The 144,179-nt window shown below is 47.0% G+C and overlaps 2 protein-coding genes and 1 long non-coding RNA gene across 4 annotated transcripts in view; 2 read left to right on the top strand and 1 right to left on the bottom strand.

Annotated features, from left to right (window-relative positions):
* Positions 1-2,820, top strand: part of LOC119852190 (zinc finger protein 271-like) — a 12,103-nt gene extending 9,283 nt beyond the window's left edge. For both annotated transcript variants that reach the window (XM_038393229.2, XM_038393228.2), the window contains exon 2: positions 1-2,820. This exon is cut by the window's left edge. The gene's annotated coding sequence lies outside the window, so the exon portion shown is untranslated.
* A 24,958-nt stretch (positions 2,821-27,778) lies between these two features.
* Positions 27,779-42,758, top strand: LOC122459063. The gene is made up of 2 exons (XR_006279503.1): positions 27,779-27,858; positions 39,699-42,758. It is a non-coding gene; the product is annotated as an uncharacterized LOC122459063 (long non-coding RNA).
* Positions 31,438-74,600, bottom strand: GARS1 (glycyl-tRNA synthetase 1). Its single transcript, XM_038391927.2, has 17 exons — positions 74,450-74,600; positions 70,034-70,135; positions 65,558-65,660; positions 63,387-63,528; positions 62,048-62,136; positions 60,431-60,507; positions 58,649-58,794; positions 57,317-57,466; positions 55,602-55,764; positions 53,528-53,692; positions 50,568-50,675; positions 49,478-49,623; positions 42,100-42,185; positions 39,759-39,868; positions 38,570-38,663; positions 37,122-37,312; positions 31,438-31,738 (listed from the first exon to the last, which is right to left on the bottom strand). Exons 1-17 carry the CDS (start codon positions 74,507-74,509, stop codon positions 31,598-31,600), a joined length of 2,073 nt encoding a protein of 690 aa, XP_038247855.1. The 5' UTR covers positions 74,510-74,600; the 3' UTR covers positions 31,438-31,597.
* Between the last annotated feature and the right edge of the window lie 69,579 nt (positions 74,601-144,179).

Raw genomic sequence — 144,179 nt, 5'->3', positions numbered from 1 at the left:
TCGGTCATTTCCCTTCCAATGTAGGATTCCCTACCTTGTCCCAAGTTTTGTCCAGTCCAGTTACTAAATGTCCCAAAGGAAAGCAGCTGCCCTGATTTCCCTGGGGAGACCATTCCACAGCCTAATAGCTATTGAGAAAGTTCCCTTTATATTCATGCTAAATGCTCCCTGTCTTAGATTTCTTCCATTATCCTGCATAGCACACCAAGAATGAGGCACAGTATTTTACTGCACAGGGTCTGCCAAAATTCTGGTCTGGATCATGTAATATGGAAGTGCATCGCTGCTTGCAGGGAGTGCCAAGAGGAGCAGCATTAACTAAACGATGATGGAGGATTCAGTAAGTCTATGACTATCTGAATTCTGTGAACACCAAAGAGGGAGAGGAATGATTTGGGCCCTGATCCTGCAAACTCTTTTACACGTGCATAACTTTTAGCACATATATATATATACGCCCATCGACTGCAACAGGACTATTCGTATGCTTCAAGTTCAGGACGTTTAAGGGCCTTAATCATCCCTCTTCGGTGTGCACAGCATTCACATAGCCATAGACTTATTATGCACTCCGTCATTATTTAGCTCATCCTGCTCTTCTCTGAATGTCCCCACTCAGCAATCCATTCCCATATTGTATCATCCAGACCAGAATTTAGGCAGATCCTGTGGGGTAAAACTGTGCAGTACAAATTGGGGTCCAGAGCTGACCCAAAAAAATTGCAAAACTTTCATTTTTTCATTTTGCTTTTTTTCCCAAAACTGACTAATTTTCTCGGTTTTGGAAATTTCCTCCATCCTTTGTTTTAATGGACCTTCCCCCCCTCCCAAAAAAAATTTTTAGAACATGGAAGTAGAAAATTTTTGGTTTAGGAAAAACTCAACCTGTAATTAACTCAAGCAATTAAAATTGGTGCCAGAACACGTAAAGGGTAAACAAAAATAAATACATGAAAAAAATAATCATTGAAAAAAAGGAAAAATGTTGAAAAAAATCAAACTGGTTTTCAATATTTCATGGGGGAGGGGGATTCCCTGAAAGGTGATTTTTTTTGGGTCCAGTATATACTTTGTTCCACTTTTTTTAGCCAGCTCTACCGTGTTTCTCAATCTGTGATTTAGAGAGCAACACTGACCTCAGTAAACATTCCCATGTTTCCTACACCTGAGTCCTAGCTCCTGAGCTACACGGCTCGTTGAATAAGTTATCCAGCAAATGCAACCCTTTATTCTGTGTCTCATTTTCAAACTGATCCTGATTTCTGACACTCAGGCAGCAACTTGCAAGTATGCCCCAATTTATATGAACAAATGAGAGTGATAGTGAGTTTGGGAACTGTACATTTGGTGATGTGTGACTGGTCGCCTAAATCACACGGCATTGTTTCTACCCCCGACTGGATGACTAGCTTTTCAAATAGGAACAACAAATGAAATAGCCTATGTTGTTGGCAGGCAAATCCAGCTATGCAAATAAGGACTAGAAATTCCTCAAACATCCATGCCAACAAAAACCCATTCATGCAAAACTTCAAGAATAACCAGTATTAAGAAGCATGACCATGGCCCAGCCCAAAACCCTTTGGAAACTGACTGGACATTCATTAACTCTGTATTGGCAATTGTCAAGTCAGCTCTCCAGAAAAGTGTGACTTCAGGGGGGGATCTGGTAATGTGAGCAGATGAATTTTTGAGAGAACAAAAGGTCCTGTTTTCTTGCAAATACTCCTAGTCTGCAGTAGTCAAATGCTCGCAGTTTTCTAGGTGACATCTGGGCTCTGTAAAGCCATATTGGCCAGTGCATCCTGCAAATGAGAGAACAGTAGGAAAGCATTTGAGAATGAGAGGGGAAACATTAGAAATGGGTTGGGACAGTATCCAGAGAAGGAGCTTGCATAAACAGGACAGCAAAACAAAAAATGTACCACTCCTGCTGAATAGCATCAGAACAGAGCAACCTTTCAGCTTCAACTAGATTCCCCAGACACTGAGGAGAGATTAACTGGAACCGTTAAAAACAAACACCACTTGTATCAGTTGCTTTTCTTGATCTGTTTAAAAGGACAGCAGTACCTTAAGGTGCCTTGACTCATAACAGTGACCCACTTGAATCTCACAGGTTCGCCTTTCCAATCATGGTTTGTAGTAAGGACCATCCAACAATTTGCACAAGGAGTATAGCTTTCTGTTTACACATAACCGCTGGTCTGAAGTGAAGCCGGAGCTTAAGGAATTTGTGGAACGAGGAGTCAGCACTGCAGACGGCAAGGATCTGTGCTTTGCAGTGTGCTGTGACCTACCCATCAACCATCCCATTTTGATCCCTAGATGTTACTAGAGGTAGCTAGACCTCTTGAAGAAGAGAAGACCGTTGAGACTGGGAGATGTTTTGCAGAAAAGGGAGGTTTGTGAAAAGGCCAGTATAGTCCACACAGATGGGGATTTCAGTTCCCCAGATATATTTTTACACTTTCTTTTTATTTATTATAATACAGAATGTATCACTGCAGAATATTAATTAATGAGCAAGACCCATAGACCTCACCAGTTATCCACATTGGGGACTTGTGTGTTCTCTCAACAATCTAACATACAATGCATTGATCTTCTTTGCCAGTTTTCTTCACTGGGCTTTTATTTTAAAATTAATTTAATTCTTTCTGTCTGTTATCGTTTTTAATTCAGCCCTTTCCGGCACATGCTGTGTTGTAGGCAATGTGATCCTTATACTTATCCACCTCCTTAGCCGAGATTTTTACTGTAATCCTCTCATTTTGAGGTGTTTTGTTTTTATTTTTCTGAATAAAAAGCTTACTAAACCAATAGATGCAATGTCCCTGTTGTACCTAAGTCATCCTTCCCTGAACTGAGGGGGGCAGTGGGGTTAAGAGCACAGAACTGGGAACCAGGTCTCTAGTGCCCTTCCCCTGGCATACCTCTGAGCAGTATACCGCATTGAAGTCAGGGTGGAGTTCGCTGCAAGACTGGGGCCTTCCTGCCACAACCCTGGGCAAACCGCTCAGCCTCGCTGTGCGTCAGTTTACACATTTGTAAACTAGATCTAACACGTCCCTCAGACACCATGGCAATAATGCTGCTGTGGAGAAGCAAAGCACCATGTAAGCACCAAGTATGATTATTTTAGTACCACATGGGAGCATCGGGTAGCTTCATCAGTGACCGCTTGTCACGTGCTTTGAGATCCTTCGATGAAAGGCACTATAGAAGTGCACGAGCCCAGTCTCTGGTTTCCCACGAGGCAGCAGACGCTGCTTCAGAGGATGGTGCAAAAAATGGACATGGACAAGTAGGAACTAACTGTTCATAGGACATGATACCTCCTAGCTCCAGCCAGTTAGGCCCTGATCTGCAACCTCCTCCATGCAGGCAGAACCCTCTGTCTTGTCGGCTCACACACCCAAGGCTTTAGTGATTGATCTATGGCCTTAAACAGGAGGTGCAAACCTGCAGGGCTGCTGGCCTGTCTCCCCAGCCCTGGAAGAATAGCTCCACACCCACAGCCTGCTCAGACCCCTCTTCAGGGCAATTTCATACCTCAAACATAAGACTCACAGTGTAAAGCCAAATCACAGCTAATTCCTCTGACCAACGCAGGCTGCAGGTTCCAGAGGCCTTTCCCCATGGGAACCTGGGGCCTGCCACAGGAACTAGCTTCCTCCATGCAGCTCTTCAGCAGAACTCTCTCAGACCTTTATAGGAACCACCTGACCCCTACCCAGCTGGGCCTGGTGATCCCGTCTGCCAGGCCCATCTACCGGATCTTAGCGGGGCTCTATCTCTGAACAGGACTGTCTAGCCCCAGGTCCTACTACCCTGTTACAATACCTCTGATCCTTTTAATCCTACTTAGTGTGTCTTTCACTTTATTTTACCCTGCATGACGGGGCTCAGATTCAGTGACAAGCAAAAGTTTAGGTTCCCAGAAAGAAATGTCTTGCTTTCCTAGGTTGTCTCAGCCCACCAGGTCTGCTACATTAACTAGTGTATCCATTTTGATCTGATCTTACCCACCTGGGGCCTCCTAGCCCAGTGGATCTCAACCAGGGGTCCTGGGCCCCTGGGGGGTTACAAGCAGGTTTCAGGGGGTCCGCCAAGCAGGACCAGTGTTAGACTCGCTGGGGTCCAGGTAGAAAGCCTAAGCTCTGCTGTGCAGGGCTGAAGCCTGGGGCCCTGAGCCCATCACTTGGGGCTGAAACAGAAGCATGAGCAACTTACCTTCGTGGGGCACCCTGTGGTGTGGGGCCCTGGGCAATTGCCCTGCTTGCTGTCCCTTACCGTCGGCCCTGGCTTTTATATGTAGAACACAGTTGTTGTGGCACAGGTGGGCCGTGGAGTTTTTATAGCATGGGGGGCGGGGGGCTCGGAACGAAAAAGGTGAGAACCCCTGTCCTAGCCCTTTGGTATAAGAAGAGGTTCATCCTTTCGTATTGATTCTAGACATCTTCTCAAGCAGCTACAGTGATGCGAACGTGCCACCTCCTCCTCAAGGGAAAACCCATCATGGGAATTCAGAACGCTCACTGGCCAGGAGAAAGGCAGAGCCCACTGAAGTCAATAGACAAGTTACAGAGATCGAGGACTTACTCCAATAGATGTATGGGGTAAAGAACAGCACTGGCTAGGCATGCGCAGCCTGGTTCATGCAGCCAAAAAGACAAAGGAAACCTGTTCCAAGCAGCAGATCCTATGCAGGAGAAGGCTGTCTCACCCACAATGGTAAGGTGTGTGACCAGAGAGAGGAGACTGGTGCCAGACAAGTGGAGGAGCTGGGGTGGATACTAGTGGAAGAGGAAAGGCAGGTTGACTCATACCCATCAATGGCTCTGAAAACAAAGAAGTAGATTTGAACTAGATCCTGAAAGGAGTGAGGAGTGAGGGAGTTTTCTGGGGACGAGGACCACCGTCGTTTGTGCACAAGGTGGTGGGCAGCAGCTGGGTCTTGGGAGAGCCCTGGGTGAGGCAGCGGCAATGGGAAATGCTGGTGTGGGTGAGGGTCTCTCCAGAAGTGGAATCTAGGCACTGGGATGAGGTTAGGAGCTGGTGACAGGCAGGTTGGCAGATTTCAAGCATGTGGGAATGGAAGGATGAAGCCAGGTTTACAGAAAGTGGATGGAAATGGAAGAGCCAAGCCAAGGATGGCAATATAAGAGACAGAGGCATATCAGGCAAAGCTACTCCTATGAAAGCACTTCTGGTTTACAGACATGGAGCTGAGAGAAGCAGTGATGAAGCTGCAAATTTAGTTGGCCAAGGTAGGCAGGGAGAGTGGGCGTTGTCTAAAGGTAATGAGCTCTACAGCTGCCTGTCATCAATGGAAAATACAACTGCCAGGCCCCATTACTGGTGTCAATACAAACATTTAATCCACCCATTCTAATGAGCATCCTTGGGGTTTCTGGGTTCCACACACAGCAAAGGACTTCCTCTTTGTCTCCAAATTAGCAATCTGTCCACCAGGATCGCTTGTGTTCCCACTGTGACACTTCCTAGATCCCATGTGCCCTGTCGAACAGCACGGGCTCTGATCCAGCAATGCAGGGAGGGAAAAGGACCAGAACATGGAGGAAGTGAGGAGCTCTGGGGAACATCATCTCCAGCGCTTCCAGATTAAATGCAATCACCCTAGATGAGCCATTCCTGCAGGCATCACAATGTCCTCTCTGTTTGTGACCTCAAGGGTGCCAGCAATAGGAATAAAACTGAAAAAGACGAGAGGTGTGCGGAAAGGAAACTGGTTATGAAATGCTGGGAGAGATGCTGGGAGATAAACTGTCCACCACGTGAAAGAGCAGCTGGCAATAGATGGAAAGCTTTGGAACATCTGTTTATAAATAGCAATTCTTCGTGCCACTTGTCTATGTTTCCTTTCCTTTTCCAGTAAGGGGGCTTGGATTTATATGGAAACAAGATCTTGGGCCCAAGTCTCCTCTCACACTGGTGTAGAGCAGAAGTCTCCCTACCGAACTCAATGTACCTACCTACAGCTACAAATGACAAGATAATTGGGCCCTCTGTTTCTTACCAGTGCACCTGAACCTTTCTGCTTAGCCCTTTGTTAATCATGGTGTGGTTCTGCCAGAGCAAATGATGCCACAGAGATAAGCAAGTACCAGCAACAGGGACTTACTTGAAAGGGAGCAGATCAGTTGTTATCCATGAACTAAGAGGGGAGAGTTCAGCATTCAGAGCTAGCGCTGGTTGACAACTGTCGATCAATGTTTTTTCCACTGACAATGTAGCTCGGCTGACATTTTTTGATCTTCTGTCAGGAAAATCCCAACCTCATATTTTATTTTGGGACAGGTCGCTGTTAATCTATGTTTGTCTGAGCTGCCACAATGTCTCATTAATGCTTCATGCTCCCATTCTCCTCTAGGGGGTTAAGCTCCATGGCTGGACAATATTTCCCATGATACACTGCGGTCTCCCTTTTGGTTGACCTAAACATGGTGTGTCATGTGATCATCCTCCTGCCACCCCGTTCAGTAACCTATTCACTGGACCACACGTGTCTCCCATGCGGAAGCTCTGGCCTGGCACTGAGAGATGTGTGTAGATATTAAGCATGTGAACTTCTGTGCTCTTATCCAATGCAAACTGAACATCCTCTCCCTATGACCTTCATCCACCAGCAGCCTCTGGATTTGGACCGGACTGGGTGGTCAGTCAAGGAGCCTGATTTCCCCTCCACCTCCTAAAGAGGAATGGTTGTCATTGGGAACAAATGATTATGCTCCCATATTATTTAATCGAGTCAAAATTCATAGGCTGCATTGGCAGGAAAGATAAAAATTTTCCGGACAGCTTAGTCCTCGTCTTAGCCATATGGTTAAAGTTATGTAAAGACTTTTTCTTCATACATGGCCTTTCATAAGCAATGAACCATCATAGGTCCAATGAAGTAGCTCATCAGTGTCTGTAGCTCACGAAAGCTTATGCTCAAATAAATTTGTTAGTCTCTAAGGTGCCACAAGTACTATTTTTCTTTTCTTGATTTCATGAGATCAGTACAATTAATCTGGAGGCATTAGGGACCGGAGAGGTTTTGCCCTGCAAATATATGTGTTATTTCATATCTGATTTCCCAGAGCGACCAGAAGATTGACTGATGTTATTTTTTGCAGATGGTTACAGATTTTGAAAGTCACTGTTAGGTTCCTGCTTAGAGGAAGGTGCATCTAAAAGAGGGGGAAAAATCTTTGCTAACCTCTCCGTTTAATTAAATATGAAATTGAGAACTTATTACAGGAACAGAGGAAAAAGTGATAGGGCCTTCTCTGACCTCCACTGAAGTCAGTGGAAGGACTCTCGTGGACTTCAGTGGCACCACATCAAGCCCAGACAGCTCTTTCCAGCTGTAGATCTCCAAGCGCCTTACAATGGTGTCATTACTCCCATTCGACAGATGAGGAAACAGACAGAGGGATAAAGTGAATCGCCCATGGTAAGACCAGGACTAGAAGCCAGGCTGCCTGACTCCCAGTTCAGTGGCTATGGCATTGGATCATGTGTGACAAAGTAGGGGTTTTCCTTGTTATGTTGTATGTGAACCTTACTGTTTTGCATGAATACTTGTGTGCCTCAGTTTCCCTGTGTATTGCACCAATGCCTAGGCGGTGGGAATAAGGATGTGTGACTTTTGCTGAGACCCTCGGGGGCAGGTGAGGAGGCTTCAGCTGCCTGCACTTAATAGATGGCCAATGCACTTTGTAACTAGAGAACCAGGGGCGGATGCGAGCAGGTGACACTTCGCCCGGGAAAATGAGACAAAGACCGAAGGAGAGGCAATGGGCTTGTCGGAGGTTGGGTTGTGGGAAGCTGGACTGTCTCCTTTTTGGGACTAGGAGGGGGGGAGTCCAGGGCATCTGGCCCAGGGTACCCCCAAAATGGACTTTGCTGAAAATCACCGACTTCTCTTCTTTTGATGTCCTGAGGTTGGGGGTTCCACGACCACCACTCCCAAGAGGAGAAGGCGGGTGGTGGTGGTCGGGGACTCTCTCCTCCGGGGGACTGAGTCATCTATCTGCCGCCCTGACCGGGAAAACCGAGAAGTCTGCTGCTTGCCAGGGGCTAAGATTCGTGATGTGACGGAGAGACTGCCGAGACTCATCAAGCCCTCGGATCGCTACCCCTTCCTGCTTCTCCACGTGGGCACCAATGATACTGCCAAGAATGACCTTGAGCGGATCACTGCGGACTACGTGGCTCTGGGAAGAAGGATAAAGGAGTTGGAGGCGCAAGTGGTGTTCTCGTCCATCCTCCCCGTGGAAGGAAAAGGCCTGGGTAGGGACCGTCGAATCGTGGAGGTCAACGAATGGCTACGCAGGTGGTGTCGGAGAGAAGGCTTTGGATTCTTTGACCATGGGATGGTGTTCCATGAAGGAGGAGTGCTGGGCAGAGACGGGCTCCATCTTACGAAGAGAGGGAAGAACATCTTTGCCAGCAGGCTGGCTAACCTAGTGAGGAGGGCTTTAAACTAGGTTCACCGGGGGAAGGAGACCAAAGCCCTGAGGTAAGTGGGAAAGCGGGATACCGGGAGGAAGCACAGGCAGGAATGTCTGTGAGGGGAGGGCTCCTGCCTCATACTGGGAATGAGGGGCGATCAACAGGTTATCTCAAGTGCTTATATACAAATGCACAAAGCCTTGGAAACAAGCAGGGAGAACTGGAGGTCCTGGTGATGTCAAGGAATTATGACGTGATTGGAATAACAGAGACTTGGTGGGATAACTCACATGACTGGAGTACAGTCATGGATGGTTATAAACTGTTCAGGAAGGACAGGCAGGGTAGAAAAGGTGGGGGAGTAGCACTGTATGTAAGGGAGCAGTATGACTGCTCAGAACTCCGGTACGAAACTGTGGAAAAACCTGAGTGTCTCTGGATTAAGTTTAGAAGTGTGTGCAACAAGAGTGATGTCATGGTGGGAGTCTGCTATAGACCACCAGACCAGGGGGATGAGGTGGATGAGGCTTTCTTCCGGCAACTCACGGAAGCTACTAGATCGCATGCCCTGATTCTCATGGGTGACTTTAATTTTCCTGATATCTGCTGGGAGAGCAATACAGCGGTGCATAGACAATCCAGGAAGTTTTTGGAAAGCGTAGGGGACAATTTCCTGGTGCAAGTGCTAGGGGAGCCAACTAGGGGGAGCGCTTTTCTTGACCTGCTGCTCACAAACCGGGTAGAATTAGTGGGGGAAGCAAAAGTGGATGGGAATCTGGGAGGCAGTGACCATGAGTTGGTTGAGTTCAGGATCCTGACGCAGGGAAGAAAGGTAAGCAGCAGGATACGGACCCTGGACTTCAGGAAAGCAGACTTTGACTCCCTCAGGGAACAGATGGCCAGGATCCCCTGGGGGACTAACATGAAAGGGAAGGGAGTCCAGGAGAGCTGGCTGTATTTCAAGGAATCCCTGTTGAGGTTACAGGGACAAACCATCCCGATGAGTCGAAAGAATAGTAAATATGACAGACGACCAGCTTGGCTTAATGGTGAAATCTTAGCGGATCTCAAACATAAAAAAGAAGCTTACAAGAAGTGGAAGGTTGGACATATGACCAGGGAAGAGTATAAAAATATTGCTCGGGCATGTAGGAAAGATATCAGGAGGGCCAAATCGCACCTGGAGCTGCAGCTAGCAAGAGATGTCAAGAGTAACAAGAAGGGTTTCTTCAGGTATGTTGGCAACAAGAAGAAAGCCAAGGAAAGTGTGGGCCCCTTACTGAATGAGGGAGGCAAGCTAGTGACAGAGGATGTGGAAAAAGCTAATGTACTCAATGCTTTTTTTGCCTCTGTTTTCACTAACAAGGTCAGCTCCCAGACTGCTGTGCTGGGCATCACAAAATGGGGAAGAGATGGCCAGCCCTCTGTAGAGATAGAGGTGGTTAGGGACTATTTAGAAAAGCTGGACGTGCACAAGTCCATGGGGCCGGACGAATTGCATCCGAGAGTGCTGAGGGAATTGGCGGCTGTGATTGCAGAGCCCTTGGCCATTATCTTTGAAAACTCGTGGCGAACGGGGGAAGTCCCGGATGACTGGAAAAAGGCTAATGTAGTGCCCATCTTTAAAAAAGGGAAGAAGGAGGATCCTGGGAACTACAGGCCGGTCAGCCTCACCTCAGTCCCTGGAAAAATCATGGAGCAGGTCCTCAAAGAATCAATCCTGAAGCACTTAGAGGAGAGGAAAGTGATCAGGAACAGTCAGCATGGATTCACCAAGGGAAGGTCATGCCTGACTAATCTAATCGCCTTTTATGATGAGATTACTGGTTCTGTGGATGAAGGGAAAGCAGTGGATGTATTGTTTCTTGACTTTAGCAAAGCTTTTGACACGGTCTCCCACAGCATTCTTGTCAGCAAGTTAAGGAAGTATGGGCTGGATGAATGCACTATAAGGTGGGTAGAAAGCTGGCTAGATTGTCGGGCTCAACGGGTAGTGATCAATGGCTCCATGTCTAGTTGGCAGCCGGTGTCAAGTGGAGTGCCCCAGGGGTCGGTCCTGGGGCCCGTTTTGTTCAATATCTTCATAAATGATCTGGAGGATGGTGTGGATTTCACTCTCAGCAAATTTGCGGATGATACTAAACTGGGAGGAGTGGTAGATACGCTGGAGGGGAGGGATAGGATACAGAAGGACCTAGACAAATTGGAAGATTGGGCCAAAAGAAATCTAATGAGGTTCAATAAGGATAAGTGCAGGGTCCTGCACTTAGGATGGAAGAATCCAATGCACCGCTACAGACTAGGGACCGAATGGCTCGGCAGCAGTTCTGCGGAAAAGGACCTAGGGGTGACAGTGGACGAGAAGCTGGATATGAGTCAGCAGTGTGCCCTTGTTGCCAAGAAGGCCAATGGCATTTTGGGATGTATAAGTAGGGGCATAGCGAGCAGATCGAGGGACGTGATCGTTCCCCTCTATTCGACACTGGTGAGGCCTCATCTGGAGTACTGTGTCCAGTTTTGGGCCCCACACTACAAGAAGGATGTGGATAAATTGGAAAGAGTACAGCGAAGGGCAACAAAAATGATTAGGGGTCTAGAGCACATGACTTATGAGGAGAGGCTGAGGGAGCTGGGATTGTTTAGTCTGCAGAAGAGAAGAATGAGGGGGGATTTGATAGCTGCTTTCAACTACCTGAAAGGGGGTTTCAAAGAGGATGGCTCTAGACTGTTCTCAATGGTAGCAGATGACAGAACGAGGAGTAATGGTCTCAAGTTGCAATGGGGGAGGTTTAGATTGGATATTAGGAAAAACTTTTTCACTAAGAGGGTGGTGAAACACTGGAATGCGTTACCTAGGGAGGTGGTAGAATCTCCTTCCTTAGAGGTTTTTAAGGTCAGGCTTGACAAAGCCCTGGCTAGGATGATTTAACTGGGACTTGGTCCTGCTTTGAGCAGGGGGTTGGACTAGATGACCTTCTGGGGTCCCTTCCAACCCTGATATTCTATGATTCTATGATTCTATGATTCTGCGCTAACAAGATGTGTTCTACACTGTGTCCCTGTCAACTAATAAACCCTCCTGTTTTACAATGCTGGCTGAGAGTCACAGCTGACTGCAGAGTTGGGGTGCAGGGCCCTCTGGCTTCCCCAGGGGTCCTGTCCAGGTGGACCTGCCAAGGGGCAGCGTACGGTGTGAGCAGAGATGCTGAATGCTCCGAGGTCAGACCAGGAAGGCCATAGCCAAGTAGGCTTTTTTCCCTGGACAGCGTGCCCTGAGGGGAGTCACGCCACCCCAGAGCCTTGGCTGGTTTCATACGAGCGGTATCAGAGCATCGGACCTGTGACTCCACCACAACTGGTGGCAGTGTTGGGATCAACTGCACCGCGTGGATGGAGCATCCTGCAGTAAGTGACTGGGGAGCAGCAAAACAAAGGGGGACTAGTGAGAGACAGGCGTGCTGAAGGCTCAGAGAGGTGCAGTTCCCGGAGGTGGAGCGGCAGAGCCTACGGCTTAACCCCAGAGAGAGCTTGTGGCTCCCGAGAAGGACTGTCACACTGAAGGGATAGTGGGGAGCTGAGAGAACACAGGCCTGTGAGTGGAGATGGCCTTTAACCATCTCCTTATGAAGGACACTGTAGAGCTGTGCAGAGAGAGAGGGCTGCTCTCTTGGAAAGTTCACCAAGGCACAGCTAATTGCTCAGTTGGAAGAGGTTGATGTCTCTAAGGAACCGCTTCCTGACCCAACTGTCTGCAAGAAACCCTGCAGCCATGGAGCCCCAGGGCCTGCACTGGTTCCTGACCCAACTGGGGCCACAAGAGAGACTGGGAGCAGCCAGGCGTCCCTGAGCCCCGCGTCCTCGACCAGCAGAGGGTCTCCACCGGGTTCTCGGTTGGTTGACCTGAGACGGATGGAATTGGAGCGGAGATAGAAGGTGTCAGTCAGAGGACCGTGAGAGACAGGAAAGGCATAAAACAGAACAGCAGGAGAGACAGTGGCAGTATGGCAGAGCTGAGAGGCAGAAGGACCCATCCAGGGAGGGTGCGGATGGACCCAGGGGTGCCAGTTCCACAGGGAACCTCGACACTAAGTTGCTGCCCCAGGTTAAGGAGCGGGGAGATACTGACACCTGTCTCGTGGCCTTTGGGATGGCTGGCAATTGGAAGCAGACTGACCCTGCAGAAAGGCTCCAGTGTCTAGCCCCCTTCCTGGGTCCCAAGGCCATTGAGCTGTTTAGCCAGATGGGCGGGGGGGCCGACTGGCTCCCACTCCCGGCCCCAGCATATATGTCTGCGTGGGCTTTCCTGGGCTCAGGCCCCTTGGACCCCCAGTGGGAGCGGAAGGTGGTGGTCAATGGGGAGACATTCTGGGGGGGGGGGGGGGCGAGATCCTGGGACAGAGAGAACTGTTGGCAGGCCCCAGGCAGTGCAGCCTCACCAGATGCTGAGGGGCTGTGTGACATGGGTGAAGGTCCCAGGGATGAAGCCCTTCGCCCTGCCTATGGCTAGGGTTGCCGACCTTCTACTCACACAAAACTGAACATCCTTGCCCTGCCCCACCCCTTCCCCGAGGTCCTGCCCCCCCCCACTCACAGCATCCCCTCTCCCCCATTGCTCGCTCTCCCGATTAAAGCAGACAACAGCGCGTTACATGATCAGCTGGGACATGAACATGGAAAGGAGTGTGGCAGAAGGATGAGTTAGAAGCATATTCTGTAGCCCTTACCTATAAATATTTAAGCATAGTTATCTTCTTTGGAAGGTGAATTGCAGGTCACAGCAAAGATACAAGTCCAAAGGGATTAAGCCAAATTTCCAAAGTACATCTGTCCGTTTTACCCCAGTTCTTAACGATCCCTTGTGCAGCACCACCTGTTTTTCAGCATCAAGCGTTGCTCGTTTCCGCAGGAAAACTAATCCTTGCACTACACAGACCAGGTCAAGGGTTTGCTAAATTCTTTCCCTTCATTCTGGTACTCTCCGAAGGTAGGGGGCATTTTACACCTTCCTGCCATGTTCATTTCACTAGGCCCATCCTGATCCTGCACCTACTGAAGCCATCACAAACACTCCCATTGATTTCCATAGCAGATGGCTTGGACTGTTAGCACACAACACGTGGGGCCAGGTCTAGCAAGGTAATGGACACTTCCTGGGAGGCACAGAACACCCTCAATTCCCATTAAAGTCAATGGGAGTGGAGGGAGGGAGCTCAGCGCAGGATCCGGCCTTTTAAGAAAAAAATCCACATTGGTACCTTTTTTCTTGCTTTCTCTGTCCTCACTGCTAGATGTTGCCTGTCACCTACTGCGGTGATGGATCTAAGCTCCATGGGGCCCATGTTCCACTGCTTGGGGAGCGGATCCCATTCTAGACACAAATAGCGCTCATTCCAGACACAGGGCTTGTGTTCGGCCTCCAACAGGCAGAGAGCTGGAGCCAGTTCTCAGTGCCACCAATGCATATCTGGAGCCTTTCCACTGACACCATGGAGTTATTCCAGATTGACACCGGCACCACGAAGAGCAGAATCAGCCCTGCCGGGTTTCTCCGTCAGCCCCGCGCACTGTCAACCTCGTTCTTCCCTAGTGCTCAACAAGAGGCTCAGCTGGTGTTGAAACTTTATTAATTAAAGAACACCCATATTAAAAACCCAACTGCCTGCTTGTGATTCAGATCTGTCTCTGTGCTCTCAGGGGATCCCCTGAGCTGGGCTCCACGGTGGGGGGATGGAGGGAGGTGAAACAACCCTCAAATAGGACATCCAGTGGTTTCACATCATGCCTGGGAACCTGACTCTTTAGAAATGATAATATACTTAACATTTCTACCGCAAGCCCTGTGCACTTGTTGGAGACAAGTTGGCAGTCAGGTCTAGTGGTCAGAGCCAGCATCAGGAGCCAGGGGTGAGGCATAGAAGCAGGAATCTGGAAAAAAGGCAGGAGGGCAGAAACCAGGACCCAACCAGGACTCAGGAGTCAGACAAGAAGATAGGGTCCAATGCAGCTGCTAACTAGAGAATTCACCAGGTTTCTCAGGTAACTTCCTGTGTTTCCTTCTGGCTTAAATAGTGAGTCTGAGCCAATTGGGAGCTTTGTTGTGGGATGCCTATGGTGAGCTAGGGTGCACCAGCCCCCCACTCCTTGCTGGTACTAGCACACTGCTGGCTGAAGCCTGCCTGCAGACCTGGGTTCAAGCCCCCTGCCCCCTCACACTACTCCATGGAAACTGAACCAGATTCCTGTGTTAAGGGCCCTCAATTTGAGACTACTCTGGAAATGCTACAGCAGCTTAGTTGAAAGTTATTCATGAATTAAATGCTATTCAACACACTGCTGTTCTTGAACTAATGGATAGGGGGTGCTAGGAGCAGGGAGCCAGCCGCATAGTGAAAAGAAAGAGATTTAAAATGATGATTTATTTATCAAAGGATTTCTATCCTCCAATAAGAAAAGGAGTACTTGTGGCACCTTAGAGACTAACAAATTTATTAGAGCATAAGCTTTCGTGAGCTACAGCTCACTTCATCGGATGCATTTGGTGGAAAAATTTTGTGGCACCTTAGAGACTAACAAATTTATTAGAGCATAAGCTTTCGTGAGCTACAGCTCACTTCATCGGATGCATTTGGTGGAAAATTTTTTTTCCACCAAATGCATCCGATGAAGTGAGCTGTAGCTCACGAAAGCTTATGCTCTAATAAATTTGTTAGTCTCTAAGGTGCCACAAGTCCTCCTTTTCTTTTTGCGAATATAGACTAACACGGCTGCTACTCTGAAACCTATCCTCCAATAATGCAACTTCAGCAGGACTTGCTACTTTCTTATTCACAGCGCCCTCTTGTGGTGAGATGGTGAAGCACAGTGTAAACGCCCCCTAGTTCAAAATTAAAGGCTTGGAGCCAGATTAATTGGTACTTTATGGCTGCTTTGGGCTTCTCCAGCGACTCAAAACAGCTATGAATCCAGCTCAAAGCTAGCAGTTTAATCCTGGATCCTGGCAGCTTTGCATTCCTAGAGCTGCACAAAGCAGCTGGAGCATTCTAATGAAGATGGCCCTTAGAGTCAGACTAAATACACCTCTTAGGTCATGATCCAGCTTTTTTTCTTTAACTCTCTTAATAAATAGTTGAGGCCCTGACTTTGTGTGAGTTGCTTTGATTTTACAGGCATAGATGTAAATCAAGGGAAGAATATGCATGATTAGCTACTTTTCTCTTAATGGGTCTAAAATAATGAAGTCTACAGAGACAATCATTCTTCATTGCAGAGATTCTTAAAGTACTGGGATGTCTTGCAGGACACAGGGAGGGTCTATGCAACCTTTACATTTGCACAGAGCAGCTATTCCCTTATCTTCAATACTGTACATTCCAGCCTATTGCCCTGCAGCAGTCTAGCATCTCATCTCTGGCAATAATGTTGCTTAGCTATCCAAAGTGTCAGTAATGCTCTGGACAGGGATAGCTTTGCCAGGGTCCCACCCAACTAGCTCAGTAGTGTAGCTGAATCCAGTTTTTTGAAGCAACACCTGATAAACCAATTCAAATGTAATCCTTATTTAGAGCCCATGTCACTTGCCCTTTCAAACAAATTTGGAGAAGTTGAGAAACAAACGGTAGCCTAATTAGTTCTGCAGGCATGGATTCCCATTGGTGGCTCCAAATTTGTAGTGATGTTTACCTCCAAGGAATTTGTAATGACATGTTTACTTGCAGTATATTATTCCACCACTAGATATCACTATAACATATAGCATTGCAGACTGTATGGTTGCTGGCAAACAAGAAAAACCAAGCTGGAACTTGAGCTGTGTGGAAAGATGTTTATGTTGGTCTATATAGTTGTAGCTGTTTTCTATGAGAAATCCTTCTTGTGTAAGAAGACTGTGGTTCCCTTCATCATGCTGGTATTATGGACTATGGATTAAAGTTTGGATATTAGGGTGACCAGACAGCAAGTGTGAAAAATCTGGATGGGGTGGGGGGGTAATAGGAGCCTATACAAGAAAAATACCCAAAAATTGGGCCTGTCCCTATAAAATCAGGACATCTGGTCACCCTATTGGATATTGACATAACTGGGAGCAGGATTTGACCCACAGTATCCCTCTGTTTGGAGAATCTAATCAGCTCTGGACATGCATTTTCTTACCTGCACCTCTTCAGAGTAAAGGATGCATGAGATACACCAGCTCTAACCAGGACAACCAGCAGTGTCTTGGACACCACCACTCACTCCATTGTTGTGCGGCTCTTTCTGCACATTTAGAGACAGGACAAGGTGAGTAGAAAAACCAGGCATCCCTGGGCTAGAAGCAAGTAGATGTGGGGGAAGGGGGCGGAGGAGGAAAGAACATAAGAACCTACAAAGTCCTTTTAAATTAAAATAAAACCCACTCCGCAGACCCCCTGAGAACTGACGGGCTGAGCGAAGGCTCTCCTCTTTCTGGCTTCAGATGAGCTGAAGTGGCAGATGAGGAGGGAACAATAAAAAATTTGTCAGTGCAGACTTTTTTTTTTTTTTGGTCAGCCAAGCAGCAGGGATGGAAAGAAGCCACCTCCTGGTGGAAGCATAAGCGTCTGGAGAAGGCAGATGGGTCAAGGGAGGCAGAACTGCACAAAGAGCAGCCACGAAATTCCAAGCTTCTGCCAGCTGACGGAAAGGAAACATTTGGGGTCAAGAGCTTCCAAAAGTGACTCATGATTTTGAGTGTCCAACTTGAGGTGCTTTAAAAAAGCCTGGTTTGCAGGGAGCGGGTGCTCAGCACTTTCTAAAACTCAGATCCCCCCAAAAAACTGATGCACCCCAAATCACTAGTCCTGTTGAAAACCCTTGCCCTTTGTTACTCCTTCCCCACTATCAGTGCAGCTTCTACACTGGTTGTACAGCACTGTGGGGTCCTGGCTCAGGACTGGGGCTGTTGAGCATTCCCACCATATGCGTAATAAAGAATAATCCTTAGAGCCCCAGCACTTGTTCTCCATAGAGCTCGAAGCTATTTGTAAAGGAAAACAAATATCATTATTGCCAGCCGGGGAAACTGAGACACGGAGCGGTGAAATGACTCACCCAAAGTCACACAGCGAATCACCACTATGATTATTTATATTGCAGTAGCAGCTAATAGGGCTAGGCACTGTGCAGACAGGTAACACACACAGTCCCTGCCCTGCAGCTCACAGTCTAGGATCATGACAGGATGTATCAGGTTTATAATCAAACAGGCTTGGAAAGGCCACAGGAAGGATGGGTCTGTTCTTGTGAGTCAGGAATCTCAGAGGTCAAAGCAGCCAGAGGATTCATCTGTATGAGCAAGTTGCCAGTTTAACTATGCCAGATAGTTATCCAGTCCTCATCAGCCTGAGCACCTCACAGTTCAGGAAGTATTTTCTCTACCAGCAACCCTGTGCAGGAGGGAAATACAATTTTCCCCCTTTGATGGGTGAGGAATTGAGGCCTGGCTCCTACTGATTGCAGAAGATGTTAGGAGCCTAAATACCTTTGAGGACCTAGACCAGAGGGACTAAGATAGAGGTGTCCAAATTGTGGGGTGTGCCCCCCTAGGGGGCAAGGAGGGAGCACCACCCAGCCCCGCTCTGCTCCGAGCCCTACTCCCAGCCTCAGCCCCTGACCACCGCTTGGACGTGGCTCCCCACCCAGCTTCGACCCCCTTACCCCTGTTACCCTCTGTCTAGCGGGAGGGCATGGATAGGGGTAAGGGGGCATGACCCTGAAAAGTTTGGGGACCACTGGACTCAGGGGTCTCCTTACCTTTAGTTAGCTGACTTGGGTTAAAAGAGCAGTGAAGACAGGGCAACTTGGCTTTTAAATTGGGTTAACAGCTCCAGTTAAAGCCCATAGAGGAGCCAGGATTTGGGAGGTGATGAGTCATCCCTGAGCTACGGCCTGATTAAGCCACAAGTGGTGATGAGTCATTCCTGTGCCAGGCTCAGCCAATCCACAAGCCAGAGGCTGGGCTGGTGATGCTCAGGCAGGTAGATTCATAGATTCATAGATACTAAGGTCAGAAGGGACCATTCTGATCATCTAGTCCGACCTCCTGCACAGCGCAGGCCACAGAATCTCACCCACCCACTCCTATGAAAAACCTCACCCATGTCTGAGCTATTGAAGTCCTTAAATCATGGTTCAAAGACTTCAAGGAGCAGAGAAGCCTCCCTCAAGTCAACCATGCCCCATACTACAGAGGAAGGCGAAAAACCTCCAGGGCCTCTCCAATCTGCCCTGGAGGAAAATTCCTTCCCGACCCCAAATATGGCAATCAGCTAAACCCTGAGCATATGGGCAAGATTCACCAGCCAGATACCCAGGAAAGAAATATATATAAGTATATATATTTATATAAGCTTTGCAGCAGACCCAGCAACTCACTCTACCTGGTATCATTTCATGGCTTGAAACTGAACCCTGCCTGCTAGTGGTGACAGATGCCACAGGCCTTAGCTTGCTCCAGCCCAGCTCCCAGCCCTGTGCTTGCCTTGTTCTGACCTTGCTCTTCACCCCGGGTTTAGCTCTGTTTCTGACAGGGTTGCTGCGTTTTTTCTCTCTTCTTTTTGGTGAAGACCCACCCTGCAGCCCAGATCCTCAAAGGTATTGAGATGCCAAGCTCCCAATGAATTAGGTGCCTAAATCCCATTGAGGATCTGGAACTAAGTGATTTGCCCAAGGAAGTCTGTGGCCAAGCAGAAAATTGAACCTAGGTTCACTCCCTCCCGACTGGACCATCCTTCTTGCAAGTGCGGTGTGACATTATTGATACAAACTGTGACTGTTTCGATCATTGTAACCAAGGTCATATAGTTGCACAAAATTTTGTACAAAGGGGGTCAAGTAAGGGGTCTATGGAAAGGTTGAATTTGCTGGTTATGATTATGCTGTCAGTATGTGTGTATCATTTTTGTATTTGAAGTTATGAATATTGGCTATGTACTTGTATCTCAATGTGTTTGATTCTAAGTAGCATCAGTGAAGCATTTGGTCAGCTTCTTGAGAAAGAACTAGTCTGAATAAGTGCCCAATCAAGAAACACTTAACTGACAATGGACTTTGGGAGACACCAATCCACATCTAAGCTTTCCTGGGAACGTTCAAACTAACATGTAAACAATGGCGTCGGCCTGCAAAAAGTTGAATCATTCATTCATAGACATGTGATTTGCCCAGGTGGCTACAAACTCCATCTTGGTGCTGTGATTTTGCACAGAAGAACAAAGGTGTTTCTGCCCACAAAAGAGAGAATATAAAAGGCCCTGGAAACCTCTCCATTTTGTCTTCAGCTGGCTCAAGAGATGGTATCTCCACCCCAAAGAAATGCCTGAAAGGAACAGGAACAAAGGACAGTAACTCTGAGGGTGTGAGTGATTGCTGGACCCAGGCCATAAACTATAACATTGGCCCAGACTAGGAAGGAGTCCAGTCTGTGAAACAAGCTTATTGAAACGAGCTTATTGAAATCTCTAAGGGTGAGATTTCATCTGTAATCAGTTCCTTAAATGAATTAGGCTTAGACTTGCGTGTTTTGCTTTATTTTACTTGGTGACTTACTTTATTCTGTCTGTTATTACTTGGAACCACTATATCCTACTTAATGACAGGTTTCAGAGTAGCAGCCATGTTAGTCTGTATTCGCAAAAAGAAAAGGAGTACTTGTGGCACCTTAGAGACTAACAAATTTGTTAGTCGCTAAGGTGCCACAAGTACTCCTTTTCTTTTTGTAAATCCTACTTGTTATACTTAATAAAATCACTTTTGTTTATTAATTAACCCAGAGTAAGTGATTAATACCTGGAGGAGCAAACAGCTGTGCGTATCTCTCTATCAGTGTTATAGAGGGTGGACAATTTATGAGTTTACCCTGTATAAGCTTTATGCAGATTAAAATGGATTTATTCGGGGTTTAGGCTCCCAGAAAGACTGAATACTGGGTGCTGGGAAAGTCCCTGATAAACTGAGAGTCCCCTGGGCTAAGTAGATCTTAGTTTCTGTGAAGTTCAGGGGGGCATGGCCCAACGTCTTGGTCTGTGCTGGAGCAGACTGGTGTGTCTAGCTCAGCAAGATGGGAGTGGAGGGAAGCCTTTTCTGGCAGGGTTTTTTTTTCTCAGTGGTATCCTGGCACATCTACTGATGGTCCTGAGGGAGTTTCTGTGACCCAACCCATCACATGCAGTTTCAAGCTGCTTTAGTTAAACTAGCATAAAAGGGTGTGTGGATGCACTTCTTTGGGTTTAAGCTAAAATATCTGCCCCACCACAGTCTTGTTTTATGTAGATTCTTAGCCAAGGGAACAATTTGGAAGCTTCCAAATTTTGTCCCTTTCACTAAGATAAATGGACATGGGACAGTCAGGCGATGCCACCTGTGCTAGCCATTCTCAGAAGGGGTTTAAATGGACAGGGAGGTAGAAGTGGCTCTTGAGAAGGGATTGGGAGAAGGAGAGGGTAGTGGCTGTGTGCATTGATTTGGAGAGGTGGCTCCATGAGCTCGGGGAAGCACAGAATAGGTTGAAAGGTTCTTGTGGAGGAAGCAGCTGGAAGCTGAAGACAAACTCAAACTGCAAATGTTTAACAGTGAGGGTCATTAACCATTTGCACAATTTACCAAGGGTCGTGGTGGATTTTCCATTGCTGGCAATTTTTAAATCAAGGCTTGAGGTTTTTCAAACAGGAATGAATTCAGGGCAGGTCTCTGGCCTGTGTCCCACAGGAAGTCCAACTAGCTGATCACAATGATCCCTTCTGGCCATAGAATCTATGAATGACTCTACGGAAAAATCGGAAAGGTCAGCTAAAGAGGCTGCCATCAGTGGCAAAGCAAAGGGAAATGCACAATGTAAGTCTTCACCTATCAAGAAAGAAATAGCCTGTTCTTGTTTAGTCCAGTGCAGTCTCTCCTATGGCCCGACCCAAAGCCCATCCCAAAGTTAAAGGAGAAGCTGCCCATTGCCTTCAATGGATTTTGGCTCAGCCCTTAAATGCCAAATTAGTATGTTATAATGGAACTGGTGTGAAGAGCTGGTTGTTTTCATCCGCACAGTGTGGCTAGAGAGGAGTACTTAAGAGCTGCCAGCTCGCCACTAAAGGCTTTGGCAAACACAGACCCAGATGCTCTGAATAAAAGGGCTAGCAGCAGCACGTTGTGTGACGGAGGGCAATTTCTGCAGTATCCTGTGTAAACTTTATTGAATCAGGTTAACACCTACCGGGTCCATTGTATTCAAAGGCAACTGTGTTATTGGAGCACTGTACAACCCTATGTAACTGGTCTGGGAGACAGACAGACGTAAACCTTGGGGGAATGTTAGGAATGCCAAAGAACTGTTTGGGACGACACATGCAAAATGGGTTCCTGAGGCAATACTTGGGGGGGCCTTTTGAAGCTTGGCCCTGGGGAGAAAAACCCATCGTCTACCGATCACCTGGTCCTGGGAACTCCAGATCAAAGACCCCTGAACTGTATAATGGAAAGCTAAAATGTTTCATGCATGTGCTAGTTCTCAGCTGAAGCTGTGATTAACTTGTGGCCATAGAAAAGACCCCTCCCTGGGGTATGACCAGGCCAGAGCCCCTGTCGGAGTTGGGGTGATCTCTGGTAAGTTATTAGCAGCTTTTATTACTGTTTTAGTAGGTTTTCTCAGAACAAATGCGCGTGATTAGAAAGAGCCATGTGGTAGCTTAATTATGACCAGTTACACTGTTGTTAGGCAGACTGTTTCCTGGGAATAACGCTGCGAAGGCTGGGAATGGGTTCATGGTCAGACTGGAGAGAGAGATGTGTCTCCACCCAAGAGAGGTGACAGCAGGCAAGTGGGTGGCCTTTGCTGGAACCCTGAGGGGCGACACGTGTGCAGTTACCTGGAACTGAGACATGGTGCATCTCTGCAGGCACTTCTTGGGCAATCGTCGCTATAGGACTCCAGTGGCAAAGATAGAGCAGCATGGCGAAGCGGACTAAGACAGCACAGCCATGACATTCAGCACCCCGCTAATAACTGAGCAGAAAGCGCTGTTTACCTGCCTTGTTTGGGCCAAATACAAGGCGATGTGTAAAAGCAATTGTGATTGTTTTAGGCTAGGAGGGATGCTAGTAAAGCTGAGCTAATTGAACCCAGGGCAGCCACCAGTGACTCTCTGTCCAAACACAGCTGACTGCATTTTGTCATCACTCACATGGCTTCATGGAAATTATTCCCTGACAACAAAACTAAATAACCAGGGTGGATTATTTGAGTGGCTCCCCGAGGCAAACTTCTATTCGCTAACAGGCACACTCTGACTCATGCCGTGCTCACTGAAACCTTTGCTAAGCTGGTGCTTTTCCGCCCTCCCCCACAACCTCTTCCTCTTTTACTTGTGCACAAGTTTATTTAAATACAAAGAAAATTATTCAGAAGCCTTTGTTAGTCATTGTTTAGCTGCCAAACCACAGAACCCAGCCACAGCTATTGCAGGGGAGCTAGCTTCTGGTCTTGCATCAAAACAGCATTTCCAGGCACCCTCCTGTGCATTTCTTTTAAAAGCATTCCTTGCCGAACAGTGGTGCCTATTCAGGGGAGGGACTAGGCTCTGTCACGCTGCTCAGAGCAAGTGTACCCAACATGCTGATCAAAACAGCAGTGGCTGAAGGAGTCTTGGCTACACTAGGGCCTAGGCTACACAGGGGATTAGCTCCAATTTCAGCCAGCAGAGGCTAGTTGGATAAATTGCATTCTGTGCCTAGGCAGCTCAGTGTCAAGCAGGGGAAAACTCCTCCAGTGCAAGTAGTAGCTTTGCCTCTTTAAGCTAGCAGGTTGTGCTGGCGCAGCTATAACAGTAGCTGCTAACCAGTGGCTGTAATTCAGACAGATCCCCAGTGGAGTTAAGGCATAAGGCTCCCACCCTGGCTAGCACCGAAAGGATTGGCTCTCCAACAGCCCACGTGGCGCTGTCAGATTTCTCTGCTTTCCTCCAGGGTGACGTTTAGGAGGATGCAGCCATGGCAAAGGAGATTGTATTCAGTGGAACAGCTCACCACCTATCTGTCCATCCAGTGAGGGATCCGTGCCAAGTTTTAATGCCTCCCAGGTTTAATAGGAGTTTCAGCAATGCAGAAAGCGGCCCAGAGCCATGGAAAAGAGGAGAAGGAGCAAGGACTGCCAGTGTTGTAGTCTGTGATCCCTAAGGATTTTCCTGGATCCTTCATCAGGAAAAGCAAGCGGGGCTGGAAAGCTGGGAAGGACACCTGTGCTTAGTAATGTTGGGCCAAATTGATCCTGGGCATAACTCCATTGAGCAGACTGTCGCTCAGGGAATACATACAGCACCTAGCATAATGGGGCCCTGATCTTGATTGGGGCCTCTAGAGGCTACTATAATACGTATTATAAACAATGCCAGTTCTGCTAGCCCCAGCCATCAGAAAACCAAGAACCAAGTCCCCTCAAAATCATGACTGACTTCAAAATCATGAGATATAAAGTTATAATCAAGTTGGGTTCTTTTTATTTACCTATGGGTTTTTGAGCAGTTGCTGTTCACGTTTTCAAGCTTTTCTCTAAATGAATGAGGGCTAGAAACTTATTTTTTAATTTAATTGAACACTGAGAGTCTCCTGTAATCACCTGACTCTAGGAGCTGGGGCTTTTTAAAAAAAGCATCAAATATTGCAAGATTTAGCAGGACTTCACAATCTCTATTACTCGGGGACAAGATACTTAGCAGCTCGGGGCTGACTGTATTCCCAAATGACCTACGGCATTTTCAGGGTGAGTTATAGAGCAACAGCTCCATCAGGTGGTGAGAACAAGCCATGAACCCTGTGTAGCCAATCAGCCGTGCAGGTTCTGAATGATACAATTTAAAAAAACAAACCAACCTTGTTTTCAATGATCACCAAAGACCCGCAGAAAGGGATGCTTAGAAGGCATGATCCTTAAGGCATGCTGTAGAACAGTACCTCAAGGCTAGGATTGGCCTAGCACAGGCTCTTGTAATGCATTTCATTGTATTTAATTGTTTACCCTCAACCGGAAAGCCACTGAACGACATATTCCACAGCCTAACTGTATACTGCACTGCACAGTAGCTGGCTAAAAACATCAGGGTGGTTGATATATATTACAGTACAGCTGTACTGAATTCAGTCAGTAAAATGTGGTATACTAATTTTAAAGCATTTCATGTGAACATACACCTTGTCTCCTGGTTTGAATGCATGGGGAGAAGATCCTTGCACAGCTCCCTCCGTTGGCTCAACTGACTACAGTATCCCCAAAAGCACCCTTCTGCTAGGAATCCCATTGACTTCAATAGAAGCAGCTCTGATTCACATCAGCTGGCCACAATTTGCCACCTGAAATGCCAACAGGATTTTATGTTTCTTATAAAGCCACTCCAGTACCATAAAGATAATTAACTGCTGTCAGATACACTCACTTGAGCATCAGAAGCAGTATTTGATGGGGGCAGGGAAGGGGGGTAAATCAGCTGTGATTTTTTGGGGTGGTTGGAGTGTTTTTGCAGTTCACAGCTTCATTCTAGCTCTCCTACCCTGTGTCTTGCTCCAAATCTTTGCCTGCATGTTCTATGACTACAGGTGTTGGTGGGAATGGGGCTGGAGTATTTTGCCTGAGCCAATAGGAAGTTGCTCTCCCTGCTGTGGTTCACTGAACAGCAAAATGAAAACCCAACAATACAGCAGTTGGAATAAAGAGCAGCAATACCAGGTGTCATAAATATAAAGCGAAGGGTAACAACCCTTTTACATGCAGTAACATAAAATCCCTCCTGGCCAGAGGTACAGACTCCCCTTACCTGTAAGGGATTAATCAGTTCAATTAACCTAGTTGGCACCTGACCAGAAGGACCAATGGGAAAAGAAGATACTTTCAAATCTAGGGGGAAGTTTTGTTTGTGCTTTCTTCGTTTTGTTCCCTCTCAGGACAAAGAGCAAAACCAAGCAGGTAAACCAGCTCCTAAAAAGATCCCGAAATGATACATCTAAAATTACAGAAATTGTAAGTAATAGTAAGGAAATGTATTAGATTATCTTTTGTTTTAGCTTGTGAATTTTCCCTATGCTAAGAGGTAATTTTATTCCTGTGGTATAACTGGGAAGCAGAGTCAGAGGGGACTCCTCTGTGTTTTTAATCTTTTACTTATCCTGTAAAGCTACCTTCCATCCTGATTTTGCAGGTGTGATTCTTTTACTTTAAAAAAAATGTCGTCTTTTAAGAACCTGATTGATTTTCAGTGTCCTAAAAACCAGGGATTTGGTCTGTACTCACTTTAACCTATTGGTTGGTATTTTATTCTCAAGCCTCCCCAGGAAAAGGAGTGAAGGGGCTTGGGGTGATATTTTTGCGGGGCTAGGGCTCCAAGTGGCCCCTTCCTGAATGTTGGTTTAAATCGCTTGGTGGTGGCAGCAATACCGTCCAAGGATGAGGAAAGAAATTTGTGCCTTGGGGAAGCTTTTAATCTAAACTGGTGGAATATATCTTAGGGGTTCTTTCTTGCGGGTCCCCACATCTGTACCCCAGAGTTCAGAGTGGGGAGGGAACCCTCACATGCCAGGTTTCTTTGCTTTTTGCATTTGGTCCTGTACCCAGTCTCACAACTCTGCTATTGGCTGTAGGTTTAAGTATAGCACTGCAACTGCTGCCCTGCAAAGCAGGAGGTGAGTGTTTCAGTAGATAGAGCTCTTCTTTCACCATCTGCAGTAAATTGAGGCCCTGGCATGGTGTTCAAGGGACCCTGAGGCTGCTGGCCAAAATCTTCCAAAGTGACTTGTGATATTGGGTGCCCGATTTGAGATGTTTTTAAGGGGTCTGATTCTCAGAAAGTGCTGAGCACTTGTGCTGCAGAAATCGGGCTCCTTTTAGGTGCATCAAGCTGGGCACCCAAAACAAGAAGCTATCCAGAATTGCCAGTCACTTTGGAAAATGTTGGCCTAATCCATTAAAGTCATGAAATAATCCATACTTTGGAGTCTTGTCCTAACCTGCTGTGCCTCGTTAAACAGCCTCAGCAATGCACGAATGTCAGGCTGCCCTGCTATCAGTGCTGTTTCCCCATGTCCCCCAAGAATTGCAGCAAAAGCATTTAGACACATGCTCTTGGTGGCTTGTCTCCTTCCCCCATGCTTCCTGAAAGGAACATGCAGCAGGGAAAACTTAATTCTCGGTGTCCTCAGATGACATGGTAGTCCCTGTATCGTTAATGTTTTGACATTTCACTTAGGATCACAAGTCCTATTAAAGTCAGTGGGACTCGTGCTGCTATGTCCTCTAGCAGGGTTGGGCAAACTTTTTGGCCCGAGGGCCTCATCTGGGTGGGGAAATTGCTTGCAGGGCCAGGGCAGGGGGTTGGGGTGCAGGGGCGGTGTGCGGTGTGCAGGAAGGGGCTCAGGGCAAGGAGTTGGGGCAGAGGAGGGGTGTATGAGGGGGCTCACAGAAGGGGGTTAGGGTGTAGGAGGGGTGGGGAGTGGGAGGGGGCTCATGTCAGGGGGTTGAGGTGCAGGAAGGGTGTGAGGAGCAATAGGGGGCTCTGGCAGGGGGTTGGGGTGCAGGAGGGGTGTGGGATGCGGCAGGGGACTCAGGGCAGGGACTTGGGGTGCGGGATGCAGGAGGGGTTCAGGCTCCAACCTGGTGCGGCTTACCTAGAGCAGCTCTGGGGTGGCAGCGGCACGCACCGGGGCCAGGGCAGGCTCCCTGCACGCTTGCTCCGGCCCCACGCCGTGCCGCACCATGCCACTCCGGGAAGCAGCCGGCACCACGTCCCTGCTCTGCCCCGGGGGAGGGACACAGGGCTCCATGTGTTTCCTGCGCCTGTGGGTACCTCCCCCAAAGCTCCCATTGGCTGTGGTAACCCGTCCTGGCCAATGGGAGCTTTGGGGGAGGTACCCACAGGCAAGAGCAGCGTGTGGAGCTCTCTGAGGCCCCACCCCTGCCCCCAGAGGCTGCAGGGACGTGGTGTGGCTGCTTCCCAGAGTGTTGTGGAGCCCGCAGCGGTGGCAATCCCACGGGCCAGAGCCAAAGCCCCCGGGGCCAGATCTGGCCCGTGGGCCATAGTTTGCCCACCCCTATCCTGTAGGCTTTTTCCCCCTAAATCCCACCCTGTGATAAATGAAGGGGGGGGGGAAGCTGCCTTTTAGGGACACCCAGCCAGCCAGTTAGCTATAAAATCCCTCTTAGTGGCTGTTCTCTATTTGCTTTACCTGTAAAGGGTTAAAAAAGTCCCCAGGTACAAGGAAGGGAGTGGGCAACTGACCAAAAGAGCCAATGGGAGGGCTGGAACTTTTTAAAATTGGGAAAAACCTTCCCTTTGTCTGTTGTCCCTGGGAGAGAGAGGACAGAGCAGAGTCAGGGCTGGGACTATGCCGTAAAACGCTTTTTGTCAGGTATGGAAATCATCCGCTCATACCTAAAACCTCTGCATAAATCAGAAAATGTCTAGGAAGACGTGATTAGGTTGGTTGGTTGGGTTTTTTTTTATTGGCTCGTGGAATCCTCTGTGCTAACTCCCAAGGCTTTTGTTTTGCTTGTAACCTTTAAGTTGGACCTCAAGAAGTTTATTCTGGATGTTGAAATTTTGTAAGTGGGTTTTTTTTATAAATCTAGCAAAAGCCTAAGTTCCAGATGTACAGCGGACCCTCGCGCGTCTATATAGCGTGAATTCGCATATAACACTGTTGCGGCCATGGATCCCAAATTTAATTAATTGTAATTCATTTTAACATGGTCCCCGCGTTAACGCAGTACCGCGCCCGGATCCCAAATCCTGCGTTCCAGTGAGGATCCGGTTTTTAAAATAAAATTTATCTTTTTTAACAGGATTGGATTTTTGGTGTCCTAAAAGGTTTGTGTCCATGTTGTTTAATTAGCTGGGGGCAACTGATTTTCTTTATTTTCTTTCTCTGCTCTTTCCTGGAGTGGGGGTGAAAGGGCTTGAGGGCACCCCCACAGGAAGGAATTCCCAAGTTCACCTTCCTGGGTTCCAAAAAGGGGTTTTCTCGCACTGGGTAGCAGCAGCATCTACCCATCCAAGGTTAGAGAAAAGCTGTAACCTTGGGAGTTTAATACAAGCCTGGAGTGGCCAATATTAATTTTTAAAATCCTTGTGGGGCCCCACCTTCTGCACTTGAAGTGCCACAGTGGGGAATCAACCTTGACACACCCTACTGGTTTTTATACTATAATCAACTCCCTACTATATGGGCACCTTAGGAAATTTAACTCAACAGCATGAGAGGTCTGCTTCTGAGAACTGATGCTTTCATCATGTTGACAAGCCCAGCTTTGGCTGCTCCTATTCTATATTCAATAAAGTTTTCTTCTACTCCAGGTTTTACATGTGGTCAAGTGAGCAATATCTTGACTAAAGCTGAGCTGTTTGTGAGAGGTGGGAAGTCGGGCCAAAAGAAGAAAAAATATTTATCTTGATGTGACAATTCTTCCAGGTTGTAGTGGGGGTTTGATTTTGTTAGCTCAAATGTGGTTTTTCCTAGAAAGTTCAAATGAGATCTTGTTTAAAAGCTCTGGTGCCCAGGAGCAGCTGTGAGACGTGGGAGCAGAGTTAGACACAGCTGGGAAGCTATCTGATGGGGAATCTGGAATTGCAGGATGGGTGTCAGGTCTCTGCAGACTTTTAAGGTGTAACAGCAAAAGCCTGAAGGTTATTGATTAGCCTGTTTACCACAGCTCAGAATTCCCAGCACTAACAGCCCCTATAATCTGCCCCAGTCATCTCCTCCCCAGCTACCATGGCTGGATGAGTGCTTCTCGCAGACTACTTCTGAAGTCCATACAAAATCCACATCAGGAACCATGGTTCCTATAGACATACCGAGACCAGTAAACAGCCCACAGGTGGGAGGAGTCAAGGTATGGAGCTCAGAGGAGCAAGCTTGGGAAAACAGCCAGGGAGGCTGTGGAAGTCTTAGGCTCTGCAGAATTCAGCTCCTTGCCTTCAGGTGCCCTCATATGGAAACACTGTTTGTTCACCCAAACATCCTTAACTCTGCTCCCCATCTCCCATCTTTTGTAAGATGCATTCGGTTTCAGATCAAAGACTTTCTTTGGGCTTAAAAAAAAAATTCCACCCTCCCACTGGAGACAACTTGGATTTGGAAAGTCAGCGTATTGGTAAAGTAACTTCCTGTCTCACACACCATAGTTTGTCACTGCACTAACCATTGCTCTTTCCAGCATAGTGGCTCATTGTCAGTCTCAGTACATACTAGCTGCATCTTATGCTATTTTTGCAGTCAAGGGCATGCAATCTTTGTGAATAGTGTGAATTGCCTTCATTGCTGCATCTAATTAGAAATTGGTGAAGTGCATCTTTGCACTGTATATTGCTGTAAATAAGGGGAGTCTCTGCTCAGCCAATACCGTTAGAAGGGTGCAATTCTAATGTCAGTCTCTGCTGAAGTGAACCTGTGGTAGATGGATAATGGGTGATTTAGAGCTGTGGTTCTCTGCCTTTTCCATACTAAGGCCTCTCTCGTGTTTAGCAGTATGAGAAGGGCATGGTAGTTGCAACCATCTGAAACCTGTTTGTGACCCACAGGCTGAGCAACTGTAGCTTGAAGTGCCGACTTGTCTCAGGGTGTTGGTATTAAAGAGTTAAAGGTTATCTGGGTAACCTCAGAGCCGTTTTCAGAGCAGAGCTGCACTTAGTTACAATGGTTCTATGCTCACTGCCCTGTCATGTGTGCTTGCTTTACAGAGCTGTTTGGGGCATTTTTCCCACAAACCATTTGTCAGATACTGATTAGTCAAACCTGAGCCTGTTCAGGAACAAGGTCCATTTTGATAAATTTCCAAAACAAAAAATGTTGAAAAATTTCAGTTGTCAGTGTGTGTTTTTGACTTTTAAATGAGAACTTCTGGTGTAATGACTTCTTGTTTCAAAACGTAAGCTAACTCGACTGAAAATACCAATGGAAGAAAAAAGGGTGAAATCAAACTGATGTTTTGATTGACCCGAAACAACAAGTTCCATTTCAGTTTGCGAATATTTTTTTAGATTTTTTTTTGGTGCTACTTGAGAGGGGACAAAACGTCACTCTCTCAAAAGTATTTAAGGGATGGGAAAAGCCTCTGACCTGGCTCAGTTTACGCGTGAAAAGATGTTTACTAACTGCCAGGGCTGCACCCTGCTTGTTCTCCAGCAGCCAAGCGGATTTATTTCCCCTTGGTGCGTCGTCCGCACGGGTAATGGTTCTGCAGGCCAAAGCAGGGCCTCTTTGACATCTGTGCAGCCTTATTACCGTCAATGGGGCTGAACCGGTGTAACTGACACTCAGTAAACCATGCTGTGAGCACCCAACCCTGTGCCGCTGATGTCAACGGGAGGATTGCCATTCATGTCAATTGGGGCGAATCAAGCCCTCTGTTGTACAAGAAACAATCCAACTCTTTTGCTTAGCAGTGTTGGCTGTGCAAGGCGAGCGGGAGTGATGGCACGTAACCTGAGACAAAGCTTGTTGCACTCTCTAGCAGGTGCATGCAAAGCACTGCTATTAAAGGTCAGGCTTTGGCATGAGGCTACTCCGGTATTCCATGGAGTCTCAGAAATAACCACACCTGCCACCAACCCCATAGATTGTTGTATTTCTCTCCAGAAAGGGTGAAGGAGTTCCTTCTGGCCGCAAGGCCAAATTCAGCCCACACCTGGCTATCTGAGGTGCTTATATCCCCCGTAATATCTGAGCACCTCATGCTTTAATGTATTTATCCTCACACCCCCATTTTACAGAGTGGGAAGTAAGGTACACAATAACTTGTCCAAAAATCACACTGGAATCTATGGTAGAGCAGGGGCTTGAACTTATGTCTAACTAGACCAGCCTTCTTTTATGCACCCACAATTCCCATTTGGACCCCCAGGAACCAACCCAAACAGTGGCTGATAAAGCCAGAGGCCTTCAAGTGCAGGAACACGGGAAAGCAAGCAAAGGCAATGGCGTTTTTACTCATAACACCTTTAATTGCCATTATTTCAGTAAAGTTAAAATCAGGCAGCAATTGAGGAAAAAACATAGTCCCTGGGTGCACAAACAATGCAGCTTTGAATAATACGATAGTTTATTTCATATTAACATGAACAGTAAAAAGTGGACATCATAAGGGGGCTTAGTTCAGGTAACTGTCTTCCTCTATTATCTCCTTTTTGCCAGTCTCTTGTCCCTCAAAGAGTGGATACTTTGCCTCCACGTCAGCCCAAGTTAGGCAACCATTTGCCAGGTCCCGGATTATGGTAGGAAGTTCAGAGACCTAGGAGGAGAGTGCACAGAAAGAGGCGAGACATGAGGCCACACAACCACTAAGTTGACTTTTCATCCTACGTGTACATGGATAATGTTTAACCCTGTATTACAAATTCTGCCACATGATCAACTGTCTCGGTCTGATGAGAGCAGATCTGTCCAACATTTTCATGTAATATTTTTACAGCCATAAATTCTTCATCAAACACTGGGACATCAAGTCATTGGGTATCCAAGCAACAGGGTATTTTAATTCTAAATCACTTTTCACTGTAGCGAATATTGATCAATTACTCATAGCATGGGGATTCACTAGTGAAATGCAGCCATCACTTGGGCAGAGCACACTGGCACCTGGCAATGTCACACAACACATTGGGACAGGCAGAGAAGAATGTACTTGTCCAAATGAATCTGCAAATGGGATTTTAACAGGCCCTGGGGCAATGTAACATGAGCACAGCCAGTGACTGCCTCAGGATCTGCTGAGTTGTGTGTGTGTGTGTGTGTGTGTGTGTGTGTGTGTGTGTGTGTGTGTGTGTGAGAGATCATAGGGGCAGAGTCTGAGCCACAGAGACCATGTGTGAATTGAAGGTTCAATGGCAAAAAAAAAAAAAAAAAAATCAGATCTACTAGTCACACTGGGGCCAGCACTCATTGAAATCAATGGGAGTCGTTCCAGCATCTTCAATGGACTTTGGACTAGGTCCAGGACAGCTACTGTGGTGCTTGTAGGAGGGGCCCTTGAAAATATTGCTCTTCACAATGCATGCAGGGCTGGCTCCTTTTGGTGTGCGACCAACAGGAGACTCCTCCATTGCAGGAGCACGAGCATCCCCACATCATCTGTGGCCACCATTTTGGCTCCCTTTCTTCTGGAGAATCCCAAGGATGTCACAGTGACCATTGCCTGGGTGTTCTTGAATGATTAGCAGTATTGACTGCAGCTGTGTGTTTGTGCCATATCAGGGGATGGCTATTTCATCACAGGAGCAGTCTGGGGGAACTGAGCCTACCCACCTAAGGAAAGGGGGAGGAGAACCTTTCTAACAGCCACTTAACAGCTTGCACTAAAGGCGATTAAGAGCAAATAGCTTTAATGGCTCTAGCCCAATCTCCTGGGCAGCATCCAAACAAGTCTGAACAGGTGGTGGGTCAGACAGAGACCTCCAGGCCTGGTCTACATCTAAACCCTAGATAGACCCAGAGCGATGTAGTTAAGTCATGCTAAGCCCCAGTATAGACAAAGTTATGTTGACGGAAGAATTCTTTTGTCAGCCTAGCTACTGCCTCTCAAGGGGCTGGAATCACTACAGTGACAGAAAACCCCCTTCTGTCGCTGTAGCAAGTGTTTACACCGTGGTCCTACAGTGGCACAGCCGAACCGCTGTAGCATCTGCAGCATAGACCAACCCTGACAAACTCCCACAGAGACGCAGGAAAATCCGGGCTTGCTGGGAGAATGTACATTGGTTCTGTTCTGCGCCTATACTTTGAGTCATCCTATGTAATCAAGGGTTTGTCTACACAGGGAAATTTACCAGCAGAACTATACTGGCATAGTTTCGCTGCTATAGTTATACTGGTAACTACTGCAGTATAACTGCACCAGTATAGGTCTGCTGGTAAATCTCCCCATGCAGATAAACCCTTAGCTTGTGACTAGATTCATAGATACTAAGGTCAGGAGGGACCATTCTGATCATCTAGTCCGACCTCCTGCACAGCGCAGGCCACAGAATCTCACCCACCCACTCCTACGAAAAACCTCACCTATGTCTGAGCTATTGAAGTCCTCAAATCATGGTTTAAAGACTTCAAGGAGCAGAGAAGCCTCTCTCAAGTCACCCATGCTACAGAGGAAGGTGAAAAACCTCCAGGGCCTCTCCAATCTGCCCTGGAGAAAAATTCCTTCCTGACCCCAAATATGGCGATCAGCTAAACCCTGAGCATATGGGCAAGATTCACCAGTCAGATGCTACAGAAAATTCTTTCCTGGGTAACTCAGATCCCATCCATCTAATATCCCATCTCAGGGGATTAGTCCTATTTACCCTGAATATTTAAAGATCAATTACTTACCAAAATCACATTATCCCATCATACCATCTCCTCCATAAACTTATCGAGTAGAATCTTAAAACAAGAAAGATCTTTTGCCCCCAGTGCTTCCCTTGGAAGGCTATTCCAAAACTTCACTCCTCTGATGGTTAGAAACCTTCGTCTGATTTCAAGTCTAAACTTCCTGGTGGCCAGTTTATACCCATTTGTTCTTGTGTCCACATTGGTGCTGAGCTGAAATAATTCCTCTCCCTCTCCTGTATTTATCCCTCTGATATATTTATAGAGAGCGATCATATCTCCCCTCAACCTTCTTTTAGTTAGGCTAAACAAGCCAAGCTCCTTAAGTCTCCTTTCATAAGACAAGTTTTCCATTCCTCGGATCATCCTAGTAGCCCTTCTCTGTACCTGCTCCAGTTTGAATTCATCCTTTTTAAAGATGGGAAACCAGAACTGCACACGGTATTCTAGGTGAGGTCTCACCAGTGCCTTGTATAATGGTACTAAAACCTCCTTATCCCTACTGGAAATGCCTCTCCTGATGCATCCCAAAACCACATTAGCTTTTTTCACAGCCATATCACATTGGCAGCTCATAGTCATCCTACGATCAACCAATACTCCAAGGTCCTTCTCCTCTTCCGTTACTTCTAATACCTCCCAGCTTTGTATCATCTGCAAACTTTATTAGCACACTCCCACTTTCTGTGCCAAGGTCAGTAATAAAAAGATTAAATAAGATTGGTCCCAAAACTGATCCCTGAGGAACTCCACTGGTAACCTCCTTCCAACTGACATTTCGCCTTTCAGTAGGACCCACTGCAGTCTCCCCTTTAACCAATTCCTTATCCACCTTTTGATGTTCCTATTGATCCCCATCTTCTCCAATTTAACTAATAATTCCCTATGTGGCACGGTATCAAATGCCTTACTGAAATCTAGGTAAATTAGATCCACTGCATTTCCTTTATCTAAAAACTCTGTTACTTTTTCAAAAAGAGATTAGGTTGGTTTGGCACGATTACCTTTTGTGAAACCATGTTGTATTTTGTCCCATTTACCATTGACTTCAATGTCCTTAACTAATTTCTCCTTCAAAATTTTTTCCAGGACCTTGCATACTACAGATGTCAAACTAACTGGCCTGTAGTTACCTGGATCACTTTTTTTCCCTTTCTTAAAAATAGGAACTATATTAGCAATTCTCCAATCATTCAGTACAACTCCTGAGTTTACAGATTGATTAAAAATTCTTGCTAATGGGCTTGCAATTTCAGGTGCCAATTCCTTTAATATTCTTGGATGAAGATTATCTGGGCCCCCTGATTTAGTCCCATTAAGCTGTTTCAGTTTCGCTTCTACCTCATATATGGTAATATCTACCTCCATATCCTCATTCCCATTTGTCATGCTACCATTATCCCTAAAATCCTCATTAGCCTTATTAAAGACTGAGGCAAAGTATTTGCTTAGATATTGGGCCATGCCTAGATTATCTTTAACCTCCACTCCATCCTCAGTGTTAAGCGGCCCCACTTCTTCTTTCTTAGTTTTCTTCTTATTTATATGGCTATAGAACCTTTTACTATTGGTTTTAATTCCCTTTGCAAGGTACAACTCTACTGACTTTAGCCTGTCTCACTTTATCCCTACATGTTCTGACCTCAATTAGGTAGCTTTCCTTGCTGATCCCTCCCATCTTCCACTCCCTGTATGCTTTCTGCTTCTTCTTAATCACCTCTCTAAGATGCTTGGTCTACAACTCCTTCCTATGAATTTTTTCCCCTTTCTTGGGATACAGACTTCCGATAGCTTCTGCAGCTTTGATTTAAAGTAATCCCAGGCCTCCTCTACCTTTAGATCCATAAGTTCTTCAGTCCAATCCACTTCCTTAACTAAGTTCCTTAATTTTTGAAAGTCAGCCCTTTTGAAATCAAAAACTCTAGTTGCAGATTTATTTTTGTTAATCCTTTCATTTAGTTTGAACTGAATTAGCTCATGATCACTTGAGCCAAGATTGTCCCCTACAACCATTTCTTCTATGAGGTCCTCGCTACTTACCAAAATTAAATCTAAAATGGCATCCCCTCTAGTCAGTTCAGCAACTACTTGATGAAGGAATCCATCAGCTATCGCATCTAGGAAAATCTGAGCCCTATTATTATTATTACTAGCACTAGTCCTCCAGTCTATATCTGGGAAGTTAAAGTCTCCCATGATCACGCAGTTTCCATTAGTATTTACTTGATTAAAAACAATAAAAAGGGCTCTATCCATATCCAAATTAGATCCCGGAGGGCTATAGCACACCCCAAGCACCATCGTAGGAGAGGCTTTACTAGTTATCTTCCCCAATGTAAGTTTTGCCCAGACGGACTCTGTCTCATCCATTGCATCGCTTCTTATTTCTTTACATTCTCATCATTGATATACAATGCTACTCCACCACCTTTAGCTTTGTTTCTGTCTTTCCTAAACAGCACATACCCTTCAATAGCTATGTGTGTTGATTGTATGAAAAATCTTTTCTCTAATATTTTGTTCCAACTGCTGAATAAAAATCCTGCATTTCAAAAATGCTGTTGGTCATATCACTAACTGAAAACAGCTGGATCTGCAGCGCGGTAAGTGGCTGATGCACCCAGGTCGGCGTATCCAGCTCCTGGTCTGAGTAAAAGGACTGTGAGACTCCTCCCTGAGAGAAGTAAGGGCAAGAAACCTGAGGGGTCAGAGGTACAGCTAGCCCAGTACCGTGGCAGTCAGACTTTTTCAAGTGATAGCTGATCTATCTGAGCAAGTGAAAACTGGGCTTTTAAAGCATCTCAAGAGGCCACAGGGATTAGTTCACCAGAAGGAGAGGGTCCAAGGTGGTCACTTGTATGTCACAGCTCACTGAACAGCCTGCAGAACAGCCTATGGAGACACCATGCTGAAGCCTACTTCCCCCCAATAACCAAGGAGGCCTACTTCCCCCCCATAACAGTGACAGGTCACCCCAGGATTGTCTGGGGGACAGCTTAGTGCTACATACACAAGTCAGCAACTACACCCGCAATGGCGTACACTCATTGAGCGGGTTGGCCTTTAGCAGGTGCCTAAATAGCTCAAGGCTCCTTTAGGGGTAACCTCTCCCTCTGGCTATTGAAAGTAACTCCTCAGTTCATTTCACTGGCAGGCTGCTGGGAATACCCCCTCACCTTCAGAACACATGGATTGTACATGGCTCACACCAAGGCCAGTATGCCCACAGGTTCAGAGGTAACAGACCCAGCCTCTGTGCAAGTTACATACATTTAACTCCTTCCCTCACACACGTGCAGGCATTTTACCTCTGCTCGTATCTGACGCATGGAGTCACGGTCCCTTAGAGTGGCTGTGTGAGGCACCTTGTTCACTGTGTCAAAGTCTATCGTGATGCCGAAAGCCACGCCGATCTCGTCGGTCCTGGCGTAGCGCCGGCCAATGGACCCGGAGGAATCATCCACTTTGTGGGAGATGCCGTTCCTGGTGAGCGCCTCAGCTGGAAGAAGCGGAGATTCCTAGGATTAGCAACACCCGGCTGGGCTGGAGGATCGGAAGGACCCAGACCCACAGGGTGATAAACAGAAAAGGGGGAGGGGAGTACCAATGGACAGACATTACTGTCCCAGCAAGGTAGACCCACAACCACTCCCCACGCCAGTTATTTGCTGCTCGGCCCAACTCTTAACTGGAAGTTGTTCACACTGGATCCAGTGTCGCCACCTGGCTGCAGTCAGTCCCACTGAGGTCAGTGGGGCTGCCCACGAAGCAAGGGTGGGAGATTCTGGCCCTTATGTTTTAAGCTCCTCGGGGTAAGGATTGGTCCTTATTCTATGCCTATAAAGCACCTAGCATAATTCGGGTACAACATTAGTAATAATTGGGGGGAGGCTGCATGTGTTTGGGGGCTAGAAAGTAAGAAGTGACTTCATTGTGACAGAAGGATTCGGGTTCAAGGCCCACACAAGGGTTCAGGCTCATACCCACACCATGCAGACACGACAGTGCAGGGTTAGCACTCTCTGGTGCATTGCTAAGTCTTCTGAAAGAGGACTCTGAATCAAGGGTCTCTCAAGCCTGACATTAAAGGTCTTGCAGCGAAACATTAACTAAAGAACTGGTTCATACAGGTTATCTCAAAGAGCTGAAAACAAAAGCTCCAAGCAAGCCCTGATTCTAACAGTCTGACATCACAGCTGTTCCCCGACTTACACAGCGATTGCTACTGTGCTCTCCTGCACCACTTTGCAAAGTGCTTTGACATACTCAGAGGGGAAGGGCTACCTTTGAAACTCAAGCCCAGGGCTGGGCACAAAGAGGTCTAGGTTTTATTCAGAGGCTACGTGTCAAGTGAGTGGCCGAGGTGGGAACAGGACACAGCAGTCTGGGCCCCTGCCCTGCTCTAAGCAATAAACACATTACTCACCACAGCCATTACATGGGCAGGGCGAGTCACTTTTTTGACATGCAGGTAAATAATAGTTTTTTCATTAGGACTCACAGTAAAGAGCAAAGGAGCAGATTTTGTGCCTAAACTGATAAGTTTATATGATAAATTTGCAAGGCTGGTTCATATCAATGCAGAGGTCTCAAATGACAGAAGATGCTGAAAGCTTTGGAGTTCCCCCTACCTCAGGTGTGTGCTACTACCTTTGGCATAAATAAGCATCATGAAAAGACCCCCACTCTTAGTTCCCTCCCCCCCATCTTTCCAATCCATGGTCATGTGGGTATCTGCGGCGCTGCATTTACTCACATAGCTCCTTGACGAAAGGCATGAACTCCTGATTCTGGCTCAGAGGAAGGACAGAGCATTTGAAAGGCGCTACTACAGCAGGGAAGCTGAAGAACTACACAAATACAGTCAAAATAAATAAGAGTTTAATTATTAAGGTGCTACAATCTGCGCCAGGTTCTTAGCTGGGGTAAGTCAGCACAGCTCCAGTGAAATCAGTAGAGCTAGGCCAATTTCTTCCAGCAGAGGAGCTGGCCCTCCGTACATCATTAAAGCTTCATGTTTTGCCCGAAAGACCTGAAAACAAAGGTGTGGGGGGACTAAAATATTTAGTCCCAAAGCATCTCCCTGGATGGTGGTGCTTAGGATCTAGCACACCCCCTCTCCAATTCAAACAGAGACTTGATTAAGATAGGAAGTATGGCTGTAAATAGTTCTACTGAGATTTAGTTCATTGTTAACAAAGTTAACAAAAAACAACGTTCCAAAGGGAGGGGACTTGAGAGTAAGATTCTTTCCCCAGCCTTCATGCTCTCATCTTACCCCATCCCTCCCTTCCTACTGCACACAGCACAGGTTCCCAAGTATTTGCACAGGTGGATCACATCTTAACAAAGAGACTAGATAATGGATCATCTCTCCCGCCTCTGGCCCCGATTTGTAATCCCATCACAGTAGCAACCTCAGCTGGAAAAGGAATGTAGCTTATTTAAAAAAATGTAGCAGTGGGAAACAAGGAAAGGGGGCTGGCACCAGGTGCTACATCGCTCTCCATGGGCCACCAGTGAGTGCTCCTTGGATTGCAGTTTGGGCATCACTGACACCACCACAGTCTGTTCTAGAACATGCACTCTTTCCCTCTGACCTCAGTTGCAGGGAGGTCTCAAGCCAGGATCGTGAGGATGCCTGCATGGTACTGAGATGGGAAAAGAGCACAGACAAATCACTTAAAAGGACTTCATTCCCCTCAAGGGAGACCTGCCAAGTTTCAGCCCACAGGGAAAAGAAAGTCCTCCCCTCCAAAGTAGTACAGTGAGTGCAAACCATCCCAGATAATTGTAAGTGCCTGGGCACAACTTGCACCTGCTGTGGTAGGGAGAGGAACGAGGTGACCTAACAGGGTATTCCCATATCTGTTTTGTATTTCAAGGTATTGAATCAAATGCCTACAGCTGCTTCTCAACCAACCCAAAGGCACACGAAGGCTCACCGTTCGCTGTTCATCTCCCTCCCGGACATGGAATGTGTGTTCAAACACTGTATACATGATCCTTCCAATACCGAATGAGGGCTCAATCACATTCGGGACTATTTCTTCCACTAGAGCACAAAACACATTGCATTCAGAAAGGCAGTTTACAAAAGCACAGTTATTTGATTGAACCTGCACTCCTTCACACAGGTCTAGATTTACTGCAGGTGAACGTATATAGAGATGGGTTTATATAGCTCTGCTTCCAATGGGAATACTTGGAGATCAAGATTTGGACGACACATACTGATAAGGGTGCTATCATTTTAGTATGAATCTAGTTGTCTGAGCAAAGGAGAGGGGGAGACGGCACAGCATTTTAGAAAAAGTCTTGGCAGACAAATTGAGAAGCTAGAGTTTGTTAGTTTCTAGAACTAGCTTGTATGCTTCTAAGTGACAATGCCATTTTGCTTATATGCTGAAAAGCCATTTCTGATGTACTAGCCTCGTGTTCCCATCTTCACTGGTTAGAATAATAACTGTTCTGTGAAACAGGCCAGTGCTGCTCTGCCAGCCACTGTGGCACAACACCGTCTCCCACCGGGATTATATTTACAGGTCAACTTATGCCATTTTTAATTTGTTTCTAAGAGCCATAGCCCTATGAAACATGGATACAGAACATTAGATTCCTTCACTCTGGCTATGCCTCCCCTTCCAGCCATGATGGATAAGCTGAACTCTGAGTCTGTACTAATACAAATTAAGTGACCAGCAACCAAAACTCCAGCTGACTGCTCTGAGATAATAAAATGGAGATGGACTACGAGTGTAGTTACTTTCTACCACTGACTGACAGGCACTTAGAGACCTTGCTAATGCCTGAAGATTGTGTACGTCTCTGAGGCAGAGTAAGAGTTAAGGATGCTCTGCACCTAACAGGAAGCACTTTGAATCTTGCAGGACTGGCTCGTAAGTGATTAAAAAAAAGCTGAGGAAGGATGATGATCTAGTGGTTAGGATGCCTACCTGGATCTCTGAGTTAGAAAATGGGTTAAACTTCTAACTTGACCACAGACTTCCCATGTGGCCCCAGTCAAGTCACTAATAGAGCTGGTTGGCAAAACAAAGTTCACTTCCACAAAAGTTATCAAGATTTCGGAAGAACTGGGACGAAGCCAAATCCTCAAAAAATGTTGCAGAACTGAAATCCTGCAATATTTCCTTTCAGACACATGGTATTTCCAAAGTGATATATGCCCCCTGGGATCCCCAGCCACCTGCTTGGCAGCCTGCAGTGAGGGCAGGCACCCTACAAGCTTCTGACTAAAACTGACACGACTGTCAGTGTTCTCTACTGTCCATCACTGAATAGCAGCAACGAAACTGACTCAACTCATCTTCAGCCTGGTGGGGAGTCAGGAGTGTGGAAGCCCTGGGAGCACAGGCCCTGCTGCAGCCCATCTCATGGTGGGCTGCTAAGGAGTTGGGAGCTGTGACACTCACAGATACACAACTTGTAGAGCAGACTGAGGAGCCAGCTGGCCCAAGAGTTTGGAAGCCCAGGGGTCCCTGACTCTGAGGCCATCCTCATGGCGAGCCATCCTGGAGCTGTGGGCTCTGGAAGCCCAGGTGGGAGAGCTGGCAGGAGACCAAGCCTGGGTTGTCTCGGAAGTCTGTCAAAATTGAACAGTTTTGTGAAACATTTTGATTTTGATGAATCAGCGAACAACGAAAAAATGTTTGGGGAGAATTTTTCCTACCAGCTCTAGTCACTTAGACTCTCTGGGCCTTAGTCTCCATCTGTAAAATGGGGAGAATAGTACTGCCGTACCTCACAGGGATGTTATGAGGCTAAATACATTGAACATTGCAGGTGCCTCACCTATAGCGGTAATGGGGGCCATGTAAGTACCACAGATAGAAGACAGTCTGTTTACTGATAATTACAGAAAGTGATTCTTTTATAAGATGGAATCCTATAAATAACTGTCTGACCAACTTTGACCTGTGCTGGAACTTATCCTGAAAGGAAATAATTCATATGAAAACAGAGGGAACATTTCTTTAAAAAAACCATTAGCCCCAAAACTTGGTACCTTAACTTAGGCACCGTAATAAAAATAACTTGATTTACCAAGGTGCTTCCACTGAAGTCAATGAAAGCAGCAGGTTCTCAGCACCTCTGAGATTGAGCCACTTATTTAGGAACCTATATACTGATTTAGGTGCTTAATTTTAGGCACCTAAGTCTCAACATTTTGACCACAACTTTCAGATTTGCTTAACTATCCTGCACTCAAAATGTATTGTGATCAACTTCCCATCTCTAAGATTTTTAAAAAGTAAATAAAGTTACCATGCAGTTTTTTCTGGAATCTCTTCACACTGACCATGTCCTTTGTTAATTGAAAAGTTTTCCCTTCAGTTTCAACAGTGAATTCCCTGTAAAGAAAATACCAGTGCTTTAGTATTAGTCAACAAAACTAGTTATGTCACTTTCCCTTAGGTGGTTTTGCTGGTTTAATTTTTTTTTTTTTAAACATAAAAAACCAAACTGGTTTGGAGGCTATACTGAAAAGTCAGCTCAAACTCCAGAGATCAAAGGAAGAAACAAGTAGCACGTCTCTCTCTCTTTTTTTTTTTTAAATACTTAAAGTTTTATCTAGCATTTTTATTATTGTTGTAAAATAATATTTTTCATAATCATTGGTGAACATAAAAGCAATGTGGTTAATAGCCAGGAGCAAATTCAATTACAATATGGAAGGGTTCCAGGGTGAAATACAGAAAAAGAAAAATTAACCACAGGACAACCAGACATTCATTCATTACAGACTTTTCATGTATCGTAACACACACATATTTTTCATGTCAATTGAGTTCTGATGGAGAGTACCTGACCTCTGCATGGGAATTGGAAAAATCAAAGATATTATTGATCTGTTAAAGCTTCCCAAACAAGTGGATGGGCCAAAATCCATTTTGACTGATTCCTACAACTTTTGGTGTTGCTCTCTCAAGGCGGAGGAAAAAAAGGTTAACTCACAGCAGCTATAGGGCCAAATCAGTAACAGAGTCAGAGTATAAGGCCAGAAGGGACCACCAGATCAACTGATCTGACCTCCTGTATAGCACAGACTACCAGCACCACTCAGTACCCACACATTAAACTCAACAACCTAACTTAGGCCAAGTTATTACAGCCCACAGGAGACTAGACATGTGCCACAGGCAGGGAATAGGAGGGACCGAGATGCGCCAGTGTCTGAGGCCCCCGCGATGGCAGGGAAATGCGTGAGATACAGCCAGATAATCCTGGCAAGTGACCTGCATCCACACGCTGCTGAGGAAGGCAAAAACAAAAACAAAAACCAACCCATCAGGTCACTGCCAATCTGACTGGTGAAAATTCTTTCCCGACCCCACATATGGCGATCAGTTAGACCCTTAGCATCTGAGCAAGAACCAGCCAGCCAAGCACCAGAGAGACAGACTGCATGGTGCCACCTCAGAGCACTGGCCTTCCCCACCCAATGTCCCATCTCCAGCCATGACCATCCCTGATGCTTCAGGAGATTTTAAAAAACCCACAAAACACTCCAAAATACATTGGGGGAGGGGGAGCAAATCCCTTCCTGGCCCCCCAGCTGTCCTCAGTCAGGCAGAACTCCCACTGATATCAACCTGGCCCTAAATATCCAGTTCACAAACAGGAAAGATTTTATTAGACTTCCAGCTGGAAAATTGCTACTGTAGTACAAATTCTGCCTTATTTTGTATGGCAGCCGCCTACAAAACAGAATCATCTAAATTTAACCATCCATAAAACAGGTCTAGCCACAGGCACTTAAGCGGCAGCGAACCAGCGGAGCAGCGGGGACAGCAGAGCAGCTCACAGCAGGAGTTTGCCTGGGACTGGTAAGTATCCGAGTGTGTGTGTTTGCTTGCTGAGGAAGTATCCGAGCGTGTGTTTGCTGGGAGGGAGCCTGAGTGAGTGTCTGATTGGCTGCTAGCCTGCAGGGGGCGGGCATTAGGGTGTCTGTGTGTTTGCGTCAGGGAAGCCTGGCTGTTTAAAAATAGCCAGAGCCTCGCGAACCAGCTGAGCAGCGGGGACAGCAGAGCAGCTCACAGCAGGAGTTTGCCTGGGAGTTCGCCTGGAGTGAGCCCAGTGAGGCTTACATCTTGCCAACGTCTCTGAGGAAGCTCCGTAGTAGGTAGGTGATATGGAAGGGGGGAATTCAGCTGTTGTGACCTGCACTGGATGTGCCATGTTTGTCTTTCTTCCACAGGACAGAAGCGACTTTGTCTGTACAAAGTGCAAGCTGGTCTCCATATTGGAAGAGAAGATTGAAGGTCTGGAGCAACAGGTAACGACCCTGCGTTGTATACGAGAGACTGAGGATTTTCTGGACCAAACTCAGGATAGCCTTCTAGGGGCACAAAGCTCTAAAGATGTAGAGCAGGTTGCACAGAGGAGCCAAGAGGCCAGTGAAGAAGCTTGGCAACATGTGACCTCCAGAAGAGGTAAGCGGAATGTCCGGGTTCCAGTAACACAGACACAGGTAACTAACCGCTTTCATGTTCTCTCCACAGGTACCAATGCGGAGAGTGGACCAGATGATATGTCTGGGGGGAGAAAGCAGAAGGAGACTCCGCTGGTTGGGAGGCATGAGATGCGATGTCCTGAGGTTGGAGGTTCCACGACCACCACTCCCAAGAGGAGAAGGCGGGTGGTGGTGGTCGGGGACTCTCTCCTCCGGGGGACTGAGTCATCTATCTGCCGCCCTGACCGGGAAAACCGAGAAGTCTGCTGCTTGCCAGGGGCTAAGATTCGTGATGTGACGGAGAGACTGCCGAGACTCATCAAGCCCTCGGATCGCTACCCCTTCCTGCTTCTCCACGTGGGCACCAATGATACTGCCAAGAATGACCTTGAGCGGATCACTGCGGACTATGTGGCTCTGGGAAGAAGGATAAAGGAGTTGGAGGCGCAAGTGGTGTTCTCGTCCATCCTCCCCGTGGAAGGAAAAGGCCTGGGTAGGGACCGTCGAATCGTGGAGGTCAACGAATGGCTACGCAGGTGGTGTCGGAGAGAAGGCTTTGGATTCTTTGACCATGGGATGGTGTTCCATGAAGGAGGAGTGCTGGGCAGAGACGGGCTCCATCTTACGAAGAGAGGGAAGAACATCTTTGCCAGCAGGCTGGCTAACCTAGTGAGGAGGGCTTTAAACTAGGTTCACCGGGGGAAGGAGACCAAAGCCCTGAGGTAAGTGGGAAAGCGGGATACCGGGAGGAAGCACAGGCAGGAAGGTCTGTGAGGGGAGGGCTCCTGCCTCATACTGGGAATGAGGGGCGATCAACAGGTTATCTCAAGTGCTTATATACAAATGCACAAAGCCTTGGAAACAAGCAGGGAGAACTGGAGGTCCTGGTGATGTCAAGGAATTATGACGTGATTGGAATAACAGAGACTTGGTGGGATAACTCACATGACTGGAGTACAGTCATGGATGGTTATAAACTGTTCAGGAAGGACAGGCAGGGCAGAAAAGGTGGGGGAGTAGCACTGTATGTAAGGGAGCAGTATGACTGCTCAGAGCTCCGGTACGAAACTGTGGAAAAACCTGAGTGTCTCTGGATTAAGTTTAGAAGTGTGTGCAACAAGAGTGATGTCATGGTGGGAGTCTGCTATAGACCACCGGACCAGGGGGATGAGGTGGATGAGGCTTTCTTCCGGCAACTCACGGAAGCTACTAGATCGCATGCCCTGATTCTCATGGGTGACTTTAATTTTCCTGATATCTGCTGGGAGAGCAATACAGCGGTGCATAGACAATCCAGGAAGTTTTTGGAAAGCGTAGGGGACAATTTCCTGGTGCAAGTGCTAGGGGAGCCAACTAGGGGGAGCGCTTTTCTTGACCTGCTGCTCACAAACCGGGTAGAATTAGTGGGGGAAGCAAAAGTGGATGGGAATCTGGGAGGCAGTGACCATGAGTTGGTTGAGTTCAGGATCCTGACGCAGGGAAGAAAGGTAAGCAGCAGGATACGGACCCTGGACTTCAGGAAAGCAGACTTTGACTCCCTCAGGGAACAGATGGCCAGGATCCCCTGGGGGACTAACATGAAAGGGAAGGGAGTCCAGGAGAGCTGGCTGTATTTCAAGGAATCCCTGTTGAGGTTACAGGGACAAACCATCCCGATGAGTCGAAAGAATAGTAAATATGGCAGGCGACCAGCTTGGCTTAATGGTGAAATCCTAGCGGATCTTAAACATAAAAAAGAAGCTTACAAGAAGTGGAAGGTTGGACATATGACCAGGGAAGAGTATAAAAATATTGCTCGGGCATGTAGGAAAGATATCAGGAGGGCCAAATCGCACCTGGAGCTGCAGCTAGCAAGAGATGTCAAGAGTAACAAGAAGGGTTTCTTCAGGTATGTTGGCAACAAGAAGAAAGCCAAGGAAAGTGTGGGCCCCTTACTGAATGAGGGAGGCAAGCTAGTGACAGAGGATGTGGAAAAAGCTAATGTACTCAATGCTTTTTTTGCCTCTGTTTTCACTAACAAGGTCAGCTCCCAGACTGCTGTGCTGGGCAACACAAAATGGGGAAGAGATGGCCAGCCCTCTGTAGAGATAGAGGTGGTTAGGGACTATTTAGAAAAGCTGGACGTGCACAAGTCCATGGGGCCGGACGAATTGCATCCGAGAGTGCTGAAGGAATTGGCGGCTGTGATTGCAGAGCCCTTGGCCATTATCTTTGAAAACTCGTGGCGAACGGGGGAAGTCCCGGATGACTGGAAAAAGGCTAATGTAGTGCCCATCTTTAAAAAAGGGAAGAAGGAGGATCCTGGGAACTACAGGCCGGTCAGCCTCACCTCAGTCCCTGGAAAAATCATGGAGCAGGTCCTCAAAGAATCAATCCTGAAGCACTTAGAGGAGAGGAAAGTGATCAGGAACAGTCAGCATGGATTCACCAAGGGAAGGTCATGCCTGACTAATCTAATCGCCTTTTATGATGAGATTACTGGTTCTGTGGATGAAGGGAAAGCAGTGGATGTATTGTTTCTTGACTTTAGCAAAGCTTTTGACACGGTCTCCCACAGCATTCTTGTCAGCAAGTTAAGGAAGTATGGGCTGGATGAATGCACTATAAGGTGGGTAGAAAGCTGGCTAGATTGTCGGGCTCAACGGGTAGTGATCAATGGCTCCATGTCTAGTTGGCAGCCGGTGTCAAGTGGAGTGCCCCAGGGGTCGGTCCTGGGGCCCGTTTTGTTCAATATCTTCATAAATGATCTGGAGGATGGTGTGGATTGCACTCTCAGCAAATTTGCGGATGATACTAAACTGGGAGGAGTGGTAGATACGCTGGAGGGGAGGGATAGGATACAGAAGGACCTAGACAAATTGGAGGATTGGGCCAAAAGAAATCTAATGAGGTTCAATAAGGATAAGTGCAGGACCCTGCACTTAGGATGGAAGAATCCAATGCACCGCTACAGACTAGGGACCGAATGGCTCGGCAGCAGTTCTGCGGAAAAGGACCTAGGGGTGACAGTGGACGAGAAGCTGGATATGAGTCAGCAGTGTGCCCTTGTTGCCAAGAAGGCCAATGGCATTTTGGGTTGTATAAGTAGGGGCATAGCGAGCAGATCGAGGGACGTGATCGTTCCCCTCTATTCGACACTGGTGAGGCCTCATCTGGAGTACTGTGTCCAGTTTTGGGCCCCACACTACAGGAAGGATGTGGATAAATTGGAAAGAGTACAACGAAGGGCAACGAAAATGATTAGGGGTCTAGAGCACATGACTTATGAGGAGAGGCTGAGGGAGCTGGGATTGTTTAGTCTGCAGAAGAGAAGAATGAGGGGGGATTTGATAGCTGCTTTCAACTACCTGAAAGGGGGTTTCAAAGAGGATGGCTCTAGACTGTTCTCAATGGTAGCAGATGACAGAACGAGGAGTAATGGTCTCAAGTTGCAATGGGGGAGGTTTAGATTGGATATTAGGAAAAACTTTTTCACTAAGAGGGTGGTGAAACACTGGAATGCGTTACCTAGGGAGGTGGTAGAATCTCCTTCCTTAGAGGTTTTTAAGGTCAGGCTTGACAAAGCCCTAGCTGGGATGATTTAACTGGGACTTGGTCCTGCTTTGAGCAGGGGGTTGGACTAGATGACCTTCTGGGGTCCCTTCCAACCCTGATATTCTATGATTCTATGATTCTATGATTCACTTCAGCACACAGCTGACTCCGTGCCCCCATGCTGGTGAATCAGTAGCGGTGTCTCAGGTATACTAAACTGATGGCTTCCAGGAGTGTACGTAATACAGGAATGGGTGCATTTATGAAAGGCTATGTGCCAAGCTGCCTGCACTGAGACCTATTTTCCAGAGGAGATTACGTTTAGAGAGGCACATCCTGAATGTGGATATGTCAGGGAGCCGCGTTTGAATTATTGCCATCCTTTGTGGTAAAAGCTACGTACACTGAAAAAGGCTGCTATTGCTTTGCTCAATTAGAGGGTTAAGGAATTGGGTTAACTTTCTTCTGGTTTGGACTTCTGTAGGACCAATGCACCCAGTGATAATTTCTCAGTCTCGTAGGTCTGGTTTGGATGTATTACAAGTAGTGTTTTTCCTGCACTTTAGTTACCTCGACACTCCTGAAACACTTAAACAAAAAAAAAAACCCCCACAAAAACCTGGCTTTAATACTGGGGAAAAAACCCACTCAGCGTATCAGTTACTCCATTGGACTTGTTTTGCACACGCTGTTTCAAACAACATAGGAGCAACAGCTTTAGTTATTTTTTAAGCTAACACTGCTCAGAAATGTAATGATGCTTTTTTTGAAGTCAGGCAGAGAATCCTAACTCACCAACTGGAAAGCCTACTTCAACATGGCTGTGCCCGGCCCCTCCATATTCACAGTTCTCCAGCTCCGCAATAACCCGAATGGCACTGGAAGTCAGACTGGCTGCTGCCACCTCTGCTACTCCCACCAGTGTTTTACCCAGTGATAGCTCGACAAACCCCAGTTTGCCAGATGCTGGAACTGGATTACAGGGGATGGATAGTTTGATAATTGCCCCGTTCTGTTCTTTCCCTTTGAAGCATCTGGCATTGGCCTTTGTCAGGATACTGGGCTAGGTGGACCATGGGTCTCACCCAGTCTGGCCAGTCTCATGTTCTTATTCTTATGAGCCTGTTGATGAGCCAAGACATCTATACTGGGCAGGAATCATTCCCATGTGAATGCAGCTTTTATTTCAAAATTGACCTGACCGCCTTTGTCAGTGCTGGCCAGTTTATGAGCCCCAACCCACAAGCTGTTGAACAGCTTCCTCTCCCAGTGAAGTCAGTGGGAGCTGAGGGCTCTCACCCCCTCAGAGGTAACATTCAGTACCTTGCAGGACTGGCTCCAACGTGACAAAAGGCAGCTTGCCAGGAGCCAGCAGGCTGCACCTAGTTTGCATGTAAACACACATACCTTTTAAAACCAAAGCATAAGCGCACATAACCCTAGTATTTACATGTTTTCTATCCATCAGCAAAGAATTGCCTCTTGGCTGAGCCACCAATAGTAAAAACTGCAGATGATCCATTTTATCATGGCCTTCAGTTACTGGCACGGCTGGTGAAGGATGCAATGAGCTTACTCAAGCAGCTTTTTGGGTATCCCTGGCGTAGATAATTGCTAAGAAAATCTTATTCAGTCCCACACTCAGTGCCTTCTCACCCTTTCTCATTCAGCAGCTTCTCCATCTCGCTGATGTAACATTCATCACAGATGGAAAGGTATTCCAGCACCAGCTTTGCATCCTTCTTGTAGGCCTTGCCAATGGCTCCCTTATTTGCCTCAAACTGAACAACACTGGCTGTTTTGTACAGAGCAGTTAAGGAAATACAGCTTAGAGAACACTCTGACCTGACACTTTCATTAGTTCATACTGGGTAACAAATGTAATTACGGCAGCACCTACAGAATTTGGGTCCATGTTTTGTCATCGTATCTTATTCAGTGCTGACACCGGTTTGAGAACTTACCTCTGAGGGACTGTTCACTTCCTGTTCTATCAGTACTTTAGATCAGCATATACATGCATGAATATGGTTGCTATTAGAGCAAGGATAAGATTTTTACATACTGGGCTGGTTTCTGATCTCAGTTACACCTGAGTAATCTGGAGTGACACCTATTGCTTCAGTGTAGTTATTCCAGATTTACACTGGTGCACCCAAGAACAGAATCTAATCCAATATCTTCAAGAAAAGGCCCACCAGGCCTTCCCCACTGACCCAGAGCCAGTCGCGGCTCACCACCTCGGTTGAAACATACTGGATGGGTACCAGGGCAATCTGGGAAGCAGTCCCTCCCAACCCCCTGAAGGTGACAAATGGGGATGGGAAATCAGTGGTCCTGAGCCAGCGGAGAATCTGGCAGGTCGAATCCTCTGAGCAGACCACACCCGCTTACCTTTTAATGGGTTCACAGCCTTCTTTAAACACTCCAAAGTTCTTTCGCAAGTAACTGATATAATGTTTAAAATGTGCATGAAAACAAACAAATCGAAACACCAAGGAGCCAGGAAACAAACTTTGGTCTGTATTTACTTTACTCACCCGAGTAAAATTACTCATCTGCTGAAGTCTTTGCTGGGTCAGCCCCAAAGATATTCATTACACTTCTGTGAGCATCAAGGTCATCTGATTTAACCTAGACACTCACTCAAAGGTCTAACTTTGACCAGACCTGAACAGGCCTCAGGACATTTCAGTTTCAGATGCTACCTAGCTTTAGGGAGAACTGTTTTATTCACAAAGGATATGGGTTCTTTCAGAGGCTTCTCAGCTATCAGCGGAACTTTGGTGGCTCTGGCGTGGCAGGAGAGGTCATAGCAGGAGCGATCAGCACAACCAACAATCTCGATCCAACCCTAGAAAAGCAAAAGCGGAAGCTTTTAACAGTCTGTTTTTTTGTTCGCTTAACCATGAAACATGTTTGTATGCCCCTAAGCCCGCCGTGCTCCCAGGCCTGGTTTTGCTACCTAATTAGCTCTGTTATGATAAACAGCATTAGTTCTATCAGCTCCTCCCTAATCCGAACAGCCCTCCATTTGCTTTGAGAAGTAACCAGTTATGTAATATACAAGGTGCATATACATGCAGGGCCAGGTTCACTACCAAGGCTCGTGAAACTACACAGACTTATGCCAGCAGAGGACCTGGGTAACAGCGTACATTTTTTATATTCACGTAAGTGTTCATGAGATGGGCTGAGTAACTGGGTATCACTGAGGCTTTTATCACTTCATGAGCTTGGGGCAGAGTAGCCAACTTGCCTCTTTACAACTCTCAAAGATGCCATGCTTAAGAGCTGCTAAGTAACATACGATTCACAACTGACTGAAGCATTTCCTTGCATACGTTCATGTGTGTGGAAAGGAAGAGTCTGTAAACGAATTAATTTGCACAAAGCACTGCCCATGAATTCCAAATATGTTAGTAAAACCAATGAGCTGTTTGGTTTACAAAGTGGCCATAAATGAGACAAGGCATGTTGGTCTTCTCCATACATTCTGGTGTGCATGTGCGCGCACCCACATGTACATGCAGTCAAAATCTGCTTGCATGAAATTCTAATTGCCAACAGAAGGACTCAAAGGGTATGTCTACACAGCAATCAGAGGTGTGAATGCAGCATGTGCAGACATACCCAAGCAGGCTCAGCAGATAGCCCAGATACCACTGGCAGCACAGGCTAGCCATTCAAGTACACATCAGGATCCAGGGCAGGCTTGTGCAGCTTCGCTGCTATTGCTATTTGAGGTAGCTAGCTCAAAGTTTGCTTGGATATGTCTAGATGTGTTACATACACAGTGTTGTTGTATCCGTGTTGGTCCCAGAATATCCGAGACGCAAGGTGGGTGAGGGAATACATTTTATTAGACCAACTTCTTTTGGGGAAAGAGATGCTTTCGTGCTTACACAAAGCTCCTCTTCAGTGTAGACATACCCGAAGAGGATGTGTGTACAGGAAACATCCCTGTGCTCCAACACATTCCATGCAGGAAAGTCCTACAGACTTTCACAGGGAGGAAATTAATAGGGTATGACAGAAAAACCTATAAGACATAACAGACAATGATAACCTTTCTACAGAATTTTTAAGCCATTCTGTAGAGTTATACCCCTGCTACAGAATTCTGTAAGTTGGTTTAAACATTCTGTAGGAACAGAGAAGGATTTCAGTTCTACAGGATTTTTTCTATGAAGGGATTATATTCAGTTTCAGGCAAGCTCCAGTGATTCTTGAGCTTAAAAGTTTGGTACAACTTTACACATAGTAACAACATGCATTAGTGAGCTGTGATGACACTACTGATGGCCAACCCCACAGCTACTTCAATAAGGAGTTGAGATGATTAGTGTTCAGCCAGAACACTTGTATTTTTACCCACACAGAGCCAAACCTGAAGATTCGTACTCATACCTTAAACTAAAGCAAACTCCTAATTAACTGAACCAGCTATCCAAACCTAGAAGAGAAGAAGCCTGGATTCCATGACCAAGGAGGTCCCTTCCAGTACTGTATTCCTAAAGTCCCCATCCTGTAATGAGGTCTGCATGGGCCTTCCCTTGGGCATGCAGAAACCACCCAGTTTGGACCTCTTGACTTCAACAGAGCCTCTCGCAGGGATCTGCCACGAGACGCTCACTGCGATGGTAGGGCCTATGTTCGCAGTGGCTGGCAGAATCCCATCGGCCTTCTGACCTTGTCTTGTGATTCAATTCCATGGAGTTCTCAAAGTAGTTTCAGCAGTCTGAGAATTAGTGGACCACATCCCACTTGAAAAGACTAGTCAGGTGCAAAGAGGGCTTTACTCTAATGGGAAAAACTGCTCATTCACCCTACCCAATTCCAGCCAAAGGATTTGATCGGATTCTCTTACACGTGAGGCTTCTTCTCTTTCCAGTCGCCATAACTGATCAATAGGAGAGCCCCCTAAGATGCTTCCATTCAAAAATATCACTGCTAATTAATATAAAGCCCACCATCGAGATTAATAGAAGTAGCAATAAGCTCTCTAAAATCAATAAGGAGGGTTTAAAAATCTGCTACACCCCTAACAAACCTTCCTGTTCACTTAAAAAAATATATACACACAAGATCTTAAAAGCCCAACAAACAATCAGAGGAAAGCACAGTGTACGCTAAGTCCTGACATCACCAAATTCTTTCAGCAGCAAAGGAGAAGCAGGAATGGAGTAGGAACAGAGGTCCTGGGAAAACAGCTCCTGTAGCAGTATCTTGCCCAGCAGCAGGGAGTCCTTTTTTAGCCCTCATAGTCAAAGAGGGGCTGGGGATGGAGCAGGAAGGAAGCTGCCTTGGGCACACAGCTCCAGCAGTAGAGTCTCCTCCATCACTGATTTTATTGGGGTAACAAGCTGGAAACCATAGGGCCCCGATTCTCTTCTCACTTGGGTGCAATTCATATACAACACTTGTGTCCTCTGACTAGGGTTTACATCACGTGTTCCTTCTGCGCGGCGGCGAACGTTCTCCTTGCAGCAGTCGTCCAGCAGTCCACTGCGGTCAATGGAGTTGTGCGAGCATGAAGCTGAGCAGAGAGGAGAACCAGCCTTAAACCTACCTATTGAATTTCTTCACTTTAATAAACAGAGTTGGGAGACCATCTCACTAGCGGCGTGCCAGGCTAGGAACTTATCAGTGCACGGGAAAAGTGCAACTCAAGACCCTGCTGGTAGGTTTAATCCTGCAACTTACATAGGATGTTTTGGACTCTGCATCCCAGCAGTCACAGGCATAATGAGCCATCTCGTTCTCCATATGCTGTCGGAAGCGCAGCTTATCCAGGGATACACCAACCTTCGTAAGGTAGAGGTAGATTCTGCCAATGAAGTAACCTAGTACAGAGTTATTGATCACACCCTAGAGAAAGAAAGAAACACACACTTCTTTAATTTCCACAACAACATTTTGTCACCTCAGAAAGACTGGAGACAGCAGACACTACTTCACTTTCGAGGGACCACTTCTTGCTGCTGCATGTGGTAAACTGAGATACAATAGGTTTCCTGAAACCCACTGCATCATGAGCTCAGTACAGCAAAATCTCTGTACTGCGCAGGAAAATCTCCCAATGGAAGTGCTGCAAGCGCATCATTTGTGACTGAAGCTACTGAACTTGTCATGTAGCAGAATACCATATCACGTCTTTGCACTGTACCCAGAGAAACAAATATTTGACAGTGGGCTCTTCAGTCTAGCAGAGAGAGGTCTAACACGAGCCAACGGCTGGAAGTTGAAACAAGATAGATTCAGACGGGAAACAAGGTGTAAATTTTTAACAATGCGAGTAATTACCCATTGGAACAATATACCAAGGTTTATGATGGAGTCTCCATCACAGGCAATTTTTAAATCAAGAGTGGATGTTTTGCTGAAAGAGGCACTCCGTAGAATTTCCCCAAAGAAATTCCTAGAGTGTGTTACACAGGAGGTCATAACCAGATGATCACAATGATCCTTTCTGGTCTTGGAATCTATGAAAAGGCCACCTTCAAATACTGAAGTTCAGAAGTGTAGCTCTGTAGATTATGGAGGGAAGGTTTAACAATTAAGACAGGGAAACTGGGAGTCAGGACTCCTGGGTTCTGCTCCCGGTACTGCCTTTGCTTTGCTGTGGGACCTTAGGCGAGTCATTCGGCCTCTCTGTGCTTGATTTTCCACCTCTAAAATAGGGTTGCTACAAAGTGACCTCCGGAGGCGTTTTAGAATGCCAGTAAGGCAGTTGGGAACCCATACCTACCAATGCACGGGCCCCATAATGGGGAGAGTTCAAAGAAAAATGATTAGCAGGATTAGAGGGTCTGGAGGAGCTGACTGAGGAGGAAGAGTTCTGGGCCAGATTAAAGAATGGATTGAGTCCAAGGGTCAGGCCCTAAAGAACAAAATATGTAGAGGTTAAGATGAAAAGGAAGGGATAGGGAAAGAGTCTACAAAAGTGTTCTTACTCCCTCCCATCACTTCTGGCCCCACCCCTCCACAGAGAGATCATTTTGGCTGCTGGGAATTTGAGCAGAGTTATTTATGAATCATCTTTAGTTATATTGACAGTTTGTGTGAGGTTTTGTTCTTTTTTATTAATTTGCAAGACAAACCCCTCCCATGGGCTACCAGTCATCTCATACCATCAATACAACACGATCACCAACGTTCCTAGTATCAACAAGGAATTGCACCAAAAAGTCTCCAACATGTACAGACGTAACAGTATACTTTTATACAACAGTGCATGTTATTTACATTGTGGTAATGCCTAACATCTCTAGTCATGGACCAGGACCCCATTGTGCTAATCTCTGCACAGACAGAACAAAAAGATGGCCTCCAACCTAATGGATTTTCAATCTAAATGGGTTTCTGTATTATATTAATCAGTGTTTGTTTTTAGGTGACCAGTCGTGTTCTCTCTTTAACTCACTTGGATGAAGAATCAGGGTTTTGGGGATTCAAACCCAACACACACATATTGGTGCCAGGTGATGCAAAAAGGGGGTCTGGATTCTCAGGCTGCCCCCAGCCTTTTAGCAGGTGTTGTACCACTAACATGCTCCCTCTCCCAAAAACTAACCTAGAAGCCTAACCTATGCGACAGTGCTACCTGACTGTGTCCCTTCAGTACTGATGAAGGCCAGATTTTGATCTCACAGACGCCCAGGTGGAGTAACTCCACTGGACTCCATGAAGGTATTCCTGATTTACACGTCTGGAATTAATTTACTCCTGCAAGCATGCTATAGAATTAAGTTGTGAATGGTCGTTCAAGTAACATTACCTGCTCAACAGCATCTCCCAGACGCATCATGTGGGCGGACTGCCCGCTGACCTGGGCTTTGGAGGAGTAAAGGAAGATGTGGAGATCTGCCACGCTCTGGAACTTGGGGTGATACTTTTCACTGGGATCCACAAAGTGCTCAATTTCTGCCATGGTGAATTCTCTAAGCAGAATACAGAGCCAGATGCTAGGATTAATGCCTATTCTGCATATAAACAACCATCACACTTCCCACAAAGAACCTTTCCCACCAGCCTTTTCAATGTGCTCTAGCCTGTTAAAAACTCAAATCAGGAGTTTAAACACCAACAAGTGCAGTACCAAGGGAACAGACTGAGATTAGAAAGCACGCCACTTTTCTTCAGATGTTGGAGGTTCCCCCCCTTTAGCTTCTATTAAAAGGTACCTACAAACTCTCTTGGAAGCCTTTAGGCCAGGGGTTCTCACTGGGGGTTGTGACCCCTCAGGGGGTCACAAGGTTATTACATGAGGGGTTGCGAGTGGTCAGCCTCCACCCCAAATCCGCTTCACTCCTGCATTTATAATAGTGTTAAATATAAAAAAAGAGAGTTTTTAATTCGTAATACAAAAGTTTGAGAACGACTGATTTAGACCTTGGTTATCACATCACTGACTCAGAGGGAAGAACGCCATCTACTGAAAAGTCAAATCCTTTCCTAAATCATCTGTGTCCTCTGGAGGTCTCCCACCCAAGTTACGACCTGACCTCACCCTGATAACGTTGCGAGATCTAGTTAGAAACAAAGAGAACAGGAGGGCTGAAAAAACTTCAGTGCCAGTAATGCCACTGCACCCTACCATAAAATGTCACTATGTTAATCAGTTATCAATTTTACAACATGCACTGTGTGTAACTGCAGAGTAACTCCACTGACATCCATCAGAAGCTAAAGAAGTTTCAATCAATCAGAGATCAGAATCTGGGTCTGCGAACCAGAGCTGCAATGCCAAACATACCAGGAGACAAGATATCTACATAGAAAGACACAGTTTCAATACTAAGGCCATCATTAAAAAGTGAAATGGGTCCATTTTTGGTTTCCTTACCAAGCTTTTATGAGCTCTGTCAGGTGGGCAGGTTTCTTTTTCTTTTTTTAAAAAACTAGCCACGCACAAAGTGATCAGCTTAAGGGTAAGCTCCTCAAAGCTTTAGCTGCACAATCTCTCACCCACTGAAGTCTGTGGAAACTCCATGAACATTTTAGAAGGTACTCGTAGTGCATTCTAGGGCATGGAAATTGAATATTCTACCCACTTCAGATGCCACCTATTGTAAGCAGAAGGCTTTGAAGATCTCTTGCTTGACTAATGTCCCGTAGCACCTTATCTAAGAGATAAAGTCCGTTTGTTCTTTGTCATATGATCTAAGGTTGAGACAAAAAAAAAAAAAACTACTCCAAGTTCTAACCATGTTTTAATGCCAAGTTTTCATGCCTACTACAAATTCTTATCAATGTTTCTGAAGCAAGAGTCTCATAACCAAGATACTCTTTGCCAGTAAACTCTGATTACTTTTTAAGGCGTTTATTATGCAGCTACTAGGAGCCTTTTACAAGGCACAAGACATTCTCCCAAAGAGCAGGGTGGACAGAAAATCAGTGAAAGAGACACTCGGGTCAGAGGGAGTTTTGATTTTTCCCAGAGGCAGCTGATCACCTGCCAGATGTTCTGTTGGGGGAGAAGGTTTGCAGTACCTGACTCTGATGAGGCCAGAACGGGGTGAGATCTCGTTTCTGAAGGAATTTCCAATCTGGGCAGCAGCAAAAGGCAGTTTGCCTTGGTTAAATTCCAAAAGGCGTTTGAAGTTGAGGAAAATTCCCTGTGCAGTTTCTGGCCTCAGATAGCTGGAAAAAAAACAAGACATAGGTGGGTGAATGGATGGGGAAGCAAGACAAACTTTATTTTGATGCAAAAAGGAGGAAGCCTTGTTTTATCTCAGGTCTCTAATTCCAGGCACAAAACATCAAGGCAACATGCTCTGTAGTTCTCAACAGCAGCAACAATGCGGAGTTCATCAGGAAACCACAGATTATAAACAAGCATCCAAGGTTTGTTTTCCTTAGAGCACCAAAGGCTGACTCAGGTGCTGCATCTAGGGTTCAAGGAGAGCAGGGAATGGTCCACTCATCTTTCTGATTGCAACTCTTTTCTTATAAATTCAGGGGCCATGCTTATCCTCTCTGTACCCCTCCAATACTGGCATATATGGAGGTGAAGCAAGTCCAGCAATGCTGCCCTTATGAACCCCAGCAATTATAGAACCCTCCCTGGGTAATTACACACACAGATTAGCTATGGCCTCATCTTTGTCTAAGATCATTTAAGGCTTCCGGTGCTAATGCTTACATAGCCCACTGGTGAGTGGGTGTTCCATGTCCCGCTCTGTGCCAGTCCACAGAGGATGAGTCTGTTACAGCCTCAGCTGGAGAGCCTGGATCTTTAGCTCAAGTTGTAGCAGCCCATGCTTTTAGCTCTGGAGGTCCCCCGTTCAATCTTTGGTGCATCAACCAAGATGGCAGCCACGGACCACACACGATAGCTACCTTTGCTCAATAATTAACATTACAACAGACTAGCTTCATGCCCCTTCCTGTTAGTCAGAGGTCACGGACACCTGTGGAACCAATAACGTTCTGTTGCATGGGGAACAGGAGTCCAGGCCTTGCACAGGTGGCAGCCCTCCCTGCTGCAATTCACAGGGCCTTGCTGCCCCATGCCATACAGTTTAGCCTACATCCACCAGCCACTACGGCTTCTCAAGCAGAGCAGGAGTACAAAAACTGCATGGGCTACTACAGCCGTGATGATCCTCCTCACCTTAAGAGACTATTTTGCAATAGCAGCTCTAGAGCAGCCTGGGGGAAAGACTGGACAGGAGTGATTTGCAGAGGGAAGGCTGCCTGAGATGAAATGTGGTTTGTTTTCCATTTCGCATGGACCTAATTTCCAATCATGGGCAATGGAAAATTATGGTCACTCTTAGCCACATGCCCAAAGAAAACAGGCAGCATGAGGCTGCTACCTACCCCGGCATGTTTCCTCCAGGCCCAATGGAGGTCTTGAACATCAGATTGAAAGACACAGGCGGGGACAGGTCGTTCCCTGTGATGGGAGACTTCACGTTGTAATTCACAAAGAGATCGGCGAGCTCTTGCTGACTGTAGTTGTCCAACTAGCAACAAAGCACAAGTATGGTTCTTTTAAAATTACAAGGCAAGATTGAAGCAGTGACGGGTTGCCCCCTTTCCATCTATTATTAAACATGAGGTCAGGGACACCCTGGAAGAGATTGTTTTAGGACTGGAACCCAGTATTTTATTTGAGGTGCAGGCTACGGTTGTAGCAGGGATGGAAGAACAAGTTTTGAAAAACCTATGGGCCCACGTTAACATCCGCTGCAGCCCACAGCCTTTCAAGGCTGCACTCTTTTTACAAGTACAAGCTCTGCTAGGGAGGTTGGGTATGAAGTGTCAGCAGAGTCATAAGGACGGCACCACCACCTACAGAGAACCTCCTTCTGAACAGTTCCAATCAAACCAGCCAGAGCATGAGGGAGACAGAAAAAAGGAACTGCTGGGAAGGAGAAGAAGAAAGTCAACTACAATTTCTGCAATGTTTTGCCTCCTTTCAGGTCTTCTTCCTTCCACAACCCTGTAGTTACCTGATGCACCAGACACAACACATGCCAAGCATCACACCTTGCATTATAGCACTGCGGAGCAGATCTGCAGCAGAGAAGCTGACTGCAGCAGCAAAGAAGTTCCACAAGAGGCCTGCCTACTAGCTCTATCAGCTACAGCAGGGGACAGCACAAAGACAAACGTAACAGGGTCAAAGTTCACTGCGGTACTGTGGAAGAGTTATTGACCAGGACTCTGTGATGCAATACACAGTACTATATCTGGAGTCATAGCATGTGGCTGTGAAAGCACTTATTCTAAAAGCCATGGGAATGAACATTAAAAGAACAAAAACTAAATGAAGACAAATCTCTACATACTGCAGCCCAGGAATGTTAGCCTGCAGCACTAACCATTCTAATGGTAAACAAGAGCAACCGCACACTGGGATTCTTATAGAGAAACAATTCCCAAGTGTTTAGAGACACCACTGCAGGTTTTGATCCAATACAAAAATTATTTAAAAAGCTACCACCAAACCTTACAGATATAATTCTTGTCCCTCGCATCTGGCCCAAATGGCTGAGCCTTGTGTGTGAGTGGGGAGCAGGGGGCTCAACAGGGGTGCAATCCTCCTCACTAGGCTGGCCACAGAGAATGTTCTCTGGACAGATCTGCAACCGTCTGGCTGCAGAAGCACACGAGACCAGTCTCTCTCTGAAGAGCAATAGGTGGTGGATGTGCTTAACCAAAAAATCTCCTGTACTTAGAGGCCCAGTGAGCCCGATGAAGTAATGGGCACATTGGGTACAGACATGTGAGCAAGGTCCATAAATCCTGCCCCTGGTTACAAAGTGACGCTATAGCGACTTTGATACAGACAGGACCCTCTGAGCGGTTTTCCAATAGAAAATTTCCTTTCAGGAAAGCAGCACCTTAATAAGTATATTTAAGAGATCGATGTGCATATAGGGGGATGTGCTTTATTTGGACATTTACATCTAATGCTATAGCCCTCATGTCTGCTTGAAAAAAAGTTGCCCATGGAAAGTTAACAGATGTGGGAAGCGGCATGTGCTTATTCTCTTAGGGAAATGGGAAAGGATGCCACTCTTGGATGTTTGTACCACACATCATGTCTGCCACGTCCTCTATCAAGTTTTCATCATCCTTTGTTCAAGCACTGACCTGTGTTAAAACGTTTTCCATTTCGGTCTTTTTCTCAGCTGTACATTTCTTGTCAGACATCAGCTTCTGCAAGTGAGCTACAAGTATTGGAAGTAGGGAATCAGTTCACATTTGAGCAATATCACTGAACCACTCTAACCCTAAAACTAAATGAATCAAGAGGATTATAAAGCATGAGAGTGCATATACATCCCACCGGACAAAATGCAATGGGCCAGATTCTCAGCTCATGTGAATCACTGTAGCTCCACTGAAGTCAGTGGGTTATTCTGATTTACGCCAGCTGAGGATGTGGCCCAGTGTTTCCAATTTATCATTTCTGACATTCTCTAGCTTTCTGTTGAGAGAGGACATGATAGGGTATGTTGTGTATATTTAGCAAACAGTTCCTGTGTCACTCTTTCCTCCCTCCACCCCTTATTTTAAAGGCACTCAGGTAAGGGACGGGAAGCACGAGAGTGAAATCCATTCCCGTTTCAGAGAGGCTTTTCCTTCTCTTGTGTGTTCATGCACATACATACGAATTCACTGCTATTGGCTTGTATAGCCTTTTCTTTTCTTATTAAGTGTCGCGACCCTCCACAGAACAAGTTATCAGTGGGGAGTGAACCCAGGACCTCTAGATCCAAAGTATAGATTTCTACCCTTGAGCAAAACGATTTGGTCCACTAGCAGACAGTAACACAGGTGGCTTTCCTCTGTGGATCAGCCATAGAGGGGACATACTCACTCTTGGTTAGCATGTTACATAAAGGCAAAGAAAATATTAAGCTGAATATTCTGAGACCATTTCTTAATGCTAGTACCTATTAGATGCAGAACAATATTGCCTCGGGAATAACGGAAGCCCCTTTGGCATGAGCCATTTAAAGCTAGACTGCACCCATCCTTCACTTGACCAGGGGATGGACAAGACGCAGATCTGTTCCTTCTCCAATGTCTAGGATTCCATGGTTTGTGTAATACAAATCAATGTCAAGAATCACACTGATTTTTCAACCTGAGAAAATGCCCAGGGTGCATGTTTAAAACCCCCAATGTAGGCTAGATTCTAAGCATATCAAGCTCAACAGTACCCTTGAAATGCCTCTTCCACGAAACAAGTGCAGTCCAGCAGCTTTGTCCTGCAACAATCTCTCTAGTAAATTTAACCTGAGATTCGATCAAAAAGCAAGTTTCAGCCAACACCAGAACAATAGGAAAACTAAGACCAAAGCATGGCCTTTATATGCTTTGTTTAGATTTGTTAGATGGAAGGTCAGGCTTGTTATGCAGGAAGCCAGACTAGATAATCCAACGATCCCTTGTGGCTTTATCTATGAATTATTAGAAAATAAAAATGAGATCTTCGTTGTATGGTATTTCTATTAGATGAAAGTCATTCCACAGCAGAGGTCCCATGAATCATTTTAGACCTTAAGACAATGTTTAAATGGGGTGGAGGGCTTGCAAGGGTCACCTACACTGTGGTGACTGTCTCCCTTAGTGAACCATAGACATTAATATGCAAGAGACTTACTAGGTCATCTCGTCTATCCTCAATAAGCACGGCATTCCCCTATGGAGCATAAAGCATTCACAAGGAATCTCTCAGGCAGTCCTGGCCTCAGAATGTACCTTTTAAGAGATGATCAGCACGAAAACACTCCCCATTTTTCACATCCTTCACCATGAAGTCAGCAAATTTTTCTACATGGCCAGAGGTCCTGGAACAGAAGACACTACTTTAGAAACACATATTGTCACTTGACAACACCAGAGTAGCATGTGAGCCCAGAGAGAAGACCGACATTGAAGAGATCTCCTCTAAACCAAGCAACCAAAGTGCAGGCTCATTCTTGCTTCAGTTTATGGACCCGTATTTAGTAGTTTCCTCATTTAGAAATTGTCTGTGGCCATAAGGATCCTTGAGAAAGCCTGGATACCCCCTGAATCCATTTTAGGTTAATACGTTGGGCCAGTAAAATAGCACCACGTTCTCTTTCGTTTACTGCATAATTACTGGAGCAAGATAAGGATGCATTTGTAGGGGAACTCGATGGGTTGGGTGTCCGGCAGTGGCATTTGGACACTCCCTTTTCCGCCATTGGTTTGAGTGTGACCCAAGCTGTTACCAGGTGAAAGCCTTTACTATCCAGTGCTGATTCAGTGACCCATCTCCATGGTCTCAGCCCAGTTCCCAAAAAGCATCCACACCACACCATACAGCCATGAACATACTGAGCATCCTGTCCGGCAGTTTTAGCAGAGGTGCTAGGGACGGGAGAAGTATGGAGACTGAATTACACTCTCACCCTTCGAGGTGTTGCCTCCAGGGCAAGGCTGAGGCACACTTCGGGAGCTGTATAAGGCCCGAATTTTGTATAATTGTTTTGCTGCTTTCTGTGCTCTACCTGTGCTGTGGGTAAACAAAGGACTTCAGTCTCCACGGCTGGTACCATTCACCAGTACTACAGCTGTACCATGAATGGGTAGTAGTGGTTTCTGCCATGCTTCCACATGAAGGAGGAAGCAATGTCCAGTGGTTAGGGCACTAATCTAGAATTTGGAAGATCTGAGTTCAAGTGCCTGCTCTGCCAGACTCCCTGTGAGACCCTTCGGTAAGTCACAGTCTCTGGTCTTCAGTTCCTCCATCTGTAAAATGGGGATAAAAGCATTACCCTAACTCATAGGAGGGTTATGAGGATAAATCCATTACAGATTGTGGGGCTCTCAGCCATTACGATAATGGGGCCCATATACAAACCTTCGGTAGATATCTACTTGAACAGCAGCTTCCACTAACTACCTAGCTAAGTGAAGCCACCTAGATATTCTGCATTGCTACAAGGTAACAGGGTAGCAAGCTAGATGACCTAGTCTCATATTCCTCCGGTTAATTTTACAAGGGCTTGGGAAGAAATCTAGCACTACCAGAAATGAACACACGCTGCAAGAGAGAAGGGTCCATATTTACTTCAGAACTGGCTCTGGGGTGAGCATGGTGCAGTCTATCTCTAGAATCTGATCCTCCTGTATAAAGTGCTGCCTCCAAGCTTGGATAATGTTGTTCTTCAAAGCACATCCAACAGGCCCAAAGTCATACAGGCCACTAACACCTACAAGAGAAGTAAAATATGGGTCACACAATCTTACACAGTAGTTTGTTTTGATTAAAAAAAAAAAAAAAAAAAATCAAACAAAACCCCAAAGCCCACCAACTACAACGTTTCAACTTTTAGGTGTCAGTCCAGGGTTATTTATTGAGCACCCTCCGAATACGAGCTGCTTCGTACGAACTAGAGCGAAACAGGCTCTGCCTTCGAAAGCTTACAATGGGAAGGACTGATCCTGGGAAGTACTGGAAGTGCTCAGCACCTACAAGAATTGGGCCCTAGGTGAGGAAGTTAATACAGTTCAGTCCCACAATGCACTGGGTGATCAGCTTGTGGCCAAAATTCAACCTGATTCAGATACATGTTATATAAATAAACAAACCACACTTCCCCCTCCAGTGGATTATTCCTGGGGAGTGTGTGGAAGAAGTGTATTTGAAGGCGGGAGCTGAATACAGAGAGAAGATGGACACTTGTATACTCTGCGGAGAAGCTGTACTGTAACAGAATGCATCCTTCATACACCTACCAGCTTATATTTAATGATGAAAGGAGAGTAGCAAATATGTTCCAATGAAAGAAAAGCGCAAAGGCCCAGACTGTTGGCCAGTAAACGCCACACTGAAAATTTACTCTGGAATCTGAGGTCACACAGGAAAGACATGCAGTCTAACAGACAGTGCTACTCTAATGCAGTGGCTCTCAACCTTTCCAAACTACTGTACCCCTTTCAGGAGTCTGATTTGTCTTGAGTACCCCAAGTTTCACCACACTTAAAAACCTACTTGCTTACAAAATCAGACATAAAAAACTACAAAAGTGTCACAGCACACTACACCAGAAAATTGCTGACTCTCTCATTTTTACCATATAATTAAAAATAAAATCAATTGGAATATCAATATTGTACTTACATTTCAGTGTAGAGTATATAGAGCAGCATAAACAAGTCATTGTCTGTATGAAATTTTAGTTTGTACTGATTTGGCTAGTGCTTTTTATATAGCCTGCTGTAAAACTAGGCAAATATCAAGATGAGTTGATGTACCCCTTCTGCATACTCTACGCATACCCCTAGTTGAGAACCACTGCTCTAATGGATACTGACATCTGATTATCTGAAAAGGTTGGACTGCCACATTTAGCCACTTGCTCAGTGCAACTCCTTGACAAGAGTTTCACCACAGTAACAGGATTGACGGCAGCGGCAGAATCTGGTATTTGAGTGATGTTAACATTAACTTGGCCAGGAAAATTCAGAGAAAGACGTACAGATATTAGGAAAGAAGGTAATCACTTGGCTTGTAAAAAAATCCCCAGCCACCCTATTACCATTAGTTCCCTGGACAGCTCATATTCTCTCTCTGATCTTCCTACTTGCATTCCAAAAGCACAAGATGGAATTCACGCCCACACATACTTGAAAGAAAAAAAGGTGACTTTCAAGAAGTTTCAAGACTGGGTAAAGCCAACTTTCCAAAAACTCACTGATATTTCATAGTATTATTATTAAGGCTACGATTTAGTCACAGGTATTTTTAGTAAAAGTCAAGGACAGGTCACGGGCAATAAACAAAAATTCACGCTGCAGAGGGGGGTGCCAGGAGGCTGCTACTGGGGCCAGTCACAGCACCAGCTGCCAGGGATCGCCAGAGCAGTGGCTGCTCTGGCCGCCCAAAGGACCGCTGCTCGGGCTGGCCATGTGGCCACTCCAGCAGCGGCCAGCATGGCTGGCTGCAGGACCGCCTGAGTGGCTGGCTGCAGAGCTGTTCCAGTAATGACTGGTGCGGCTGGCCCTGGAACCAGGTGCTTGGGTGGGCCAGGGGTCAGCCACACCGGCCACTGCAGAAATCCCGCAAGTTGTGGAAAGTCAGGGAACCCATGATTTCCGCGACCTCTATGTCAGACACGGAGCCCTAATTATCATCATCATCATCAATGTAGCATGCCAGGTGAACATGGCACTTCAAAATCATGTAGAGAGACACTCTACCCTAAAGGGATTAGAATTTAAATTGGTTTAAGCGTGTACCTCCATAAATAGCAAAAGCTTGATCATAGAAAAACCTCCGCTTCAGAGTGTCCTCCATTTTAGTTCTGTCCACAATATCATCCTTGGGCTGCAATGCCAGCTCCTGTAAAACAGGCGGGGAGAAAAATAATGGTTCCAGTTACTGGCAGTAAAATGAATCCTTCCTCAACCACCATTATGGGACAAAATGACCTCTGTTCGAAAGTAGCCTTCACAGGCACCTCCCAGATCGGGACGTTCAAACTGGAAGATATGTGCCTAACTGCTAACGTGAATGCCCAAATGCCAGATTTAGCCACCAAGTTTGAAAAGCAAGCTCTGTGAGCTTGAACATTTGCACAAGTATTGGAGGTTCTGGATGCTACCAGGATTTTGATAACAAGGATTATGAAGAGCATCCATGTTGTGATATGTTGAGCAGAAATTTCCTAGCCATTTGTACAGTGAGCAATGACTACTTCTAAAGCACACTTCCTCTGAGACACTTGGGGTTTTGGTATAACAAAATATAAACTATAGTTATCAGATGTCTAATGGTAGCATTTGACTGAAGACTAGGAATATGTTTTATACCATCTTCTTGTTATCGGAATTCAAATATCAGACAGAGCAAATACAATTGCATGTATTCCATATGATTACTGTAAAACAATGCTGGTAATAAAAAACAACAGTTTAGACTCCGAACATATGCCTTAGATGTCACTTGCACCATTAAATTTTAATAACTATTATCAACACACATTATAACCAAAGATATGCAGAGAGAACACCTACTTTTCATTAAACAAGTGTATAGGAATTTCAGTCTTCCCACTTAATACAGATTCTTATACCAAGCCCATTCGCTGTGATATCTGAGCACCCACCCCACTCATTATTAACTGTTTTTTTTCCCCATGAAGACATTTTAGCAACTGAATCTATTCCGACAAACGATTTACAGAATTTTTTGTTTCTAAAACAACTAAATAAAGTGGACAAAGGTACTCCGGCAAGGTTTTAAAACCTTTTACTCTGAATGTTCTTTGGCTTAGATCACTAACTTAAAGAGGAATGGCCAGCGTTTTCAAACTTGGGTGCTTGCAGTTAGGTACCTAAAGCCACATTTAAGTATATAAACAAAAGAGGCCTGATTTTCAGGAATGGTAAAGCATCTGCAGCTCCTGTTGACTTCAGGCCAATAGGGCCCTACCAAATTCATGGCCATGGAAAGTGCATCACGGACCATGGCATCTGGTCTTTTGTGCAACTTTACCCTATACTATACAGATTTTACAGAGACCAGCGTTTCTCAAATTGGGGGTCCCAACCCAAAAAGGAGTCACGGGGGAGTTGCAAGGTTATTGTAGGGGGTTGTGATTTTGCCACCCTTACTTCTGCTCTGCCTTCAGAGCTGGGTGGCCAGAGAACAGCGAGTCACCCAGCTCTGAAGGCAGCACCCTGTCGGCAGCAGTACAGAAGTAAGGGTGGCAATACCAGACCATGCCACCCTAACTTCTGCGCTGCTGCCTTCAGAGCTGGGTGGCCAGAGAGTGGCAGCTGCTGGCCGAGGGCCCAACTCTGAAGGCAACAGCACAGAAGTAAGGGTGGCAATAACAGACCATGCCATCCTTACTTCTGTGCTGCTGCTGGCGGTGGCGCTGCCTTCAGAACTGGGCTTCTGGTTAGCAGCTGCTGCTTTCTGGCCACCCAGTTCCGAAGGCAGCGCCGCCGCCAGCCACAGAGCAGAAGCGTGGCAATACCGCGATCCCCCTACAATAACCTTGCAACCCACCCCCTTTGGGGCCAGGACCCCTACAGTTACACCACCATGAAATTTCAGATTTTAATACATGAAATCAAGCAATTTAGGATTTTTAAAATCCTATGACCATGAAATTGCCCAAAATGAACCATAAATTTGGTAGGGCCCTAGCAATAAGTAAATCTGATTTACTAAATCTGATAATGTAAGCTGATTAAAAAAACCAAACAGATATCAATTTTAACAAAGAGAGTTGACAGTGCCAAAACACTAGCTTTAAAGTACAGACTGAGGAAAAAGATAAGCACACTCTGTAAGGACTATAGACATCTCAAATCTGCCAGGACTTCTCAGCGGGAGGAATGAGTTTCTGACAAAGAGACGGGGGAAGAGGGAAACGATAGAGGCGTGGCCTGACATCGAATGGCAAAAAATGGTCAGTACTTCAGGAGGGACCCAAACAATAGGAGAATATAGGCGATTCCAGGTCCTACCCCCAATATGCATTGGGTCACTGTTAGAGATGCAATGCTAAGCTGGCTGTGTTGCAGTTACTATGAGGAAGGAGTGGAGACTCTTCTAACTATTGGGCTTCACTCTGTTTTTAAGAAATAGAGAGGGGAGCATGTGATAGCTGCAAGGGGGATGTCTACATCTTTGGGTTCTGCATAAGGGCTCAGTCATCTACTGACTTGAGAAAATGGAAACAGGTTCCAAGGTGGTATCTGAGCCCGGCCTATGTCCTCTCAGAGAAGCTCTAGAACACAAATGTGACCAAAACGATTAAGGGTTTGGAAGCCAACAGTGCCCACTTAGAGCGAAACCTCTCTTTTATATGCAGCCAATGTGGAAGTCACAGGGCCAGCATGATATTGTCTAGTTGCTCAAACTAGGAGGCATCCACACTGCTGCATTCCACTAAAATTGCAACTGATGAACACACGCTGCTGGAACCCTTGCCAAACAGGAATGAAAATAATAATCAACACTTGTGCTGAAGAGGACACATGCTGGTGTTGCAAGGTCATTCTGGAACAAATATGAATACAGCCCACACAAATTGTGTAACTGACAAACAGACCTCTGCACCAAATCCTCCTACAAATGCCTTTCCCATGGAAAAGGAGTGGCTGAAAGGGGTGCCAAGACTCCCATTCTGACTCACTGCCTCTCTAAATGAAGTTTGCCAGGATTACAAGACATAACTAGAGAACAGATTTAAAAAATTGGTCACTGTAACCGAGACTAGCTATGAGCAAATCGTGGGTTTTAAAGCGTGGTTCCACTCTGAAAAGTGACTCAGTCTTACTCAGATTGCCGCCGTGTGCATCTCCAGTCATAGCTGCTGACTTAACACAATAACTTCTAAATAATTCAATTAGTTCTTCAAAGCTGGCCAGAGTGAGATTTGATTTCGGTGCTCTAATTATTAGCTGAGTTCCAAGCACAGGAGCAGCCTCCGCTCTCCATTTATGTACACCACCACTGAAGACAATAAGGTTACACAAATGTATCTAACAACAGAATTTCCCCATTTTTTTTAAACTGGTAATATACAAGCCAGAAAGTATCCAGAACCTGCTCTTAGATCTCAAAGCGAGTTTGCAGAGCTGGTTAGGGGTGTGTGGGGAAGATGTATTTTAACTCGTATATTGAGCAAATTTGATCTGGAAATCAAGACAATAAACCTGGAACCCCACAATGTCATTTTTAGAGTCCCTTTTCAGAACAGAACTGTATTTTAAAAACTGACAACTTAAAATATGGTCTTCAATTTGGGGAAAAAAATACAGTCACTGGAAATATTTAAAAAAAATATATGTTTTAAGCTACCGTGAACAGAATTATTTTTTAACAAAAATCTCCCCTGCCAGGTTTGTAACTCAAATATTGTGTAAAGAAGCTGAAAGTGAAACAGACATAAAGTGACTTTACAGGGGTTTCATTTTCCTAGCTGACAGAAATGCAAAAAGTAAACAAAAAGACATGCACATTAGATTTTAAAAATTCTTTCACTTCTGACAATCTAAGCTGTTATCAGCAAGATAGGGAAGCAAGATATTTGTTTATAACATGTGATTTTTAAGTTGACTGCAAGTTATAAAACAACTCTACTGGCTGGGAAGGAGTCATGGGCACAGCAGTGGAAGGCATCCAAACTGACAACGGTGAATGGCTCTTGAATCTATGCACCACAAACAGCAAGGAAGAAAAGAGAAAGCGAGGAAGGCCAAGGAAGAACTGTCCAAAGACAGCAAGAGAGGATATTGAATGCGCTGGCATCACCTGGAAAGAAGTAGCACAACTAGCCAGCAACCATAATCAGTGGAGGAATAATCAGCTACACAGAAGGAACTAAAGTAAGGAAAGTTATCAAGTGGTCTCAATCACTAGCTTTGCCATCTATGCCACTGAACTGACCATTTTATAATTAAAAGGTAAAAGATGACATGGTCCCATGCTGATAAAATAACAGGAATCCTATGTTAAAAAAGTAGATTGGAACATAGCATCTACTGGTCAAGCCAGTCTAGCATAAACGTAGAGACAAAGTGGGTGAGGTAATACCTTTTATTGAAAAACTTCTGTTGGTGAGATAGACAAGCTTTCACCAAGCTCCACCTCCTCTTTTAAATGTATGCATTTAAAAACCACCACCACTTGACTGTAGGAATTCAAGTATGCTCATGCAAAACCCTCTAGATCAGAGATCTAATTCTCAGACTCACCTTGGCTTCTAGGATCCTCTTCCGAGCCTTGAGTTCTGCTACAGCTCTGTCTACATCCACCTGGGGAGCCTTCTCTTCTTTCAGCTTTCTTACCAGTTCCCCCTGAGGAAGAACACAAGATAACCTAAGATTTGGATTCCATTCTGAAAGGCAGGTGTGAGGGACATTCCGCTCTTAAGGCTGCCTGAGAGTTTCTGTAACCATGTGGAAACTGGCTATGGTACTGGAGGTTGGGGAACACTTTGAAACTGGAAAGTGAGCATCAGCTGAGTTTGATAGCAGTAAAGAATCTCAGAAGTAACTGTTTCCCACCCACTTGCAATTATTTTTTCATCTCAGTATGTGACTACACCCCCTTTAAAAAAAAAGTCCATTTGAACAGGCACAAGCACTATTATGGTTATTAGAGTTTCTCTGATGTTCACGGAAAAGAGATCCATGCTTTTTTTCAGAACAGCAGGTTATCAAAGCAGTGTAGGAAATGAACACAACTTTATGAGAGAGCAAAACACAGTAATGCCTTGGAACAAGACTAATTACCATCATCTTACAAGAGTTATAGAAGGGTTTTCCTAACCCACATGGTAAGGATTCCCCTCCCCCACAACCCACGAAATGTGACAGGCAAACAATCATGTGGAATTATTAACCTACATACTCTATAATATGGTTCTATAATACTTTTTGGGACTATGTCATCACTTCAGAGCGTATTTAGCATAGCCCCCTACTGCAGACGCTGCTGACACCAACAAAAGGGAGTTTTTCTGCGAGTGTAGGACCACCTCCTCCCTGAACAACATTCACTATATTGACAGAAGCACTCTTCTGTTGCCAATAGCTGCATCTACGCAGGGAGTTTTGTTGGCATAGCTACCTCAATCAAGGGTGTGTTTTTTTCAGACCCCTGACCAACACAGCTGCATCAATATAAATTGTAAGCAGTGGCTGTAGATAACTTAATTCTGCTTCTTGCCTGTGTTGGCTTAAGTAAATGAACAGTCTTTCCCTCCGTCCCCCAAAAGGGGATTATCTAGCCAAAAAAAACCTGTTTATTTTGAATTACTGAGGGAGAAACGTTGGCAGGCAAGGAACAAGAGAAAAGAGACAGCTACAGATGTGAAGTACGTTCAAAAATCAATAACTTCCCTACTTTAATGCTCCCAGTTTAGCATCTTTCCTGTACCTACTCTTCTTTAATTTAAAAGAATGTGAACCCGATTTTTATTTTTTCTACACTGTCAGCTTTGTTTACAATCTGTTTCTCCTGCATGATGCTCAGCCCTAGTGAAATCACTGCACACAGGCAATGAGACAGGAAACACAGGCTGCAGCTAGGATTTTATGTTTCAGGTTGGGGAAAGAGGGGGCTGACTTTATAATGGGAGAGAACTGACAGGAAGCGAATTAAATAAAGAGGGAACAAAAAATGTGACAGGCTGGGCTAATAAACTTTACATGTCAACTACTATAACACAGTGGATAAAAACAGGTTTCAGAGTAGCAGCTGTGTTAGTCTGTATTCGCAAAAAAGAAAAGGAGTACTTGTGGCACCTTAGAGACTAACAAATTTATTTGCGCATAAGTTTTCACAAAAGAAAGTTGGCAACTGCACTTGACTGCTTCCTTCCTGTTAACCAGTGTAATCAAAACGTGAAAATTTCACTCCAGGGCTGCTGGGTTGAACGGCAATTCCAGGCTAACGTGGCAGAGGGAGGGATCTGAACGAGAAAAAAAAAAAAGTAGTAAACCAAACCCCTCTTTGTTGAGTTAGGGGTCTGCAAAGAGAGAAAGTCAAGACAAAGGGTCCAGGGAACTACTTCTGGCTCAAAATAGTTCATCACACGGCTTTGCATTCAGCACCAAAAAAGGGGCATGCTGCGGCTCTTTGTTCCGTATTACAAGGAAAAAGACTCAGACACACAGGGCAGGAAAAAAAAATGAAGAAAACAATTATGCTTGCTGACTGGACACAATTTAATTAAAGACATGAGCCTAGCCCAGAGGAGGAGGAGCACACAGCACTATTTGATGTGGCAGATTTTGCTGCAGCTTTGTCCCAAACAACAGTGAAGCAGAGAGGGATCCACCCCTGGATCACAACAGCTTATTGCATCAGGCACTGCTGCAGGAAGAAACACTGGCTTTTGGTCGCGTGGGGACAATCTCTGTTTAGGTCAAGGCTCCCTCAGGTTTAATTAAATTGCATCTACCCTCCGTTTGGATTGGACGAGAGCATCTGTCTTCCTTATTCTATTTCTAGTGCAAAGACACGTTAAACATCCTCCTTTTATTATCATCATAGCATGTCACAGTGTGGAAGGCTGCACCTGCATCACTCACCCCCACCTCAAATCTCTCTCTTACACCCCACATTTCTGTCCCAATCTCAAGAGCATGGGGAAATATATCTCTGTTTTAAAGGCAGGTAGCAACTCCCAAATTGCTGGCATGGAAAAAAAGTGAGTCAGCTAGGTTTAGCTATTATAATTGTAATTACTCGGAGATTCCCCACCAAGGCACTCAGTTTGCTGTACAATGACTCAAACAAAAACTCACTGAAGTAGTGCTGTAAGTAAAAAAAACAAACCCACAGATCCACTTACATAACGGAAATATGTAAGGGGCAAACACACACATAGATCCAGCAATATACAGGGAACACACGCACACGTGTGTAGCTAAACAGGAGACTATGTAGAACTAGCTACAATAAGAAGGCATGAAGGGCGACCCATGCACATAGAGATCTAGATCTAGCCATGAGAAGGTGTGGAGAAGCCACAAGCCGTAAGAGGTATATGCAGAAAAAGATAGAGGTGAGAAGGGTGCACAGATATAGATCAAGCTGTGTAAGGAGAAGGGGAATAAACAGATCCCTCTAGATGAGAGAGAAAACACAGACATCAAATCAGCTAGAAGGATAGAAGGGCACAGTCATATAGTTCCAGCTTTATAACAGGAAATATATGCACCAATATGCCCAGCTATAATATGGAGAAGAAACAGAGCAAGGCATTCTTATTTAAAAGGGAACCATGGAGCCCCACCGTTACATTGGGGACACAAACATATATACAACGAAGACCCTATACAGATCTAGCTCTCTAAATTGGGAGGGGGGAACGTCACAGAGACCCAGCTCTATGGAATGGAAGGGGAGACAACCCATAGAACAGGGGGAAGTGAGCCTGTATAGACCAACTCTATACAGGGAGAGACACCATGCCGCCCTATGGGGGAAAAGACACCCTATATACCTAGCTCATATGGACACAGTTCCATAGGGCAGAGAGAACTATAGAGACCAACTCTATAGGGGAGTCACCTCATAAAGACTCAGTTTCATAGGTAAAGGGAAAGCTGTAGTGCCCAAGGAGACAACCCCCATAAGGGCCTCATTGCAGAGGGGATGCTATAGAGCCCAAGGACACCCCCCCACACATGGACCCAGTTCTGTAGGGCAGAGAGAAAGCTATAGAGCCCAGCTCCGTGGGGGACACCCCCCCCATACAGACCCAGTCCCATAGGGGATGCTATAGAGCCCAGCTCCGTGGGGGACACCCCCCCATACGGACCCAGTCCCATAGGGGATGCTATAGAGCCCAGCTCCGTGGGGGACACCCCTCCCCAATACGGACCCAGTCCCAAAGGGGATGCTATAGAGCCCAGCTCCGTGGGGGAGACACCCCCCAATACAGACCCAGTCCCAAAGGGGATGCTATAGAGCCCAGCTCCGTGGGGGACACAGTCCCCCCAATACAGACCCAGTCTCATAGGGGATGCTATAGAGCCCAGCTCCGTGGGGGACACCCCCCATACGGACCCAGTGCCATAGGGGATGCTATAGAGCCCAGATCCGTGGGGGACACAGTCCCCCCATACAGACCCAGTCCCAAAGGGGATGCTATAGAGCCCAGCTCCGTGGGGGACACAGTCCCCCCATACAGACCCAGTCCCAAAGGGGATGCTATAGAGCCCAGCTCCGTGGGGGACACAGTCCCCCCATACGGACCCAGTCCCAAAGGGGATGCTATAGAGCCCAGCTCCGTGGGGGACACAGTCCCCCCATACGGACCCAGTGCCATAGGGGATGCTACAGAGCCCAGCTCCGTGGGGGACACCCCCCCATACGGACCCAGTCCCATAGGGGATGCTATAGAGCCCAGCTCCGTGGGGGACACCCCCCCATACGGACCCAGTGCCATAGGGGATGCTATAGAGCCCAGATCCGTGGGGGACACAGTCCCCCCATACGGACCCAGTCCCATAGGGGATGCTATAGAGCCCAGCTCCGTGGGGGAGACACCCCGACAAGCCCCCAGCGGCCCCGGGGGCAGGGGGAGCGGCCACCCCGGGGGAGCCCGCAGCCCGACCCCCGGCGGCCCGTCTCGGCGGGCGAGGGCAGCCCGGTACCTGCAGCCGCACCGCCTGGCGGAGCGGGTGGAGCAGCGCCTCGGCGGCGGGTCGGTCCATGCCGGCGCTGGCCGGGCGGGGCGGGGCGCGGGGCGCTGCCGGCGGCCGGGCGGAGCGGAGCGGGGCGGCCGGCGGGCGCAGCAGCAGCAGCAGCGCGGGGAGGAGGCGGCGGCGGCGGCGGCGCAGCGGCGGCAGCAGGGCGCTAAGGGGCGGCATGGAGCGGCGCGCGCCTCGGCCCGCCCCGGCGCATGATGAAATCCCGGGCGCCAGGCGCACGCAGCCCCCGCCGCCGCGCCGCACTTTCCGCACGGCCGCCAGCCCGCCGCGCCGCAGATTCGGCACCGGCCGCCGCCGCGCAGCCCCGCCGGCCGCCGCTAGGGGCGCCCGCCGGCCGGCGCGGGGTGAGCCCGGGAGAGAGACCCGAGCCGGGGGGGGTGTCTGTGCCCCCCCCCCCACGGGACCCGAGCCGGGGCGGGGGTGTCTGTGCCCCCCCCCCACGGGACCCGAGCCGGGGCGGGGGTGTCTGTGCCCCCCCCCACACGGGACCCGAGCCGGGGCGGGGGTGTCTGTGCCCCCCCCCCCACACGGGACCCGAGCCGGGGCGGGGGTGTCTGTGCCCTCTCTGGGGGGTAAGAGTCTGAGGGTGTCTGTGCCCCTCAGGATCCGAGCCTAGGGGTGTCTGTGCCCTACCCCAAAATCCAAGCCTGGGGGTGCCTGTGGCCCCCAGGATCTGAGCCTGTGGGTGTCTGTGCTCCCCTCCAGGGTCCAAGCACCCCGTGGTCCTAGCCACACAGCCTGAGGGTGTCTGTGCCCCCCCCCGTTTGAGCTTGGGGTGTCTGTGCCCAGCGTACAACAGGTGTGAGCCCCCCATTCGGGGGATGTCTGTGAGGGGTGCTGGAACTAGGGTTGTGAGGGGTTCTACCGCACCCCCTGGCTTGAAGTGGTTTCCATCATATACAGGATTTACCATTTGGTTCAGTGGCTTTCTGCACCCCCCCCCCCCACTATAAAAATTGTTCCAGCACCCCTGATATCTGTGCCCCCCCAACACACACACACAGTGGGAACACACACACACTCCAGGGTCTGATCACCACAGTCTGGACATGTCTGTGCCCCCTCACATACACAGACCAAGGTCTCAGCCACATGACCTCAGTCATGTCTCTCCCTCCCCACACCCACCCCACACACACTGCAGGGTCCGAGTCCCACATTCTGGGGGTGCCTGTGCCAACCTCACAACACTCACACTGCGGAGCCCGCGTCCTCTATTCTGGGAGTGTGTGCTCCTCACACATGTTCCCTGAACCCCATATATTATGCATTTCTGATCCCTTCCCCCCCACCCCACACACATACACTAAGGGTTGAGCCCCAAATTTGGGGGTTTCTAGCCATCCACATACACCCAAGCAGTGGTGAGCTGGAGCTGGTTTGCATGAACCAGTTAAATTTTGAAGCCAGTTTACAACCAGTTGTTAAAGGGGCAGACAAACTCCAGCCTGCGGGACCATCCTGTCCAGCCTGCCTGAGCTCTCGGCTGGGGAGGCCGATAATCCCTTTTTAATTTTTACTCACCTGGCGGCGCTCTGGTTCTTCGGCAGCACTTCGGCGGCAGGTCCTTCACTCGCTCCGGGTCTTCGGCGGCAGGTCCTTCAGTGCCACCAAAGACCAGGAGCAAATGAAGGAACCGGTTCTTCAGCTTTTGGCAGCTCATCACTGCACCCAAGGGGGTCTGAGCCCCACATTCTGAAGGCGACTGCACTGCCAAACACACAGACTTCAGTTCCTGGATCAAGCCTTTGAGAAAGAAGCATGGCTTTGTGAGCAAGGTAGTGGACTGGGATTCAGAAGATGCGTGTTCATTTCCCAGCCCCTTGCTACCTCTGACCTTGGACAAACCACTTAATCTCTCTAGCCCTGGCAATTTTAAAGCCCTCATCCCTAAATCCATTCCTGTTCAGGACAGCACTTAAGCACGTACTTAAAGTTAAGCCCCAAATTGATGCCACTATACCTCAGTTTCCTTATCTGTACAATGGGTGATAATATCATTTCTTTGTCTTGTCTATTTTCACTGCATGCCCTCTGGGGCAGAGACTCTTATTATATGCACATACAATGCTCTGATCTCATTTGGGGCCTCTCGGGGGTACTGAAATAAATTATAATAAATCTAAGAACCTGATTTGCAGGTATAGAGCATACATACATGTCTATCTGTCCTCAAGTGTGAGCACAAGAATAGAGGCCTTGGTTGCCTTGCATGTTATAATGATATACCATTAACATTTTACAGAGAAACATTTAAAAGAATTTAAGTGACTGGTCTTAAAATTGAGCATAGAACAGCACTAGGACCCTGTTGATTCATAATGCTGTTCCTGCCTCTGACATCACCCTTCCCATGCCTGATGGCTATTGGAGAAGATTACAGAAGTGTTAAAGACTACTGGGAACCCGTTATATTTTTCAGAGTAGCAGCCGTTAGTCTGTATTCGCAAAAAGAAAAGGAGTACCCCCACTGTTCCTCAGATGTTCTTTTTAACTGCTGGAAATGGCCCACCTTGATCACTACCATAAAAGGTTTTCCTCCTTCCCCCCGCCCCTTCCTGCTGGTGATGGCTCATCTTAAGTGATCACTCTCCTTACAGTGTGTATGATAAAATCCATTGTTTCATGTTGTGTGTATATAGATCTCCCCACTGTATTTTCCACCGAATGCATCTGATGAAGTGAGCTGTAGCTCACGAAAGCTTATGCTCAAATAAATTCGTTAGTCTCTAAGGTGCCACAAGTACTCCTTTTCTTTTTGTTATATTTTTCAATCTGCTATAGTATTTGAGTTCAAGTAGCTTTTAGAATTTATGGTGTTTTGCTTTTCATTGATCCCTGGGCCTTCCTCTCTTTCAGCCAGCTATTTGACCCAAACATGGAGAGCATTCCCATGGGAAATCGCTGCATTACGGCTCTTACAAAATCATCTTTTAGAAAACATCTTAACACCCCATCATGTATAAATGCATACAAATGGAGGGCCCAATCCTGCAGCCCTTGCAAATGTGAATAGCCCTTAATCAAATGAGTAGTCCCCTTGAAGTCAATGGGTCTGGTTGTGTGATTAATGATGACTCGGATTTATAAAGGCATATGAACAGGATGGATGCTCAGAGTATTCAAATTGGGACTGTGATGCTCTCTTGTACGCTGCTTTGGGTGGTTTTAAGCTGTTGCTAGGGATAAAGAGCATCTGGTTCATTACAAAAAGGGCACTACACTTTGTGCAGGTGAGAGGGGCTAGGTTAGCAGCCCTAGAAATTTAAGTCCTTTGTTAAGGAAAAAGCCAAGCATCAGTTCAAAAAACAAAACAAAAAACCCTGGGGCTGAGGCTGATCCTGGGACAGAGTTAAGTTAGATTTTAGAATATTCTGTTTGACACGTTTCACCTGTCCATTTATTTAAGAGCCAACATGAACTTTGCTCTGACTGTACTGGAATATTTCTCCGTGTTCTCTGAACTGTTGTATGCAGTGGTGGTGTAGCCGTGTCCGTCCAAGGATATTAGACGAGGTGGGTGAGGGAATATCTTACTGGACCAACTTCTGTTTTCTAAGCTTCACAGAGCTCCTCTTCAGGCCTGGGAACGTTACTGGTTACTGAGAGTGTCACAGCTAAATACAAGATCAAACAGACGGCTGAGCTCCCCCTCTCCAGCTGGTAATAGCTCACCTTAAGTGATCACTCTTGTTACAGTGTGTATGGTAACACCCATTGTTTCATGTTCTCTGTGTACATAAGTCTCCCCACTGTATTTTCCACTGAATGCATCCGATGAAGTGAGCTGTAACTCACAAAAGCTTATGCTCAAATAGATTTGTTAGTCTGTAAGGTGCCACAAGTACTCCTTTTCTTTTTGCGAATACAGAACACGGCTGCTACTCTCAAACCTATATCCTAAGGGATCATTCAAGGCGAAGTGCCCCATTAACATCCCTGTACTCATAGCACAAAAAGGGGGGGGGCTAGTGGATTACAGAACTGCATTTCTATACTCTTAAATGCTTAAGTGTTTAATTTTTTTTTTAAACAAGTGTTCCTTGGTACATGTATGTAGAAGCAACCTGTTAACAAGCCTTATTTGTTTTTATTAAAGAATGGGCTGGTGAAGAGCTTAGTAGCCCCACAGTCCCCATCTATACTTCAACAGGGAACAAAGGAGCTCTGCTGGCTCCCCCTCCCTCTACTGCTCTGCAGACCTGTAAGCTTCCAACTTCACTGCCGACTACCACCCATGAAGTTCATGCACGCCTCAGCCTCATATCAGCTCTTTCTGGCAACACCAGCGCTACCTTCCAGGCCCCGCTGGGAGGGGTTGCAGGTCTCAAACCCACATCCACAGGCAGTCCTCAAAACTTTAGCTGTTCCCTAGCCCCTTACTAATACCAGCAGGGAGCATGGTGGACCCTAGCTCAGAGGTACTGCCCGCGAAGATCCCAATTGAAGTGAATGCATCTGATGAAGTGAGCTGTAGCCCACGAAAGCTCATGCTCAAATAAATGTGTTAGTCTCTAAGGTGCCACAAGTACTCCTGTTCTTGCCAACTGAAGTAATCATGCAGCCTCTCTGATTGGCTCAGACTCATTAAGCCAAGAAGGCAGCACAGGAAGTTGTCTCAGCAGCTGTGAGAGTCCCTACCTGGCTGCTGCACTGGGCCCTGCCTTGTTGCCTGACTCTTGAGTCCTGCCCTCCTGACAGGTTCCTGTTCACTGCTTCTATCCCTAATCCTTGTTTTGACTCTGGCTCTGATCCCTAGCTCCTGATCCTGGTTCCCAGCGCCTGCTCTGACCATTAGGTTTAACCACTTAGTGCATCCCAGTCTATGACATACACTCTGAGAGGTTAGTGATGGGAGGACTGGGGAGTTGGTGTGCACTTAAGTGTCCCTCTAGAGTGCTCAGCTCCTGTTCCACTGAACGCTCACACTGCTCTTAGATCCACTACTCCCAAAGGAATAGTATACCCCAGCTTGTAAGATTCAACTTAAGATCCCCAGGCTACTTAACACACAGCACTTTGAGAGAGAGAAAGAAAACAAGAATAGGTTCATTAGCAAAGAACAGAGATTCCAATGATAGAAACAACACTGGACATAAATGATTACATGCAAAACAAAATTGTAACATGCTTTCCAGAGACTAAACTTTCTTAAGTAACAAGGCATTCCCCTATCTCCTACAAGTTAATTTAAACAGAGTCCTTTTCCCAGCATCATCAGCCAGTTTGGCTGAGATACTCTTCCCACAAGATCAAGCTGCTGGTGGCTTGTCCTCACAGATCGAAGGAACAAGGATGTACCTCTGAACCACTTCATTATACCCCAAAAGCTCAGCGTCCTTACTTGTAAGCAGGGCTCTCCCCTGTTGGTTCACGTCGTCCTGTACATTTCCCTTCTTAGAAGATTTCACAAGCCTTTAGCATCCAGCTCAGACTGTAAATCAATGCCCATGGTTACGATGACCAGTGTGACACAGTTTTCATTAGGGACTTACTGACCCCTTTTGGTGAACTCAGGGGATCTCTGTATCCTATGTACCCAAATGTCCTCTGCCAGTTGACATGCAGAGGTTCTTGGGTCATAATCTTCCTCCTGGAGAAAGCCTTTCCACAATAAGTGATGCTCAGTTTGAACACCCCTTTAATTTTTAAAACGCTTTCCAATTCCTCCCCACCAAAAAGCCTACCCCAAGCAGAATTCTGACCCTGCAAAAGGAGAAATGCCTGAGACTCCATGAAGTCAACAAGGTCAGGAATTTCACTATTGCTGATTTAACAAGGAAAGGGCTCAGATATTACAGTGATGGACAGCAGTATAAAACCGTGAGATAGACTGATAGATATTTGGGAAAGGGAAATAAAAATGGAAAACGTTGATCTGCAAATCTAGATTAGAGATAGCCTGGCAGAAGTGAGTCTTTAAGAGGGAATTATACAGTACCTATCAGGCCCTATGGACTTTATCTAGCCCCTATTGCTAGATCAAGCCAATAAGGCCATTTTCTGTAATTAAATCCTTAACATTTTAAACTAGCCCTAGATTTTCATGTGATTTGACTGTACGTTGAGTTTGAAGTTTTATAGTTGAGTTGTCTTTATATAATGAATTCAGAAAAAGCTGGACAATTTTCCTGTGTGAAACTAAGGTGACTGATTTTTAGTTTTCACAATAGCAGCCGTGTTAGTCTGTATTCGCAAAAAGAAAAGGAGTACTTGTGGCACCTTAGAGACTAACCAATTTATTAGAGCATAAGCTTTCGTGAGCTGTAGCTCACGAAAGCTTATGCTCTAATAAATTGGTTAGTCTCTAAGGTGCCACAAGTACTCCTTTTCTTTTTGCTTTATAGTGAAATCCTGGCTGTAGCCTCTACTGTGGAATTGCTACTGAGTAGCTCTGTAGTTATGGTAAATTTTAATGGTCTCTAACCCTAAAACAGATTGACAAATTGTCTTTAGATTTTACAGGGAAAAAAATAAAAGTTGGACACATTCTGTGACAGATCAATTGCTGTCAACAAACCACACCATTAATAGATAAACCACACGTCTGCAAAGCTGGGATTAGAAATTTGCTCCTTAGTTTCAGTTAGACCAGGTGTCTAATATCCGAGCTAAAGGCAAACCTTTGTCAGTACTGAACTGTGTAGAAGGACCCTTACTGTTTTCTCTCATCTGAAGCCAGCCATCAGAGGGCAAACTGGTTATAAGGATGAGAACAGTTCGCAGCCACAGGTTGTCTGATTCCTCCCACCCTTCCATGTTTCTGGGAGGTGGCTCGACTCGCAAATCAATCTGGATGCAAAAAAGCCTAGGCCATAGCCACATTAATGGCATTGGCAGGGGCTTCCAATTACTGACTCCATGGCTAGTTTCAGCAGGCTAGAAAGATAGTGTGGCAGTAGGATTATTTCATTTCCGGCAGCTCATGCCAACTTCAAACATAAGGCTGCAACTTCAGGGTGAGGTTCAGGAGGGGAGTGGCATTAAACCAACTTGTAAACTTCATGCACACGTCCGGGGCGCATTCTGCTAGAAGTATTTTATGATTAAGTCCATCACTCAGTGCAGCCTCAGCTCTCCCCGGCACGCCCAAACCCAATGCAATCTGTTAATTGCTGCAAATCCTTCCCCTGTGAAGTGGCATACAAAACTGGGGCGGATGATAAGAACCCAGTGAAGTGAGTTACTGCCATTAGTTCTGTCTGGGGATGTGCACTTCCAGTTTCTTTTACTGCCTGACCTTTGGGTGACCTTTCTGTGTCCCACCTTGTTCAGCCTAAGGGCTGGCTCTGCTGCTGTGCCAGGCAGCTGGTCACACTTGCTGTCTGCAGCTGGGCTGGCTCCCCCACTGAGCTACAGCATCCCAGCCGGGGGCAGGGAGAGGAAGCACTGGGCTCCAGAATGGGGAGAGTAGGAGTTTGAGGACTTCCACAAGGGGAGAGGGCATTAGAGGACAGGGTGGGCCAGGTCCCTGCGAGATCTCCATCCCCACAGGACTTCCAGGGGTGGGCTGGAGGTTTCACAAGACTTGGCACAAGATTTGGAGCCTGTAGCAGATCGAGCATTTACCAGCACAGTGCCACCTGCTGGTCAGCCTAGGAATTAGCTCAATTCCAGCATCAGAGCAGCTCCTGCTGGAGGGTGTCTCCCTTGCCTCAGGCCCCCCCCCCCCCATGTCCCTCCCAGACCCCTACACCCCCAACCTTAGGGTTCTGCCCACAGCAGTACCCCCACACTCTGGGTCTCCCCTCCCACAGGAACCCCAAACCCCTATGTCCACCTTACCTCAGTGGCTGGCGCCAGTCATCATCTAGCCCCCTTTCTCTGGGGCAGACTGCAGCCTGTAATGGCCACTCATCACTGGCAAGAGGGTTGGACCAGCAGCCTCTGCCTATCCCCAGACTGCACCTATGCAGCCCCAGTACCTCCTTAAGCCTTTAACAAGGTCCCAGGCAGCTAGGCCTCTCTCTCTCCAAAGCTAGAAAGAGACATTCTGGCCCCGCAGCTCTTTTATAGGGCCCAGCCTGGCCCTGATTAGCCCAGCTAATTAGCTCCCAGCCCTGATTAGCTCCCAGCCTTTTCTTATTGGCTCTCAGCCCCATCCCTCTCCAAGGGCGGTTTTTAACCCTTTCAGGGCCAGAGCAGGGTCACTGCCCCACTACAGAGGCATAAAAGGAGCCCTGTGCTCAGGGCCACCTACTGTTTGCCAGTTAGTCCAGCAGCTCAGTTCAGCATGGATCATATGCAGCAGCCTGGCACTGTCCAAATCCTGTTCACTGCTGCTGGCATGTAGCTAGCTGGCTGCAGGACTGGGACAGCACAACTGCCAGGGGCGGGCTACATGAGCTCGAAGGACAGCCATACCCTGTGATGCCTCAAGATCCGGTAGGGCAGCGGGGCTGGCTGACTGACCCCTTCCAGCCGCTTGACTCAGGAACCTGTATGCTGCAGATCTCAGACCAGGAGGCAGCCGAAGGGTCAGGAAGCAGAGACAAAAGAGCAAGAAGACAGGAGTGGAGCGGTGACAGGGCTAGAGGCACTCATGAGGCTGACGCAGTCCATTTGGGATCGGCTTAGAGCCCTGGAAGACAATGGTCAAGCACAACAGGAGCCCCCCTGATCCCTGCAGCAGGGTGATTTCACAAGTGGCCGGGGCCCAAAGGGAGAGCAAGAGGCAAGCCCTGGTGGTCTGGTCCCCTCAGGCGGAGGTGGGACTCGGCACATTCCCCACAATGTGTCTGCAGGGTCTCAGCCAAGCAGTGCTGGTGGGAGCAATGGTGGAGCTCTGGGTGTCCTCAGTGTCAGGCCCATGGGGGAGCATAGGGAAGACATGAAGTGTGGGGGGGATTACAGAACAAGCCGAGTATCTACAAGTATGCAGTGGGGGAGCCTGGGCCCCCCAGGCACTGGCCCTCCAGCTTCTGGCTCCTCAGCTGATGGCCTTCCAGCTTCTAGCGTGACAGCTGTTGGCCCCACAGCCCAGGGCTCCACAGCTTCCGGCTCCCCCATTCCTGGTCCCACAGCCTTTACTGCAACAATGTAGCTGGTGTACCAATTTTGTCCTGCATGTGGTCTCATATTCAGCCACTTCTGATGAATTGGGGGCCCATCTTCTCTGGTCAATGCATGAGAATATATGGCGGGTGGAACACATGGACGTGTTTTCCCTGCTGTTCAGGAGAAGAGGGCTAAGGGCAAGAGAAGAGAAAAAGATAGGATGTCCTGAGAAAGAGGAATTGGGAAAACTGGCTTGGAGCCTGCATCACCTACATGGGGTGAAGGCACAGTTATATCTGGAAGCATATGGGCCCCTGCTGAGGTACCAGGATATTACAGGTAGGGCATGTAATTCATTTCATGGCTTGTGTACAATGAGGGCAACCCTGAACCCCTCCCAATATTGGGATAAAATTGACCAGGAACTATGGCTGGAGTGCCTGATGAGTATTGCCCCATTCACCATCTCTCGTGCCCTACAAGTGGAAAACTGAACGAGGTGATTAACCCCGAGCTGTGCACCATGCACGATGCGTCATTGGACACAGCGGTGCACATGATCCGCTCATGAGGCCCTGCTGCTTGGCTTGCAAAAAGCGCCATAAAGTTGGCCTCCTGCCTCCTCCCAGTCCAGGCAGCAGACTTTAACCTCTTGGGCTTTTCCTTTGATGGCTAGATTGATGCAGACAAAGTAACTCCCCTGGGCTGTGCTATTTTGTTTACAGCCTTTGAACAATTCAGTACAATGCTGGACTGGGCAGCCAGGAGGTGCTCAGGATGCCAACAGATGATGTACTAACTGAACCATTTCTTTGTTGTGGGCAGGGGCGGGGTGGGGAAATTTGTGCGACTACTTTGGGTTCTTCAGGAGCTGACGGGCGCATTGGGTATTCCCTTCTCCAATTTAAAAACTGAAGACACTGCACCACTTTGACATACCTAAGCTTTGAGGTTGGCATGGTGCAGGGGCAATCCTGCCTTTCTCGAAACAAGCTCATGGTGCTAACCCAGGACTGCAGGTATGTGGGTCATCTGGACCCCGGTTGGGGATTCATGGTCCGCAGAAGATATTGGAGGCTTGGGCCTGGACAGCTGGGACATGGAGCGATGTCAGGAAGCCAGTTACCTTGCAGGGTCTTAGGGAGTTAGTCAAGGTCCTTCCTCGGATCTGCCATTTGTGGTGAGGTGAGGCTTCAATGCAGCTGGTCAGTTGGCTTGCTTCATAGCCTTCTGACTCCCTTCAGCCAAGAGAGACACTTCGGAGCAGCTCTCAAACTACAGAACGTGCAGTGGGAGGGTGACTCTCTCTGTCTCAGTCCATGGGTCAAAAATGGATCTAACTGGGCCTGGTAAGGCTATTGCTCAGCACCGCTCTGGTGAGATGGACCTGTGTCCTTTATTGGCACTATGGGCTTATTTGGCTTTATGGCCACTGGGTGAGGGCCCCCTTTTCCTGCCTGGGGGATTGGTCCTTCCTAACCAATTTCCAGTTTGTGGGAGTGTTTAGGAAGGGGCTATCCTTCTTGGGCTTGCTACCAGGAGTGTCTGGCTCCTACACATTCCACATAGTGGCTACCCAGTTGGGTCTGGGTGCACGAGAGGTCCAGGCCATAGGATGCTGGCGATTCAGGGTGCCTGATAGGAGGCCAGTGCAGGTGGTGGGCTGTAGGCACCACGTTTTAACCTTCCCCATGTCTATCACATAGAATGTATCAGAGCATGCCCACCGCTGAGGATATGGATTTGCAGGCACAGTGTTGTGCATTGGGCTTACAAGAAAGAGTGTAATTCAATGAAAAGTTCACAGCTTTGCCTCAGCCAGGATGCACTTTTTTCTTGACACAGCAGATGGGCCATGTGGTGGAACCAACTTGTGCCTCCTTTGCATGGGCTGGTTCCTTGTGAGGACACGCCGGACATCATAATTATCCACCTAGGAGAGAATGACTTGAGAACGAGCTCCAGGCTTGAGCTGATTTGGAAGGCTAAGAGGGATATTGGATTGCTGGTGGATATGTTTCTTGGTTTGGGAATAGCTTGGTTGGAGATAGTAGTCTGCAGGATTTGGCAGACTGCAGTCCACCCACAAAAGATAGAGCGGGCATGGAGATAGGTCAGCTGGAAAGTATCAACATGGCTGAAGTTGCAAGATGGCTCAGTTATTGGACATGGCTGCATAGCCCAGAGCCCGGTCAAGCTTTATTGAAAGGATGGCGCACACCTCTCTGATATGGGTGCCGATTTGTTCCTGGATGAGCTTGGTATTGGATTGGCCAAACTCCTAGGTAGTCCATGTGGGGTGGGATGGAGGCAAACAAGTTGATGCTGGCGCCTCTTTGTGGCATGTGCCCAGTGCAGGAACTTGCTGATTTATATTCCAGATCCCCAAAAGGTAACACAGTAGGTGTGACCCTAACAGCCCCTTTGTGCCAATTGGCAAAGGACACCCCTGCACGCTCTTATCAGAATATTTAGCCAAAGAGTGTCTTGAAGGTATCGTATGAAAATTGGTGACGTGCTGGTCATGAAAATAATCATGTGGTTTATGTACAGGTTTGTGTACAAAGAGTTATGTATGTGTGCTGGAAATATGTTCTTAAAATATGTTCTAGAGGCATTGGATATCCAAGCCTGCCCTAGACAAAGGAATGTTGTTTTGCTGTGTCTCCAATGCAAAGTGAGCAAGATGAGGCCAAAGCCAATGGAAATACATTTACATCTAAGGTAAACAAAGTGATTAAGCTAACAAATTCAGCAGTCATGGGATAAGAGGGAAGATTCTCTCATGGATTGGTAACTGGTTAAAAGATAGGAAACAATGTTGATAAATGCAAAGTAATGCACATTGGAAAACATAATCCCAGCTATACATATAAAACCTCTCTCAAGTTGCAATGGGGGAGGTTTAGATTGGATATTAGGAAAAACTTTTTCACTAAGAGGGTGGTGAAACACTGGAATGCGTTACCTAGGGAGGTGGTAGAATCTCCTTCCTTAGAGGTTTTTAAGGTCAGGCTTGACAAAGCCCTGGCTGGGATGATTTAACTGGGACTTGGTCCTGCTTTGAGCAGGGGGTTGGACTAGATGACCTTCTGGGGTCCCTTCCAACCCTGATATTCTATGATTCTATGAAAATAGTGGGGTCTAAATTAGCTGTTACCACTCAAGGAAGAGGTCTTGGAGTCATTGTGGATAGTTTTCTGAAAACATCCACTCAATGTGCAGCGGCCGTCAAAAAAGTGAACATAATGTTGGGAATCATTAAGAAAGGGATAGATCAGTGGTCCCCAACCTTTTGTGGGAATAGCACATTCATATTCCCAACAGACCATGGCGGGCACCATACACCCTGCCGCCAAAATGCCGCCGAGAAGCGGCAGTGGGAAGAAGCCTCGCTGCTGAAATGCTGCCGAGAAATGGCAACTCTTCTCGGCAGCATTCCAGCAGGCGGTTCTCAGGTGGCCACGCTCGGCGGCGGCATTTTGGCGGCGCGGTGTCCTGTGGGCGCACACAACTGCCCCGGCGGCCGCCATTGTGCCTGCGGGCACCATGTTGGGGACCCCTGGGATAGATAATAATACAGAAAATACCATATTGCCTCTATATAAATCCATGGTATGCCCATATCTTGAATACTGCGTGCAGATGTGGTTGCCACATCTCACTAAAAGGAGATATTGGAATTGGAAAAGGTTCAGAAAAGTGCAACAAAAATGATTAGGAGTATGGAACATATGAGGAGAGATTAATAAGACTGGGACTTTTCAGCGTGGAAAAAGGATGACTAAGGGGGGATATGCTAGAGGTCTATAAAATCATGACTGGTGTGGAGAAAGTGAATAAGGAAGTGTTGTTAACTCCTTCTCATAACACAAGAACTAGGGGTCACCAAATGAAATTAATAGGCAGCAGGTTTCAAACAAACAAAAGGAAGTATTTTTTCACAGAACGCAGTCAATCTGTGGAACTCTTTGCCAGAGGATATTGTGCAGGCCAAGACTATAATGGGGTTCATAAAAGAACTAGATAAATTAATGGGGGATAGGTCCATAAGTGGCTATTAGCCAGGATGGGCAGGGACAGTGTCCGTAACCTCTGTTTGCCAGAAGCTGGGAATGGGCGACAGGGGATGGATCACTTGATGATTACCTGTTCTGTTCATTCCTTCTGGGGCACCTGGTGTTGGCCACTATCGGAAGACAGGATACTGGGCTAGATGGACCTTTGGTCTGACCCAGTATGGCCGTTCTTATGTTCTTATGTTCTAGTGGAGCAAATTGACCAGAGGAGGATGGAGACAGCATGGCATCTGCACAAGCAGCAGGGGAGAAAACCTTTATCTGGGGATACACTGCAAAGGAATACATTTCAAAGGTTCACTGGACTATACAAAGAAAGGGAGAGAACCCCAGGGAACAGCACTCTCCGAGTCTGTGAAAGGTGGATCTTTTTGGCGTGAAGGGCAGAAGCTGTTGATAACTTGCTGTGAGTGAGAAACAGTTTTAGGCACAGTTTTAACTTGCAGAGTGAAGCCTGAAGTGCATTATTTTTTGTTTCTTTGTCACCCTTTTCTGCCTCTTTGATTCTTGCCTGGTATCACATAAACCTGTGTTCTTTGTTAATAAACCTATTCTTGTATTACAAAATTATCTCAGTGCTGTTATATTGAAGTGATGTGTGAGTCTTCAGCCAAACTAAGAGTCTGGCCTGTGCTCTGGCTCTTTGGAGAGAGTGAACTTAACTTTTGTGAGTGTCCAGCGAGAGGGACTGGACACTGCAGGGAGACATCTCTTAGAACTGAGGAACTGGGCTTCATTGACTGGTACCTGCAAGTCAAGGTTTGAACAGGCAGAGCTACAAGGAGTTTGCTGGCAAGGCAGACAGGCTGGTGTGGCAGGAGGCTAACCCACAGCTTAGCAGCAGAAAAGTTATCACGTGCGGAGGCATTGACATAAAGTAGTGGCTTACAGTTTTGAGGAGAGCGTCACAGTGGGCATCCCGATGGCATCTCCTTGTGAGATCGGAGGCAACGTGTTTCACCCTCTGCTGGAAAATGCAAACCAGGATCCAGGACACTACCCTCAGGCAGACCGCCCCCACCAACACTTGGTGGTGCTGGCTGGGTGTTGAGGTCTGCTCTCATCTCAACCTCTGAAAGAGGGAGGGATGCTAGTGGGTGGGTGGAGGTACCCAGAGATTCTCCTCGTGTAATGATTAGCTCCCCCTGAAGTGGGAGCACCCAAAGAATTGGCCAAAAAATGGGGTGTGAGTGACTGTGTTGGGCTGTCCCCTGATGGGAACCTTGGATGTAATTTGACTCATAAAGTTGCGGACTGGCTAAAAACCCACAGAGTGTGTCCTTGCCTTCTTCCATAGAGTGAGCACACCAACAGAGCTGGAGCCTGGGAGAACATTTTTTTTTTCTAAATTTGAAGTGAACTAGACAAGATTGAAGCTGTTTATCACAGAGTCACAGATCCCAAGGCCCGAAGGGAACACTGTGATCTAGTCCAGGGACGGGCAAACTTTTTGGCCTGAGGGCTGCATCAGGTTTCGGAAATTGTATGGAGGGCTGGTTAGGGGAGGCTGTGCCTCCCCAAACAGCCAGGTGTGGCCTGGCCCCCTATCCGCCCCCCTCTCCCGCTTCTCGCCCCCTGATGTCCCCCCCGGGACTCCTGCCCCATCCATCCTCCCTGCTCCCTGTCCCGGACTGCCCCCAGAACCCCTGCCCCCTGCCACCCCATCCAACCCCTCCCTCCTTCCTGACTGTGCCCCAAGGACCCCTGCCCCCATTCAACCTCCCTGTTCCCCACCATCTAACCACTCCAACTCCTATCCACATCACTGCCCCCTGAACACCACCCCGAACTCCTCTGCCTTCTATCCAACCCTGCCCCTACCCCCTTACCGCGCTGCCTGGAGCACCAGTGGCTGGTGGCGCTACAGCCGTGCTGCCTGGCTGGACCCAGCCACGCACTGCGCAGCACAGAACACTGGGTCAGGCTGGGCTCTGCAGCTGCACTGCCCCAGGAGCTCGCAGCCCCCCCCAACCCAGAGTGTTGCACCAGCGGCATAGTGAACTGAGGCTGCAGGGGGTGGGGACAGCAGGGGAGGGGCCGGGGCAAGCCTTCCGGGCCAGGAGCTCAGGGGCTGGGCAGGAGGGTCCCGTGGGCTGGATGTGGCCTGAGGGCCATAGTTTGCCCACCTCTGATCTAGTTGAATCTCCTGTATAACACAGGCCAGAGAACTTCCCTTAATTCATTCTTGTTTGAAGCAGAACAGATCTTTTAGGAAAACATCCGGTCTTGATGGAAAAATTGCCAGTGTTGGAGACTCCACCACAACCCTCCATAAATTATTCCAATGGTTAATGACCTTCACTGATAAAAATTTACATCTTATTTCCAGTCTAGCTTCAACTTCCAGCCATTGGATCTTGTTAGATCCTTGTCTGATAGACTGAAGAGTCCATTATGAAATATTTGTTCCCTAGGTAGGTACTTATCAACTGTGATCAAGTCAAGTTTAGTTAAAGAGATTGGGCTTCTTGACTCTATCACTAAGAGAGGAAATGAACAGGATGGAACAAGATAAAGGTAGACAGGATATTGAATGGTACAGAGACAGTAACCTGGCACTTGTCCTTTCCAGCAACAAAAAAACAAGTTTCAATGAAGCTGAAAGGCAGCAAATTTGAGACAGGTAAAAGGAAATACTTTCCAGTATAGCACACAATTAGCTGGTGGAACTCATTGCCAGTGTATCATTGAGACCAACAGCTTAACATGACTTTAAAAAAGAAAGATTTTACATTTCTATGGATAGCAAGAACATCCAGTGTGGTAATAATAAGGATTTAAAAAAAACAGCCCAGTAGGTTTGGAAAGGATATAAACTCTCATGCTTCAGGATATAGGCCAACCTCCAACTAATGGGGGTCAGGAAGAAACATCTTGAAGACAGGTTATTCCAGAACTACCTTCTGCAGAGTTTGTTGCACGTTCTTCAGAAACATCTTGCACTGGCCAGAAACAAAATACTGAGCTAGATGGACCTCAGGTCTGGCAATTCCTATGCAGGGTTCCTGATGCTGGCACCCTAAAAATCGAGTTGTTCACCTTTTTTTTTTCTTCTTTTTTTACCAGTAGGTCTCTTCTCCTCCATGGGTGCTTTCCCCCTCTCCCCACCCCTAGTAGTGGGCAGAGGGAAACCAGCTATGTCTCTTCTTCACAGGATGTTGCATTGTCTCATTGTAATAGACCAGGATGTAGGGGGTCTGGCCTAGCAATTACAGCTGGGCTGGGATCCATATGTCAAGGATGGCCACCAGTCAGTATTCAGGGAGCAGGGAGTAGAGGAATCACTACAGCCAGGTTCAATAAGCAAGAGTCAGAATCAGGCCAGGGTTGGAGACCAGAGATGAGAAGCAGTTACCAGGCTGGAGTCAGAAGACAAGAGTCAGGCCAGGGCTGGAGACTGGCAATCAGAAGACAAGGCAAGGTCTAGAGTCACAGTAGTTGCCCAGACAACTTCCTGGGCCACCCTCCAGGATTAAATAGTACACTTGGCCAATCAGAGGGCCATGGGGTACTGTCACTCTGGATCCTTTGGGCGATACTTTCTGTGGTTCCTATTTCCCACAGTGCTCCCTAGCCAGTGGCATTGTGGGAAGGTCAGTAATTCCAGGCTCTGAAGACCCAGATTCTAGTCCATGGTTCCTTACATTACCAGCACCCTTCCTCCAGGTAAGCACCTGGCCTGGTTTTTCTGAGTGGTCTTGATGAAACCTTTTCACCAGGACACAGGCAGCAGATTCCCAGGAGCACTCTACAGGACCAGAGCTCTCCCAATCCATTAGGTAGTACAGTCTTCCCCTCTTCCCCTCTCTTTAGAGTCATGTACAATGTGGACTATATATCCCTCATGCCCTTGGACCTGGAGCAGCAGGGACCAATGAAGCTGTTGGGACCAATCGGGAAAGGGGTCCTCTAAGTAAGGTATCAGGAGAGATACAGGGAGAACAGGATGTATTTTAAGGAACTGAGGGAGCTGCAATTTGAAGGTGATGGGGTTGATTTGTTGACAGATCTGGAAGGGTCCAAGAAACTGGTGGTTTAGCTTGTGGGACAGCCAGTTGGTACAGAGGTGTTTTTCTGCAAGCCACACCTTTTGTTCCGCCGTGAGAGATGGGCCTTCCTGGTGTTGGCAGTCTGCGTACCTCTTGTAGTCCCTTTTCACCTTTTCAAGATGGTCCTTAAGCTTCCCCTGGATATGGGGAATCCATTGGATCCAGTTGGCAGCTGCTGGGTTTGGGGAGGCTGCTGGCCAGGCTGGGTGGAAACAAGGGTGAAGCCCATAATTTGCTTAAAAGGGAGTCTGCCCTGTGGAGGTTTGGTCAGCATTGTTGTATGAAAACTCAGCATAAGGAAGAAGGGCAAACCAACTATCTTGATGGTAGTTTACAAAGCACCTTAGGTATTGCTCTGCCCATCTGCCTGTGGGTATGTGGCAGAGTGCAGGTTGAAAAGCCCTTAATCAGCTCCTGCTACTCCAGCCCCAATCAAAGGGAATGGATTGGGGATGGGTGAATAGCCTGGTGCCTGCCTGGTAACTGGCTGCACCTGCCAGTCTTATTAGCCTGGAGCTATAAATGCTGGGAGGAAGCCAGAGAAGGGGAGAGGGAAAGGGAAGGGTCAGGCACAGAAGGAATTGGGAGTCTCCTAGTCTGTTGCTGGCCAGGCCAGTTGTAGGCAAAGTAGCTGTGAAGCCTGTATATAGTTGGGAACTTGTGGTGGGAAACCTTCTGAGAATAAAGAGCTCAGGTGTTGCACCAGACTGAAGTGTTCCTGACTCATTGAAGAGGGAGGCCCAGGGGCCAAATACCCAGGGGCGCAGAGTGAACCCCATTACAGGGTAGTACATGGAGATGGTAAAAGGGCAAATGTCCATTAAGTGAAGTACTTCATGCCAAAAGTGTGAGACGAACTGCGGGCCTCGGTCTGAGGTGATACGATCCAGAAGCCCATGAAGATGGATCATGTGCACCAGTAGGATTTGAACCGTTGTTTCAGCAGAGGGCACGTGGTCACGAGAAGTGTATTAACACCTAGGCCTAGGGCAGCAAATTTGCAGGGGCGGCAAATTTATAATAGCAGCCAGAGGCTGCTTCCCCCAGTGTCGGTTCATGCCCTCCACCCCTGCCCCAACTCCACCCCTTCCCCACCCCCATTCCCCCCCTGCCCTGCCCCTATTGGTCCCCTTCCCCAAATCCCTGACCTGGCCCTGCCTCCTCTCCTGAGCACCGCGTTCCCCCCTCTTTCCCCTCCTTCGTGAAGCTGTTTCACGCACAAGCACTGGCAGGGAGCAGGGAGAAGCAGGACCCAGCGGCGCGCTCAGAGGAGGAGGTGGAGCGGAAGTGAGCTGGGGTGGGGGGCCAGGGAGCTGCTGGTGCAGGGTAATTATTTCAGGGCCTGGGGCGGCAAAATCATTAATCCGCCACTGGTGGTCACAGGGGATGAGATGTGCCATTTTCATCAGTTGGTCTAAAATGCGCAAGACCAATGTGCGGCCATCGGCCTCAGAGAGTTGTACTATGAAATCCAGGGTGACTGAGGCCAAGGGTCTAGGTGGGGTTTCCAGGGGTACCAGGATACTGAGGGGCTTAGTGAAGAGTATCTTGGTGTGAGCTCACAGGTCACAAAAGTCAACACAGTCCTGGACTTTGGCTTGCATATAGGTCCAGCAAATGGGAAGAAATGAGAAGCTGTGTGGAAAGTTTTAAGGCAGACAACATGGCCTGCCAATAGAGCGTTGTCACAGAGATTGAGCACTTCTAACTGGGGGCACCCCAATGGAATGTATATGTGCCCATCAAGTTAGGGGATCTCATCCTGTGTGGAGCATTGCATTTTAGTTCTGGCTCTTGTTTCCTCCGGTTGTTCCGTCACCTCCTGGGCTACTGGATTGTCCTGCAAAGTGAGTCAGATTAGATCAATCAGGTCTTGGAGTATTGTGGCACTAAGGAGGTTTTCAGAGACAAGATGGTCTTGGTTAGGCTCCTCACCCTCTTGGTAGTACTCCCCTTTCAGGATAAGGCATCTGCTTTCCTGTGACTGGTTCTCAGGTGACCGGTGATGATGAAATTGAACTGAGAGAAGACTACCCACCTGAGCTGTCTTTGGTTCAAAGCTCGAGCCTTACACAGATATTCAAGGTTCTTATGGTCAGAAAAAGCTTGTACCGGGGTATCAGGCTCCCTCAAGTTGATAGCACTACTCTTCAAAGGCTGATTTAATTGTGAGCCATTCTTTATCTAATATCTCCTAATTCCATTCAGCAGGGGTGAGTTTTCAGGAGTAGCAGGTGCAGGGTGCAACACATGCAATGGACCATGCTTCTGAGAGAGTATGGTGCCACTGACAGCATTGGCTTCCATTATGAATGCCTGGGCCGGGTCCAGATCTGCTCAAATGGAAGCAGTGGTGAAAGCAGCCTTGACCTGTTTGAAAGCATGGTGAGCTTCAGGCAGCCAAACAAATTTGGTGACTTGTGGAGGAGGTTGATGATGGGGGCGTTTCGCCCTGAGAAGCCTGGAATGAACCATTGGTAAAAATTCACAAGACCCGGGAAGTTCTGTAAGTCCCAAGGGGAGCTGGATGCTGCCCCACTGTAGATGGCCTCCACCTTCTGGGTGGTGCATCTTGATGCCCTCTGAGGAAAGAATATAACCCAAAAATTCTGTTAAAGACTGGTCAAAGGTACATTTCTCCAAAGTCATGAACAGGCTGTTGTTCAGTAGTCATTTCAGGATGGATTGAACATAGTAACAATTCTGCTCAGGATTATCTGAAAACACACATATGCCGTGAAGATAGATGACTACATACTGGTCTAGCATGTCTCTAAATACGTCATTCATGGAGTGTCAAAAGGTCACGGGAGCATTGGCCAGACTGACTGGCATTACTAAATATTCAAAGTGCCCATAGTGGGTTCGAAAGATGGTCTTCCATTCATCTCCTGCCCTGTTGCACAGTAGGTTGGAAGTGCCCCGGAGATCCAGTTTAGTGAAAATCCTGGCAGATTGCACATGATCTAGTAACTCCAAAATTAGGGGCATGCAATATAGTTTTTGGATCATCATCTGGTTTAAGGCCTGATAGTCTACGCAGAGGTGTAGCATTCCATCCTTTTTCTTAATGAAAAGGACCAGAGCCCCTGGAACTGGAGCACTAGATGAAGCCCTTGGCCAGGTTTTCCTGGATGTATGCACGAAGGGCTGCCATTTCTGGATGTGATATTGCATAGATCAATCCGTAAGGGACCTTTGCCCTGCATTGTAAGTCTATGGGGCAGTCATTATCCCAGTGCAGAGGTAGCATATCTGCATTCTTCTTTACAAAAACATCTGCATAATCCCAATACTTATCAGGGAGATGGGGATTCAGGCTTGGGAGTGGTTTCTTCTGATTAGCCACCACCATCTGGGGTTCCCCCACAGATGCTGTTGCTTCTGATAGGCTGCACGAGCCCCAGATCAAAAGGTTGGGGCCTGCTGCACGCAGGCAGGCCATTGGGTAGTATTCAGAGGGGAAGTTGATCCTCTTCTCTTGCCAGGAGATGCAAGGATCATGCTGCTCCAGTTGGGTGATACCGAGAATTAGGAGGAAGTGTGGAGAATGGATCACACTGAATTGTAATGCTTCCTGATGACTCTGGCATATGCCCTCTAGGGATACTATTTCCTGCATCACTGTCTCCAGGGAAAGGAGGGACTCATCTATCATCTCTACAAAGATTGATGTAGACTTAAAACAGAAGGGGATTTGTAGTGCTTGAGTAGCTTTATCCTCTATGAAATTATTGGTAGCCCCATAATCGATCAGGGCCCCCATCCATGGTACATAATTTTATTTGTCCTTGGAAGCGTGGGGAGGGCCCACATGTTCTGGCTTGGGTTTCCCTCAAGGGCTGGGAGGGTAGTTTAGGAGCATAGTACCGGTGGTGGTGTCTAGGCCACCCTCCTTCCCCATGGCCTGGGCTCACTTGTTTCTTGATTCCCTGGTGGTAGAGGTCCGCAACTGGCAAGGGACATGGGCACGTCCTGGTGCTCTGCCACAAAAGAATAAGCTATTGTTCTGTCGCTGTTTCTCTTCTTCCAGGGTCAAGTGTCAGTGGCCAAGATCAACCTGCATCGGTTCATGCTTGGGCCCTGGGGTTTTCAGCGTGGGATATGAGCAAAGCAGTGGCATGGTTCCTCTTCTGTCCTCCTTTTGCTCATGAAGCCGGTTGTCGATACAGAGAGAGAGGTCAATGAAGGCATCCAAGCTGGTTGGGGTTTCGACCCGGGCAAGGTCATCCTTTACTTCCTCACTAAGTCCACACTGAAAATGATGCAGTCGGGATGCCCCGTTCCACTCAATGTCAGCATATGAGGAAGCTGGCCCTTGCTGGAGCCTTCATAGTGAGGCTTCTGCTGAGTGAGCTCAATGAGAGTCGTCAAAAAATGTGGCAGGAAGACATTCCAGTCCATTAACATTGGCTGGTCCCGCTGCAGCAGCGGGGAGGCCTAATCCAGTGCTTCTCCGGCTAGCAAACTGATTGCTAGTCCCACCCTGGCTTGGTCAGCAGGGCACATTCCAGGGCAGAGCAGGAAAAGGAAATGTCACTGGCTCAGGAATCCACTGAATTTCTGGTAGGTCCTATCAAAACATTCCAGTAGTGGTACTGTGGACAACAGTTCAGAAGGCAGTGGCCCAACCCAAGCCTGGAGTCCGGACTTCTCTTCCTGGGACACTGCTAACTGCTCTTGGAGTGTCTGATTTTCTCCTAGGAGCTGTGCCCCTTGGGACCACAGCAGATGGTTCTTGGTTTGGAGTTGTGTGACCCGCACCTGCAGATCTGGGATTGCATGGCGTCCAATGTGTGGTGATGGACCCACACCTTCCATATACCTGTTAAGGGGCTCCCACAGAGGGGATCAAAAGTGGGTCTCAGCAAGCTGTAAGGGACCGAGGGCACAGGCATTCAGGCCTAGCAGTCACAGCTAGACTGGGGTTCACATGTCAAGGATGGCCATAAGATGGTAGTCTGTGAGCAGGGGTGGGAGAAATGGCTAGAGCCAGGTTCGATAAGAGAGAATCAGAGTCAGGCTGCAGTCAGAGACCAGAGATAATACCAGGCTGGAATCAGGTGGCAAGAGTCAGGATCAGAGTCAGGCCAGGGTCAGAGACCAGAGATCAGAACACAAGGTAAGGTAAGGTCTGGAGTTGCAGCGAGTCAGAAGTTTGGATGGTTGCCCAGACAACTTCCTGGGCCACCCAGCAGGGTTCAATAGTGCGCTTGGCCAATCAGAAGACCATAAGGTAGTGTCACTCTGGATCCTTTGGCGGTACTTCCTGTGGCTCTGTACAGACTCCCAGTGGCAGGTGGGAATGTCAATCATCCCAAGCTCTGCAGACCTGGGTTCCACTCCATGGATCGTTACAATCCTGAGTATAAAGTAGAACCTATATAAACTCCCTGGTATATGGGGAGTCTCTTCTTATAAAAAGGAGCTGTTAGGCAACATGGGGGTTGGGGGCAAATGAAGAGGGGATCCAGGCTTTGTCATCACCAATAATTTTTATCAGTAGATCTCAAAGCACTTTACATTATCGATATTTTTCAGGTGGGGAAACTGAGGCACAGCTTGGTGATGTGACTTGCCCAAGGTCACCCAGCAAGCCAGTGGCTAAGCCAGAAATAGAACCTAGGTCTTCTTTGTCTCAGTTAGTACTCTGTCCAATAGGAGAAGGAAGCAGGGACATTCAAGGCAGTGCTGGTAAGAGCAAGGGGGACAGAGATGATGCTGTGGCAAGCAAAGAGAAGAAGGTGAGGCAGGAGGCAAACAAACCCAGGAGATAGAAGAGGGGGAGGTAATACAGTGTGAAGCAAATGAGAGACAGGACAGAATGGCAAGGAAGGAGAAGCTGCTTTTCAAAGAAAGAAAAGGAGAAGGAATTGTTTAAAAAAAGGAATACAGTCCAACTATCGAGGAATGGTTCAAAAAATGTCAGGATGACATTATGGAAAAATTAATATACTGTGACGGGGCAAGGCCAGATGGCTATAGAAAAGTAGTGGGAGATAGATATATTAGCTCCAGGCTAAACAAATCCCTGGTACCAGGTTAAGTGAAATGGCAGCTGCTCCAGGTCAATTAAGACACCTGGGGCCAATTAAGAACTTTCCAGGAGGCAGGGAGAATGCTAAGTTGATTGGGACACCTGAAGCCAATCAGGGGCTGGCTGAAACTAGTTAAAAGCCTCCCAGTCAGTCAGGTGGGTGGGCATGTCAGGAGCGGTGGGAGGAAGTTGCGCGGTTGGAGAGGCTGAGTAGTACACACCATATCAGGCACAAGGAAGGAGGCCCTGAGGTAAGGATGAAGTGGAGCTTGAGGAAGTGAGGGCTGCTGTGGGGGAAGTGCCCAGGGAATTGTACATGTCATGTTTCTAAAAGGTCAGCTACCATAGCTGATACTATTAGGGTCCCTGGGCTGAAGCCTGGAGTAGAGGGTGGGCCCGGGTTCCCCCCCCCCACACACCTTTGCCCCCTGTTTAATCACTGAGACTGGGAGAGAACAGAGACTGTGCAAGGAAGGATAACTTCTCCTCACCTCCCTCGCTGGGTTATGATGAAGATGGCTCAGTAGACTGTGACCCTTGTCTCTAGAGAAAGAAGGGTTACATGGAGGGTCACAGTGAGCCTCTGAGGCTAGCGAAATCTGACAGGAAATGCGGGACCCATGGAGGCAAGGACAGAGCTTTGTCACAACTGGTGTCAGGGGTGGGATTTCGTTCACAGCATGTCAGAAGAAAGAGGTTTAAAAAAAAAGTGCACTGGGGTTTTGGATTTTTGTTTGTTTGTTTGTTTGCTTTATACCACAGTGGAGGAGGTGGTAAGAGCTCTGGTAAAAGCCACGGCAGCCCAGCAGGAGGCCACCCGGGTTCAGGCAATGGCACAACAGGATGCTATACAGATACAGCAGGAAACCAATCAATTACTGATGAGCCAGGCGACCCAAGATCGTGCCCTCTTGAGAGAGGTGGTGGACCAGCTGAAGATCCTCACCGCCCAGGGGTCCGACAGGACGCAAACCCTGAGGGCCACTGGTTCTCTGCCAAAGATGACGTCAGGAGATGACGTAGAGGCATATCTCCTCTCATTCGAAAGGACTGCTCAGCGTGAGGCATGGCCCTAGGAGCAGTGGGCCAGCATTCTTGCCCTTTTTTTGTGTGGAGAGGCCCAGAAGGCCTACTTTGACTTGCCTGCCACGGATGCCACTGACTATACCCGTCTGAAGGCAAAGATCTTAGCACGATCGGGGTAACGGCAGCGGTAAGGGCCCAGAGGTTCTATGAGTGGAAATACCAGGAGAACAAACCCCCGAGGTCCCAGCTATTTGACCTCATACACCTCGCACGGAAGTGGTTGCAGCCCGAGGTGTGCAGGCCGGAGGAGATTTTGGAGACCCTGGTCATAGACCATTACATGCAGGGACTGCCGCCAGATCTCCGCAAATGGGTAGGCCAGAACGATCCATCCATGTACAACGAGATAATCACACTGGTAGAAAGATGGATGACAGCCAGGGAATTGACCCAACTACCCAAGGAAGGCCCCTTTTGAAACAAGCACCCGACCCCAACCCTGGAAGGTTGGGCAGCCAAACCCCTGGGGAGTCCTAGGTGGAAGAAGGGAGGGCTGAAAACCAGCGGGGACCCCAGAAGGAAGGGATTGGCCTGAGTGGGGGGAACCCCGGGACTAAACCCCCTAACCCCCGGGACAGGAGATTGATTAAAAGCAATTATAGATGTTATGCATGTGGGGAGTGGGGACACATAATAGCACAGTGTCCCAGCACCGAGGAGCCTATGCAATGTAACTTGCGGGATTGGGAGGTTCCATGCTCCCTTATCCACCTCGTGGGGGTCACATTAGCCCCGCATAATTATACCAGGCCAGTGAGGATAAATGGAGCAGAGACTACAGCGCTTGTGGACTCTGGGAGTGCTATCACCCTCATATTGAGTAAGCTGGTAAAAAATAGTCAGCTGCTACAAGCCAAACACGTAGTAGTGACATGCGTGCATGGGGCCGTGAGCCATGACCCCACCATCTGAATGGAGATAGAGGTTCAGGGAAACCCCATTGTGGTGACTGTGGGCGTAGTTCCTAAACTCCCATATCCTGTAGTCATTGGGAGGAACTATCCAGGGTTTGATAATTTATTCCCCCTGGAGAGGCTGGAGGGAGGTGGGGACCCTGAGGACAGCGACTCGTCACCGGGGGAATGTCAACCCCCGATGTTCGCTGAGATTTCTCAGGATCTTTTCTCAGCCCCCAAAAAGACCCGGAAGACAAAAATGGAGAGGAAGGCCGCGAAGGCCTTGGGAACCCGGATCCTGACCCAGGGCCAGAAGACCTCTCTAGTAGGTGGATGGACGCGAGCAGCCAACAGAGAAACTTCCACCACAGAAGGTGAGCCAGAAGCTGCCCCCAGCCATGACGACGGCGAGCCGTTGGAAGAAACAGAAGCCAGCCCTTGGGAGCTTGGGCAGGTTAGTCCCGGGAGAGAGACTTTTGGGCGGGACCAGGCAGAGGACCCCAGATATGATAACGCAAGGAAAGAGGTGGCCGAGATCGATGGGATACCCATGGATGGGAAGGTCCGGGGTCCCAGACCTTACTTTATAGTGAAGAAAGATCTCCTGTAACGTGTGGTGCAAATGTAGGAGCAAGAGATACAACTTCTGAGGCCACGAAAACATCAAAAAGCCATATTGAGTCTCGCCCGCAGTCACCTGTTTGGTGGACACCTAGGGGTAGAGAAAACCCAGGCACGGATCCTATGGAGGTTCTTCGGGCCGGGAGTATATGAAGATGTCCGGCGATACTGCACCTCTTGTCCAGAGTGTCAGTTACATAGCCCTTGCCCACACTTGTGGGCTCCTTTGATACCTCTTCCAATAATAGAGGTTCCTTTCGAACGGATAGCCACGGATCTGGTAGGGTCCCTAGAGAAGACAGCTTTGGGCCACCAACATGTGCTTGTTGTACTGGACTATGCAACCCGGTACTCGGAAGCTGTTCCCCTGCGCAACACAGCTTCCAAGATAATAGCTAAGGAGCTAGTATAGATCTTTGCCCGGGTCGGGCTACCCAAGGAGATATTGACTGATCAAGGGATACATTTCATGTCCAAGTTGATGAAAGATCTCTGTTCATTGCTCCATGTACGAGTCCTACGGACCTCTGTATAACACCTGCAAACAGATGGCCTTGTGGAAAGGTTCAATAGGACCCTCAAGGCCATGATCAGGAAAGTGGTGAGCCAGGATGGGAAAGATTGGGATGCCCTCTTGCCTTACCTCATGTTCGCCATCCTGGAGGTTCCGCAAACTTCCATGGGTTTCTCTCCATCCAAACTACTATATGGGCGCCACCCTCGAGGCATATTGGATATAGCCAGAGAAGCCTGGGAAGAGGAGCCAAATCCCGGAAGGAACATAGTTGAGCATGTACTGCAGATGAGAGATCGGATAGCCCGAGTTACGCCCATTGTATGGGAACACTTGGAGAGAGCACAGGAGACCCAACAAACCTATTATAACCACCAAGCGAAGCTTTGACGGTTCCAACCAGGGGATTGGGTGATGGTACTGGTGCCCACAGGAGAAAATAAACTGTTGGCCCGGTGGCAGGGACCCTACGAAATAATCAAAGCCGTGGGAGAGGTGAACTATAAGGTGCGGCAGCCAAGCCGCCGGAAATCGGAGCAAATTTACCACATCAATCTTCTAAAACCTTGGCACAATCGAGAGGCATGCTTAGTTATGCAGGAGACCCTTCCCCAAGAGGATAACTTACACAAGCAAGTGAGGATATCATCCAACTTGACACCGATCCAAAAGATTGAGGCAGCCGACATGATTAATCGCAACAGAGATGTGTTCTCTACAAAACCAGGGCGGATGACTGAGACCTATCACCATATCCGCACGATCTCCGGAGCCAAGGTAACATTGGGACCCTATCAAATCCCAGCAGCCAAAAGAGAGGAAATCAAGGCCGAAGTAAAGAAAATTTTAGAATTAGGGGTTATTGAAGAATCTTACAGTCAGTGGTCCAGGCCAATTGTTCTAGTGCCTAAACCTGACGGTACCATGAGATTCTGTAATGACTTTCGCCGACTGAATGAAATATCCCAGTTCGATGCATACCCCATACCATGCATCGACGAACTGGTTGACCAACTGGGTAGTGCCCGATTCTTGACTACCCTGGATCTGACAAACAGGTACTGGCAGATTCCTCTGACCAAAGAAGCTAAAGAAAAGACAGCATTCTCCACCCCAGATGGGCTATTTCAGTACACCATCCTTCCTTTTGGGCTACATGGGGACCCAGCCACATTGCAGCGCCTCATGGATAAGCTGCTGTGCCCCCATACTAGTTATGCAGCTGCATACCTAGATGATGTCATCATCCATACGCCAGACTGGGGAACCCACTTGGAGAAAGTTGAGGCAGTACTGCGTACCTTAAGGCGGGCTGGCCTCACTGCTAATCCCGCTAAATGCGCCATAGAGCTAGCAGAGGCTAGGTACCTGGGATATATTGTGGGAAGGGGCATAGTGAAGCCCCAAACGAATAAGCTAGAGGCAATTCAAAACTGGCCCCGGCCGACCCAAAAGAAGCAGGTGCGTGCGTTCCTAGGCGTGGTAAGCTACTACCAACGGTTTATTCCCCACTTCGCCATTAGGGCAAGTCCCCTAACAGACCTGATGAAGGCCCGAGGTCCAGACATGGTAAAGTGGACCGACGCAGCAGAGGGGGCATTTACAGACCTTCAGACAGCCCTCTGTAATGACCCCATATTCATAGCCTCAGACTTTAACAGGGAATTTATTTTACAAACAGACGCTTCCGAGGTGTGGTTGGGAGAAGTTCTGTCGCAAATGGTGGGAGAAGAGGAACACCCGATCCTCTACCTAAGCAGAAAGCTTCTCCCAAGAGAACAGAAATACGCAGTAGTCGAGAGAGAATGCCTTGCTGTCAAATGGGCTATGGAGACACTGCGTTATTATCTCTTAGGCCGGCGATTTACTCTTGTGACGGACTATGCACCCCTGCAGTGGATGCAGCGGAATAAGGAAAAGAATGCAAGGGTCACCAGGTGGTTCTTATCCCTCCAACCATTCCAGTTACGCATACGGCACAGGGCTGGATGCCACCATGGCAACGCTGATGGTCTGTCACGAGCATACTGCCTGGCGTCCCAAGTTGCCCAACTCTATGGTGTTGAGCAGAGGGGGGGATATGTGATGGGGCAAGGCCAGATGGCTATAAAAAAGTAGTGGGAGATAGATATATTAGCTCCAGGCTAAACAAATCCCTGGTACCAGGTTAAGTGAAATGGCAGCTGCTCCAGGTCAATTAAGACACCGGGGGCCAATTAAGAACTTTCCAGAAGACAGGGAGAAGGCTAGGTTGATTGGGACACCTGAAGCCAATCAGGGGCTGGCTGAAACTAGTTAAAAGCCTCCCAGTCAGTCAGTGCATGTCAGGAGCGGTGGGAGGAAGTTGCGCGTTTGGAGAGGCTGAGTAGTACACACCATATCAGGCACAAGGAAGGAGGCCCTGAGGTAAGGATGAAGTGGAGCTTGAGAAAGTGAGGGCTGCTGTGGGGGAAGTGCCCAGGGAATTGTACATGTCATGTTTCTAAAAGGTCAGCTACCATAGCTGATACTATTAGGGTCCCTGGGCTGAAGCCTGGAGTAGAGGGTGGGCCCGGGTTCCCCCCCCCACACACCTTTGCCCCCTGTTTAATCACTGAGACTGGGAGAGAACAGAGACTGTGCAAGGAAGGATAACTTCTCCTCACCTCCCTCGCTGGGTTATGATGAAGATGGCTCAGTAAACTGTGACCCTTGTCTCTAGAGAAAGAAGGGTTACGTGGAGGGTCACAGTGAGCCTCTGAGGCTAGCGAAATCCGCCAGGAAACGCGGAACCCACGGAGGCAAGGACAGAGCTTTGTCACAATACCAATTACATACCCAGCAAAATAGATCGAGGACAAATAGATACTTAGATACTGGGTTACCTTTTATGCAATACTCCGACAAAGGACATTCACCTGCAAAAAACAGAAACACACCTGTCCAATTTTTGTGACTATTACCATTTGATAGACGTGCCTGGTCTGTTCAATGTGTGTAATCAACGATTTCACTCAATTCAATCAAATCACTAGAAACGACATGTCATAGGCATTGTAAAGATGCTCGCTCTGTTATATGGTGACACCCTGTTAAAGACAGAGATCTGATAACTACAGTCCCGGATAACGTCCCTTTCAACAAAGACTCACTGTTGTAATGATTCTTGTTTTGTTTCTGATGGTTGCATGGCAAGGATTTGTAACCCTGTTAATGATTCCTAAATAAAAAAATAGGAAAAATATGAAATAAAGAGCAGGAAAAAGCCAGTGGGACTTTAGATGGATAGAATGAATCAGAGGTGGGAGAAGAGGGAAAGACAGGCTGGAAGGAAAAAAGTAAGAGAAGAACACACAGCTGTTTAATTCAACTTTTTTAGATCAGTGTATTTTATTGAATGCATTTATGCTCTGATGTCTCATTGCATTTTTCTGGCAGATGTACCCAATAGCCCTGTATGTCTTGGGAGAAAGGCCGAGCAGCCACTAATATCGCTGGCTTGTGCATTTCAACTGGTCGAGAAAATGACACGGGAAAATAACCTGAGATTCCCCAGAACTCAGGCACATTCCTCTGTGTTTCAAAGATCGGACTCGATTTGCATTAAAAACAGTTTGGGGTGTTTTTTGTCCACCCCCCTCCTCCCATTTGCAGGTTATATAACTGCTGACATGAAGCAGCCTGCAAATCCCGCTAGATGGCAGGATGTCTCCTTCCCTTTCCACAGATTTTTCTTCTTTGCAGACATTATGGTTCTTTCCTTCCCTCGACCCCCCTCCCCAGTAACAGGGCCTCTTCAGTTTTCAACATTCCTGTTTTTCTGGACTACATAGCTTGTGCCAATGTCTCCACGCTGGGGTGCCTCACAGGAGGGGCACTTGCAAACCCAGAAAGGCCCTTTACAGTTGAAACAGATTAGACATGCCTTTGAGCTTTTGCTGCCCCTTGCGCTCCCTTCCCTGAAGAGACAATCATCTTTTTTTTTAAAGAGCCTGCCTTTTCTTGGCCTAGCATTAGAGGCATTGAAAACACACAAACACATTGCCCCACTCAGGACACAAGCCAGTCTGAAACGACAGCCGTGCTAGGTTCATGGACCACATTGTCTAGAATACTGCACAAACAGTGGCAGTAGCTGCCCCTTTAATGCTCTCGTCACAGTAATGGAAAGGTTACATCTGTCTCCCCATGCATCTTGCCCTGTGTTAAATGGGTCAGTCAGTGTCAACTGCTTTAGCTGGCCTGAGGATCTATAGGGCTCTGAGACAAGCCAGGCATGTGGGTGCCTGAGGCAGACGCTAGAAAACTCTGGGGGAGGAGGGTTTGGCAGCAGTGAGATGGCCCCACTGTCATGGGGGAGGTCAGAAGTATTTTGTCATTTGGGAACATGAATTCATCTGGATGCTACCAGCAGGGAAGTGAATCAGGGAACTAAGGATCAGGGATGGTCTGGATCTTTATGTTACTGGGCCAGGAGGCTGGGGAGATTGATGGGATGGGTGGGACTCCCAAAAGTGCAGTCGCATGCTTCGAATGTGGCTACGATAAAGGATGGATAATGAACCAGTTTGGATAAAATAAGAACTGACTCGCCACACTAGAAAAGATTTTGACATGCTTCTGAATTCCCTCCTTTCATGTAGAAATCAGAAGCAGAAATATCAAAACACCAGTTCCTGGCCTCCTGGTTGAAAATAGGAGTTGCTAGAAAAACTATGAGAAATCCTGTTTTCTTGTGATTTCTGCCAGCCCATTTTCTACAGGGCAGAAGTTCAGATGAACTTTTGAGAAGGGTCCAGCCTTTTGGATGTTTTCCCAAACTGAATCACTGTCAGGTTCGCTCATCACTACTTACATGAGCATAAACCACTGATGTATGCAGGGTTTTAGCTCCAATTTCTTGTTTTAAATTTCTTTTCTAGCCTTTAAAATTGAAAAGTTAAATTTCTGAATGTGAAACAAGTTTAAACAGCACAGTTTCACCTTCCCGAGTCTGCAGATGGACAGCACCAGTGCCTCTGCTGCTGCTCAGAGATTTACCAAGCTGTGGCAGTGTGAAATGAACATCACTTTGGTTTGGTATTCAGAACTCTATAGGCAGCAGTAAAATTGTCAAGAATCATGCCATTTTCCCCCTACTGATGCTTGTGAATCGTGATAGAGGCACTCATGCTGTCTGTCTGCAGACTCAGGAAGATCACACTGCACTGAGTTTGTACTTATGTAATGGTATAATAGTGTCTTATTGTTTCTTTGTGCAGCCCCACTGGTATGTCTGTTATCCGCCTGTTGTCTCTTGTCTTAGCTTGTAAAGTATTTAGGGCGGGGCCTGTCTTTTTGTTCTGTTTGTACTGTACCTAGCACAATGGGGCCCTGGTTCATGACGGGGGCTACTAGTCACCACAGTCATATAATAAATAAATTAATTAAATAATATAGAGCTATTCAGGGAGAGGAGGCCCTTAAAAAGCTGAGTTGGGGGTGGGGGACAGATTAGCAGGGCTCAGGGCTGGGATCAGAAGTGGAGATGGGGAGAGGCCAGAGAAAATTTCTTATTCAATACAGCATCTAGTTGATGTTGATCAGGCACATTATTATTATTCTTTATTACATATACAGAAGCATCAAAGGGCCTCAGTCTGGGATCAGCACCCCCTTGTGCTCAGTGCTGTATAAACACAGAACAAAGAGAAGGTCCCTGCCCCCAAAGGGTTTACAATCTAAGGAGGATAGCCGCTATCTCGAGGCTGAATGGGAGGACGAAAGCCCCAAGCAGGGTTCAGGGACACATCCCTGTACCAGAGCCAGGATTATAAAACTCCATAAGGGTATGATGCTGCATGTTCTCATGGTGTGTCTGAGAGTGATGGAGTTTGCAGCTCTCTATATTGCACTGTAGCAGGTCACTACTCATCCTGCTGTTCACACTGTTCGCACATGCTGGATATTATCCCAACACCCCACCCCCACCCCGGGGACTGACCTTTATTTGTACTTAAATAGCTGACATAAACCTCTCCCCAAGTTTCCTCTTGAGCCTGGCTCTTCCTGGAGCTTCTCCTTGCAGGACCTCTCTTCTCTGGGCCCCTAGGCATTGATCCAACAAAAAGCTTGAGCACATGTTTAACTTCAATGGGACCATTCATGTGCTTCAGAGCCAAGTTGGATCAGGGCCCCAGTTCCCTCTTGCCCCAGAGAGACTCTCAACCTCATGTATTCTGGCGCTGGAGCCAACATGTCTCCCTTGATCTGGCAGCAGGTGACTCAGCCAAATTGGCCTATGGCTCCATGCCATGTCCTAGAAGCTGACCCCCATCACCTGCACGTAAGCAGGGATGTCACTTATTCATTAATATGCAGGATGTACAATGTGGGCACATTAACGGTGCCTGTGAGGACCTTGAGTTCCCCCACCTCTGTCTTGCTGTTATGCTTGAGGCAACACCTGGGATGGACGCATCAATCTAGGGTTGAGAAGGCAGCTTGGTCTCCATGGCTCATTCCATCCTTGGCATCTCTAATTCGTCTGCTAGCAAGAGGGTCAATTAATACTTATGTAGCCAAGGTGACAATTAATACTGATATAGGCCTAGCTGCCAGGAAAGGTGCCCATTGCACTTACAAAGAAGGATCTCCAAGAGCTTCACAAACATGAATAAATGTCAGTGTTTGTGATCTGACATCTATTCCCGAGCCACTGGGCTGAAGCTAACAATTCATTGCAACACAGGCAGATCGCTAAGGGCCTGGCCTGCGTTGAAACCAGTGACCTACAGATGATAGCTGCTGTGTCTACTGCCAACCCCCATTCAGTCTCCCCCCTCCCCTTTTTTATGACCATATAACAGTTCCATCTAGTTGAAATGCTGGGGGGGGGTTTCCCCTCGCAGTGTAATGAATTTAAATTCTGCAAAGCCTAATGCCAGGAATTCAAATGCATATTGGCAAGGGGTCTTTTATGGATGCCTTGCAAAGCATATTAAAAATAATTTAAAATGTACATTCCTGTATTAATGGCTCTGGGCTCAGGCACTTTTCAATTATTCAGGGTTGAGTTTTAATTGTAATACTTTAGTTAAGACAAACTTTTTAAGTGAGACGATATAAAGTGCCCCTCCTCGTGTGCACGGCATCAGAACGCTGCCCAAGGGCATTCGAGAGAGAGTGGATTTACGCACACTGCAGTGAGCCCTACCTTGGTTCTGCTGGTTACAGGGGTGCAGGTTACAGAGGTGAGTCGCCCAGTAAGATCCACCTTTGTAAAGTGCTTTGGAATTCTCAGATGCCAGACACTATAAATGTGCCAAATACAATTGTTCCCCTCTATTGTGCCTTCGGGCTCCTCCATCTCACTCCTCCTGTCCTGTCAGTTATCTATTTCCCTGCACTGACTTCTGACTCCCTGCCATCTCCCTACCTTGAACCGCTAGTCAAGAAGGAGAGCCTGGGTAGCTGGCATACATCCTTCACAGCAGACAGGCTGGGTTTGAGGACTGGCAATGGGAAACAGCATCTCCAGGCTGGTGGGATGAATCTGGCCTAGGCTCTTCATGACTAAAAGCTGCTAATAGCTGCTGGCTCTCTGGTGGCCAGAATTAAAAGAGCTGGTGACTTCTTAGTGTAACCCACACAACTTCTGGGTGTGGTGGTTTGTCCCATCTAGTAGCACCGAGACCACTTAAAGAGAGAGAGGTTGAGTCTGCTCTATAGCCTTAGCTAATAGCCAGTTGGCTTTTAGCTCATGCTCTAAGCTCCAGAGGTCCCAGGTTCAATCCTGCCTGCTGATGACCAGGATCTGTTGGCATAACACTAGCAGACAGGTTGACACTAATGAGTGCTTCAGCAGAGATGTCCAGGATCCAGCTGACACAGAGACAACTTTCCTTCCACTCCTAAAAGGGATGCCTTCAACCTGGTGTGGCCTCAAGCCCTAGAAGGGAGCGAGATGCGAGCCTGTGCAAGGCCCTAGCGGGTCGCTCACGTTGCTCACACAAAAGACCAGCCTGGAAGCATTGCTGTGCACTGGGAAGATTATGTGGGGAAAGCAGGTACTAGGCAGCATTTGCTCTGCTTGTTCTGTGACCAGAGACAGCCACAGTCTCCTTGTCTGACAATCTGGCTCTTTTCTTCAGCACTTAGCAAAGAAAGTCAATACTTTCCCTGCAGTCATTCTTGCTCGTGTTTGCACCTCCACCATTCCACCTCCACCGCTCACAGTAAGCACAGGGCCAGTTGAGGGGGGCATTAGGACTATAGGGACTTCAGGACCCCGAAATGGTGACGTCTCTCTATATGCTTTCCAATCAAAGTGAAATCCTCCTCCGTGATGCATGTGGAGAATCACAGCTGCCCTGCGCTGTCCGAATGCCGGGGACAGCAAAGGAGCTGAGATCCATTGAGGAGGGTCGCAGAGGCAAGTTCTGTCCTCACGGTTGTTATTTAAGATCATTCAAATCAGGTTCTGGGTGGATGGAGTGAATGTAGGCAAGGCACTGACTTTTATCTTTCCCGGTGGGTGCTCCACCCCCACTCCACCCCGAGGCCCTGCCCCAACTCTGCCCCCAGGCCCCGCCCTTGCTCTGCCTCTTCCTGCCCCTGCTTCGCCCCCTCCCGAGGCCCCGCCCTCACTCTGCCTCTTCCCACCCCTGCTCTTCCCCCTCCCCTGAGCGCTTCCTGCCACCGAATAGCTGATCAGCACCCCCTCCCCGAACACCTGTGGCTGGTGGGTGCTGAGCACCCACTATTTTTTCCCATGGGTACTTGAGCCCTGGAGCACCCACAGAGTTGGTGTCTATAAATGTAGGACATTCATATAGTGTCGGAAGATACACATTCCAGGAGGTGCCTGGGTAACGGAGATTACCTGAAATGGCTCAGGCTCTCTTCTCAGGCTGAACGCAGAGGGATGCTATGGGTTGTTCTTCCATTTCCGGAGCCTGCACCTGCACAGGCCTGCAGAGCTGAGTTCACTCCCCCATATTATTCAACATCTGCATGGCACCAGTGGGGAACGCAGGCTGCAGGGCCAACGATATGCAGCTGATACCCACCTACAGCTCCCGTCTGTCAAACAGCACTGTCTCCCAGCTCTCTCAATACAAGCTGGAACCAGCCCTGGAAGAGCAGCAGCTGGCTAAAGCTGAATCCAGGCCAGATAGATAGTCACTATCCTGAGGAACTGATGATCTTTTGCTCTGTGTATGTATAGCATCTAGCGCAGCAGGACCCTGATCCTGAATGGTGTCTCTAGGCACGAGCGCAATACAAATCAGAAATAAGCATTACAACTGGAGAAGGGATAATGAGGAAAACAGCATTGCCCACTGCTTGATTTTTTTCAAATTCCTATATGTTGTGCTTATTCTTTGTTTTTAAACTCGCCACTGAGTTTGGGGCTTCCACCCCGTACCTAAGTCTTCATGAGCAGAAGATTGATAGTTCTGTCTACAACCAGGCACCATGCCTGATCCAGGCCACCCCTGACTTCATCCTTGTTATTCCCCTGCAGTGCCGCTTCTGAAAAGAGATGAGCCAGTTACATCCTAACTGAGACATAGTCTTGTCTAGTGGACAAAGCACTGGACCAGGACTAGGAATAGAGTTGGGCAACTCCTGCCCAAATAGAGTTGGGCAAAATTTGTCAGCTGAAACTTTTTTTGGCAAAAAAATGCAGATTTGGCAACACCGAAACACTGCTTTAATTGGCATCAAGTATGCTGAATTCTTCATTTTGAAGAAAAAAATCTAAATGTTTCACTTCAATATTTTCAAAATGCAACATGTCAATCTTTTGCTTTCAAATGAGTTTTTGATTCAAATATTTCCTTTAATTTTATTTTTAAAATCCCCAAACATTTAAAAAATGATCAAAATTGAAACAAGACATTTTATTTCACCTGGAACAGTTTTTTCTTCAACTTTTTGAAATAGCAGATGAACTGAAAAATCAATTATTCGTAGGGTGACCAGATAGCAAGTGTGAAAAATTGGGATGGGGGTGGGGGATAATAGGAGCCCATATTAAAAAAAAGCCCCAAATATCAGACTGTCCCTATAAAATTGGGACATCTGGTCACCCTAATTATTTGCCCAGTTCTACTTCTGAATTCTAATCCCAGCTCTGTGGTTTCGAATAACCTACTTAATCTCTCAATTCCCTCTATTGATGTAAATTAGCAGAACACAACTGAATTAATTAATTTAATTACAACAACCAAGGCTACTGCACTCTGTGCCCAAGTTTCCCCATCTGTGACATGCAGGGTATACTGACGTGCCTATCCATCTCACAGAGATGTTGAAAAGATTAATTAGCTAATTTTTACAGCCTTGCCAACATTTTCTGTTTATCATGAGTCTGACAATATTTGGTGTTTCTCTTCAAGTTCCAGCTCTTGAAGTCACATGAGTAGGTGAAAATCTCAGCTTTCATTTAAGAGCAAAGGAAGATTCTAGTCCTGCTGCTTACAGAGAAAAGCTGAAGGTGTGACCGTAAAGGTTCAAAACCAAAAACACAACCTTGAAAGCATTTAAAATGAATTTAAAATGAACAAACCCATGGTCATGTTTTATAAAGATCTAGAAAACATGACCTATAAGGGAAGATTGAAAAAATTGAGTTTGTTTAGTCTGGAGAAGAGAAGACCGAGAGGGGACATGGTAACAGTTTTCAAGTACATAAAAGGTTGTTACAAGGAGGAGGGAGAAAAATTGTTCTTCTTAACCTCTGAGGAGCGGACAAGAACCAATGGGCTTAAATTGCAGCAAGAAGGGTTTAGGTTGGACATTAGGAAAAACTTCCTGTCAGGGTGGTTAAGCACTGGAATAAATTGCCTAGAGAAGTTGTGGAATCTCCATCATTGGGGATTTTTAAGAGCAGGTTGGACAAACTCCTGTCAGGGATGGTCTAGATAATACTTAGTCCTGCTATGAGTGCAGGGGACTGGACTAGATGACCTCTCGAGGTCCCTTCCAGTTCTATGATTCTGTGATTCTAGGATTTTTAAACCAGCCCATCTCACAATATTTGATCTCTGTGGGTTGGCTGTACCGCATTCACACTCATTACTGAATATGTTAGGAAAAGTGCCAAGGAGTCTACTGCACGGGACTTTTGCTATGGGAAAAGAGGCCCTCTAGAGACAGCATGAGATTTCCACACTTGTTGCACTTCATTTGATCATAAAGATACATCGGAACCTAGCCCTAATTTAAAAAAAAAAATCTACAGAAATGGTGCAAAATCTACAGCTGACAATAATACTTACCAAAGAAGAGCACTGTATAGCTCCAAAGCTTGTCTCTTCCACCAACAGAAGTTGCATAGGTGCCGACCCGGTGGGTGCTTTGGTTTTTTTGTTTTGTTTTTGCTTAAGGTGATCCTGAAAAACATTTCATGTTCCAGGCTAAGATGCCATTAAGCCCTTTTTAAGGGGATGTTCTGAGTCACATTTATACATGGGCATTGAAAGAAAGATATTGATAACCTTTGCATCGACTGTATATGGATGTACCTGTCATGTTCCCGCTCTCTTGCATCTAGCCAGGTCCCTGGGTAGATGTGCATGACAGTCACTCCATTATTAGAGCATACAATTTAAATCAGGCCCTGCTGGAAGGCAGAGCTGGAATTTGTTTCTCTCTACAGTCCTGGCTTTAAGAAAAGGAGTACTTGTGGCACCTTAGAGACTAACAAATTTATTTGAGCATAAGCTTTCGTGAGCTACAGCTCACTTCATCGGATGCATTTGGTGGAAAATACAGTGGGGAGATTTACACGCACACAGAGAACATGAAACAATGGGTTTTATCATACACACTGTAAGGAGAGTGATCACTTAAGATGAGCCATCACCAGCAGCAGGGGAGGAAAGGAGGAAAACCTTTCATGGTGACAAGCAAGGTAGGCCATTTCCAGCAGTTAACAAGAACATCTGAAGAACAGTGGGGGGTGGGGTGGGGGGGGAGAAATAACATGGGGAAATAGTTTTACTTTGTGTAATGACTCATCCATTCCCAGTCTCTATTCAAGCCTAAGTTAATTGTATCCAGTTTGCAAATTAATTCCAATTCAGCAGTCTCTCGTTGGAGTCTGTTTTTGAAGTTTTTTTGTTGAAGGATAGCCACTCTCAGGTCTGTAATCGAGTGCCCAGAGAGATTGAAGTGTTCTCCGACTGGTTTTTGAATGTTATAATTCTTGATGTCTGATTTGTGTCCATTCATTCTTTTACGTAGAGACTGTCCAGTTTGACCAATGTACATGGCAGAAGGGCATTTCTGGCACATGATGGCATACATCACATTGGTAGATGCACAGGTGAACGAGCCTCTGATAGTGTGGCTGATGTGATTAGGCCCTATGATGGTGTCCCCTGAATAGACATGTGGACAGAGTTGGCAATGGGCTTTGTTGCAAGGATAGGTTCCTGGGTTAGTGGTTCTGTTATGTGGTGTGTGGTTGCTGGTGAGTATTTGCTTCAGACTGGGGGGCTGTCTGTAAGCAAGGACTGGCTTGTCTCCCAAGATCTGAGAGAGTGATGGGTGGTCCTTCAGGATAGGTTGTAGATCCTTGATGATGCATTGGAGAGGTTTTAGTTGGGGGCTGAAGGTGATGGCTAGTGGCGTTCTGTTATTTTCTTTGTTGGGCCTGTCCTGTAGTAGGTGATTTCTGGGTACTCTTCTGCTCTGTCAATCTGTTTCTTCACTTCAGCAGGTGGGTATTGTAGTTGTAGGAATACATGATAGAGCTCTTGTAGGTGTTTGTCTCTGTCTGAGGGGTTGGAGCAAATGCGGTTTTATCGTAGAGCTTGGCTGTAGACAATGGATCGTGTGGTATGATCTGGATCAAAGCTAGAGGCATGTAGGTAGGAATAGCGGTCAGTAGGTTTCCGATATAGGGTGGTGTTTATGTGACCATCGCGTATTATCACTGTAGTGTCCAGGAAGGGGATCTCTTGTGTGGACTGGTCCAGGCTGTGGTTGATGGTGGGATGGAAATTGTTGAAATCATGGTGGAATTCCTTAAGGGCTTCTTTTCCATGGGTCCAGATGATGAAGATGTCATCAATGTAGCGCAAATAGAGTAGGGGCATTAGGGGACGAGAGCTGAGGAAGCGTTGTTCTAAGTCAGCCACAAAAATGTTGGCATACTGTGGGGCCATGCGGGTACCCATCACAGTGCCGCTGATTTGAAGGTATACATTGTCCCCAAATGTGAAATAGTTATGGGTGAGGACACAGTCACAAAGTTCAGCCACCAGGTTAGCCATGACATTATCGGGGATACTGTTCCTGACGGCTTGTAGTCCATCTTTGTGTGGAATGTTGGTGTAGAGGCTTCTACATCCATAGTGGCCAGGATGGTGTTTTTAGGAAGATCACCAATGGACTGTAGTTTCCTCAGGAAGTCAGTGGTGTCTTGAAGATAGCTGGGAGTGCTGGTAACGTAGGGCTTGAGGAGGGAGTCTACATAGCCAGACAATCCTGCTGTCAGGGTGCCAATGCCTGAGATGATGGGGCGTCCAGGATTTCCAGGTTTATGGATCTTGGGTAGCAGATAGAATACCCCAGGTCGGGGATCTAGGGGTGTGTCTGTGCGGATTTGTTCTTGTGCTTTTTCAGGGAGTTTCTTGAGCAAATGCTGTAGTTTCTTTTGGTAACTCTCAGTGGGATCAGAGGGTAACGGCTTGTAGAAAGTGGTGTTGTAGAGCTGCCTAGTGGCCTCTTGTTCATATTCCATCCTATTCATGATGACAACAGCACCTCCTTTGTCAGCCTTTTTGATTATTATGTCAGAGTATTTTCTGAGGCTGTGGATGGCATTGTGTTCTGCATGGCTGAGGTCTGCATCATGGGGCACGTGATGCTGCTTTTCCACAATTTCAGCCCGTGCACGTCGGCGGAAGTACTCTATGTAGAAGTCCAGTCTGCTGTTTCGACCTTCAGGAGGAGTCCACCCAGAATCCTTCTTTTTGTAGTGTTGGTAGGAAGGTCTCTGTGGGTTAATATGTTGGTCAGAGGTGTGTTGGAAATATTCCTTGAGTCGGAGATGTCGAAAATAGGATTCTAGGTCACCACAGAACTGTATCATGTTCGTGGGGGTGGAGGGGCAAAAGGAGAGGCCCCGAGATAGGACAGATTCTTCTGCTGGGTTAGGCGTATAGTTGGATAGATTAACAATATTGCTGGGTGGGTTACGGGAACCACTGTTGTGGCCCCTTGTGGCATGTAGTAGTTTAGAAAGTTTAGTGTCCTTTTTCTTTTGTAGAGAAGCAAAGTGTGTGTTGTAAATGGTTTGTCTAGTTTTTGTAAAGTCCAGCCACAAGGAAGTTTGTGTGGAAGGTTGGTTCTTTATGAGAGTATCCAGTTTTGAGAGCTCATTCTTAACCTTTCCCTGTTTGCTGTAGAGGATGTTGATCAGGTGGTTCCACAGTTTCTTTGAGAGTGTGTGGCACAAGCTGTCAGTACAGTCTGTGTGGTATGTAGATTGTAATGGATATTTTACCTTCAGTCCTCTTGGTGGTTCCCCCCACCCCACCCCCCCACTGTTCCTCAGATGTTCTTGTTAACTGCTGGAAATGGCCTACCTTGCTTGTCACCATGAAAGGTTTTCCTCCTTCCCCGCCCCCCCCCCCCGCTGCTGCTGATGGCTTATCTTAAGTGATCACTCTCCTTACAGTTTTCAGAGTAGCAGCCGTGTTAGTCTGTATTCGCAAAAAGAAAAGGAGTACTTGTGGCACCTTAGAGACTAACAAATTTATTAGAGCATAAGCTTTCGTGAGCTACAGCTCACTGCATCCGATGAAGTGAGCTGTAGCTCACGAAAGCTTATGTTCTAATAAATTTGTTAGTCTCTAAGGTGCCACAAGTACTCCTTTTCTTTCTCCTTACAGTGTGTATGATAAAACCCATTGTTTCATGTTCTCTGTGTGTGTATATAAATCTCCCCACTGTATTTTCCACCAAATACATCCGATGAAGTAAGCTGTAGCTCACGAAAGCTTATGCTCAAATAAATTTGTTAGTCTCTAAGGTGCCACAAGTACTCCTTTTCTTTTTGCGAATACAGACTAACACAGCTGCTACTCTGAAACCAGTCCTGGCTTTGGTGCAATTCATAACTTCCCAGCAAGCGAAGCCTTTCTCAAGGCCAGCAGTTGCAGCAATCATTCCGCTCCCGCTCCCTCCTTTCTCTCCTCTCTGCACCATGCACTAGGATGCAAGGAAATCTCGATCACGCTTTTGTTTTGAACAAAGGTCTCTCGAAATTGTAGAGCAGAATCATAGTGCCTAGCCCTTCTATAGCACTTTCTAGACACAGATCTCAAAGTGCTACCTAAAGGAGGCAAGTATCATTACTTCCACTTCACAGAAGGGGAAGGTAAGGCACAGAGTGGTGATGTGACTGCTGGTGGGAGCACTAGAACAGACAAGGTGTTTTAAGCATTGTGTCAGGACCCCTGTTCAGAATAAGTCTACACTTGGGTCTTTTCTACACTAGCACTCTCACTCTTACCACCAAGAACATAAGAATGGCCATACTGGGTCAGACCAAAGGTCTATCCAGCCCAGTATCCTGTCTACCAACAATGGCCAATACCAGGTGCCTCAGAGGGAGTGAACCTAACAGGTAATGATCAAGTGATCTCTCTCCTGCCATCCATCTCCACCCTCTGATAAACAGAGGCTAGGGACACCATTCCTTACCCATCCTGGCTAATAGCCATTAATGGACTTAACCTCCATGAATTTATCCAGTTCTCTTTTAAACCCTGTTATAGTCCTAGCCTTCACTCCTACTCCTAGCAGGAGTAGCAATGGTGGGAAATGTTAAAGATAATGTCCTGGCTTAGACAGGGCTATTGTAACAGCGTGGGCATAGGCGGCCAGCCCTAGTGGGTAGAGCTGGAGTCAGAAGTCAGGAATCAGAGCCAAAGTCAATAACCAGATCTGAAGCCAGAGCAGAATTGAGCAGGACAGGAACAAAACAGAGCAGGATAAAGGTATGGCATCTCTAGCAGCTGAGGATCCACCTAGTTGCACAGACAACTTCCTGGTGTCCCCTCCAGGCTTAAATAGTGTCCCTGGACCAATCAGGGACCCTGGGAGCACTACCAATCAGGCTTTCTGTGGGTGGTACATGCTGTGGTGCTTGGGCCCACAAGGCTCACAGCTTATGACTCAGTACCCTCCCAGAGCTGTTGAGTGGTGGTGTAGATGTGGTAGTCATGCAAGGACAAGCAGCCCTCTAGGTTCTAAACCAATGGCTCCCTGCAGCTATAGTTGGGAGATGGGGTGGTACTAAAAGGCCCGTGATATTTAGCATGTTGAGTCCACATTTTTTTAAATCATCTGTTTAGCTGATGCTTCCCATCGGCATAACTTTGGGGTTGTTCAGCATTCGAATCTAGGTCCTGATTCCAGTTTTGCTAAAGAATCTGATCTTTCTAACAGGCTGAACCAAAAGCTTAGATCAATCACCCCCTGGAGTCTGGGCTATTTGAAATCTGGAATTGAGCTTTATAACTTGAGCCAATCTCTAATTATGTGGAGTTTGTTTCCATTAGAAATCAAACAATAAGCATGAAGTGTTCCACAGGCAGAGTCCATAAATCATGGTCCTGTTCATCTATCTCCTAGACTACAGAGACAGCAATAAAGAATAAAACAAGGGTTTGGAGTCTGTGGAAGAAATCAAGGAGGAAATGTATGCAATGATTCTCAGAGGGATGTATCTGTAGCAGCCTGTCTTTAGCCTGAAGAACAAACAGAGTAAAATCAGAGCCAGCATGGGTATGTTTCATCCAGCTGGGAATCACATCCCTGTGTAGACATTCCCTGTGTCTCAGTCCCCACCATTAAAATGGGAATAATAGTGCTTCCCTGCCTCACAAGAGAATTGTGACGAAACATTAAAAAATGGTTCTGATATTATAGTGATGGAGCCAGCTAAGTATGTAGGCCATACTTACAAGATGGAGGAGTCTATCCTGGGAAGCAGTAATTCTGAAAAAGGGGGTGTGGGGGGGTTATGGTAGATAATCAGCTGAACATGAGCTCTCAATAGACATTGTGGCCAAAAGAACTAATGTGATCCTGGGATGCATAAAGAGGGGAATCTCAAGTAGGAGTAGAGAGGTTATTTTACCTCTGTATTTGGCAGTGGTGTGCCACTGCTGGAATCCTGTGTCCAGTTCTGGTGCCCACAATTCAAGAAGAATGGAAAGGTTTCAAAGATGAGCTATGAGAATGATGAAAGGATTAGAAACCCTATCTTATATTAACAGATGCAAGGAGCTCAATCTAGTTAGCTTAACAAAGAAAAGTTATGGGGTGACTTGATTACAGTCTACAAGTTCCCCTCTGGGGAACAAATTTTTAATAATGGGCTCTTCCATGTAACAGTGAAGGTACAACACGGTCCAATGGCTAGAAGTTGAAGCTAGACAAATTCAGACTGGAAATATAGTGTAAATTTTCTATAGTGAGAATAATTTACCATTGGAACAATTTACTAAGGGTTGCTCATGGTGGATTCCTCATCACTGACCATTTTAAAATCAATATTGAAAGTTTTTTCTAAAAGATCTGCTCTAGGAATTATTTTGGGGAAGTTCTCTGGCATGTGTTACACAGGAGGCCAGACTAGATGATCACAATGATCCCTCTGGCCTTGGAATCCAGGTAAAATAAGGAAGCCAGTCCCTCACCCAGAAGTGCCTTTGTCCACTACACCTGGCTACAGGCAGTACCACATGAAAGAGTTTTCTTTCACTTTCGATTTCCTGACCTTTCTCTAACTCTCTAACCACATTCACCAGCCACCCAACTATAGGGGAAGAGGAATCCTTACAATATATATTTATATTATATACGGTAACATTTTCAAAAAAACACCTAAATCATTAGGAGTCTGAGTCCCCTTGAAAGCCAATGGGACTTAGTCCCTAATTGACTTAGATGCTTTTGAAAATTTTACCCACAGACCATAATATAATGGGTTTTACATTCGTAATCTGTGCTCTACTGCCTTAATGATGTGGGATCTGATTCTGATCTCACATCAGTTGTATACCAGTGTAACAAGCAATTCCACTAAAACCACTGCTGATTTACACTGCTGCAAGAGAGATTAGAATCAGCCCCTGGGTTTGAAGCCTTTCACCAGTTTTCTTTTTGCCTCTTTCTGTTCTTTTCAGTCCTACCTTGAATAGTCCTTGACCATATGTGCTAACTAAGTATGCTAAACAATCTGTTCCACCTTGCATTTTGCTGTGATTCTGGGAGTTCCTTTCCCAGCCATGAAGAAGAGCTCTGTGTGGCTCGAAAGCTTGTCTCTCTCTCACCAACACAAGTTGGTCCAATAAAAGATATTTCCTCACCCGCCTTGTCTCAGAATGTGACAGGCCTATCCCTGACAGCTAAAGCACTGCTTTTTCCATGGCATTTGTATTTGTTGTAAGCCATCTCAGAAAAAGAGACAATTAGGCAATAAAGAACCTACAATGTGTGCATTGGCAGGAACAGTACATCCAACTGCTGAGCACTGCCTAATGAAACTGGTGTCCCCTGATGTTTGCCTGGGTCAGATGCAGAGAGCAGATAGATATTGCAGAATAGCATTCTTGGATCAGTCTGAAACATTATGGCTAAAGCTAATATTGTTACTGTTTGGGATAACAATCCCAGATGGATAAAGTTAAAAACAATCTATGTGCATTCCATCCTGTTAATTTGTGATTCAGAGAATAATGTCAATTGGCAATGAATGGCCAAAGATGGTTAAAGATGCTTATTTTTACCTTGATGATCAAGATACCACCTGGGGAACTGTAGCATACAAGCTTCAGCCTTTCTGGACTACCTTCCCCAAAGTGATTAAGGGTCTGTATACCATGTTGGCTTATTTCCCCCAATTTGAAGGAGGAGCATAACAAAAATTAATGAGTTCGCCATTTTTCACTGATTTATTTTCAAATATAAACATGCATGCGCTATGCTTAGTATTAATTATTCATATTTCTCACAGATATGTTGAGCACCTTGGAGAAAGATCCTTTCTCTGAGTTGCTTACAGTGTAAGGCCTCAGTCCTGCTATTGGATCAGCACGGGTGGATGCTTATGTCGGTATGGAGTCCCACTGAAGTTTTACACTGGCAAAAAGGATCCAAATGCAGAATCAAGGCCTAAATGTTGTCATGACACAATGAGCAAGAATAATAAACAGAGAGACTGGGACAAAGCAGGATGAGGATGTCGTTCAGATCATTTTTGTGTCCATCATTTCAGCTCAGTTCAGATCATACTTCAGTTCTCCTGGCTTTTGTTCTCTTACCAAAGGAAGAGGAGGAGCCTTTAATAGGCCCCTCCCATGGGGGAGTGCCCCTGCCCTACATGGTGGCTGTGTGCAGCGGGCACTAAGGACTACAAATGAGCAGAGGATGGAAAATCCATTTCATAAAGGATTATGATATTTGTTTAGATTCCGATGCAGAATAAAAGCTGAACATTTTGAAATTTTCTGAATCAATCGAAATGTACCAGATCAGTTTTGACTTTTAAAAAAGTTGCTATTGTCATATATAATATCATACACAATAAAAAAGTATAACATGAAAAATCAAAACATTTCACCCTGAAAATGTTGAAATGGGGCATTTCAACATTGCCGGAACTTTTCTCTCATTTTTTTCTCTAAAACAAAATTTTGTTGAAATTGACATGATTTCAGGAAGCCGTTCTATGTCAATGGAACTTCATTTGGAACTTCAGTGGAACTTCAACTTTCATTTTCAATGGAAAATGGTTCTGTCAAAGCTTTTCTGACCAGCTCAACTAAGAACCCTCCTGGCTTCTCAGAATACATCTACAATGCAAAGAAAAACTCACGTTGCTGAGTCTCAGAACCCGGGTCAACTGACACAGGCTCACAGAGCTGAAGTTGCAGAGCTAAAAATAGCAGTGTAGATGTTCCTGCTGGGGCTAGAGCCTGGGCTCTGAAACCCAGTGTCAGAGCCTGGGCTCCAGCCTGAGTGGGGATGTCTACACTACTATTTGAGCCCTGCAGTCCTAGCCCTAGCAGTGGACGTGTTATTCCTTGACTTTAGCAAAGCTTTTGATACGGTCTCCCACAGTATTCTTGCCAGCAAGTTAAAGAAGTATGGGCTGGATGAATGGACTATAAGGTGGATAGAAAGCTGGCTAGATTGTCTGGCTCAACAGGTAATGATCAATGACTCCATGTCTAGTTGGCAGCCGGTATCAAGCGGAGTGCCCAAAGGGTCAGTCCTGGGGCTGGTTTTGTTCAATATCTTCATTAATGATCTGGAGAATGGCGTGGATTGCACCCTCAGCAAGTTTGCAGATGACACTAAACTGGGAGGAGTGGTAGATATGCTGGAAGGTAGGGATAGAGGGTCCTAGACAAATTAGAGGATTGGGCCAAAAGAAATCTGATGAGGTTCAACAAGGACAAGTGCAGAGTCCTGCACTTAGGATGGAAGAATCGCATGCACTGCTACAGACTAGGGACCGAATGGCTAGGCAGCAGTTCTGCAGAAAAGGACCTAGGGGTTACAGTGGATGAGAAGCTGGATATGAGTCAGCAGTGTGCCCTTGTTGCCAAGAAGGCTAAAGGCATTTTGGGCTGTATAAGTAGGAGCATTGCTAGCAGATTGAGGGACGTGATCATTCCCCTCTATTCAGCATTAGTGAGGCCTCATCTGGAGTATTGTGTCCAGTTTTGGGCCCCACACTGCAAGAAGGATGTGGAAAAATTAGAAAGAGTCCAGCGGAGGGCTACACAAATGATTAGGGGGCTGGAGCATGTGACTTATGAAGAGAGGCTGAGGGAACTGGGATTATTTAGTCTGAGAAGAGAAAAATGAGGGGGGATTTGATAGCTGCTTTCAACTATCTGAAAGGGTGTTCCAAAGAGGATGGATCTAGACTGTTCTCAGTGGTAGCAGATGACAGAACAAGGAGTAATGGTCTCAAGTTGCAGTGGGGGAGGTTTTGGTTGTATATTAGGAAAAACTTTTTCACTAGGAGGATGGTGAAGCACTGGAATGGGTTACCTAGGGAAGTGGTGGAATCTCCATCCTTAGAGGTTTTTAAGCATGACAAAGCCCTGGCTGGGATGATTTAGTTGGGGATTGGTCCTGCTTTGAGCAGTGGGTTGGACTAGATGACCTCGTGAGGTCCCTTCCAACCCTGATATTCTATGATTCTATGATCAGGTCCTGTGTTTTAAGTGAATAAAATGGGGACTGAGCCCTTTAGAAAATCTGTAACATATCCAGGGTGTTGCCTCCAACTAGATTTCCAAAACTTTCTGTGTGGGGTCTAATAAACTTCAGTTGTTTCTCTTTCATTCTTATCTATTTATTGGCATTTCTTTCCTCATTGGTTATGGATGCAAAAGTGGAGGTTGGCCCTATAGCCAGTCACATTCATCTTACCTCATCTGCTGGAGATGAAGCAGGGATGGGGGGAGTTGTTAGTTTTCTCTCAGGCCCCAAATCCCCTGCGCAATGTGTGTGCTCTCTTCCAGAAAATACAGTACGTGTTCAGCCTAAAAATGTCAGGCTGATCTCATGACAGAGGGTGGCCTGCATTCCTCACCTCTGACATAACCCGCCGGGAGTGTACTTGCAGAAAAAACACAAACAAGATGTACTTGCTGAGTGACTGGTGAGCCGGCGTCTGGCAGATGTGCTTACAGTAAAACAGCCCTGGCACAAGCCCAGACGTTTGGCTCGTTTCAGGCACAGCCCAACCCACCCTAGCTAGGACGAAACCACAGGTCTGATGGCAGTAACAAAGCGCTCCTTTTCCCCCCGCACTGGGCAATGGCAAAACTTGTATGCAATCCCTCCAAATGCAACCTATTTCTCCCTTCCACTCACCACTCTCCCCAGCGTAATTCCAACAGGCACTGAGAATCATGATAGGAGGTGGGGGTGGAGTCACACACTTTGCTGTACAGTCACCTCAGGAGAAATCTGAGCTCTCCCCTGGCTTGTTTCGCCTGCAGACTTGTTGAGGACATTTTGAATGATCTGTGAAGCTCTTTGATCTCTTTAGGACAGCTTCATTTCCGAGTCCACGCTGGCGCAGACCTGGGTGCAGACAACCAAAAGAGTAGGCTGCAGACGCTACTCCAAAGGGGTCTGCAGGTGGCTGAGGCTGCCCCTAAAGTGAGCAGTGTGCTCGTAGGGGATATGGTGAATCAGTGCATCTCTGCTGGTCAGGCTCCAGGGGAAACTCCAGCCCTGGTCCATCACCCATTAAAGTCGATGACCAAATTCCCACTGACTTCAGTGGTGCAACTACTTACCCTGGCTGTACCTAAAGCTGCTTTCCTTTGACTTAATCCTCAACCGACGCTGGTGATGGAAAGATTGCTTGCCATGTCCTTATGGGCCATCCCCTGTGGTGATGTAGATGTATATTCATTATTTGTACCACTGTAGTGCTTAGAGACAGCAACTGAGATCCAGGCCTCAGTGTGCTAGGCCCTGTACAGACACATAGCAAGGGACCGCCCCATCTCCTAAAGAGCTTGCAATCTAAATAGACAAGACAGACACAAGGAAGAAAGAAAACATTATCCCCCCTGTTATAGACGTGGCACAGAAGTTAAATGATTTGCCCAAGCTCACACAGGGTGTCTGTATCAGAGCCAGAAACCCAACATAGGGCAGTTGAGTCCCACTCAAATGCCTTAACTCAAAGACTGTCCTTTCTGTGGTGGAGTGAGCGATTGGCATCTGACGTCTATTGCTAACCCTGGGCCTAATACTGCAGTTTGCTGAGCACTTGCAGCTCACAGACCCACAGACTTTAAGATCAGAAGGGGCCATCACGACCATCTAGTCTGACCTCCTGTACATCACAGGCCACAGAACCTAACCCACCCACTCCTGTAAAAGACCCAGAACCTCTGGCTGAGCTACTGAAGTCCTCAAATCACAGTTTAAAGACTTACCGTTACAGATTACAGAGAATCTGCCATTTACTCTAGTTCAAACCAGCAAGTGACTTGTGCCCCGTGCTGCAGAAGAAGGCGGAACCTCCTCAGGGACTTTGCCAGTGTGACCTGGGGGAAAATTCCTTCCTAAACCCAAATGGGGCAATCAGTTAGACCCTGAGCATGTGAGCAAAACCCACCAGCTGCCATTGACTTCACATAGCAGGAACAGCAGCTGCTCCTCACCTTTCATGATCTGGTCTTCTGTTTTGATGCAGCTACAGACATAACAGAAGCAGTAACGTTTTTGGCAAAGAATTGACTCCCCTAAACCATGGCAATGACCTGTTTTCGCCTCTGTTTCACAAAGCTTCTTTCCTGGAAAGAGACATTAGAACATTCAGTCACCAGGCTGAATACCCTTTGGTGCTAAGTATAATATAAATCAATGAGTCACCCTCAGACGCTAGGCAGGTTTGGTTTGGGATAAGAAACACACCAGTTGGGATGCTCACTCAAAGTTTATCTGAAGCGCTCACACCAGATCGCCAGCCCAGCTTTGCAGCCTCAGGGGAATCAGAGAAGCAATAATTCAGTTTCAAATGCATTCTCAAGACTTTTTTTTTTTGACACTCTCCGCCACATATTTCAACATTCAAAAATACACTAGGAAAAGCCTTTGATTAAACTTTCAAGAAATCCACCCCTGCCCCGCCCCCTTTTTTGTCACCAGCCATTCAGCCGTCAAAATGTTTGGATTTTTGAAACAGACGAATTTTCACAATTAAAACAAAAGAAAACACTTTTTCGAAAAAGTTTTCACAAAATTCCCTCCTGGGTCAACTTTGATCTCTACTGCACTCCAGAGTCTTTTATTGTTATCCCTTTTGATCCAAATTGTTAGCCAAAATTATGGGAGCTTGCAGGTTGTTTCAGTGAGGAGGGGAAATTGATGAAAGAGTCAGGTATTTCTTTGATGCAATCCTATTTGTTTAGAAAGGATGTCCACAAAGTCTTTGTTTCCCTGAACACAGCAGGAAGCAAACAACAGGAGAGATTTCAGAGTAGCAGCCGTGTTAGTCTGTATTCGCAAAAAGAAAAGGAGTACTTGTGGCACCTTAGAGACTAACAAATTTATTAGAGCATAAGCTTTCGTGAGCTACAGCTCACTTCATCGGATGTTTCTTTGCTCACAGTTCCAAGCCTGTTTCCAGCCTGCACTTCACTCAAAAGCTCATTTTCTTAGCTTTTCTTGAGGCCATGCTCCCAGGTTTGTTCCAGCTGTGCCCTTTGCTTTCTGCTGCTTCTCTCTGAGCTTTGCCCATGTTTCTGTTGCTTCTGTCCCCTACGTACAGACAAGTTATTCAGTAATACCCAGCCCTCAATGGAACCCCGCCATGCACATAGTTCAGATTCTTGCATGTGACCCTGTGTTGGGTGGTGGCTTATTGTTTCCCTATCTATTCCATAAAGGAGCTTAATTGTTTTTTCTGTCTTTAGGCTGAATAAAGTGGCTATACCCACCAGCTTCAACACAGTTTAATCCACTCCCCGCCCCCGAATAACAACATTATTATTTATTTGTATTATGGTAGCATCTAGAAGCCCCAGTCATGGGCCAGGACCCCCTTGTGCTAGGTGCGGTACAAACACAGAACAAAAGAGACAACCCTGCCCCAAAGAGCTTGTGCTCTAAAAATAAAACAAGAGACAACTAGTGGATATGGGCAGAGGACAAAGAAATAATGAGGCAACAATGGTCATTATTCCCTTGAGTCATCAAGTAAGAAAGATCCCTCTTTGTCTGATAAACACCAAGTTTGTTTATGTAGAACATTTTTCGATATGCTCCTACCCAAGTATTTTCCTTAAATCCAAGAGATGCCTCACGTGCGTCCACTAGAATTACAGGCAGAAACAGTAGCCTATGGCAGTGGTTCTCAACCAGGGGTACACGTATCCCTGGGGGTACACAGAGGTCTTCCAGAGTGTACATCAACTTATCTAGATATTTGCCTAGTTTTACAACAGGCTACATAAAAACCATTAGCGAAGGCCGTACAAACAAAAATTTCATACAATGACTTGTTTATACTGCTCTATATACTATACACTGAAATGTAAGTACAATATTTATGTTCCAATTAATGTATTTTAGAATTATATGGTTAAAAATGAGAAAGTCAGCAATTTCCCAGTAATAGTGTGCTGTGACATGTCTGATTTTGTAAACAAGTAGTTTTTAAATCAGGTGAATTGTGGGGGTACGCAAGACAAATGAGACTCCTGAAAGGGGTACAGTAGCCTGGAAAGGTTGAGAGCCTCTGGCCTATGGCACCTCAGGGAATGAGGCGCACAATGAGTTAATGACCAGGATACAATCAGTTGTGTTGCCACTTTTCTTGAGCTTCATTGGAGATCAAAGTGCCAGCTATTGCTGTTGGCTAGAGCAAGAATCGTGACACCTGAAAGCTGTTTGCACTGAAAGACAAATATCAAAGACAAGTGCAGGAAAAGGATGCAAGATGGGGACTTACCTCTGCCTGATGATGTGACTAAATGCCTGTTTCAGGCAGTGAAACTAAAATGGAGCTTTGCTGGAGCTACTGATCTGACAGCAATACCTGGCAATAACCCAACGAGAAGGATGAAATGAACACAGAAAGGGGTGTGCAGATACTCCAGGGCTGTTTTACTGGGGTGAAAGGAAGAGAGACGTTTCCTTTTCAAGCCACAAAGGCGTTCAAGCCACCCAGAGATAGTGCCTTTACTGGAGTCATTAGGCCGGATGACTCTTCTGCGTCAGGTTACAACATTCAAGCAATTGACATAAATTGACCATTGCACTTGGGGAGAAAATATAAAGGGGACTGCACAGGGATAGAAATTAAAAAGTCAGTCACTTCCTTGCAGGGGTAACTGGCAGCTGAGATACCTCACTTGGGGCCTGATCTTGCTCTCCTTAAAGTCCACAGCAAAACTCCCATAGACTTCAATAGTGTAAGCTCAAGCCCTCGCTTCCCTTGTACGTAGAACAGGAAGTCACCATGGATTCTAAGACATCTGCAAGGAGACTGTGGGTGAAGGTTCTGGAACAGCCTTCCAAGGGGAGCAGTGGGGGCAAAAAACTTAACTGGCTTCCAAACTGAGCTTCATAAGTTTATGGAGGGGATGGTATGATGAGACAGCCTACAAGGGCATGTAGCTGATCTGCGAATGCTAGAAGCAAAAATCTCCAGTGGCTGGTGATGGGGAGGCTCTAAGTTACTACAGAGAATTCTTTCCCAGGTGTCTGGCCAGGTGTCTGGCCAGTCTTCCCCCACATGCTCATGGTCTAACTAATCACCATAACTGGGATTGGGAAGGAATTTTCCTCTAGGTCAGATTGGCAGAGACCCTGAGGGTGGGGGTTCTCTTTCCTCTGCAGAGTGGGACACGGGTCACAGGCAGGTTTAAACTAGTGTAAATGGTGGATTCTTTGTAGCTTGAAGTCTCTAAATCATTATTTGAGGACTTCAGTAACTCAGCCAGAGGTTAGGGGTCTATTACAGTAGCAGGTGGGTGAAGTTCTGTGGTCTGCAATGTGCAGGAGATCAGACTAGATGATCTTGATGGTCCCTCCTGACCTTGAAATCTGTCAGTCAGTTAAATTTTTAATGGACAATGCTGTGCCTGGATATTTGCCAGTTAAGGGGTGAATTCTTCCCCCTGCTTGGGTCCCTGTATGCTCCTGGTGTGGTGACGGGGCCATACAGGAGCCACAAGCACCAAGGGACCATTCTACTGGTGTAAAGCAATATAGAGCTGACCTAACCTCTAGCATACAGGGCATGATGCAAGGGGGCCTGGCCATAATGAAGAGTACTACAGGGGATTCTGGGCTGCTGCAGAGCCCATAGGCAGCCTTATGGAGGTTGTCATAAGTTAGAGCAGCCCTCCAAGGCACTTCTGTATGTGCCTCTGAGGAGGTGCAGCACAGACTCCAGTCTTAGGCCCTTAGCAGAGGAAAGGGCATTATGGCTTAGAACAAGAACTTGTTCAAGAGACACAAATATGATCAGGGAATCTAGACTACTGATGAGGCAAATGTTTAACTAAGTTTTGCTGTGCTAGGTGCTGTCCAAACATACGTGAAGACACAGTCCCTGGTTCGAAGTACTTATGGTCTATGAATGCAAAAGAGGTGAGGATCGGATAGAAGAGAAAAGGGTATAATCCAATGAGGCAAGCTGCAGCCCACCAACTAGTTGATCCTTCTGTCTTATTCCTCTTCTGAGTGAGGTTGAGTGGCTCAGCCCCAACACGTCATACTGCCAAACAAACAAAACATACCTCAATACTGGGTCATCCCTCAGCCTCCCAGGGAAGGGGCTTGGTTCCCCAACCAGCCTCTGATTCGAGCATTGCTTGCTCCTTCGGGTCTGGCTGTTCCTCTGATGGTGTCCTCCTTCCTGGCCAGTCAGCCCTAAACTGAGCCAGGCTCTCTCCGTCTATTCTCCCTCCAGGCTTGGCATTGGCTGCAGGTATAGTGGGGTGGGGCCCAAGGGCTCTCCTTAACCCATTCTCTGCTGGTATGGAGCCTCTCTGTCCCATCACAAGTTGAAATTAACCAACTACTAAACAGATGAGCTGATTATAAATAAATCAGTCCATGGCAAAACTCCCATCAACATCAATAGTACAAGATCAAGCCTTTATTTCCCTTGGACCTAGAACAGGAAGGCGCCATGGACTCTCATACATCTGCAAGGTGACTGTGGGTGAAGGCTGACTTTTTAATGGCTACCACTGTGTCTCGGTATTTTCAGATTAGGGGGTAAACTCTTCCCCCTGCTCTGGCCCCTAATTGGATTTGATGTGGGGACCGAGGCTACATAAGAGCCACAAGGGCCTAGAGAAGGATCCCACAGGTCCTTACTCCTGCGGAAATTCTGCGCCACTGTGGTGCAGCAGAAAAATGCCCCTCTGCAGATTCTCTTTGCTTCCTTGCAGAAAAAATGGTTTGTGTGGGGAAGCAAAGCAAAGCTGCACCAGTACTCACTCACCCCTCCCCAGCACATCTGTTCAGGCAGTCAGGGGAGAGGTAAATCACTGTGGGTAGGGGGATCTGGGAATGCCCCGGCCGCCCAGAGACGTTAGTCCCAGCTGTGGGGCCAGAGGAGGAGGATGGAGATGGAGTTTCCCCTCCCCCTCCTCTGCACAGAGCAGCTGGGGCTGGGTCAGATCAACGCCCAGAAACTTCCACTGGGTGAAGAAAGCTTGGGGGGGGTGTCTGGTGCGGAGTAGGGGTAAGCTCGGGGGGAGGGTTCCAAGTGCAGGGGGGTGAGGCTCAATGGGGGGTTAGGGTGTGGAGGGTTTGGATGCACAGGGTTGGGCAGGCAGGGGGAGCAGCTCCCCATACAGTGCCCCCTCACCCATGCACCCAAACCCCCCCCACCAAGACCCCCTGCATCAGGAGCCCCCAGCATCCAGAACCCCCACCCCGAGCCCCCCGAAACTCCCCAACCAAGCCCCACTTTTCCGGCCCCACCCTTTACTGAGTCCTAACCACCTTCACCTGGACTCCCCTGCAGAATCCATTCCCCTTGCACCCAGAATCCCGCACTGAGCCCCTGTGCATCCAGATTCCCCCCTGCACCCAGACCCCACACTGAGTTGTCCATACCCAGATTGCGCCACACAGAACCCTGATACTCTTGAGGGAATTCTGTGCCAAAAAATTTTAAAATTCTGCAATGTTTGCATATTTTAATTATCAAAATAACACAGAAACACAATAACAGCATAATCACACCATTTCCAATTATTTTAGTAATTTATTTTAAAATACTTGTCAGCAAATAATTGAAAATGGTGTGATTATATTGTGTTATTTTGACAAATAAAAGATGCAGAATTTTAAAATACTGTGTGCAGAATTTTTAATTTTTTTGGTGCAGAATTCCCTCAGGAATAACAGGTGTAGGAACAATGTAGAGCTGACATAAACTCCAGCGTAAAGGATGGGATGGGAGGGGGCGTGGCCACAATGGTGAGCACTACAGAGGATTCTGGGCTGCTGCACAGCACATAGACAGCCTACATAGGGTGGCTCTAACTCATACTGGCCTCCATCAATCACTGTCCAAGGGCACGTCTTGGTCAACCCCCTCGTTTTGTCCCTGTATTTTAATCTGCTACATTTACAGCATCACAACACACCTAGGATTACAGTAGATGTGCAGCTAAGAGAATTCCACTTGACAAGGTTCCCTGCTGACAGCTCATTGAAACTTCAAAGCAGCCCATGGCTGCATTTCTGAAAATCCAACTTTTATGTAGGTTTCTTCGGGGCCAGATCCAACCTGTATTAAAGTCAAGGGAAAGGCTCCGATTCATTTCAATGGGATTCGGATGGAGCCCTCAGCTTGCCTACCTTTTGATCATTTTGGCCCTGACAGAGAAAGTATCATATGTGTACGTGAGAATATGGAAAGGATGAAAACTAAGATGATTTATTCTGCAAATATTATACAGGAAGGACACAGACATGAAACTGCTCCTTACAATGTGCCCTAGCATTCTTTTCTTCAGCTCCTCTGTGCACAGTATCACTGTTTCGATTGTTGATTACAGAAATCCTCTCTATGCTATATCGGATTTTATACCGCACTCATCACCGTAGTGTCTGAGTGCCTTCCAGCAGTGCATAAAGATGATTAACCTTGGGAGTAAAATGCTGCAGATTTGAACTCTCCCTTGTAGCTGGAGATTGTGTGTTACAGCTCTGCAAGTATTTTGGCTTTGCCATCTGACCTAGGTGCCATGAGGTATGAACAGTCTCCAAGCAAGAGAGATACAGGAAGTGAGCTGTAGCTCACGAAAGCTTATGCTCTAATAAATTTGTTAGTCTCTAAGGTGCCACAAGTACTCCTTTTCTTTTTGCGAATACAGACTAACACGGCTGCTACTCTAAAACAGGCAAATAAATGTGGCATTTTTTGTGCATTTCTAAATCTAAGAGAGAAAATAAAAAAGTGCACTGGTTGCTGAAGTCTCTCCTGGCCCCATGGGCTGGGCACTGATCTTATGGTGTTCTTGCATGGATGTATATTAATGGGGACACGTCTAAGGATCTAGACCCTATCCTGGCAACCAATGAGTGCCTCCCAGGATCTCATTAGTAGGCAGGATCAACCGTCTGGATGCACTACCTTCTCAAGTATCATTGACACACACCTAGCTGGCTCCTATCATGAGACCAAGACCAGGAATTATCAAATGGTGTGAGAGAATAGGGGAGAGCGCTACCCCAAATTAAATATATTCTGGTTCATAAGTGTTTTTTTTTTTTAAAAAAATCATGGAAAATGTATTTGGATACATAATTTGGAGCCAAATATCCATTAATTTGGATGGATAAATTAATTAACTTAATTAAAATTATTAGTCATTGGTGTTGCAGTAACACCTAAAGGTCCCAGTCAGGAGTCAGGGCCCCACTGTGCTATGTGCTATACACTGACAGTCCCAAAAAACTTACAGTATAAGATGAGAAACAACAAGTAGATACAACAAACTGAGGGGCACGGTGGAATTTGAGGGCACAAAGTAACCATGAGATTATCTCACAGTCCTTACTCCTACTGAAGCAACATTGCCAGCTCTTGCAATTTTATCCCCAGGCTGGGGATATTTGGTGTTTCTCTTAAAGCCCCAGCTACTGGAGTCATGTGATTAGGTGATAATCCCAGCTTTCCTTTTGAAAAGGACATTTCTAGCCTTCATCGTGGCAGAGAAAAGCTTGAAAACATGACCCAGGTGCACCCTAAAGATGCAGAAACTAGAAGGCAAAGGAAAATACCAAAGTTATTATTAAAAAGTAAATCTTATGGCTTTTTAAACCAATCTCATGATTTTGGGGGGCCTGACTTGTGATTTGTGAGTGCTTGGGGACCGCAATACTGTTGAAATCACTATCAGCCTTGGGGTCCTTAGCAGCATCACAACAGAAGTTGGAGTTTTTAGATACAAGGAGTGATCTTCAATGTACTGGCAGCTGCTGACTTGTTTCCTTCCCCCCGTGATGAGGTTTTCAGACCTTTCACTAAGCCTAGAGCAGTGATGGCGCAGTACTGGGCCAAGACGGCCCTGCCACTCAGGATGACCTGTTTACAAGGGGACTCTGGCAATCAAGCAGGTGGACAGTGAAAGAGGGGCCATCTGCTGGAAGGAAGCCAGCTAGTATCTCCTGGGACAGAGGAATCCACAGGGGAAGGACCTGGACTGTGGCTGGACAGCCAGGGACCTGACTCCTTTTTCTCTCCCCATCGCCCTGACAAGGGGGAATCACTGGATACTGTGAAGGGAGCTGAAAAGCTCCTACTGCCTATTTGAGTTTGCTTGAGCAGCCCTCCGTGGGGAGGGAAGCAGAGAGCTGTGACCGCGCCCCAGACTGAGGAGCACAGGGGAAGTTGGAAGTGGCCCAGCGGAGGTGGGTCTGGGGAATCAGCTAGAGGAGCCTGAGACACTCCTCACCCCTCCTTTCTTGGGCCCTGGGCCGGGACCCAGGGGAGAAGGAGGGCCTGGGGGAGGGAGGCCCTGTACCTTTCCCTCTGCTCCTTGTCTGACCGGGGAAACTGAGAGAAGGACAGCCTGTAACTTGGCTGCCAGGCTGTCAGATTGCCCCACAAAGCCACCTGGTGAGCTGTGGCCTGCCCACTAGACATGCTGGCCCCTAAGTGAACCTCGCTACAGCTCAGACATGCATATCTTCTCTCCCCACATCTCATGCCACCTCGCTCCAACCCCAACACCACAACAGCGTATTTCCAGTTCCAGTTAAAGTACACATACAATCAGAAACTGAATATGGAAGAGCACCCAAAGTATCTGCTCCTTCCTTGGGTGTCTTGCAGCCATAGCTGACGGTTCGAATTGCAGATCTCCTGGGTTTTTTCACTCTGCACTTGCACTGCCAATACAGATGTGCAAAGCCAATTGGAATCTCTTTCTCCTCCCCTCTCATCAACAGAGCTATCAGCTGAATTCCGATTGTACAACCTGTGAATGGAAAGAAAGGGTTAACTAATTGATTTAAAAAATCTCTTGACTTGGGCACTCAGCCACTCTTGTCTGGTGCCCACTGTGGAAAAATGAACCCCACAACATCACTTTCATTCACCTCCCCAGAGGTGCAGAGATCCCTCAGCTGCCCGCTTGCTTGGATGTTTTATCCCCGGGAAACCAAAACCGCTGCTGTGTGGTGGCATATAACTGGAAATACTGTACCTCTGCTTTTGCCTATGATATTTTATATAAAGATATTTGTTGCTATTACGTCCTTGTTTTATCTTCTGTATCTTATATGCTGTGTACCCTAGAGTAGTGGTTTTCAAATCCTGGTATGTAGGCTGCCATCAGGCGGTTCATGGATGAGTTTAATGAAAATAAAAATCCCTCGTAACTACACAGGTTATGTTACTGAGGTGGCACGCCATGTACTGTTCTGTTTTAGGTGTGGTACACTAGGTGGTCAAGACTGACCACTGCTGTCACAGAGGATGGGCTTGTGACAGAGCTGGCATTTTCTCTAAATATTTAGTATGAATACTGTGTGTGCCTTAATTTCCCCTATATGCTGCATGGTTAATTAGGTTGGGCAGGTTACAACAAAGGTGTGAATGGCACCTAGCTGTCTCAGGTTTGGGGTCCCAGGTATTAGAGTCTGTGAAGACAATGGCAAATCCAATCACCAGGACATTTACTACAGTAGAACCTCAGAGTTATGAACACCAGAGTTACGAACTGACCTGACAACCACACACCTCATTTGGAACTGGAAGTACACAATCAAGCAGCAGCAGAGACCAAACAAAGAAGAAGCAAATACAGTACTGTGTTAAACGTAAACTACTAAAAAACATAAAGAGAAAGCAGCATTTTTCTTCCGCAGAGTAGAGTTTCAAAGCTGTATTAACTCCATGTTCAGTTGTAAACTTTTGAAAGAACAACCATAACGTTTTGTTCAGAGTTACAGACATTTCAGAGTTACGGACAACCTCCATTCCCAAGGTGTTCGTAACTCTGAGGTTCTGTTGTACCGACCAACTAACAACCAGAGATGACCCATTCTGCCACAGAAAGCTACCTGTATTTGACCAGCTGGACAACAAAGGACTGGTCAGGAACTTGAACAAAGAAGACAGAGAAAGACAGAATGGGAGCCAGAGGTGGACACCACATGGCCAGGGCTCTGGGTAACCAGAACAAACCAGGACATTTTTTCTGTTCTCTATGCTAGCCAAGGACTTTCTACACTGTGTTCCAGACAGCTAATAAACCCTACTGCTTTTACAACACTGGCTGAGAGTCACTGCAGATACTAAAAGTGGGGGTGCATTGCTCCATTTGGGGGTACAAGTCTCCCTCAGGTGTCCCACTCAGGTGGACTCACTGAAGGGAGCTCACAGCATGAAGCAGGGGTACTGAAGGCGCCGAGGTGCAGTCCAAGTGAAAGAGTGAGACCCTAAGGGCATCTGGCACACCGACGGGGTCTTCCCAGAGCTGTTCCAGAGCACCAGACCTGTGGATCTGTGACAGGGCTGCATCCCTCCAAGCTATATTTCCATGTCACTGGGTCCCACTCCTAGTGGAAGAGCATTGTATTAAGGGTGTTTTGTGCTGTATGCCAATTATTACTAAATGCTCAGGTGTGATCTGCTAAAGGAAGTCTTGCCTCCTCCCCCATGCTTGAAATTCATTTTCACATTCACCCAAGGGGAGGGAGCACAGCTACATATACAACTGCCCGGTGGACAGACATACACAGCCAGCATGCCCCTCCTCCAGCACGCAAGAAAGGCCTTCAAATGAAGTCGGAAGGTCACACCATTTTATTGCTCTCTTGTTCTCTGCAGAGCTGCAGTGAGCTGTGTGCCGGAGTATTCAACAACCCCCTTTAAGCTCACATAAGAGATGTCATGCACTCACTGCCATCCGCAGATTTGGCTGGTGATGAAAAGCCAGCCTGAGAGCTGCCAATATTTGTACAGTTAGTGCATTTGGAGATCCACTCAGTTTTATCTGAGAGCAGGAGACCGGAAAGGCGTCATGATCCCAGGGCAAAAATAGCCACACTGCAAAGTTTTGTTATTTTTATTTTCCATTCAGATTTCTCTATCTAAGCACAGAAGGTGTGGGAAAGTCCAGACATCTGGCAGTTTTCTCTGAGTTGCTCACTGTTGTAGTTTTGCAGTTTGTAGTTTTTAATCATTTCTTTGCCATGGCGGGGGCCTCAGGCACTGGTGCACGTCAGTCCCTCCATTTCTCTGCCTGTGGCCCATAACAGAGAGACAAAGTGGGTGAGGCAATACCTTTTATCGGACCAACGTCTGCTGGTGAAAGAGACAAGCTTTCAAGCTACACAGAGCTTTCTTCAGAGAAAGCTTGTCTTTCTCACAAACAGAAGTTGGTCCCATACAAGATATTACCTCACCCGCCTTGTCTCTCTAGTGTTCTGGGACCAACATGGCTGCAATGACACTGATGAAGTGAGCTGTAGCTCACAAAAGCTTATGCTCAAATAAATTTGTTAGTCTCTAAGGTGCCACAAGTACTCCTTTTCTTTTTGCGAATACAGACTAACACGGCTGCTACTCTGAAACCTGTGGTACATAATAGTTGAATATCCTGTGGGCTGGAATATTTTGGTCTAATTTTGATTGTTGGGTTAGTGTGAGGAGATGTGGTGGTGTTGGCGGCCTGTGATATAAAGGAGGTCAGATTAGATGATCTTGCGGCCCCATCTGGCCTTAAACGCGCCACACACACACACACAAAAGAAATCTGCAAAGTGAGATCAACCAATATTGTTCACTGAGCCACAAGGGAACTGATGTGAAGAATGAGGCTGAGATTTTCAAGGTCAACTGAGAGAGGTGGATGCCCATTTCCCATAAATTTCACATAGGAACCAGGCATCTAAATCTCCTAGATAGCTTTGAAAACCCAACCCCTAAAGACAAAGAACCCAGGAATTACACAATGTGGAACAGACCCACAACCCGTTTATTCTTATATTCTATCTATGATTAATAGATTCACAAATTCCAAGGCCAGAAGGGATCACTGTAATTACCTAGTCTGCTCTCCTGTATAACACAGGCCAGAGAACTGCCCCCAAAATCATCCTTAGAGCAGATCTTTCAAAAAAACACCCACTCTTGATTTAAAAGTTACCACTGGAGGAGAGTAGCAGACGTGTTAGTCTGTATTCGCAAAAAGAAAAGGAGTACTTGTGGCACCTTAGAGACTAACAAATTTATTTGAGCATAAGCTTTCATGAGGTACAGCTCACTTCATCGGATGCATTCAGTGGATCCTCTGAATGCATAATGCATCTGATTAAGTGAGCTGTAGCTCACGAAAGCTTATGCTCAAATAAATTTGTTAGTCTCTAAGGTGCCACAAGTACTCCTTTTCTTTTCACTGGTGGAGAATCCACCAGAACTCTAAGTAAACTGTTCCAGTGACTATTTACCCTCACTGTTAAAAATGTACCCTGTATTTCCAGTCTGAATTTGTCTAGCTTTAGCTTTCACCCATTGGATCATGTTAGACCTTTCTCTACTAGACTAAAGAGCCCATTATCAAATATTTGATCTCCATGGAGGTACTTATAGACTATGATCAAGTCACCCCTTAACCTTAATTTGTTAAGCTAAATAGATTGAGCTTGTTGAGTCAATCACTATAAGGCATGGTTTCTAATCCTTTAATCATTCTCATGGCTCTTCTCTGAACCCTCTCCAATGTATCAACATCTTTCTTGAATTGTGGGCACCAGAACGGGACACAGGATTCCAGCAGTGATCACACCAGTGCCAAACGCCTAGATAAAATATCCTCTATACTCCTACTTGAGATTCCCCTGTTTATGCATCCTAGGATCACATTAGCCCTTTCGTCCACAGCATTGTTGCACTAAGAAATCATGTTCAGCTGGTTATCCACCACTGCCCCAAATCTTTTTCATACTCCCTGCTTCCCCGGATAGAGTCCCCCATCCTGTAAGAATTGCCTTCCTTCTTTGGTCCTTTGTATGCTGCACCTCAATGCTGGATGTTTTGTCAGAAGCTGTAAAACCCCAGGTATGCACCTAACGGTGCCACACTATTACCATGGGAAGAAATTCCTTCCTGGACCCATTTGGTGACCAGATTGTCCTGATCGTGAGGACTCACAACCCTTCCAAAGAGAGCGTTTGAGGATATTGTTCTCACTTATTGTGAGCTCTTCATATGAAATCCTTTTGTGAAACTCTCTGGGTAATTTACTACAATAAGGCTACTAAGGAACTGTATTGCTCTCACACTAAGTGAAGGTGCTACAAAGAGACCTGGCCCTAGGGTTTGTATGAGATCAGACATTGAGGCCAGGAGTAGTGGAAGTGCCCTAAATATGGAGGGGGGGAGATCAGCAGGCACCCAAACCGTGGCCCTGCCCCCCTGAGCCACACCACCCCTTTTCCTTCAGCCCCCACTCCTGCACTGCCTCTTCCCCCAAGACCTTTACCTTGCACCACCTCTTCCCCCCGAAACCCTGCACCCTGCTCACTCCTCTCTGCCCCTCCCCCTGTTGCTTGACTTTACAGCAGATAACAAGTGGGGTGCCATGGCCCCTGGTCCCCCTGTTCCAGCGCCCCTGATTAAGACTCCAGACAAATAGCCTAGTAATCACAAGGGTAGGCAGCGCAAGCTGGTGGTGCTTGACAGCAGTGGGAAACGCAAGGGTTTGTCAGTAGGGCGGAGAATCAGGACACTTATTGGGGAGGCCTAAGGAGAGTCTCAGGGAGTTATATTGGGGCACCCAGAGGCACTGACTTTCTAAGCTCCCTGGTCCACCCCAGGCCCAGCTCCCACCCTGCCTCTTCATGCCCCTGCCTGGCCTCTTCCCGCCCTGTTGCGCCCCCTCCCCTGAGCATGCCCTGACCTCACTCCTCCCCCTGCCCCATAGCACCTCCTGCACATCACTGACCAGCTGACTGTGGCGGGTGGGAGGCACTGGAAGGGAGGGGGAGAAGCTGATTGGCGGGGCTGTCAGCAGGCAGGAGGCACTGGGGGGAAGGGGAGGTGCTGATCGGGGGGAGCTGCTGGGCTGGAGCACCCACGGAGTCGGCACCTATCAGTTGCCATTGGAAGATGGAATATATAAGCCTCTTTCTTTCACAGTGATCCCAGAAGGCAGAGGTGGCCACAGACACCTGCTCAGAGTGAGACACCCCCAAAAAGCATGTGTCCCATTCACAAGGATCTCCGTGGGGTCCCATATCACTATATAGAGCAGCAGTTCTTAAACTGCGGGACAGGACCCCAAAGTAGGTCACGACCCCATTTTAATGGGGTTGCCAGGGCTGCCTTAGACTTTCTGGGGCCCGGAACTGAAGCCCAAACCCAAGCCCCACCACCCAGGGCCAAAGCCAAAGCCCAAGAGCTTCAGCCCTGGGGGCAGAGCTCAGGTTACAGGTCTCCTGCCTGGACTTTGGCCCTCTGCCCAAGGTGGTGGGGCCCAGGCTTTGCCTTTGGCCCCCCAACCAGGGCAGCGACGCTTGGGCGGCTCAGGCTTTTGTCCCCCCTCCTGGGGTCATGTAGTAATTTTTGTTGTCAGAAGGGGGTGGCGGTGCAATGAAGTTTGGGAACCCCGATATAGAGTCATGGGTGGCTCAAAGGAGGAACCTGCACCATGGCAATGAGAACTGCAGCCAGGACCGGACAAGGCTGTCACTAGAATGGGGGGAGCGTGACCATTTTGGAATGACCAGAACAGATGAGGAGAGTAGATAAACAAATGGCTGTTCCTAACATGGCTGCCTTGAGCATCTGCTCTGGGTGTGTCCTGTTTTCTCTGTCCATCAGGCAGCAAAGAGAAATACTGGTGTCCAGTCCCATCATTGCTCTTTATAGAAACCCCTCCATTTTCAATCCCTGGCCTTACACAGCAGAGCCAGGACCTGGGACCAAACCTATCATAGATTCATAGATACTAAGGTCAGAAGGGACCATTCTGATCATCTAGTCTGACCTCCTGCACAGCGCAGGCCACAGAATCTCACCCACCCACTCCTGCGAAAAACCTCACCTATGTCTGAGTCATTGAAGTCCTCAAATCATGGTTTAAAGACTTCAAGGAGCAGAGAATCCTCCCTCAAGTGACCCGTGCTCCATGCTACATCATCTCAGCATGGAGAGTTGGCACCGAGTTTTCAGGAGACTGGTGATTCAGGCTCTCCCTTTTTCTAGAAAGGGCTTCATTTGGGTTTGGGTGTTGCTCTTGCAGCTCCAGTTTAGCTGCTGGCTACCACAGCTGAAGGACTCGCTCTGTTTCATGGGTTCTCACCTGCATCTGTCCTCAGGCTTCCTCAAGTCAGCTTCACGCTATGCCTGTAACTCCTTGTTCTGTGTCTGTATCAATCATAATGGCAGCTGCACATTCCGGCACCACCTCAGCTGATGGCAGGGTCTGTGGCCTGTCCATGTCGCCCTGTCTCAGCGTTCTTCCCTGTTCCCCTAGCCTGCACAGATGCTGATAACTCATTCCCTGCCCTACTTTACTGACTATGAGAAAAGAGAGAGACTCTGACATTGGGCACAGTGAAAAATACCCCCCGACAGTCCTGGAGGCTGAATGGTTATATCCAGTATGGGCAGAGAGGGTAATTCAGTCTCCATGGCCCATTTCATCCTGGGCCTTCCAACCATGCGGTGGGCAGCAGCTCACAAGGAACTAGACTGAGATCACCAATTTAGTTCACCCGGCCTACTCATTAGCTTGGGCTAGTCAGGAGCCTGCCTCCTGAGCTCAAAAGTCACCGTATCTCATTACCAGTGCTCTGAGCCATCCAGTCCCCTGCTGATCGCTTTTGATCAAAGCCTTTCCAAGCTGATCTATTTTCAGCCTTACCCACTCAATACCTTGATTGCTACATGGCTCTTTTAGCTGCTCTTAGGTAAACATGCTGCTGCTCCCTGGCATTTTGCCTCGCTCAGCCCAAAATAAAAGTTGCATAGAAAATAAGTGAAACTGTTTTCCTCTGCTAGGAAAAGTGGTGATAATTCTGCAATAAGCTGTCTTTCTTTCCCCACCTCATTGGACTTATATACACTGGAGAATTATGGGCCAACGCGCCTGAGACAGCATACAATACACATCCAAACATGACATTTCTGATTATAGTGCCTTGGTGATCACACCTCCCATGGGACTGTGCTCACTTTTACGTATATTTATTTAGTACTTGCATTGCAATGGCATCTAGGAGCCGCAGTCGTGGACCAGAATCCGACTGTGCTAGGTGCTGTACAAAGACTGAACAAAAATACAGTCCTTGCTGTGACGGAGCTTACAGTGTAATTCAGGAGAAAACAGACAGAGTCAGACAGGGCAGTACCAAGAAACAATGAGACAATATTGGTCAGCTTGGTAAGCACCAGCAGCCTAATCACTGTCATGGTTTTTTAGGCATGACAGCAAAGGAGAATGTTGAGGAGGGATCTGAAGGTGGACAACGAGGGGGCTTTGCTTGCACGAGGCAGGACACATCATAGACTAGGAGCACAGCTATGCCAACTGTGAGGGTTAGACCCCAGGTTGTGTATACCGCTCAACAGTACAGTTTCTGCTGCTGCTCTCACTGGTGGTGAGTGAAGATGCACCCAGTGAGGACAGGCACTGTGTCCTCCATTACCATGTACTGCAGACAGCTAGAACTGGTGCAATGAGTCTTTCCAGTGCGATCCTACTGTGCTACACTTCAGAAACAGCTTTGGCAGGTCAGGGAACCAGCTACATCACCTGTTTAGAAAGCTGCATGCATGCCAGGTGAAGAACAGCAGATGGGGTATACTTGGCTGGACTCATATCTGCCCATTCCCCTACAACCAGTCCAGGGCAGGCTTGAGAGTAATGCAGGTAGTATTCTGCTCAGAATAGATTGAATTACAAGATATCACTTCAAGGTTGGGCAGGATTATGAAGACACCTGGCAAGTCTCCACTGGTGATGATACACATTGGAACCAATGACTCGACACCACGTGGAATTACACAGATTTGGGAGAGATTCAGGATTTTAGAAGGCAGATGAAGAAGAGGAAAGTCTAACTGATATCTTCAAATATCCTTCCAGTCTCACAAGTGAGAGAAGGCAGAAAATACTGGATGTGAACCACTGGTGGTAGCACGACCGGTGTGAAGCTGAAGATTTTGGTTTTGTGATGCTTTGGGCCACATTCCAGTGGGAGAGGGGGCTGTAGGACCAGGATGGCATATCACAAACAAGGGGCTAATCTTCTCAGCTGGAGGCTAGCTGGAACAGACAGGAGGACATTAAAACAACACAAGAGGGGTATTGATGGGAGAAATGTGCGACAAAGGAAATTTTTCCAACTGTTTATATACCGAAGCTAGGAGCCTGGGTAAGTGGGCATTACTGAAACTTGGTGAGATGATTCGTATCATTAGAATGCCAAAATCACTGGTTATAACCCACTCAGGAAGGATAGAGAGCACAACAGAGGTGGGTGGTAGTGCTCTACATTGAATCATAGAATCATAGAATATCAGGGTTGGAAGGGACCTCAGGAGGTCATCTAGTCCAACCCCCTGCTCAAAGCAGGACCAATCCCCAACTAAATCATCCCAGCCAGGGCTTTGTCAAGCCTGACCTTAAAAACTTCAAAGGAAGGAGATTCCACCACCTCCCTAGGTAACGCATTCCAGTGTTTCACCACCCTTCAAGTGAAAAAGTTTCTCCTCATATCCAACCTAAACCTCCCCCACTGCAACTTGAGACCATTACTCCTTGTTCTGTCATTTGCTACCACTTAGAACAATCTAGATCCATCCCCCTTTCAGGTAGTTGAAAGCAGTTATCAAATCCCCCCTCATTCTTCTCTTCCGCAGACTAAACAATCCCAGTTCCCTAAGCCTCTCCTCATAAGTCATGTGTTCCAGTCCCCTAATCATTTTTGTTGTCCTCCGCTAGACTCTTTCCAATTTTTCCACATCCTTCTTGTAGTGTAGGGCCCAAAACTGGACACAGGACTCCAGATGAGGCCTCACCAATGTCAAATAGAGGGGAATGATCACGTCTCTCAATCTGCTGGCAATGCCCCTACTTATACATCCCAAAATGCCATTGGCCTTCTTGGCAACAACGGCACACTGTTGACTCATATCCAGCTTCTCATCCACTGTAACCCCAGGTCCTTTTCTGCAGAACTGCTGCCTAGCCATTCGGTCCCTAGTCTGTAGCGGTGCATGGGATTCTTCCGTCCTAAGTGCAGGACTCTGCACTTGTATTTGTTGAACCTCAATAGATTTCTTTTGGCCCAATCCTCTAATTTGTCTAGGGCCCTCTGTATCCTATCCCTACCTTCCAGTGTATCTACTTCTCCTCCCAGTTTAGTGTCACCATTCCCTGTTTTAGAGTTAGCTCAGAAGTGCAGGATCTTGAATGCGTACAGATCAGTGTGCTAACTAACAAAGCCCAGGAGGCGGTAATTGTGGAGGTCTGTTACAGACCACTGAATCAAACCAGGATGAGTTATTGCCTAAGCATCTGTCTGTTATCTGTGGAAGGAAATACTGTGCTGTTCTGGGGAACTTCAATTTGGGAGACATATGCTTGAAGACACAGGCAGCCAGTAGTCAAATATCATTAGAGTTTTAAAAAATTATCGATGATTTTTCTAACACAAAAGGTATTGTACCCAACATAAGGCAACTCTATTTTGGACCTCATTATGATGGATAAAGATGAATGAGTTACTGGACTGCATTATTATTGGTAATTCTACCATTCCCATCTAGCAATGTATCAATACCATTGTTAGGATTTTTTTTTGTTCCTAATATACTTTTAAAACTCCTTCCTATTGTCCTTAACTCTGCTGGCCATAGATTTCTCCTTGTGTCCTTTTGCTTTCCTTATCAATTTTCTACAATTCCTAGCTTCTGATTTATATTCATTACTATCAATTTCTTCATTCTTCAATGGGCTATATACTGTTAGGTTTTTTTTTTCACTTCCTCTCTAAGGCAGGTTGGATTTTTTTAACCAGTATGGCATTCTTTCTTAATTGTGGGGCTGTGGCTTTTTGGGCATCTAGTAAATTGTTCTTAAACATACTTAGCACAGTTATAATTCATATTTTTATGGCCTTAAACATATGAAGCCTATTAATCTAATCAATGTAGTGTTAGAAATGCGGTGCTCACTGGCATTTTATCTACACTTGAGCTCCTGGCCTTGGGCAAACTTTCGTCTTTTGATCTAGTTATTTTTAATGTACTTGTGGCACCTTAGAGACTAACAAATTTATTTGAGAATAAGCTTTCGTGAGCTACAGCTCACTTCATCGGATGCATCGGTAGCTCACGAAAGCTTATGCTCAAATAAATTTGTTAGTCGCTAAGGTGCCACAAGTTCCATCATGTATTTAGCTGTGATACTCTGAGTAAGTTTTGCAGACCTGAAGAAGAGCTCTGTGTCAGCTCGAAAGCTTGTCTCTCTGACCAACAGAAGGTGGTCCAATAAAATATATTACCTCACCCAGCTTGTCTCTCTAATATCCTGGGACCGACATGGCTACAACACTGCATACAAGGATCCAGCTGTCTGTCACACTTGATTCCATGACTTGGACTTAATAGATTCCTTTCTTTTTAAAACTGACCCATGGAGAATGACAGGGCCCTCCCTAGACATTTTGGTGCCCTACACAGACCCCCCCCCGTGGGGGGGGCATGGCCCCAGGCCTCCATGTGGGGAGCAGGAGCAGGCAGGAAACCACCCCCCAGCAAGAGCCGGCACAGCAGAGCAGGCTGGGGCCGGGACGCTCCATTTCCCACCACCCAGTGAGTACAGGGCACACCTGACCCCTGCTGCAGTCCCCTGGGATGTAGCTCAGGGGAAAAAGTGGAGTAGGGGCTTTGGGGAGGGGTGGAGTGGGGGCAGGAACGGAGCAGGGGTGGGAAGAGGCGGGGTGGGGGCATAGCAGGGGTGGGGGCTTTGGGGAAGAGTCTGAGCGGGGGCAGCTTTCCTGGCCGGCTCAGCCGGCCGGGGGATCAGGCTGGCTGCTGGAGCAGCATGCAGCTGCATAGGGCACCAGGAAATTTAGGGCAATTTGGTGCTCCAAATTTCCTGGTGCCCTACGCAGCTGAGTAGTTTGCGTATGGGTAAGGACGGCCCTGGAGAATGATTCTTCTGTCTTTTTTACTGAGGGAATGGGGAAAGATGACTCCTCAATACAGTCAGGTTTATTGCTGCCTCTGGACTTGTATTGAAAGTGCCACACGGGATATGTAGCCTCCATGAAGAGCAAAGAGGCCCTCACTATTTTTAAGGGCAAACAACTTGGTTGGCTGCATGCCATAGGCTCCATCTGCACTATTTACCTTTGGCCTA

This window comes from Dermochelys coriacea, chromosome 2 (genome assembly GCF_009764565.3).
Source record: "Dermochelys coriacea isolate rDerCor1 chromosome 2, rDerCor1.pri.v4, whole genome shotgun sequence".
NCBI classification, from domain to species: domain Eukaryota; kingdom Metazoa; phylum Chordata; order Testudines; family Dermochelyidae; genus Dermochelys; species Dermochelys coriacea.
The sequence above is the reverse complement of the archived record's forward strand: the minus strand, read 5'-3'. Positions and strand labels throughout refer to the sequence as shown.

Bases quoted from the DNA above. Each gene is read 5' to 3' on its own strand.
- GARS1 (XM_038391927.2), bottom strand. From the start codon at position 74,509: ATGGACCGACCCGCCGCCGAGGCGCTGCTCCACCCGCTCCGCCAGGCG. The intron at 49,624-50,567 runs ATATCCTTTGTG...ACTGCTCTGTAC, and splicing joins AGAAGCCTCTGAAAGAACCC to AAAACAGCCAGTGTTGTTCA. The intron at 37,313-38,569 runs GTGAGTAAATGC...CGCTTCTTCCAG, and splicing joins GCCTTTCGTCAAGGAGCTAT to CTGAGGCGCTCACCAGGAAC.